Below are 130,192 nucleotides of genomic sequence, written 5' to 3' on the forward strand. Positions count from 1 at the left end.
TACCCTGGGGCCTCCTACGAGTGGGACATGTCTGAAACACCTCCAGCGGGATGCACCCAGGAGGATCCTGATCAGATGCCCGAACCACCTCAGCTCCCCGCGGAGGAAACCACCCCAGCACCTGCATCTGTGATCTCATTCCCCCTGTCACTACTCAGAGCTCTTGACCACAGGTGAGGGACCAGCAAATCGAAAGCCTCACCCTCTGGCCTAGCTCCCTCCCCACCACAACCGTCTGGCGCAGCGCCTGCACCACTGCAGAAGCCACACCAAACCACTGATCCATCCCACGCTCCACTCTACCCCCACCCGCGAACAAGACCCCAAGATATCTGAACTCCCTCACCTGAGACAGCAACCCTCCGCCAACCAGGAGGGGGAAATCCATCGGTCTCCTGCAGAGAACCATGGCTTCAGACCTGGGTGGGGTCAGCGCCTCCAGGTCTGAGCAGCAATGTCTCCTTCCAGAAATCATGACCTGGTTACTCAAGATAATCCACACTGTGCCACAAATTCATCCAATCAGTCTGTAGGTCATTTCTGATTTGCACAAGCTGCTGGTCCACAAGTGGATACACATTTCTGCGCAGTGATTCAGTTTGTGGTTGAAGTTAAGTAGAAAGAAAATAGTTCCTGCATGAAACTGCTCACAACAAGGTCTGTGGATTATCTTAAGTAACCAGGTCATGATTTCTGGAAAGAGACATTGATGTTGAGTTTTTCCAAATGTATTTTTTGGTGCTTTGAGCACCACAAGCTGAGTGCCATCGAGTTCCATTATATTGGAGAGAAGGCAGACATCTCTACAGCTGATATTGCCAACACTCTGCAACTCACACCAAAACAATCTAGCTTGATTAACAGCACTTACAGTTAAGAGGAAACTAGGATTTCTTTTAATTTGGGGGCTGAACTGTCCCTTTAAAACTGAACTCCTGACAAACAACGGGATAGTTTACCACAATACAAACACACTAAGTGATGATTTGCTGCATTTAAACTTTTCTCTTGATGGTTTTAAACTGTTATTCCCAGCTGTGAATACAATGAGTCAGCTTTGTGATGATAATTTGCAATAAAATGATACTTTATATTATCTTATTTGGGAAAAAAAAACAATCCACATTGAGCCACAAGTGGAACATCTGTGTCCTCTCTGCTTTGGGAGCTGAGACAGTCTTAGTCTACTTTTAACATTGTCAAGTGTGTCACATATTTAAAATAGTTTGTTCATCATGACTAAAAACAAAAACTCACTATACTATTGAACATGTTGAAAATGCTAAACTAACTAATAGCGTTAACCATGGATGGGCAGCCAGGGAAGGCACATGTGATCGGCAAACCCCTGGACATGCAAAATGACCACAAAGACGTGATAAAAGACTTCTCTGTTGTTCTCTTGTGTCTTGCTTGTAAAAGTTTCTACAGTCTGTCCGCGGCTTTTTTTCTCTGTATGGAGCACTGAACATCAGCAGGACTACTTTATGAGGCAGGACTGCTAAGTTTGTAACTGCTGAGTAAAACTTTTAATTTAATTTAATCTGATTTTATTTTATTTTATTTTATTTATTTTATTTTGTTTTGTTTTGTTTTATTTTATTTTATTTTATTTTTTTATTATTATTTTTTTTAATTTATCTTTTTTTTTTTTAAATAAGACAAATAACAAAACAACATATAGCCACACACAGCACAGTACACATATACATATCTGGGGGTCATGTAGTCATGGCTAAGCCTCCCTCTAGCCACCAGTTTAGCATGTCATTAGCATGTTAACTGATTCCCCCAGATAAGTACCATAAAATATACACATATACATTACATACACACACCCACACACATCTCCACAGATGATGTCATGCATAAAACAAGCAAACATGCTCACACACACACAAACTCACAAGCATACACGTACACTCAAATGTGCATTAATTAGGAGCATGTACAGAGGTGGGTGAGTTTTTATTTGGACATTAACATTTGCAAATATGTTTTATTTTTTCTGTGAGAAAATTAGATTGGTAACATTAAAGTCAAGTTTTAGGGGGAAAAAGAGCCTAACCACCGGTACATACAGTATATTGTGTTTGGATCCACTCCCCTGTGATCACAGCTGGTTTCTATTCCAAAGTCAAAAGAGGCTGAGCAGGAAAAGTACATGCCATTACTGACATGATGCTCACTGATCTTGTGATTTTACAGGATAAACGTGTAATTTTCCCTTTTCCAGCTCAACCACGATTCCAAATTCCACAGTAGCACGGTTAAATAAGAATTTTATGTCTTCTAAATGATGTTTCTTGTTAGTGACCCTCCTCCCACTCCCACGGCTGCACTTCAGACATACTGAGCCTATGATTCAGACACTATTAAACTTGTGCTTGATGGCGTCACTTTCAGTAATCCGTCTTTCCTGAGAACAACACGTCCTCTAGTGGTGGCACGCAGCACACGGTGGCTCACTGTCAAGGCAGTTACAGTGGAGCATAAACACATTCAGCGGTGGGATGTGTTTACTGTGTTGTGACTGTGTATTTTACCACAGCTCTAGAAAAATAGCTGTTTTTAAAAAAAAATGCATCTTTCAGAATAAAAATTAGTTGTATTTCAGATCATTAGAGTTTCTAAAGGCTGCTCACACAGTAGTAGCAAGTTTCAGAAGCCTCAAAGGTCTTACAAAGTGGAAAACTAAAATGTAATACAAGTGTTACACAGGCCACTGGATCCCAACCTGGGTGGCCTTTCCCCCACTAGGGGCCGCCAAAGCTTCAGAGGGGTTCATGAGGCCTTCTTACATTTTAAGGGGTGAAAGAAAACTTGATTTGGCAATTTATCAGTTCTGTACTGTTATTGTTATGCACTGAATACAATATGAAATATTCATCAAATATGTCATTTACTTTGGGTCCTCTAAGGCAAAAGGTTGGGAACCACTGACATAGGCTATATCACTGTTGATTGTGGTAGTTTTTGTAAAGTGAGGGTAGGCCAAAAAGTATAGTATGTTGAATAAAGTCATAAAAAGCCATAGTATAGCATGTAAAACAAAGTTATAAAAAGACATAGTATATTATGTAAAAAAAAAAGTCATAGAAAGTGTCGTGAATCCCTCCTGATCTGTGTTCAGTATTCACTCAGTAGTTTGTGCTTGGTGACTAATTCTCCAGTCATTCCAGATCCTGCCATTCCCCCATGCCTGGCCTTCATTCATTCCCTTCACCTGACGTTCCCCGCCCATCTTCTCACCTGCACTCTATTCCCTCATCAGTTCCCTGCCCATCTCCTCACCTGCACTCTATTCCCTCATCAGTTCCCTGCCCATCTCCTCACCTGCACTCTATTCCCTCATCAGCTCCTCAGTATATATACTAGCCCATTTCCCCTTGTCCTCTGCCAGATTGTCTTAGTTTCTTGCTAGCACTCCAGCCCTTACCTTATCACCTGAAGATTGTGTTACTCTGCCTGATTCCCTGGATTCTGACTCTATGCCTGATTACCTGGACTCTGATTCCGTGCCTCACCCTGGACGGTGAAGTTTGCTCTTTCTGATTGACCTACTGGTTCTGACCCTTGCCTGTTTGTTGGACTAAACCTTTTGGACATTGAACTGAACTGATTGTTTCTTGTTGTGCTTGTGAGTTGAAATTCAAATTCAAAGTGTGTGACCGTCACAAAAAGTCATAGTATAGTATATAAAAAAAAAAGTCATAAAAACATCATAGTAGAGTATGTAAAAAAAAAAAGAGTATATTATGTTAAAAAAAAAAAAAGTCATAGTATACGATATTAAAAAAAGTCATAAAAACATCAGAGTAGAGGATGTAAAAAAGTCATACTATAGTATGTCGAAAAAAGTCATAAAAACAGAGTATTTAAAAAAAAAGTCATAAAAATGTCATGGAGTATGTCGAAAAAAGACATGAAATAGTATGTCAGAAAGTCATTAACATCATAGTATAATATGTCATAACAAGTCATAAAAAGTTATAGTATAGTATGTCGAAAAAAGTCATAAAAACATCATAGTAGAGTATGTAAAAAAGTCATAGTATAGTATGTCGAAAAAAGTCATAAAAACATCAGAGCATTTAAAAAAAAGTCAAAAATGTCAGAGTATGTCGAAAAAAGACATGAAATAGTATAGTATGTCAGAAAGTCATTAACATCATAGTATAGTATGTCATAACAAGTCATAAAAAGTCATAGTATAGTATGTCAAGAAAGTCATAAAAAAATAAAAGTATAGTATGTCATAAAAAGTCATGAAAACGTCATAACATAATATATCAAAAAAGTCATATAATGGTATGTCCAAAAAAAGTCATAAAAAGTCATAGTATAGTATGTCAAAAAAGTCATAAAAACATCATAGTATAGTATGTCATAACAAGTCATAAAAAGTTATAGTATAGTATGTCAAAAAAGTCATAAAAACATCATAGTATAGTATGTCATAACAAGTCATGAAAACGTCATAACATAGTATATCAAAAAAGTCATAGAATGGTATGTCCAAAAAAGTCATAAAAAGTCATAGTATAGTATGTCATAACAAGTCATAAAAAGTCATAGTTTAGTATGTCATAACAAGTCATAAAAAGTTATAGTATAGTATGTCATAACAAGTCATGAAAATGTCATATTTCAAAAAAGTCATAGAATGTTACGTTCAAAAAAGTCATCAAAACATCATAGTAGAGTATGTCATAACAAGTCATAAAAAGTTATAGTATGTCATAAGAAATCATGAAAAAGTCATAGTTTATCATTAAAAGCCATAATGTCATATGTCATAAAAAGGTCAATGTATCATATGTCATTTAATTAATTAATTGATTTGAGTTTTCTATGTGTTTTCCTCAATGATGTAAGGTGTCCTGATAATTAATGTACATATACCTGCAGTAATCCCACATGATAAATAGGCTCCAGGAGACATTTTTATTTTAGTACATATTTATTGGAAATGCAGTCAAAATAAAAATCCATTTTCCGAGAGAAGACATGTTTGACGATTCATCTTTGTCAGAGAAAGACACATATAAGTGACATAAGTTAGTTTATACAAGTGACATGCAATAAATAATAGCTCACTACAGCCTGACCTATAACGTACATTTGCTTCCATTTGTACACAGCGAAACAGCGGCGGTGTAAACTGATATAGCCTCTTTTGAAATGCACAAAGGCTAGTGAAAAGAGTGGACTATCAATTGGTAATACAAAAATAGAACCAGGTAGCATTTTATACTTGAAAAGTAAAAGGACAGACAGACAGCAAACACAACTTCTTTTTGTGCATCCAGCCTCCTTGAAATGCAGAACTTCATCTAAGCGGCAGGCGTTAATTCTTTCTCTTTGTTTTTTTGTGTGTGTGTTTTTCTTTTCTCTTTTGTGACAGAAATAAACCTCTTCAACAAACCACAGGACAGGGCTTTGTGCATGTGTGGCACAGACTGACAGGGCATGCAGTTATCTCTGTGCAAATACTGAAAAAGAGCAATTTACAAAACAGTATTTGTAAGAAAGAGGAGCGACTCAAACAGGCCCGGTGAACAGATCTGAGTGTGTGACCGATGTCTGGCTGGAAAGCACTGAGGATAATTGGAAAAAATTAGCTGCATGAAGTAGTATATGTACTGTTAGGTTTGCTGTCTCAGCATCTGTCTCCCACTCTCTGTAAACCCAGTGACCCCTGGCAACGAAACCTGCCAGAGATCCTCTTAGTACTCTGGATTGCAGAGGATGCTTCAAGGACATTTTTGGGGCCTCAGGCTTCCTATCACACCTAATAAATGAGCCACAATGATAAAATTACCACTCATTTATTTATTTAAAGGCAACAATGTCTTCATTGAACTCAGTAGGAAATGAGTGTAGCTTTGTAAACATGTGGAGTTACATAACATAAACAACTATTTACATATACAAAATGAGTGGCAAGTCTAATTAAGGTTATTTAAATCTCTCCCCATCTCTCTGTCTGGTCATTCAGTAGCCCTTAAAGAAGCCTTCAGCCACTGTCGCTTCCTTAAAAGTCACTGTCAGAGAGTTGATAGTCACTTTTGTAAAAATCACCTTTCCAGGATGTCCTGCCGCGGCGAAAGCAGGCTGACAGCCCGGTGTCGTCGTGGTAACGCTCTGATTGTCGCCACTCACCTCTTCCTCCTTGCCTGCCTCAGTGGTGGAGCAGTCAGCTGCCGTCTCGTTGCTCCCCTGAACGCTCACTATCACCGAGGTTTTGTTGTTGATGGGCTCTAATGTGGGACACTCCGGCTCCACGCTCTTCTCACCTCCATCCCAATCTGACCTGTTGCCCATGGAAACCGCATTTTCTGGTCCGGCCTCAGCCACCGAGGCACTGTCTTTTGATTGGTCGCACGCAAAGGTTTGGTTCTGTTTCTCTTCAGGTATCTCGCCACCTGGTCCGTCAAGCCATGTTTCTATACCTGCTACTGGCATCTCTAAGTCCTGTCGCTCCAGCATGGGCGGGGAGCTGCAATCTGACTGACCTTAAAGTACCAAAAAGAGACATTCTGTTAATTTTCAAAGGTCAAAGGTCATGATCAAGCTGCTGAATTTCTGATTAACTTGTCAAACAAACCATATAAACTGTCTTCACGTCTCTCCTCTGTGGTGCATTCAGACCCGTGCTTCTCTTCTTCGCTGGTGCCGCCCCAGTCCTCCTCAACAGGCTCCTCCCTCTTCCTCAGTGGACGGATGGTTTTGTTCGGGGGTCCCTCTGGCCCCCGTTTGGACACCCTCTGCTTTCTCTTTCTCCTGGCTAAGCGACGGTACAGGCTGGCCCGCTCGCCCTGGTCCACATCTGTGCTCATGGAGCGGGTGAGGGAGAGACGCAGTCGAGGCGCGGGCTTCTCCGAGACCTTGTGGGCACTGCGGAGGTCCATGGCAAAGATGTTCTGGGGCAAAGCAAAGATGGCAGGTTAGTACATGAACCGTGAGCACATATACATTTTGTTTGTATACCATATTTTTCTTACTTTCAATAAATCCCATAAAAAGATCAAAACCAACTATCAACTAATCCTACTAAGTACTGACTGTGTATCAAAAGCCTGATTATAGCCTGCTCCTCTGTGCCATAGAGTTCTACTGTTGTCCAAAAAGTCTGCAGTCATACTAGCAGGCACAACTCTGGGACACTGAGCTAAATGCTCACACCATAGCATGCTAACAACCTCACACTCAACCCTACTAACATGCTGATATTTAGCAAGTAATATTTACCACCAGATTAAACATCTTAGCTATGTCTGTTAGCATGCTAGCATTTGCTTATGGGTCTGATGCTCATTGGTTCTGCAGGGATTTGGTCATGAATCACTGGAGTAGTGTTGCGAGGGTGTGAGATTTTCATGGTACGATAACCGTCTCAGAAAATATCTAAGTTTTACAGTATCACAATATTTAACAAGCTACATCAGCTGATCTCAAACAGCCCAATCAACTAATGGATCAGCTCACTGATGGAAGGGAGTCAGCTGATAGATCACATGACTCCTTTCTATGCAACCAATTGGCGAATCTCATTCAGGGCGCCCTATTTAAACTGCTCTGACTTGCCTGCTGTTGTTGCTTCCTCTGCAAGCTGCTTTGCAACCCGCCTCCACCCAGCTCCTCCTTTTCATGCTGTGTCTGACTGATCAATGTCATTTCTGTTTGTCATTGATGCTGCTCTGTTCTGTTCCTGGGGGGTCTTTGCTGCTGCTCTCCCTGCCTTCAGCTTTTCATGTAGGCACATGGAAGGGCAGGGGGGTTTGCACTCTCTGCCTCAGGCATTCCTTGTTTGCACATGGAAGCACAGCGAGGTGTACTCTGTGCCTTAGGCTTTCCATGTAGGCGCATGGAAGGGCAGGGGGGTTGCTCTCTCAGCCTTAGGCTTTCCTTGTTTGCATGTGGAAGGGCAGACAGTTGTGCTCTGTGCCTTAGGCTTTCCATGTATGCGCATGGAAGGGCAGGGGGTTGCTCTCTCAGCCTCAGGTTTTCCTCATTTGCACGTGGAAGGGCAGAGAGGTGTACTCTTTGTGCCTTAAGGCTTTTTGTTTAAGCCTAGGAAAGGCAGAGGGGCCCCAGTACAGAGCCATACCGCCAAATATAATGCTAATGGAAATAAAGTTTTCTTTGACAAAAGTGTTCCTGACCGAAATAGTGTAAGTGTAACCTAATCTGTATCTGAAACTGCTTAAATACTGAGTTTAAAGTGAATGAATAGACCTAAAAAAAAACAATCTGAATGTCAATGCTAGCCCTAGTATAATGTCTACTGGGGATCTGGAGGGAGATTTCTAAAGAAAAAAAAGTTTTTCTGAGCTTTGGCTGCAGGTGTAAAAAGTCAGAATATCTCTGACCTCTGCTTCAATTTTGACACTTCTTGTTTTTAATACACTCAATTGCTGTTCCTGTTACGCAACATCCTCAACTGACAACCATCCGTCTTCATAAACAAACCCCTCACTGAGCAGTCAGCGTTAGCAGAGAAAGGTATATAACAAAGGCCGGTGAGACAAGAGGAAAGTTAAGTGTCGCTACCCGCAGGACGAGCCTCCTGGGTCTGAGACCTTTCCTCCGATAGGCCAGAGCTCTGATCTTCTCCTGACTGGGAGAGAGAAGTAGAAACAGGAAACAGAGAGGCGGGAGGGAAAGGACAGAGACAAAGTGACAAAGAGAAACAGACTGTGAGCAAGAGAACAACAAAAAAAAGTGCTTTGCAAGCATAAAAACCAAAAACTCGCCAGGATTACTCACTTCTCTTCGTAGGCCAGGACCAGGCGCGGGTCCAAAATATTGTCCTCTGGTTCCCAAGTACTGTACCTGCCGAGACACACAAATTCAGATTATCTATCTATCTATCTATCTATCTATCTATCTATCTATCTATCTATCTATCTATCTATCTGTCTTAACAGCATGTGACGCTCAGGTATCAAGAAGCACATTTTGAAAAGGCTACTGAGTTTATATTGAGGGGATGAGGTCACTGGATGATGACTCAAGGCTTACTCACTTCGGGGACCATCCTTGCCATTTGAGCAGATACTCCACGTTACCCTGAGGAGAGACCAAGAGAAGGGGGGGCAGTCAGAGGAGGTGCAGCAGAGACACATTCTCACAACCTGTGTTTTAAATCTGCTCCAGTGTGATGCAGAAACAGGCTGCTGGGAGCGCGTGAGTGCCAGAGGAAAGCAATGACTGTCACTTTAACGTGTGGAGGGAGGGAGGGGGGTGGAGGGAGGGTCATGGACATTTTTCTCCCTTTCAAATGATGTTTTTTTCTGAGGGATGACGTCAATGACAGCGGGGCTGGGCTGCCTCCAAACAGCAGCTTTTCTCCCTCGCATTGGCGGTGACGTGACCGCGCATGGCTTCACCAGCCACTTTCGACAATACACGAGATCCATCGAGAACATTACACCGGCAGCTCTGATAGGTGGGGCCTCGGGAACATGTAAACAACGTGGGGTTGCGCAACGTTCAACCAGCAGTGAGCCTGGGAGAATGATGACAGTCACCCAGAGAGGAAAAATAACTGTATCAATCCCCGGAGAGCGCGAGCTGTTTATTATGAGGACAGCAGCCGCGCGTGTAGTTGCAACATGTCATTATGTCGTAATAAACTTTATCACAGCCTATTATAATAATAATAATAATAATAATAATAATAATAATTATTATTATTATTATTATTATTATTATTATTATTATGATCATTATTGTTGTTATTATGACACGCAGGTGATGTCGCACTGCACTTTCCAATTATTTTGCATCACAGAATAAAATGTGCGCGCACATGCTGCGACACATGCCGCTCAATTTCTCTCCTGTGGCGATACTCTGTTACGGTTCTGGGTCAACACCTCCACTGTGAATCAATGGGTCACCATAACGCAGCATTCAGTGACATTACGCAGCAGTTTCACACCGACACTCCGCCGCTCGCTGCTGGCGTAACTTATATCAACTGCGCAGCTCCCCGCACACACACCGGACCCGTTTTCAGACACACACCCCCTTTTTGCATTTTACTACAGCTGCGTAGGCTCCCTCAAAAACACGTACATGCTGCAGCATCTCAGCTGCTGCACAGGAAGGTTACAGGATGCGACTCGCTGACAGGCTGTGGAACAGTGTTAAACTTTGGCGCAGTTAATTTAAAAAACAGTCGGGGCATCTCTCTTGCGTAAAGTATAGGCAAAGTGCGTAGCCTAGTTTTTGTTGTGCACGAGGACAGCGAATGGCACACTGAACATACTGTTCCGACCGGGTAAAAACACAGGAAAATAAGTTATGTAAGTTATATGAAGTGTGTTACAAGTCGCACTTCTTACCTTCCTCACTCTCTTCTTTGTTATTGACTCAACAGCAAACACTTGGTCTCCGATAGATGACAGCTCCATCTCCGCGCGCTGATACACACGCTCCAAAACAAGACGCAAACTGGCTCTCGCTGTTGTTGTCGAAATAAAAATTGTTTAAAATAAAAAGAACAGAGAGGACAAAATGATCTCAAAGTGTCCCTGCAGCTGCTGGATGTCCGTGTGAACACTTGCTGTGAGCGCTGAGCCTCTGCGCTCCTCTCACTCCAAACTCCAGCTAGGCTACCTGCCTCCCTCACTTTTCTATTAAAATCTGCGACACATCAACACAGGACAACGCTGCTTTAAGTCGGGCGCGCCGCCTTTCCATTGCGTAGGGCCGAGCCCCCAGTGTGCGTGCCCGCGCCCGCGGGGACGCGCACGCAAATTGGAGCAGAGTGCAGAAGAGGGACAGAGGAGGAGGGGGGAGGGTCAAAGAGACAAGGTTACGTGAAACTAAAGTTAGGGGAAGGAGTGGGAGCGCATAATGGGCGATTTCACAACATTTCCTAAGAAAAATATTACAAGATAAAGATTTACTGTGCAGGAAAAAAATAAACAATGTATACACACACACAACAATAATCCCTTTCAGTCATCACTTATGACCCACAAGAAGTGTGTGGTGGTGTATTTATCTGCCTGTATTTCCTTTTTCATTTGCTTTGTTTGGGACATTCCTGGACATAGGTGAGGTAAAAAGGTAGCCACCAGGTGCCAAACATAAGCAGCACACGTCCAAGAGGAGGCTTAGAAGACTGTGGACACTGCGGACAAATGTAAATATAGCCAGGCAAAATGCCAAGTGGCAAAGCTTGTTCCAAAATAAAAGTGAATCTGGCGATCTGACTGCTACATCTGTCACCCCATTGATTGCTAGGGTTGATTCAGCTGATCTAGCTGGCTAGGCGGGTGTCCCCTTCCTCCCTCACTGCTCCATGTGTGTCCCTCTCGAAGCCCCGTGCTCGGTCAATGAGGACGAGGTCCCCCTCAGTTGGCGACTATCCATCGATGTACCAGTAGCTGCGCTCCCCTGCTAAAATCTCCAAACAAGCTCAAGAGTGAATCCAGGCTTGACTTTCACTTTCACTTTTGCTGGTGAGTCTATTTACAAGCAGGTGGCAACTTCCGGGGTTTACAAATTAAGCCAATGAGCAAGTGCCAAAAACTGCAGTTTATTGAATGGCCACTTGAGGCTGGCTCCAAGAGTGAGTCAATCCAACACATTCCCACTCTGACCCTGTCACATGTCGATGTTGGGTCATGGACTTTCCACATTGACATGATGTGTAAGGTACTCTGGGTGCGTTGGTTGTTGACGTTCTGGGACACTGTGTCAACTTCAGCCTGTTACATGCATTATCTGTTTTCAAAATACACTCCACATTCACAGGAAATTTACCGTTTACATACAGTCTCTTTCAAAATAAACGCAATATGCCAGTACAACACTGCGGATTGACGTGTTTTTTCCTTCAACAACAAAGGCACATTGTTAGGTTTAGGAAAAAAATAACAGGGCTTGGCTTTAGAATCTTACAGAAAGTGAAGACCGGCTTCCTGGCTGAAAGTTGGTGTTTGCTGGACCCATCCACCACCCCTCTTGCACGCCTCACTTATGTTATTGTCCAGCCGCATTTCCCCCTGATGCCAGCGGGCGCATTTACACAATAATGGCAACCTGCCACGTATCATGCCAATGTGAAAGGATGGCTTTTTTCGTCAGTGTTTGATGCCGGAAGTTCCCAAGCGCCAATATTCGACAACTTTGGAGTGAGACTGGGTTGGTAAATCTCCACAGACGCCCATGTTAAAGGCACCCAGGAGGCATCCTGATCAGATGCCCGAACCAAGTCAACCAACCCCTTTTGATGAAAAGGAGCAGCGGCTCTACTCCGAGCTCCTTACTCTATCTCTAAGGATGAGCCCAGCCACCCCACAGAGGAAACTCATTTCAGCTGCTTGTATACGCGACCTCATACTTTCGGTCACTACCAAGAGCTCATGACCATAGGTGAGGGTTGGGACATCAATGGACCAGTAAATCGAAAGCTTCTGCATCACTGAAGACACCGCACCAAACCGCTGATCCATCTCACGCTACCTTCTACCCTCACTCATGAACAAGGCCCTGAGATACTTTAACTCCTTTGCTTGAGGCAGTAACTCTCTCCCAACTGGCAGAGAACCATGGCCCCAGAACTGGAGGTGCTGACTCTCATCTACATCCACCGCCAGCGCAGTCTACAAGTCAGATCCACCCCTTACTCCTTGACAGCTCCACCCTCTTGCCCAATCCTGGCTCCCAAAAAACGGTGACGGCCGAAATGCAGAACTCGGGGCTTCAAAACAGCACTCCATAAACCAGTGCTGGACTCAACCTCTGACTTCCAAAGCAAAAAGAACACAGCAAAACTCTCTGCTATATGGCAAATACACTCCCAAAATCGGCAGACTGTTCCTTTAACTAACACAACAACATCTCACTCCAATTGTAGCCTAAAAATAGGACTACTATGACTGATATAAAGGCATCTGCTCTTTCACAGGTGTAATACAGTCAATTAAATAAAGTTGTGCAGTTAAAACACTGAACTCCAGCCTGAGCATGCAACAGAGTGTGAGCTCGTGTATTTTTATGTAACAGTAGTAAAGGCAGGAAAGATCAGAATCTGCACTAGAAATGAAAGCTTTGCTTCACTCTGTGGTGGAGATGTTCACCCCTCTAGCCCTGTTTGATCCAAATATGGAACTAAACAGCTAAACAAGTACTGGAAGTCTTGATTTTACATCCAGAATGCTAAGCAACATCTCTGCAGAGAGGAAGGCTGGAGATAAAGTCGAGTACAACACAGAAGGAAGATCTCAGTGATGATAATGACCACTGATATGTTGCAGCCAACATTTATTATATAATCATTACAGAGGACTGACTCTTGTTCAGTGACATGGTCACAGCCTCTGATCACACACACACACAAACACTTACCTAACTTCATACCTGAGCGTGTACTCGTCCAGCCCCCAGGTGGGGATAGCTCATAAAGGTAAAGTGAGTGCTGTGGAAAAAAGGCCCAGAGCCAGTTTCCTATTATCTTTCATTGAGGCTGGTGTGGATCAGTTTACAGTAAAACTCTCTGTAACTACACACACACACACACACACACACACACACACACACACACACGCACGCACACACACACACAAAAACATACACACGGTCCATGGTCTCTCTGCACCTGGAACACTTGCATCACTTACGGGCATTGGGTGTCATGGCAACTGTTTCTCAGGCAACCACTGAAAAGCTGGATGATGATGATGATGAGACAGCAGGAAGAGTTGATGAACAGCTCAGAGCTGAAGAGTGATCCACCTCAGCTGACCCAACTGTGACCTCTGACCCTCGAATTCTAAGATCATATAAACAGCCCGACCAGAAAACCCTGTAATAATTACATATTATTCTTAAGCTGATAAATATTTTAACATTTGAGATATTTTGTGGAGTATAATCACTTTATAGTGACCCAATGATATTTGTGTCTGCAACTGGAATTTGGCCAGTTTATTCGTCACCAGACACAGCCTGACTTATTTCTTTCAGTGTAAGTTTCTGCCGATGTTGGGCCAGGTTACTTTCGATAATGGCCCAGTCAGTGTTTATGTGCACAGTTATGTTGAACTATGGTATTTGCATGAATAGGGCATTTAATTGGACTACTGTCCATGTCCCAGTTTACAGGCTCAGGAGGGGACTTGATTTATTGACCAAAGTTTGTCCAACTCTGCTACGATACGTGGCAATATGCCCCCTTTCAGCTTGTTAGTATTGAACCTTTTTCTGGTTGACTTATGATTCTGGGGCATCATTCATCTCAAGTCTCAACCGAGTCGGGCAGCTGGATGCAGCCTGACTCATTTCTTCTGACGTTTGGGTTTGGGCCAACGCTGGGCTTTAAGGGTGCTTTCAGACCTAGAGTTGTCTTGCTTTGGTCTGAATCAAGTTATACAACTTTGTAACAATGTTGTTCCAAAGTTGTATAATTGCCTAGAGTTGGTTCGTGTTCTCACGGCAGCATTTACAAGCGGACCAGATCAAATGCCTTGTGTGAGAAAGCTGCTCTTGATTGGTCAGAATTTCCATGTGGGAAAAATCCAGGAAGTAAAGCAAACGTTGAAGAAGAGTACACTTGCAAGATAAATGTGACACTTTCTAATGTCACAATGGAGGGACAACTACGCAGGTTGATTTTAGCGCTGCTCATCGTGGACTATATTGCTGTCATTGTTCATTTGCATCGAGGTTGGAGCACGTTCTCACCACAAACGAACCGCACCAGAGTTCATTTGTAACCAGACCGAGACCACCTCTTCAAGATGGTCTCAGTCCGGTTGTTTTGGTGCTCACCTGAGTGTGATTGCTGTGTTCACACCTGCCCAAAGGAACCACACTTAGGGGGTAAACAAACTTGAGTTCGATTGAACCGAACCAGACAGGGCAGGTGTGAAAGCACCCTATGATTAAAAAGTCTAGAGGCGTCTACAGTTGTTCTGGTGAGGTTAGATATAGCAAGAGTGACAACTATGATTATTTTCATCATCAATCTTGCATTTATTTTCTCAATTATTTGCTAATTCTTTAGTATATAAATGACAGAAAATAGTAAGAGCCTTCTCACATATTCCAAGAGCCCAGGCTGACCTGCTAAAATTATCCTTGCAACAGTCCAAAATCTCTCATTTAATCAGTTTATTAAGCATCTCATGATCACAGAATACCAAGAGAACCAGAAATGCTAACAATATGTGGGAGTGATCAACAAGTTGTTATTTTTGCTTAAAAAAAAAACAACCTTTCAGTACTTCATAAACAAATGCATTTTTATTTTCATTTAAACCTTACCAGTAAAAACAGACCTATGCTGTATTCAGAACCAGACTCCAAAACTTTTTTTTTCTTCTTTTACTTTCTCTTTTCTTTTGCAAAAGTGCATGTGTTGGAGAAGTGCTGAGCATACACCTGGATAAAAGAGACTTGGATTGTGCTGCACAAGTTGTGTGTTGCAGTTAGCAAACAGATGTTTTGATGTAGTTTTGCTGTTGTTCCACGTGGCCCACAATAAATCAAATAATCGATTTACAAGGAAGCATGCAAGAAAAACAAGGTTTTCTTTACGAATGTTCATTTTTTGGGTGAAGTGTCCCTTTAAAACTGTACTCCAGTGATCCAGTCTGTCACTTCCAGAAAGTGGTTGGACTTGTAGAGACAGATAACATAAATTGATTCAGCAGAGGCCAAGATATACCGGCTTTTAATCCCTGGGGTGGGACAGTCTCCAAAACCTACAAATCCTACATTTCCCGAAAGGAAACTGGATAGTGTCTTTCATTACATCCTCCAAACCTTGTAAAAACAACATCTTTCAAATATCCAGCCAAGTCTCACTCTCAGACAGTCAAAACACACTGCTTGTCAGTGGCCCTCGGTGCCGCACAATGCACCTTTCAACGTCTATATGAAATGAGCTTTTAACCAACCCTAATGTAAACCCATCCATGTCATTAATAGTTGGTCAAAGTGATAGACGTGGTATAAAGGGTGAGAAAGCCTGCTTGGGGTGGGTGTGAGGGGTCCAACAAACACAGGACTTTGACCCATGCAGTGTTTGTGTCCCACGTGAAACTAACAATCAACATTAGATTAATTTGTCACGTCACCCGTCAGCTCACAACTAATATCAACCATGATCTTTTCCTAAACTTAACCGCGACCCCCTACGTCCAGATACAACACAAAAAGCTGCCCCAGTGTCACTGTAGTGACGCCAGGGGCTTTTGCCCAAACATCAAAATGTGACGAGTAGGGATGTGGACATGTTGAATCTTCACACGTCAAGTCTGTAACACAGTTTCTGTTAAAACTTTCTCATACTGCAATCCCTTGCAAGATGGAAGTCTATCATTTCAAGTCGGTATTCTTGACCTCCAATCTCAATGCGTCCCAGTGCATCTGCCCAGGAAAACATATAGCAAGTCTCTGCGCTTCACAAGCATCGACAGAGGCATCAATTACCAAAATAAAGCAAGATTCGGAATTGGGTATCCACCCCTTTATTGCCATTAGACTGCTGCAATGGTCTGCCCACAGGACTCTCAAAAAAAAGCTCCTCAGCAACTATAACTTATTCAGAACGCCGTCACCAACGTCTTGAAGAAAACTAAGAAGTATGACCTCTTAACACCAGTCCTAAAATCCTTACACTGGCTGCCAGTCACTCAGAGACCAGACTTCAAAATCTTGCTGCTTGTCTACATATCACTCATGTGCTTGCGCCATATGAACCTCCAAAACCTCAAAGGACATCTGGATAAAAAGCAAAAAACTTTCCTGTTTTACACTGCATACTCTACCTGTTAATTGTTTCTAATTGATTTACTTGTGCATCTAAATATGGGAGTATTTAACGTGACCTTTTAATTATTTTAGTTTCTGCACAAGCTTACTTCAAACATGTCGTACCTCTTGTATCACTTGCTTGTACTTAAAGCACACTGAATTGCCGTGGTGTATGAAATGTGCCATACAAATAAAGCTGCCTTGCCTTACCACAGAAATGGCGTGTAAACTAAGTCAACTGTTTTGCTCGTCTTAGCTCGGTAATATAAGATGCAACAGCTGCCGAGCGTGATAACATAAACCACCATATGACCAGTGGTCTGAAGTTGTTTTGTCTGCAACGTCCAAAAACGGTTTCGTCTCGTCGCGAACCTTCAATCTGAACTGGACTTTAGTCTCAAGCCCACACTGAGACGACCCTGATGACATCACTGATTTTTTTTTTTTATTGAGCTCTTTCGAGGCACAAATGCAAAGATTTCACAGGCTGAGATTTCGAGTAAACTGCACTCCATGTGTAAAACCTGCAGACAGCCCCTTTAACTTTTTGCTGTAATGCCCCTTTAATATTCACAGAAGTGTTTTCAGACTCCTGCAGCAGAGTTTGGTGATCTCATTGTGTACTGTGGTGTTTTAACGTCCTTAAATATGTGACCATGGGCTGCAGAGATTTTGCACAGTGTTGCTGTGTGATGCTGATCTGATGTCTCCGGTAACGTCTCGTGCTGATCTCACTGTGTTTAATGGTGTATTTCTCTTGCATGATGATCCTTTAGGGAGCTGCGTTACCGTATCACTTTAAAAAATGTAATACGGGAACAAAACGGCTCTGTTCCCGTAAGGAGGAGGTTATCGCAGCAATTCAGAAAAGAAACACGGCGATCACATGACTCGTTATCTGCCCGGATACTAGTGTGGCGGAGTCGGGAGCCGAGGATGGAGCGGCAAAACAACACGGCAGGACGATCGCTCCCACCCACATGTTATGACTCACGCATGACTCACCAAACGTGACGGTAAGGAGATCAGCGCCACTTCTCTGGAATAACAACAGAGGAAAAACACAGAGGGAGAACTTGCAGCCGTATGCCGGGAATCCATGCGTTTCTGATTTACTTCCCTTTGTCCAAACCCTGTGCACCCCTGAGGGCTCCACTTCATTTGTTACAGAGGCAGCACTGCTGGGAAATATCAAACCCATCAAACCTGCAGTGAAACATGAAGCTGCACAAACTTTGTCTGACAGGAGGCTGCTAATGATCCACACATATTTTTTTAGGAAACATTTTATTCAACAGATATTAAAGGGGGGCTCTGGTGTTTTTTAACCTGGACCCTTTTTCCCCATGTTTGGTGTCTAAAGCCCCGTTTGCACCAAACACTTCTGGTATGTTGCCTTTGGAACCCCTTAGAAATGACACCTAGACCCTAAACAGTACCCTAAAATGTAGGCGGGGTTGTTGTCACTCACTGCCCTATCAAGCACCCACTGTGCACAGATGGAAGTCTGCACCTTGTTTATCGTCCACAGAACGGAGTTGCACGCCGACATTTTCACAACAAAATTAAACAGGCTGCAGTGAGAGTCTCTCTCCATGGGGTATTTAAAAATAGGATGTTTGTGCATTTATTCCTTCTCAGGCAAGCTCAGGGGTTTAGTGCTGCTAGAGTGAGGATTAGGATATATGCTGTTCACATAACAAAATTAGTGTACATAAACGCTTTAAGATCCACTCATTACTAAAAGTGTCTGTCATATAAAAACTAAAGTAATGGTCAAAGTTGTCACCAGAGCATGTGAGCGGAGCAGACCAGGTGAAAATTTCCACTCCTCACTCGCAGACCTGTCACTTTGCGCCGCTCGTCCGCTCCGCTTGGTTCTGCGCATTCTTCGCTCCGCTCCATCATAAATTTTACCCTGCTCCACTCGCTCACCACTCCGCTCAAAAAAACTGCATCGTACTACCCTAACCTGTAATCTACTATTCACAAATAAAACATGAGCTCGGTAGATTCTCCCTTCTCCCTGCAGTTAGGGACTGTTCTCCACGGTACCGCTGTCGGCAGGGTGGAAATAAGTCAAAGTGTGGAGGAGACGGACCGGGTTAAGCGGCCGACCTCCGGGGAAGCCCTCTCGCCTCTCCCCGCAGTTAGGGACCGTTCTCCAAGGTACTGCTGCTTCTCTTCTCAGTTTCTTCTTCTGAAGTACACAGTAAACTCCATAGTTTTGAAAGAAAATAGTGTGGGTGTGCGCAGGTGCAAAGATGCATTCTGCGTGGGGCATGAGTGACCGGAGCGAAATTGGAGCGAGAGATTCATTCACACAGATTCACATTGTCAACTCATGCATTGAGTAATGTTACAAGTGAACGTTCCACCTTAAAAGTTGCCGGCAGTCGGCCCAGTGAATGAAGTTATTTTTTCTCAGACTCCAGCTGCTGTGAGAGGCAGCAAAGCATCCTTTCATTTTATAGTTACAGTTTACTAATAAAACTCTCCACAGTATGAACAGTGGTTACATGAGCCTCAAAACCAGACACAACTCAGCCCTGAGCAGAGTGACCATCCTCTACTGACCAATCAGACTGCAGTGTTCACAGATCTGTGTGTACTGCTCACAAGGTCTGCTGACCATAGCCCCATTTCCACCGAGCAGTACGGTACATTTCAGTTCAGTTTTCTTTTTTTTTTCCGTTTCCACTGTGAAAAGTTGTGGATGGTACCAATGGAACCGTTCTGTCCCGTCCCCATGTTTGGTCCCCCCTCTGTTGGGGTACCTAGCACACAGATCTGGTACTAAAAGGTGGAGCTGTGAACACTGCAGTCTGATTGGTCAGTAGAGGACGGTCACTCTGCTCAGGGCTGAGTTGTGTCTGGTTTTGAGGCTCATGTAACCACTGTTTATACTGCGGAGAGTTTTATTAGTGAACTGTCACTATAAAAATGAAATTGCTGCCTCTCACAGCAGCTGGAGCCTGAGAAAAAATAATCTAATTTACTGGGCCGACTGCCGGCAACTTTTAAGGTGTAACCTTAACTTGTGACGTTGGACTTCCGGTTATGGCGGCGCATTGAGTAGTCTTGGATACACTTGCTCCGTTGCTAAATCTGAAATTAATACTACTTAAACAATCTTATTCTGCATAAAAAATGCCACGAAAGGTGTGTATCGACTTGCAACAGGTGAATATACTGAAGAAAGGAAGCAAAGATCAAAATAAGACAACTGAAGGAGGTTTTAAGGTAACAGGGAAGTGGTGCAAGCCCTTTGCAGACTGATAACACTGACGACGCAAAGAGCATTGAAAGTCCCTACAATTCGGACATTATAAAGGCCATACAGTCCTTCAAACAAGATTTTCATACTGAATTGTGTGGTGTATTATCAGTAATTAAAAACGTTCAAACTTGTAATGTTACTCAATCCATGAGTTGACGACATGAATCCATCAGCACACCTCAAATTTCACTGTGACTACTGTGACCATTACTTTAGTTTTTATATGACAGACATTAGTAATGAGTGGATCTTCAAGACTTTATATATATAAATTTCAACTGGGACGGCATATATTCTAATCCTCTCATGGAGAAAAAGAAAAAGCGTCGCTGAGTGTTGTTCCTGTGGGCTCCAGCGACACCAAACTCCCAAGCTTGCCTGAGATTTTGTTCTGAAAAGGTCGGCATGCAGCCTCGTTCTGTGGACGATAAACAAGGTGCAGACCCCCATGTCACCAGAAATACAGTGAGTGCTGGACAGAGCAGTGAGTGACAACAGTCATTCCCCCCTACATGTTATGACTCACACATGACTCACCCAACGTGATGGTAAGAAGATCACCGCCCCTTCTCTCAAATATCAATAGAGGAAAAAAACAGAAGGGTAACCTGCGTTTCTGATTTACTTCTATTTGTCCTAACCCTCTGCACCCCTGAGGGCTCACACTTTATTTGCTTAGCCCATGACAGAGACAGAGCAGTGAGTGACAACAACCACGCCCACATTTAAGAGTACTGTTTGCAGTGGAAACCCTAGGGTCTAGGTACCATGTCTGAAGGGTTACTTTTGATTTCAAAGATACCATACTGAAAGTGTTTGGTGAAAATGGGGCTTTAGCATTTCCACTGCAAACGGACCGAACGAACCCTTAAATGTGGGCGGGGTTGTTGTCACTCGCTGCTTCGTCAAGCACCTGCTGTATTTCCTCATCAGCGGTGACACAGAGGGAAGTCTGCACCTCGTTTATCGTCCACAGAACGAGGCTGCACGCCGACGTTTTCAGAACAAAATAGAACAGGCTGCAGTGAGAGTCTCTCTCCATGGGATATTTGAAAATAGCGGGTATTAACTCAATAAAACTACCACTAAAACTTTTCCATGACTTTTCAAGGACCTGTGAAAAAAATTTCGAGTCCATTTTACAATGTATAAAGAACAGAACTGTATACTGTACTTGACTCCAAATGTTAATGATAATTATTATGTTCATATTCACTTTAAATGCTTCAAACGACAAGTGCAGCCATACAATCACTTACTACATATCCATCTGACAGTGACTCAAGCATGAGGGAAAATGGAACTAATTATACTGTCACTGTATTCCTTATGCATTTGATTACATACACATTCCCGGATGCAAGTGTGACAAACAATGCGGCAACATAAGACTGGAGGCATGCGCTTTTAAAGTCTTGAAAGTCAGTGGATGTGGAAGGTTATCTACAGAAGATAAATGTAATAATTAATTTTCCAAAACTTTCAGTCATTTTTACTAATCTCTTGACTATTCCAGGCCTGGAAAATGAGATTGTGAAGTTTCATGACTTCTCCAGGTTTTCCATGACCTTGGGAACCCTAATTAATGACAAAATCATCATTGACACTTCATTCCATAAAAATTATGAGCAATAGAGTGGAATGACAAAGGAAGAGAATATTGAACACACTTGGCTGAGAGGCTTTTGTTTGAAATGCCACCTTCAAGATTCTGATCTCTCAAGAAACTGATCTCTCACAATGTTCAGATTGGATTTTGGCTGATTCTTCCACTCAGACAGTCTTTAAATCCTGAAGAGTTTGGGGGGCTGCTTGTGAATCCTGAGCAAGAAATAACCATTTCAAAACTTCAGTTAGTGTCCTTGGCTCCCAAACTCTCCCTTAGTGTTGTTAAAAGAAATATTGATGTAACACAGTGGTAAACACACCCCTGTCCAAACTTTTTGTAACGTGTAACAGGCATTACATGTAAAATGAGTGTATATTTCTAAAATATAAGTTTCAGTGTGATCATTAAATATTGTCTTTGTGCTGTATTAAACTGCATGTAGGCCAACAAGGAATTACGAATTACAGCGTTCTGTTTTTATTTATGTTTTACACAGCGGCACAACTTTTTTAGAATCAGGGTTGTACATAACAACTGAATAGCTCTGCAATGCATTAAGAAAATTGTCTGCATCTAAACTACCATAATGTTTTTCTTTACAAAATACTAAAGTATAAAACAGTAAAGCCTCTCGGTTATCTTTATGGCCTTGTCACTGCCTCAAGGAAATTTCTCTGTCCCTTGAAGAGAGTATTTTCGAGTTTTTGTTGCTTCTTTACCTGAATTGTGTGGTTTAATTATTCACGTCGCCTGTTCGTCTTTTACGTAGATTACATTGACAAATTACTCTTATTGGCTATTTGCTCATGGGGCTTTTGGTTGCACTTGCAGATCTTTGAGACAGGATCGAGACATCTCTAATTGTAATTATGAGCGTCTTACAACATTACAGAAAGGACCCTACAAAGATTGATGCGTTCCTCAGTACCTTTCGCTTCAGTTTTCTTTTGTGTCTGGCAACCAAGAAGTCTCATTCTGAAATCTCACGAGAGGTGACTTGTTGCTTGAAGAAAATGGTGGGAACCTAAGTGAGAGTTGGAGAGAGGAGTGCTGATAATAGTTTGTTGTGTTTGAACACTGTGAGGTTTCAGACAGAGACTTCTCTTTTAGCGAGACTTAGACACAAAATAGAAGAGATCGAAAAGCAAAAACATTTTATTTCTTTCAAGGTAATTTTGTAACACACTCATGCTAACAATCTGAGCCTGTCATGGCAAAACAAATACTTTTAATCGGCGTAAATTGACGGTGGCACTCAGGTTGTGTTGCAGCTTGTTTTGCTTCCGCCTTCTTCCTCAACATTTCAAAAACTGTTGTTGGTATTAGTCACCTAAACACAACAACATGGAAAATATGGTGCAGGTTGAGAAATACCAGAGTTCCCCTTTAACATATAACATTTGGTATCAGTTACACCCACACAGTGTGCATGTCTGCAGTCAATCAGGACCAGCGGTGGAAAGTTTTGAGGTATTCCCATTTATGCTAATTTATAGTTGAACTGCACCGCAGTACTTTTTACACCACGACACTTATTTGACAGCTGTGCTTACTGGAAAGTTTGCAGATTACAATTTCACACACAAAACATTTGATTATTATATAGAATATGTTATAAACTACTAATCAGTGGTGGAAACTGCCAGCAATTTGCTCAGCTGGTGCAGTAAACTGCTACTTAACAGTAATAACAGTGACATAATAAGTACTTCTGCTAATGCTTTTGTACTTCTGGAGTAGAATTGAATGCTGGACTTTTACTTGTAATGAAGTATTTCTACAGTGTAGTAGTGTGCTACTTTTACTTAAAGGGGTAGTTCAATTTTTTTTGAGTGGGCTAATATGGGGTATTTATCCATAGGCAGCATATTACATGCAGTAGATGTACGTCAGCACGGCCCCAGTTTGGAGAAGCAGGCTGGAGTCCGACACGGCAGCTAGGCAATGTATTGCTGTGGATGGGGGCCATCAACAAAACTCTTTTTAGCCACCTAAAAAACCCAATATGAGTTCAAGTGTACACTATATTTAGAGTATTGACACTAATTTACTTTTCTGTCAGACAAACTGTGCCAACGGGAAAGGCATTTCCGGCTTCAGTTCCCCATCTCTGCTCTTGTAAAAGCCGCCAGACTCCATTGACAAAAACAGTGATTTTACCTTGTTGAACACAAGAGCTGCTGGTCTACCTCTGCTCTGATAAGTTAGTTGGTGTTATTTTATGACTTTGGTGAATGTGAACTAACCCTTTAAAAGCAAAAGTCAAGCAACAACACAAACACAGTAAACGAGGCAGCGGTAGACCCGCAGCCACTTTGTCTAGCAGTGTTAAATTACTGTTTTTCTTAATGGAGTCTGGCTTTGAAGAAAGCGACAAAACGGCTTCATTTTACTGTTGGAAATCAACGTCTGACGTAAAGGCTGCTCTCAGACCTAGAGTTGTCTTGCTTTGGTCTGAATCAGGGACTAATTTTGTACGAAGTTGTATAATTGCCTAGAGTTGGTTCCTGTTCTCACGGCAGCATTTACAAGCGGACCAGTTAAAATGCCTCGTGTGGGAAAGCTGCTCTTGATTGGTCAAAAATCCAGGAAGTAAAGCAAACGTTGAAGAAGAGTACACTTGCAAGATAAATGTGACACTTTCTAATGTCACAATGGAGGGACAACTACGCAGGTTGATTTTAGCGCTGCTCATCGTGGACTATATTGCTGTCATTGTTCATTTTAGTCAAACCATACAGTTTGAAAACGAGGTGCAGCTCCAACTAGAAAACAATGTTTTGATGCATTGGATGTGCTGAATGTGCATATTAAGGCAGTACAGGAGGAGGTGCACATTAATAATCCTCCAGGACTGTAACATGCTCATGTTTAACCCAAACAATGTGTCATGTGCCTGCAGTTGCTTCACATCCAGGTCGGAACACGTTCTCACCACAAACGAACCGCACCAGAGTTCGTTTGTAACCGGACTGAGACCACCTCTTCAAGAAAGTCTCGGTGTGGTTGTTTTGGTGCACAACTGAGTGTGATAGCTGTGTTCACATCTGCCCAAATGAACCACACTTAGGGGGCAAACAAACTTGAGTTCAGTTGAACTGAGCCAAACAAGGCAGGTGTGAAAGCACCCTAAGGTAAAGCAGTGGAAGAGTTTTCTGTTTGCGTCTGTGTTTCATGTTATTTGTTCATGTTTTATCTGCTTCCTGTTTTATTTTGTAGATTCTCTCCTCATGTGTCGTGTCTGGTTTTACTTCCTGTGCATTTTCCCGTCTGTTTTCTGTCACACCTGTCTCGTAGTCCTTCCCTGTTCCCAGAGTCTTCCCTTCACACCTGTTCTGTATTAGTCGTTTGCTCCATCCTAGTGTTCCCCTCCACACCCTTGCTGTCAGTCAATCCCCATGTCCCTCCTTTTGCCTGTGTCCACCTACTCCAGCTGTGTCTCGTTCTTGTGATTAGTTTTCTGTGTATATATACCTGTGTGTTTCCCTTTGTTCTTTGTCAGTTTGTCTGTGGTCATCCCTGTGTTCTTGATGTCGTCCATGCTCCATATCATGTCTTGGTTTTTCAGTTTTATTTTTTGTTCCGCTTTCATTTGGACTTTGTTACCTGCTGTATCTGGATGTTAACCAGCCTAGTAGTCTGCATTTGGGTCCTTCCTGAACCGACACGTGACAGAAATTACTCTCAATAAAGCGTGCACTTAAACTGATATTTAATTTTTTAGGTGGCTAAAATACGTTTTGTTGCTGACCCCTCCACAGCAGTAGATTGCTTAGCTTCCATGTTGGACTCCAGCCTGCTTCTCCAAACTGGGGGCGTGCCAGCTGACATGGACTGATGTAATATAGATGTAATATTCTGTCTATGGATAAGTACCTCATACAGCCCCACTTAATAAGAACCTAACTGTCCCTTTAAGGAAATGATCTAAGTATTTTTTCTACCACTGGTCAGGACAGAAAATGTGCTCATATAAGCACTATTTTTTTTCTCCATTTTGCACAAACTCTTTAACAATGTACTTTTTACTTGAATGTTTGGCAAAATGCATTCGGGATAAAAGTTGTATATTATAATCTCACTATGTTTATTATATTATGTATAGTAGCAAGAAAGTTTCCAAAGTTTAGCTGGCTCAAAGTTGAAGACTCGAGTTAAAATCTAAATCTGTGGAACCAAAGCTCATAACATCAACCTCTGTTATGACTGTAAAGATATAAATTACCATTGAAGGTTACAGCACTTTCATGATGATTAGCATTCATCAATATTAATACAGAAATCTTTGATACTTACAACTCCACACACTATCAAGAGAGGAGACCTTGACGAATCAGGAAATGTAAATAACCTGGGTGCTGCTGAAGATGTTAAGTGGTGGTGTAAATGATAAAAAAACAAAATCACACCTTTAATTATTAAGAAACTGTGCAAATAGCTTTTTATTTAAAATACACATTGAGTCATTAAAGACAGCAGGGCTGATCTGAGGCAAGCAGTCAGTATTGTGAATACAGATAAATAAACAGGGCGTCAATTTGTTCCGGGACCAGATAAGTGAATTTTCCATTAACTGTCAAGCACCTTCAGGTTACTGTGGTTACAAACACCTACATGTTTTAAAACTGGTTAACCTTCTCCATGTACTCCTCTTGTCATCTGGCAGCAAGAGTTCAGAAAGTAAAAGCGCAGAGCACACATCTGTTAATGAATGCTGCTTTAAAGGGACAGTTCACCCCAAAATCAAAAATACAGAACTGTAAACTTTTTGTCGTGACCACCACAGAAGGCCCGACTATGAAATAATCCGATTGGACAATGGGGAAAAAGAGATGACGCGGGGTGCTTATCCACTCTGTGGTGAAATTTTTTCAACTCAAGGAGTTCAGAGTGCTCCACCAACAACACCAAGTGCCTAGAGCGCAGAAACGCCAGGTCCTCCACAACGCAAAAACCACAAGCAAAAAACTTTATTCTCATTAAAAACAACAACAAAATTCGACTCCAGCTGCTAAAACACCTTTTGTGTGATCGGGGCTTTACTCAAGATCATCCACAGACCGTGTTGTGAGCAGTTTCATGAAGGACCTACTCTCTTTCTAACGATTACACCCACTAACTGTATCACCATGCAGAAGGAAGCGGGCATACACTGCTAGCTCACCTAGCACCACTGAGCTAGCTAACGTGACAGCTCAGCCAAGAAGGATGCCATCAATGTTTACATCTCACGCTGTCACAAGCACGAGCCTCTCCTCCATGAGAAGATACACGCTTTATGTGCAGTGAGGTTGGTGGGTGAAGTTTAGGAGAAAGGAAATAGTTCCCACATGATACTGCTCACAACAAGGTCTGTGGATTATCTTGAGTGACCAGGTCATGATTTCTGGAAAGAGACAATCTAGACTGATAAATAGAACTACATGTTAAGAGGAAAAATGCGTATTTTTGAATTTGGGGTGAACTGTCCCTTTTAATGGAAAAGTTTCACATTTTGGTAAATACACTGACCCCAAAATGACTCCTACTTTTCCTCCCAGGGGCCAGAAAACAGGCATTCATCTTGAAGAAGCACACTGCAGATCAGAAGAGACCTCATTTCTATTGATCTTAGTCACAAATTGTCTTGGACACGCCCCCTTTTTATAACAGAGGTATCATTGTGCAGCACAGCTGTGTCTGGGAAATATAACATCTGGCTTCCTTAGTCATTTACATGACTTTGGTCTTGTGATCGAAGTTGGTTTTACCCCTTGGAACTGTCATCAAAATGTGACTTTACAGGAAGGACAAGTTCTCGGTTATATTCCGATAATACCAGAAGAAGAGATCCACCCCCTGCGAAGAGGTACTTACAGTCCGAGTTGCTTCATGTTTGAAAAATTAAATCTGACTTCACACTTTGAAGTCAGACTTCATAAGCTTCACATTGTCTTAGAGCAGCGGTCACCGCTGGGGACAGGTGACTCGGGTGTGTCCCGCCACGTGGCAGATGCCACAGGTACGAGCTTTCTTAGCAGCTGGAGGTCTGTTAGCATCTCGCAGGATCTTCTTTCCCCTCCTCCCTCCATCTCCACCACCGTTAAATCCACCACCAAACCCACCTGACACTGAAAACACAGGTCAAACACAACATGAAGCGGTTACAGGTCACTGCAGGAAAAGCAGCAGCAGATTTCTCTGTGTACACTGGGACTGACAGCGCCGTGTCAGCCTGGTAAGTGGATGCCTCAAGGTCTCAGTGGAAGTGTTTGTGAGTCGTGACAGCTTTTCTTTATCAGTGAGTTCAGATTAAGGTGAGGCTGATCTCTCTCGCTTTCTTTGTGGTGTTTGATCTCAGTGTACATCTTCTCTGTTTTGCTCGTATGAAGATGTTTTAAATAAACACAGTGTGTTTCACAAAGACTCCAGGCTTGTGGTGTAAATTATTTGACAGCCAGATTAATGCAGTGAGACGTTTAACTGTGAGGAATCAAATGCAATGCACTGCAAATATCTCTCTGTGATGTACTGTATATGTGAATGTATTAACGGATGTTTTTCCCCTTCGATATGACACAGAGTCTGCTCGTGATGCAAGAGAAAGAGAAAGTAAAGTGACTAAGTGTAATGGTATGAGTACCACAGACTGAAACCAAAACACACTTACAGATGGATTTTCCCAAAAGTCCCCACTTGGTCAGCAGGTAAAAGTAAAGTACCACAACTCTAATTGTTTGCTTTGAAAGACAAATATTTAACTTTACGCAACAAAGGTTTTCAGTGATCCATCTGTAATACATTCAGAACGAGACCCCCGTCGCTGACAGAAACTAAAGACGGTTGTTCCACTGTTCTCCACTTCTGCTCCTGGGGACAGAAACTGCAAAGAATTTCGGCACCTCTATTGATACCATTAGGTAACTAGGGATAGCTACCAGAAACTCATGGGGGAAAAAAAAGCACGACTGTATCCTCTTCCTATTTTGGGTGCCGCACTTCTTTTGTGCTGAAATACGAGCCTTCATTTTCCCGGGTTGTACCCAGTGGCAAACAGAATTGCACAGTGAAAGCGAGGCTTATAGGGAAACAGTCTAAACACTGATGCTGGGTTTACATTAGCTGGCATGTGCAGACTTTTTCGCCGGTATCACGTGGAGTTATCTCAGTGGGAAACATGCCAAATAAATAAATAAATTCCTTAATAGCATATTAAATAGCCTAATATTTTGTGACCTATAAAATATGTTGCAAGACAACTTAAATATAAACGTATACTATGCAGACTAGTTTTTAGGATTTAAGTTGCGCACAGATCTAATTATCCAACAAAGCTGTACAGAGTGTGTCCCTGCCTCTTCAGAGCACATGCCACATTCATGCCAGTCTCCGTTTTCTCCTGGCATGCTGAAATAGTTAGGTGGCGGTGTCATGGAAGACCTTAAACACACCATGGGTCTCCTCATAGAGCAGAGTGGAGATGTGACGCTTGGCACAGTGAGTCATTTTCCTCTTTGCCTCTGCCACTAAACATGCGATGAGTCACTCTGTTCAATAAGCCACTTCTTTATTTAGCCTAGCTTATTTTCAAGTTATTTAATTTGAAGTGTTGTATTACCATTTAAATGAAGGCTGTTGTATTACAATGTAAAACATATGTGCAGTAGTTGTTCTATATGGCCAGAGTTATGGAATATTAGCAGCCACAACTGCCGTCAAAATAAAAGTCTAGTGTAAACCCTGCGCTGATGGTGTTATTATTCTATAGCCGTTACACTGTGCAATCAACGGTTATTTTATAGTAGGTCAAAGCAAAAAAAGTATAAATGCTAACGTCAGCATGCTAACATGTTCACACTGACAGTGCTAACATACTGAGGTATAGCTGATACGATGTGAAGGCAAGCGCTGAACACAAAGTACAGCTGTTTGAAATTTCTTTAGTTTTGCAGGAATTAGGAATGTGCATTTTAAGCAAAAATACTAGCTGATATTCACAGAGAGTTTTTCAGCCATTCTTGGAAGAATTCCTGTTTGTTTCGTGTTACTACCAGGCGCCATCTTGACTTTTTAAAATAATTTAATGACTATAAAATAATGCGGAAAAAGTGAAATCATGACCCATCCCTAGCAGGAATTTAGTTATAAACCAAAAAAAAAAAAAAAGTTTGGAAAAATCTGATGATAGCTCTAGATGAGAGTTAGGGGATCACCAGAGTTATTTCATTTCATCCTTAGTGGGGAATGGATGTCTGTACCAAAACTCATGGCAATCTATCTGACAGATCTCTATCAAATAGAGATGTTTTAGTCTGGACTAAAGTGGTGGACCGCCTGACGGACATTGCCATCCTTAAACCTGATTTATATCAGAGTACTTGACACTTCTGATGAGTTTTTCTCAAAAGAAATGACGTATTTTCGATAGCAAAAAGTGTTGCTCGACACTTTGTATTGCAGCTTGCAAATAAGTTTGAAAATAGCTGCTCGCTGTCTTTGGTTTAGTTTCACTCACTGTTTGATGTTCCAGGTGCTTTGCTTGGTTTTAGAGTTGACTGATTTGCAGGATGTGTGGAGGGTTGCAAGATGACACTAACTGACTGATTTGACTGTCACGTTCAAAAGAATGAAAACAAAATCCCCAAATAAACATTCCCCAAATAAACCGGCCTTTATAAAAACAAAGTTCAAATCAATGGGGTATTAAACAACATCATTAAACAATAAAACACTAAGACTAACCAAATACGCAGCAGCAAAAGACTGTAACCCCACTCACTTCAGCACACCTGCCTTTAATTAAAGCTCCCGAGATGCCAGGTCAGGTGGTGCATTAGAGTGACTCAAAAAATAATAGGAACACTTCCCTTTCATGTCACGCAACTAATGAATTTTGTAATGTCGTGGACACTGTCATATTTAGTTAAGCAGTGTGATTGGGTCACATATTTACCCAATGGACACACTGACCACCTCATTGTCTTGTGCCCCAGTTGTCTTCTCAGTAGAAGCAACTTTAAAATCTCCTCCTCCTCAAACACACTGACTCCATCAAATCCTTCCAATATCAAAATGCAAAAGAAGCACAAATATAGATACAAAACAAACAGCTGTTGAAAGGATGGATATATACCAATGCGGCTGACATGTAACTAACCAAGCCCGCTAGAGGATAGCGTCTAGTTACCATGGAGACGACTGAAACCTTTTGCTGAAGCATAAATTGAGAACACTGCACAGCTCTTTAATTTCTGTCGAGCGAGCGCCCCTTCATAAATCAGGCTTTAGGCTCAATGGATTGTCATTTCGAGCCTCAGCTTAATAAGGGTAGAGTGCGTGTGTGTGTGTGTGTGTGTGTGTGTGTGTGTGTGTGTGTGTGCCTCACCTGGTGGAGGTGCGTTCTCATCAGCCCATTGGAAGAAGCCACACTGCTGTTCTCTTGGTTTCCCACATGCGTGGAACATCCGGCCCTTGTTTGGACCGTCCTTCTGCACCGTGCGCGTCACCACTGCCTCGTTACAGTTACACATTATCTGTCCCGCATGTCCTCCTGCACCACCCTGCAGCCCCCTTCCTCCTCCAGGGTGGTTACTGACCCCCAGAGAGGGCCTCGATGGGGCAGGCAGCGGAGGCCCTCGACTCTGTGGCGCCCCCTGCTGACTCGGCTGATCTGCCCACAGAAAAAAGTTGCAGTTCCCAGCGTTGCACTTGTAGAACTGGCGACCTTGGTTGGGGCCATCTTTGCGCACAGTGAGGAGGAGCGCATCCTGACCACAATTACACACAATGACATCACTGTTGGTGTCTACACTGGATCCACCACCACCTGCTGGAGGGCGAGGCTGTGGAGTCCAGGAGGGGACAGGAGGAAGAGAAGGGCGAGGATTTGAACGTGGGGCTCTGGGTGGCTCTGGTCTGGGGGGCCTTGGAGCTGGTGGATGAGGATCCCCTCCTCCTCCTCCTCTTCCTCCTCCTCCTCCTCCTCCTCCTCCTCCGCCTCCACCCATCCCACCTCCTCCGCCTCCCCCACCTCCTCCTGCTCGGAGGTACTTCAGGTCCAGCACCTCTCTGAGTGTCTCATCACATCCACCGATGCAGCCAACAAACTCTAAAGGCATCATGGGAGGGATGCTGCCCCTGCGGAACTTGAACTTCAACCTGAAGAATGCAACACACACAGGAGACAAATGTTTAAGAAGTCAAACTCAGTATACACACAGTGTGATGGAGCTGAGCCAACAGCAACAGAAAATAAAGAACTGTGCTGCGCTGGTCCAAATCCACCAGGTATTACAGGGCTTTGTTATTTGTATGTAAATTTAACTGAAACAGTTTGTAAGCTTTAAATATGGATGAAAGTACGCAGAGGTTTGGATGTGGCTGAGTTTGAGAGAGGACAGACATTTTAAAGATTTTAAGATGAAACTGGTGTCAAAGCAATGAAAAGTTCCTCAAACCTCACTGACTGTGGAGAGTTTTGAGGAGAATGTAACCAGTTTTAAGATAGTAATCGATCATTACTTCATCTCTATAAATAGAAATGTGCTTATGTATGCAGAGTCTGTAAGCAACAGTACAGGATTGTGGTATCAGAAGTGTTCAGGTTTCCATTTGTAGTCTGAGTAATATTGATCAATCACATCTGAGTGTGTGTGGAGCAGTGTTAGAGTCGTCACTCAAAAAAGTATTGTACATTACTCCTTACTTTAAAAGAAAGAAATGCATTACATTAGTTAAAAACTCCCTGTGGAGAGTCATTTTTTACACTTCCTGTTACATTACTTTTGTGTTAGTCCGCAGCATTACCTCAGACGCATTGTTACGTAATTACAAGATAACAATAATAAATATTAAACCTTACTTCTGCCCACACATCAGCAAAAAACATGGCTCAGGAGAATCCAGACAGCACTGCAACAGGCTGCAACTGCCTCAAAATAAAACTATATCAATATATAAAACAATATAAAAGACATCAGCCTTCCTGACAGCACCAGATGATTACAAGTTTAAACAAACTCACTGGAGTTGCTTGCATTAGTCCAGCTTATTTGACATTTATCACTAAAGCAGTGGTTACACCTCATCAGGAGGAGTCTATCAAACTATAATTAATTTTATTCTATTTTACTCAACCTATATTTAACCAGGTAAGTCCCGTTGAGATCAACGGCCAAGACAGCAGCACACAAAAAGTTAAAGCCAAACAACCACACAATAAGAAACATAAGACATACAGTAACATGTAGAAATATTAGATCGCCTACGCACTAATTACAAGACCCAATCAACTCATTCATCCTTGTACTCATAAGAGCTTTAACATCAGGCAGAGACCAGTTCACGTAGCTTCAACTCTTTTTGAAGGTTATTATAAGTAAGAGGAGCAGAGCAGATAAAAGCTTTCTTTCCCAGCTCAGTCCGTGCACTAGGAACAGACAACAAAACTCAGACTGTAGCTACAATCAGATTTCTGTTCAAAATACAAATGTATGAAGGAAGTTTACCCAGTATGGCTACGAAAGGTCAAAGATGGCCGACCAGCCCTGGAATAATTGTTTGATTAGTTACCGTAATATGATTACTGAATTTAGAACAGTAAGGCTTACATTACTGCGATACCAACAAATGTAATGAGATTACAGTAATACCTTCCTTTGTAATGCGTTACACCCAACACTGGTGTGGAGAGGCACGTTGGCTGAAGTGCATTCTGCGTTCACAGTGAGATATCTGCTTACAGAGATCAGCCAAAATGACCCGAGCACAGAAGAGGAAGTCTTGGCTCCAATATCCGGAGATCCACTTCGGGTGGATCTCCCAAAATCCCCCGAGGGTCATCATCATCAGGCGATAGCAGGTGGGTGTGCAACAATAATTTGAATAATAAAGTAAGTGGCTTTGGCGACTGGTGAGGCTGCCGCGTTAAGAAATATACCCCGTTTACACCTGGTATTAAAATGTGTTTCGGTGATCCGAACACAAGTGGACAGCTGGGACACATCGCTGTTCACACCTGTGTCTACCATGCGTCTCCAGCTGACCGCTCGATCAGACTTCGTTACTGCCTATGTCTCGTATGCTAGGAGGTCACAGGGCCCTGCTCAGTTATCACATCCATACTCTAGCTGGCTGCTTGCTAACACAGCCGCTAGTAATGTTAGCGGTTGTGTCAATACAGGTGGAGATATCAGCAGAATTCAACATGTCTGCGAAATAATGGACAGTGACGCAACACTTCGACCAACTTGTTAAATGGGAAAGTGATAGAGCATTAGTGCAGTGTCACAAAAACCACCACCACTTCCTGTATTGATGATGCAGCCCCTGTCTGGGATGCATTAGGACAGATGTGCCCCACACCACCCTGGCGAGGGGTATGAGTGATCAGATCACAATGTATCTTGGTGCCCTTCTTGTATTTAGAACTCTGCACCTGTGATCAGATCACCCAGGATGCATCAGTACCAGGTACAAACGGGCTCACAGTTTATTACTGCATACGTCTGGTGTTCACAGCATCTGAAGTTATCCAACACGCTGACACTGCTGGGAGAAAAGAAAAAAACTGTGATATTGTTTTAGAGTAAGTGCTGTAGTTCAACTTTGAGCTCTGTACCAGATTGGTTGCTATGGAAACAGATGCTGGTGTGGAGCACTTTGGCTCGATGCTCGCGAGCGTGCCCTATATTTGGACTGAGCCGAGGCACGTGCTCAAAGGGTTAACGCCCACTGTGTAAACAAGAAATTTGACAAGTTTTCTGCACTGCCGAAGTCACTGAGAGCCTCATCTGTGTTTGTTGTGTTTGCACAACAAGCTGCGCCTACGTACACTTCTCATTAATCTGAGAAATGAAAGCTGTGTGTTCAAGGCAGCACAGGGTCCTTGGAGTGGAAGTAAAATAGCGTGTTTAATTCAATGTTCAATACGTGTAGATGCTGTGGGTGTGAACTGTGCTGAGAGGAAGTTAAGACAAAGTATTTATAACAGAGTGCCGCAGTAAAACCAAACCAGCAGAGCAGCAATGTTGAAACCGAATTTAAAGACCAGCGATGGAAAAGGGGAAACCAGTGAGGGGCAACTATATAGGAATATAATATTCAAATATTCTGGTTGTTTTCTGCTTTAAAACTTTCATAAATAAACTCTGTCTTTCATTTCTCTTTTTACTTAAAGTGGTTCTTCAGCAATTTAGTATTGCATTTTCATTTTATATATTTAACAGGGACCAAATAGTTAAACACTGTTACATACAGAGGAGCAATGCAACAGATGTTATGCATATACTGTATGGGTTCTGGCTGAAACTCATATGCAGCCCCTGCCGCCCCCAGCTGGACTTTTAAATCTAGGTTAAAACAAACAAGTAAGAACATAAAGTTGTGAGACTTGTGAGAGATATATAAAATATACCACGGGCCCTATCTTAGAACTAGCACAAAGCGGTGCACAGTATCATTGCTAGTTTCAGACCGATGCAGCTGTTACTTTCACTGCCAGTGCCCATATTGTGCAAGTAGCACCCATCTGTGTGCCCATGGATATGTAGGTCTTACAATGAGGTGTGGTCTGGTCCATTGTTTTTTTGAGGCAGCAGAAAATGATGTGCCATTAACCATCCAAAACCTGGTCTGAAGTCAGAGTGGCGCAGAATGGCGTGCTATTTAAAGTACGCATTATTCAGATAGTAAGATGCACCAACATACGTGGGTTCACTATGCTCATACACTGCATGGACGTTCTGATGGGTTGCAGGTCAGTGAAACAACACATCACTAACAAGGAAAATATTAATTGCATTCTCTGAAATGTGAACGTAGCAGAGAGCAGAGCAGAGCTGCTGACACTGTGTGCATGTGTGCACGACAAGAAGCGTTCCTTCATTGATTGTTTTAGAAGCTAAAAGTTTAATTCTGTTTCCTGTGTCAAGTTTATAACTACAGTTTTAAGTTCTGCTGCTTAAATGTCCGGTGATAATTTCCACAGTGACGTTACTGCATCACTCTCAGCGGGAGACCACTCGCTTCTCCAATTATCTGCCATGTAAACAGCAGCGCATCAGGTGCAGGCTCACCTGGCTTTTAGAGGGAATAGGAGATAACACTCTGATTGGTTGAATTTATGTGCAGCCCAAAACACACCTATAATTGGATGGACCCGCACTATAGAGCCCTTCTAGTTTTCCGACCACTCAAAGTGCTTTTTACACTACGAGTCACATTCACACACTGGTGGTCGAGGCTACCATACAAGGTGCCACCTGCTAGGGAGTTGTTTCAACACACACTCACACACTGATGGAGCAGCCATGGGAGCAATTTGGGGTTCAGTATCTTGCTCAAGGATACTTCCACATGCAGACTGATCTTCCAAGCCACAGCTACCCCCCATGATTGATTAAGGGACTAATTAAACATGCTCATTATGCTAACGTGCTGATGTAAAGCAGGTGTAATGTTTACCATGTTCACCATCTTAGTTTAGCATGCTAACACTTGCTAGTTAGCACTGAATACAAAGTATAGCTGAGGCTGATGATAGTGACATCATCAGGGTTATTCTATCAAACTTTAGAATGCTCCATCCTTCGTCACACAAAACATTACACAGCTGTTTTCACAGACTGAGTTGCACTCCTGACAATGAGTAAATCGAACTTCATATGTAAAATCTGTGAGTATCCAAATTACTTTTATATAATATCAAAATCTGAAACATTATATCGTACAGTCTACATATGTAGAACTGAATGAGCAACATCCAAATTTGCTCATCTAATGTTTCACAATTCATATGCAAAATATCTGAGCACAAAATAATACGCAAAGCAGGTAGGAAGATGGGAACTAAAGAAGTTCTGAAAGTCTGAACTCATCAGGATCATAAACTATTTGCATGGTTTCCTGCGACCCAGCTCTGTGAAATGAAATTAAACACGGTCCAGTATAAAATGAAAACTTACATGTGAACAGGGCGCGGCTGACAGGTGGGACAGATGCTGTCATCTCTGTTGACCTCCAGCACCATGTCGGGGAACCACACTGCTGTCTTACAGGCTGGGTAGCCCGTGCAGGACAGGTACTTACTGCAGGACCATAGCAAGAGTTAGAGAGGAAGAAAAAGGAGGATAATGACTGTCTGTGATCTTCTTCTCATTTATTTAAGTAATTTTTTGTATGACGATCAACTTGCAAAGCCTTGAAACAAGCTTGGTTTATGTAATCAATCACAGTGACTATTTAATCAGCTTTGTATTTTATGAAACTTATATTATGTGCTTACAGGAACTCTTTTCGCAGCAGTTTTCACGATCATTTTAATCACATTTAAGACTGTTCCTTGACAAATCATCTTTTTCTTATTCAAGTATTGAAGGCAAGTATAAAACTTCATGTAGTCCCTTGCAGATATAAGTTTTATGTAGGAATATGTTTATTAGAGTGAATTAGCTTAATCAAGATTTTATCAATTAAGTGCAAGTAAAAAGTAAAAGTTTAAAGATTCCTAACATCAGAAATGTGGACTTTGACGCAGAGGAGCTTTCGACTGAAAGAAATTAAAGATGGATAAATGAAATAAGATCAAATATTTGTGGCAATTAAGACCTCACAAATTCAAAGTTGAGACTACTTAATGACATTTAAGGCCTCATATTTGTACAATTGAATTTGGGTCATTTTAACAGGGTGGCCACAGGTCCTTAAAAAGTCTTAAAATGTCTTAAATACACATTTACTGATAAAAGGACATAAGAAATATTAAATTGTCTTAAATTCAGATTGTCTTCAATATTTTTAAGTCATGCCACTTCAAGAAATTGCAGTGTTGGCGCTATGCGGGGGGGGGGACACATTCCCCTCAGTATTTAGAACATGTGTATTTGTCCCCCCAATAAAAACATTAAGTAGCAAAGCAGTTATTTAGTCATAATTAAAGACATATATCACAAATTGATGCAGAGAGCTGTTCGTTTTGAGCTGACATCAATGTGTTTTGGTGTGTATTCAAAAGCAAGTTTGGTTGTATTGAAAAGGTTATAAAATGCCATAAATTTAACTTGTCAATAGCTGTAGACTCCCTGTTCAGACTTTAAAGGTACTTACGCACACCCTGTAAAAGTTGTGAGCTTTTGAGCCGTGTTGTTACATTTAGCAAACATGGATGTCTAAGAATAACAGCGTGAATCTGATAGATTAAAGTCAAAACGCTGTTGTTGTAGCAGCAACATAACACTGCATTAGTGTGTCATTAACAAAATTTCAAGTCTCTGCTAAATTAGATCATGACACGCTACCAAAGTAAAGAATCAAACTAAGATCTGCAGTTAATGTGATAAAATATGCAGAACCATTGGCATGAGAAGTGTGAGAAGTGAATGAGAGCATCGATGCCACCCTTTGAGACGGGGGAAGAGGTGAGCATTCAGTAAATGCAGAATGATTTATGGGCACCATCTTCGTTTTCTTGTGATGATACAGTTTTAAACTTTGCCTTGTGTCTGGTCTCACCTGTTTCCCTCCCTCTTCTTCTTCAGCACCATGTCCCGCCCACAGTGAGGGCACTTCCTGACAGGCAGCGGGATCTCCATGTCCTGCTGCTCTGCTTCAGTGATCTCATGAGCTGCACCCAGATATGGCGACAGGGCTTCATCCAACCTGGGACAACGACAGAAAAATTACTTCTTACCAGAGTAACAACAGCCAACATCCTGCAATGACTACAGGACAGGTGTTAGTAATCCATCATTGTAAAATATGGCACCGTTCTGTTCACTTGGGTGCAGATGGTGCATCAGAAATATACAACTCTATGCTGAGGTAAACTTTTACTAACTTTTTTGCCTTCCTGACGGACTCAATGAAGACGGTTTTGTATTTCTGGATTTGGTTCTGCAGCACGCTCCGTTTGTCCTTCCTGCCCTCTGACACCAGCTTGAGGTCAGCCTCCAATTCAGCACGCAGGTTTGGTTTGGACATCTCGTAGCCCATGGAGTTGTAGCCTAAACAAACACACACAAATTTGATAACAAACACATTTGAGTGACAGGGACAATGACATAAAGGAGCCTATCAACATCACTATGTATTAAAACCTACTGTGTGTGTGTGTGTGTGTACATACCTTCCACCAGTCCCATGCCGAGCTCTCCCGGCAGAAACCTCTGGTCAGCTGTCAGGCCCACGTACATGCGACTCTTGATGGTCTCAATGTGGTCTGCGTGAGTTGCATCTGTGCCTATAATACACACAGTTTGTACACAGAGCAGTTAAACCTGTACTAATAACCGGTCAATGTTAACTCTACAAAAGGGTCACTAATGCCTGCCATACACTGGAGGACTGGAAAAACATTTAAAGACTAAAGTCTGACACCCTTTCACATATAAAGACAATGCGAGTTTTTAGTCACAGACTTTACGGTTCTGCAAAGACTAGGGATCTCCAACTAGATTTCTTTTGAGATTATTTTCCATCCTGCTCCTGGTTGAAAAAATTACGCAAAACTGCCTTTAAAAAATATGACATATTAACGATTAAGTGTCTGCAAAAACACGTGATTCTAGATTCACAAGATAAAAGTCACCATATGTCGACAGTATTCTTGTCAATTTGGCATCAATATAATCCATAAAGATAAACTGTATTTGTGAACAAACTTTACATTTTGGATTTATCGCCTCAACCTGCTACCAGCCTGCGTTGGACAGCTGCAATATTTTAGTTGGAGGAGACCGTGGGAATGAGCGGCAAACTGTTTTTTGTCACTCCACAACTCTACCAGTTTGTCCTCCTTTTCCACAGTAAAAGAGAACCAAGACTTGTTCATGTTCTTGCGCCTCCCTGGAGTCCCCTCCATGATTACTGTCTACCTGGTTTGCTGCTTCTTGTTTGGTGCTGAGAGAGCAGCTATAGGTTGATGACAATGTTCAAGTCATTGCACTTCAGTATTTGCACGAGCCAAGACTAAAAACTTAGGATAATTTTAAACATGTTTGATTTTGTCGGAACATTAACATGAAAAAAAAGGCTGAGTTTTATGACCACCTTACACCAAATGACTCTGGCAACTCTGGCAAAAAAACTGTCATGATTTTATTCCTACATCGGAAATTTGTTTGCATCAGTGAAATCACTTGAAAAGTCGTTAATGTAAGGTTTACAAAAGTTGCTGCTTACGTTAAGTTTGCTCAAGGTAAGTGTTTACGTGCTCTAACTGAAAAACTACTATAAACCTAAATGTAGTGTAAACAGGTCACCAAACACACCCGACACACACACACAAAAAAACTGTGTACCGGCTGAGTGATGACCACATGCACTGAGATGATAGAAATGTATCAAGGTATAGGGACGTTTCTACACTGTTTTCACTGAGGTAAATTTTCTTTACTTCTGGTTGTATTTGGCTGCAGACTCATGTGCGTGTCTACACTGTACCGATGCCGTGCTTCTCCATCAGTGATATGAGGTCGGCTTCAGTGAGCAGCTGCGGAGGACTCGTCTGTCCATCCACCATCTCAATAGCAGAGGGCTGGAACTGGGAGCCTTGCTCATACACTGGAATCACCTGCCACACAGATACAAAGCATGTTTACTGGAAATGGAGCAAGAGACAGCAGGCGACTGGAAACACAAACAACACGCTCTGAATGTTCTCTGAGTTTATTTAGTTTAGAAGATGAGACCACCAATTATTTGAGCTGACATTCATAGTCTGTTATTTACACACACACACACACCATACCTTAGTGCTCCACCTGTCATACGGGTAAACATCCAAGTAGTTCCTTGCAATGATCATGAGTCCCGAGGTGGAGAAGTTCTCCTTGGCGATGTCTATGTCCACCACAGTCTCCTGCCCTACGGCATCCTGGGATACACACGCCAGGAAGTGCCGCACAATGAACTCATACACACGTCCTTCATTGCCCTGGACAAAGAAGAAACAGAAGCAATCCGTGAAATCTTTGGGCCAATTGTTCCCATCACATTGTTGATCATAAAAGAAACAGTTGAGGGGTTGGACACAGGCGCTGGTGGCTGTATTTTATGAGGATTGTTTATTGTAGGGGTGCTACAAGTCTATACCTCGGTACCAAGTTGATGCCAAAATTGTGAAAATGTGACGGTGCTCGTTTTTGTCCAGTACTGAAGGTACTGGGGATGCAATTCTCTTGGACATGACGGGGCAGCATATACGCCTACAAGTGCTCTAGTCTGCAGTTTAATGCCAAAGGAAGAAAAAGCGTTTACCAGCACGGAAGATCAACAAGAAATGGGAGACTTCGACAAGTGCAGCTGCAGCCACAGCTCCGTCTTGACTCACCGAAAAGAAAAGTCCTGAGGTCAGTGTATGTTTTTAATTGTTTGCAATGGGAGTGCTTCATATTTACACTATGCTACAAACACTAGCAGCATGACGAAGCACTAAGCGTCTATTCTGCACTGAACACTGCATGTTTGGTGTTTTATTCTGGGGTGCTTCGAGTTAAATGTTCAACTTTTGAGTAAAACGCTGCGCTCGCCACTGTCACTACTTTACTATGGCTGATTATTTTCAATACCAGCTGACACTGGGTAAGAGGCTATCACAGGGCTGACACATAGAGACAGACAACCATTCAGACTCACGTTCACACCTATGGGCAAATTAGAGTCACCAATTCACCTGCATGTCTTTGGACTGTGGGAGGAAGCTGGAGCACCTGGAGGAAACCCATGCTGACATGGGGAGAACATGCAAAATCTGTGAGGCAACAATGTTAACCACTGTACCACTGTGCCATCATGTGACACCCCATGTGACACCATGTGATGTGTGGATTATTTTCTCAATTAATCAGTAGGTTGTTTGGTCTATAAAATGTCAGAAAATAGTGAAAAATGTTAATAGGTGTTTCCTAAAGCCCAGGATGACATCTTCAAATGTGTTTTTTTCCTCCACAACCCGAAGATAATCAGTATGCTGTCACAGAGGAGGAAATAATATAAGAATAATTTAAGAAGCTGGAATCAGTGAGTTTTGACTTTTTTTGTCTCTAAAAATATTCAGATCTGTTAATAAATTATTAAATTAGTTGGCCATTAATTAAAAGTTGACAACTAATCGATTAATCATTGTAGCTTTTTACCCAGCCATCCAATCACAGTGGAGGAACTGCCTCCCACAAAGACCAACAGTCACATCAATATTTTTTATTTTTTTGGAAGATATTTTTAGGGCCTTTTTGCCTTTAACTGATAGGACAACAGTCAGCAAAAAAGGGGGATAGCTAGTCAGGGCGACATGCAGCAAAGAGCCATGGGTTGGAATCGAACCTGCAGCCATTGCAGCAAGAACAAGGCATTTGGACATGGGGCGCCTGCTCTACCAGATGAGCTAAAGGGGGCCAAAACAGTCACATCTTGATATGTACAAGTGCTGAACAACTACACAAGTGGAGGAGACATATGTTAATCTACTGTAAGGCTATATATTATTATATATTTTAATGCCAACAAAATCTCATGAACCCACACAGAGTAGTACTTTGCGTCCGAGGCAGCTCATCAGGAATTAATCATAAAATTTAAATCAAATTTAACTTTAATGTTCCTAATAAAGGAGTTTAAGTGTAAGTATATGAGATTTATTTTTTCTGTAGTATTGAAACGGGTATCCAGAATCATGGAATTTCAGTTGTTTTGGTATTGACTACTTAATATCCAATATGGTGACAAAAAAGGAACATCTGAACAACTGAGCTCCAGTTTTTCCAGATTTACCTGGAGCGCATTGGAGAACTTGGTGGGGTGTATCGGGGGATGGGCTTGGTCAGATTTCTTGCCCTGTCTTGGATTTGGACCCCCAGGCTGGTCGAGCACCCTCTGAGCGAACGTCCCCCACACTGGGCTGTGTGTCTGCTGCTCCACCAGGGGGCTGAGAGCCAGGTTTGCAGGGAAAATGTTTGTCTCTGTGCGGGGGTAGCTGATATACCTGAGCAGGGGAAAAGAAAAAAAAAAAAACATGCAGTCACACAGACAGACCAGGAGGGAACAGGTAATGTGACACTGCATGTAAACTCATCTATTAAAGAAAGACACCACCCTGCCAGATGGTGTCTTTCCATGTATAAAAATAGGCACGACTTTGAGGAGCTTTACCGACCTGGTAAACAATAAATACATTTGACATCACAAAGCCTTCAATGAAGTGGCTCCAAGCCAGATATCTGACTGAAACACATTCAAATAAAATATCAAATAAACACTGTTGGATGATAAACTGAACAGGGCATTCAGCATATGGCCGGACCAAGAAAAACACTGCAGTATGAATGTACATCACCAAACGTGCACTCACCCTTGGGTATAGAGTTTTTCTGCAATTTTCATGGTCTCTTTGGCGTTTATTCTGAGCTTACGAGATGCAAGTTTCTCCAGTTCCTGTCGGTCATTTAAAAGTAGAAGACGGTTCAGACAGAGTGGGACAAAGCAGCAAGGGGGTATTAATACAAGGACACTGAAGCGGACAAACACGACTCTCTCTGAAGTGCTGAGTGTGTGTGTGTGTGTGTGTGTGTGTGTGTGTGTGTGTGTGTGCGTGCGTCTGTTTGACTTTGTATTCTTACCACAGTGTCCAAAGGCAGCGGTCTCCACTTGCTCTTGGGTTTGCTGGTTACTGAGGTGACGGTTGCTATGGGATCCTGGATATGAGTGAAAAGGATATTCTTGTGTGTACATTTCTACATGTGGCTTTTAGTACACTTCTTTTTTTTCCCCGGCAGGTCGACAACAACACGTTCAAATTTACTGTTGTGTCCTCATCACGTAATAACTGAAGGTCGAGGAGAGGTTACACATGTGTGCACTTAGACCACAGAGTGGACACACATACACACACAAACAAATAAACAAACACACACAGGTGCCTTTCTACGCAGGTTACATCACCTATCAGCGTATTTTAGCTTTTACATGAATCACTCAAACGCAATTTATGTGTTGCCATGCTCCTGCTGTGTTTTAGTATTAATACATTTTGCATCTGTTATGCAACAGCAAAAAAAAAAATCTTTTTTTGGCATTTTGCCTGTGTGACAGCAACAAGTTGGGATACAGACAGGAAACACAGGAAAGAGAGCTGACATGTTGAACCCTGGTGATGTTGCAAGCCATGTTGTATCTCTGACCCATTAGGCCACTAGACGCCCTGACCTCACACCTATTTTTGGGATGCAGGAACATCATTGCAAAAGCTGTTTAAAGGGATCATTTCACACTGCAAATGACCCTTTAAATCAGTCATTCACCCCTTGTTACACTGAATTTGGGAAGTTATAAGTGTCAACAGCAAAACTATATCACAGCATCCAATTACAAACTGTCACAAAACTTGTGCAGTGTAATCCAAGTCTCATTTATCCAGCTGTATGCTCAGTACGTCCCAAACAGACAGCCCTTACTGTCAGGGAACTAAAGCTGTTATATTTAGGGCTGCTCCCAACTAAGAATTTTCTTAGTCTTCCAATAGTCGTCATTTAGGGCCATTAGTCAACTAGTCGCCTGCATGTTTATGACATTACTTTAATTATTTACTGATATATTTTAGTGGTTTGAGTTGAAGGTGTGAGAAAGAATAGTATCAGTAACATTGTTAACACTGTGCTACATTACAGAGAAATACAAAACCGTACCAATGAACCTTCATTAATATAGGCCTATATTTTATCTACAGGTGCACGTCAGACACTGAGCGAGCCGCCTGTTAATGACGCTGTGGGCTAATGGGCATGTAGCTACTTCCATGTTTCAGACGTCATGTTTGTAGTCGACCAATGAAGATGAGTTTACATATCACCTTGGGTTCGTCCTTCACCTTCTCAAAATGATCCCACACTTTGGATTTCCTGCCCGACATGTTATTAACTAGCCTGGAATAACCGCAGGTACCAGCCCTGGAAATTAACCTGACTCCTGTCTGACTGCTGAGCGTGGACACTTCCTGTGTCTGTCCTTTCAAATTACATTCACACATGGTCAAGTCATATAGGTTTTAAATTATTTTGACAAGGTGCAGCTCCTAATAGAGTTTCACATTTGTTTTTTTTCTGCGACTAAATGACCAATGAAATCTTGCCGACCAATGACCTTTCTGGTTGACGACCGTTTGGTCAACTAATAGGGGGCAACCCTAGTTATATTCATCAATGTTCTCTAACCCTTTAAAACACCAAAGTCACACAATAACACAAACAAACTAACTGATCGAGGCAGCAGCTCCTGTGTTCAGTGAAGTAAAATTACTATTTTGTCAATGAAGTCCAACTTTGTATAGAGAATAGAGTGATTTTGATTCTTCATTCACCGTGGAGGCATGCAAAAAAAAGTTTTCTTTACAAATTCAAAGTTACACGGGATGCACAACTGTTATACAAATGATAACTTGATCATATCTTCCCATAAAATATAAAAAAAAAATCAATACATTTTGAATATGTAAAGATACATGTGATACAATTGCTTGCACTTCTCTTTGTTTGTTTATTCAATAATGTGTGTTAACACAACTTTTCATAATAATTAACAGAGATTTTACTGAAGAAACTGAGTTATTACTCAAGAGACCAAACTAAACAAGTAACCCAAAGACTAAAAGCATAAGGGTGTCAACGTTATATTCACAAACATAAACTAGTAACAACGGACATAACAAAACAAATCAATAACATGATATAAAACAGGCACTTACCTCCATGCAGATCTGGTAGAGCACCAAGCAAGCTGTGTGGTTGAAGAGACGGTTTCTTTTCCAACTGAACTCTACAGTGTCCTCCTCCACTTCGTGCAGCACTGAGACAAAGACAGACACAAAGAACAGAAGGCATGAAGAGGAGTGAGTATCAGCTGAGAACTTGAACACAACTGATCTACGTGTCTGTGCACAGATGAGTTTGTACCTTTGATCTTGTAGAAAGTCTCAGGTATGAATGCCTGGATGGCTTTGAAGCGCTCCACCACGAAGCCCAGAGTGGGAAACTGACAGCTGCCGTACGAGATCAGCTGATTGGCCAGAGACTCTGGAAAGATCTTCTGCAGGCGAAGCGTCTGGAATCGAGTGAATGACGCACCTGCAGGAGATGAGTGCAGGAGAGAGGATGGGGTCATATTAAAGCTTGAGTGTGGGACTTTTGTCTCCCCCTTCTGGCAGTGAGAGTAATTACATAAACTCTGTTGACGCATGTGAGCTTCCTGCTGTCAGTCGCTTTCATTTTGTTAACTTAATCCTTTCTCTGAGTTTTTTTTAACTGAAGAGTTAATTACAGAATTTTTTTCTTGAACGTTTCTTAGGATTTTCCGCCACAGCTGCTGCTCTGTCACTGTGCTCTCTCCCCCATTCCCGCCCCCTGTAGCTCTGGCTGGTGTGCCTGCTCGGTAAAGTCACTTCAAAATACAGAGCTTTCCCTGGCGGCAGTAGGCTATATCAGCATTGTATGAACTTGTTTGTCGAGGGCTTGAATGTAACTGACTTCTGTTCATATGTTTTTAAAGTGTTGTATGATTGGTGAAGTGACATTTAATCAAGGTCACCAAATTGTGATTGTGCTGTCATCAGTTGAGCCATTTAATAATACTAAAAGAATCTATTCCCCCGCATTAGTGTGTCACTATGTATCATTAAGTACGGTTTAAGAGTGCTTTCTTACCTATCCGCAGGTCCAGCTCCTGACGGACATCCACAGCATCGCTGATGTTAGCATCCGGCTCCGTCAGAGTCTCACAAGCTCTCCGAATGGAGTTGGGGGTGATCTCAGAAAACTTTGCCCGAAAGACTTGTAAATTGGGCTTCACTAAAAACAACACACACACACTATAATCAGGAGCCATTTTTGGACAAACACACACAAAACGCGCCAATTTTAGTCCTCATTTTGAACAGATTAAACAAGTGAGACATAAAATATTAAGTGGCAATAGTGGGTGGATTTTAGGACAGAGGTAGGCTAGCTGTTTCCCTCTGCTTCCAGTCTATATGTTATGCTAAGCTAAGCTAACTGTATTCTGGCTCCAGCTTTGTATTTACTGTACAGACATCAGAGTGGTATTAATCTTCTCATCTAACTTTGTGAAGCAGGCCTATACATTTTTCCCAAAATGTTAAAAAGGCTTTCATATACATGCTCACTTGTCCTGCAGTCACACAACAAATACAAAAACAACACACACATATAACCATCATACCTGCTTTGCAGACATCTATGATTTCAAAGCCGATGTTTTCTCCCTCTCTGTCACAATCAGTCCAGATGATTAAGGCCTGGCACTGTCTCGCCTCTTTCTCTAGTGTCCTCTGGAGACAGAGAGGGGACAAAAAGAAATCATAGTAAAGAAGAGTGAGAGAATCTGTCACATCTAGTATATCTACTATCCATAATCATCACTATTTCTTCTCAATGAAAACTGTGACCTCCAAATAAAGAGAGAGAGGAAAAGGCAGAAAAAGTACATCGTCTGCTGCCAACTTGTGCAAGTTATTAGAGCAAAAACACAAAAAACAAACTGGCGGAGAGTTGTGAGTAATTCTTGGTCCAAACACAAATCAAACATCACAGTAACACACATAATGTGGCTCCAGCACGAGTGACAGATGCCATAGCTTAATTTAAATACAAAAAATATCTGTTTTTGTGTATTAGTCTGGCTCCTGGGAGGACAGCAGCATATAAGCATACCTTAATTTGTATCATGTTGTCTGGACAGTACTTCTCTACCTCAGCATCAAATAACAGCACTGGGTTACAACTGTGCCTTTGGAGAGAAGAGGAACAAATACAATCAGCTGATCTGACACATAATGTGATGCTGAACATATATATATATATATATATATATATATATATATATATATATATATATATATATATAAAAAGCTATTTCAACTTACCATTTCTGGAACGGTGCTTTAAACTCCAGACCCAGTAAATGACCTGATACTGACGTCATTGTTACCGTCACATTCTGGAGCGAGATGGAGACATAATGAGAAAATGTGAAACACAAAAAAAGACACACAGGTACATGTGTAATTATTTCACGGTGTCCACTGACCTGACCAAAGAGATGATATTCATACTCATAGATTTTATTAAACTTCGACATCCCCTCCCTCTGAAATGGAAAAGAAGACAATCAGTGTTGGAGCAATTTGATGTTTCAGTGTCATGAGTTACTTTGTCACTGGACTAGCCAGAAACAGACAATCCCATTTTGTTAATTCACCCATAAACTGCTTAACTTAGTAATAAAAAGTTGCTTTATCATAATACCAATCAATAATTACTGGAGCCCGACTGATATATCGATCAGCCGATTTTATCAGCCGATATTTGCCTCTCACAGATATATTGGTATTGGCGTATATGTTGTCTATTATGTCTAGATATGAAAAGTTTTCTTTTTTAACAAAACATAATCCAGAAAAAGGTGCTACGAGTAATTTATAATTATTAAATTCCCAATGAAGTTTACAGTTTTGGTGCAAGTTGTGAATAGCTGACTTTGGGTCTCCATTTCATGCTGTCTGTTGTAATGCAATCTATTGCACTGTCGCTATATAACTCAGGACTTAAGCACCTGTCCCTCAATCCCCCGTCTGTCCCTTACTTTCCCCTTGACACACTATGGTGTATCACGGCCCTCTCTGGCTCGTATTAGGAAGTTTTTCCAATAAAGGCTAATAGGCTAGTCTCCAGGGAGGGTGGGTGTTGGTCACAACCACGCACAGTATGGGTATAAAATACTTGACTGCAAGATTAACAGTGCATCAATCTTCATAAAAAGCTTACACCCTTTTGTGACGCTAAGCTACGAAGACTAATGCAGACAGGTTTAAAAAAAAAAAAAAGTAATGCAAATCTATTGATACATACATGAGTATTTAATACACCTACGTTTTGTCTTGTTTACGTGTTTTTGTTTGTGTTCTCCTACATATGAGCGCTTATCATTTCAAAACTGTTTCCTGTAAAATTAAATGAACATTGAAACTGCGGTATGATATGTGTGATTTCATCTTTAGCCTAATAAAAACACTTGGGGGGAAAAAAATCGGTTATGATGTCCAACTAACGGTCAACAACCCAACAATATTCAGTAAACCCTCATAGAAGACTGAGACAACCAGCAATTGTTCACATTTAAGAGGCGAGAACCAGTGAATTATTGCTTTAAAAATATCTAACCAGGTGATTAATTGAGAAATCGCTTGAGTTGGGTTGAGGGTGTTTGGGGAGCATGTGACTTTGAACACCAGTGGTTTCTATATAAGATTAATGTTATATTAGGCTGAAATCCTGGTGTCTAACTGGATGCCAAATAATGGATTCACTATAATAAATCATTAGTAAAAGTGATCCTGCAATCCAGTGTGAGGTCTGCCACAACCTGGAAAAATTCACTCAGTATGAGGAAACAAACTGATCCCTGAACAGTAACATCATCTGACTAAGGGCTGGAATTAATGATTACTTTTTATTGATCAATTTCTGTAACATTATAGTCTGACAATAGTGAGAAATGACCATTACAAGTTCCCAGAGCCCAGGCAGGTATGCTCATATTGCTTGTTTTGTCTGAGCAACAGCCTAAAGCCAAAAGATATTCAAGTTTTATGTAATTTATAAAAGTAGAAAGCAGAGTTGGAAATTCATTTTTGTCTACCTGTCACTGTGGCTGGTGGATTTCAAAATCTAGCAGCCATTTAATAGACTCAATCAGTTATCTTTGGGTGTGTTTTGGTAGGTGAATGAGGCACATCTAGCAGCCACTTGCATATTTTATCAGCATTTGACTGCTGGCTGGTGCTAATTTCCAACCCTGTTTAGCTGTGCTGCTTGAAAGAAGACTTAAATGATCGATTATTAAAATTAATGCCGAGTCATTGTGACTAACCCTCCTGGACCTGCCGCTGGACATGATCTCTGAGATGCCTTTAGCCGCATCGTTCTTCTCGGCCACACAGAGGACCCGTTTGATCTGAGCCCGGCCCCGGATCATGTCTGCCTGCTGCGGTGTGTCCGGACACCGCTCCCTCTGCGCAGCACAAAACCACCTCCGCTGGACCCCGAGCCGCTGTAGTCCCGATCGAAGCAAAGATCTCCCGAGGAGGTGCACTAGCATGCCTGGTTGCTCTCACACGAAGCAGCCGGTCCCCCAGGCAGCCTCACCGCTAACGTTAACGTACTGTCTCCCCACTGGGTTAGCATGTTAGCTAACGTAGCTAGCTGAAGCCATGTACAAAACTTTGACAAAGTGTTTAAAAAGTGGTCACCGCTTTACAATATGCGCTCCCGATGAATTAAAAAGAGAGAAGATGACAAAAATAATCCAAGTCCATCAAAAATTGCCGACTGAAAACTTTAAAAGAGGCTGCGTCGACCCCTGGGAGTCAGGCTGTTAGCTCTGTTTACAAATTACGCGCTCGCCTGTCAAATATTGCCGTAAACAAGGTCGTAAAACTGTCGTAAATCCAGGAACCAACAAAAACGTCTGAATAAAATAGGACTGTAATAATAATACAATAAGTGCATTCAGATTGACTTTCGTTTACATGCGCTGCGTATAAGTGTGAATATTATGTTTTTTATAATAACAATTGTTGAGTAAATGTCCTTGTGATATTATATCAACGTTAAACAGGAAATCCACCCTAAATCAGAATTTGTGTTCTACTATTTCAACATCTGACATTATATCCTCCGTATTTTTCCAGGGAATTTGGAGTTTTAGCAGCCTTGGGTGAGTTTAAATTCAACATTTTAAATCGTGCACATTTTGTTTATAATTTAATACATTACATTTTAGACTCAACACGTTTTCTTTTCAGCCAAATAAATAGATATGGCTAAATGATTCAGTACTACTTACAAAAATTTAACACATGGACCTTAAAACAGTATTTGCAAATACCTCTCAAACGTCAGTTTCAAAGCATGTCTTCAATTATCTAAAAAAAAATATTGAACTAATAACAAGGATATAAGCAGGGTCGTGGCACCAAATTCTGGGTGCTATGCATAAGCAGTCTCTGTGGGCCTCCTGCCCTTCCAGGTATTTGCCAGGTATTTCTAATGCACCTTTATATTATTTATTTGCAGTCAGTTTACTTTTCCTTTCTTTCTTTTCTTTTTTGGAAACCAATTTTAACCTTTTCTGGAGAAAGACGACAGTCCACATTGGTGCTCCAGCAGCAAAAGCAGTCAATCACTGGACCACTATTTTTATTGTAAAAAGGTTAGTCTTCATACTAATTTATTCAGCCAGTTTTTCTTTAATCATGGAAATCATTATTTACAAATAAGAAACTGCAAACAAAACCAAACTTTTCATGTCAGGCTTTTTGAGGACCCCCAGGGCCCTGGTTAATCATCCCAAAGTAGGTATGCAACTAATTTAAAATAACTAGATAAATAAATATTAATAAAATAAAAACTAAAACTCAGCTGGTAATACTCAAGATCAACATGCAACCTAACCTTGTCTGCATCCTACAAGATCACAATCCAAAATGTATGTACCCACACTCTCCACACACCACCATGCACCAGTATGCATGTCGCTATATGTATATATTCGCTGCCCAATAATATAATTTAAACTTCGGCAGAGGAATCTTTTTTTGATAATCATATCAAGCAGCCTACTTAGTCATCATAAATTGCATGTTAAATTTCTGTTTTAGGTGGAATTTCTCCAGATGGGGAGGTGGATTGGTCACCTGACGAGACTACAACCAGCTGGGTAAACATGGCGTCTGTCTCTGGATGTGAAAATTACATGTAGCGCTCCTGTCTGTTAAAGGTGTCACTGTCGCACCAGCGTCCCGTTTTACAGCCCAGAACACGGTAACGTGATGAAGAGGAGGCGAGGAGAGATGAAGGGGAGAAGGAGAGGAGCGCTCCACTGATGCTGCTGAATGTTTTTTCTCCTTGCATAGCATGAATGGTCTGATGTCTGCCCGGACTCTGATTGGCGCAGGATAATTGCTTTTGTTAACAGAGGCAGTGATTTGTATTTCCGTGAAGGTGTTTGCTTTTATTTTATCTGACAAATATCAAGACTCTTGTTCTGTGGGCTCTCTTCAGCAGGGGCGAAGCTAGATTTTGGGCCCACCCTGCTCTTGGACCCCCTTTTAAAAATTATATAATCAGCGTGATTTTTGTGTGGGGCCCTCTCCCGCTCTTCTAACCTCACTAACAAATGTGCAGCAGAATGATCATACTGGCTACCCTCCACCGTTGTGCTCTGACTGCTGGTTTATGACTGGTAACTGTGCTGCGCTGTGTATTGTGTCTCTCATGCCTTGCTCAACAACACCACTATGATAGGCTCACCTGACGTGGTGGCATTCACTAAAGAGGATGAGTATGGGCAGACAACTCCCGACCCCTGGGCTCTGCCTGAGGAGTTCTCTGTCCCTCTCCATCCGCTTGCTGACTCCAACCCCTGGGCTAAAACCTCTTACGCCAAGTTCACCAAAGACTTCATCCTCATCTCTGAGTTCTCTGAGCAGGTGGGCCCTCAGCCGCTCCTCACCATCCCCGACGACCCCAAAGTCTGTGGCACCTTTGATCTCAACTACTTCTCCCTGCGCATCATGTCAGTGGACTACCAAGCCTCCTTTGTGGGACACCCGCCTGGGAGTGGCTACCCAAGGCTCAGCTTTGTGGAGGACTCAAGGGTGGTGCTGGGTGACTCAAAGGAAGGGGCGTTCGCCTACGTCCATCACCTCACGCTTTACGACCTGGAGGCGAGGGGCTTTGTTCGACCATTCTGTATGGCCTACGTCTCAGCAGACGAAAGGAAGATCATGCTGCAGTTTCAGGAGCTGTCCCTGCGCTTCTCACAGGCCTCTGAGTGTCTGAAAGCCGGGAACAGGAGAGCGTTTGCCAAGGAACTCCAGAGGAAGCTCCAAGACCTGGAGTAAGTACTTCAATATAACCTTATAACCTTATAACTGCTAACAAACTGAAAAAAAATGGTAACAGCATGGTGGGATCACGTTGCCATCTGTTGCTAGCATAGCCAAAAACATGACTGGCTAATGAACCCCAACCCTGAGCTTCAGGAGTGGGACCACATCATTATTTTGTAAGTCATAAGTAAGTTTCAACTCTTAGCACTCAAATCCCGATTCATGACTGACAAGTCTCAAGTGAAGTCCAAGGTCAAGACTGACAAGTCTTAAGTCAAGTACCGAGTCTTAAACTTAGAGTTTTGAGTCTTAAATAAGTCAGTGTAGAGTCACAAGTTAACCTGCATGTCTTTGGACTGTGGGAGGAAGCCGGAATACCCTGAGAAAACCCACAGTGACACAGGGAGAACGTGTAAATGCAACAATGCTTACCACTGCACCATCTTGCTGCTTTTTAACAATAGAGTTAAAAAGTCGTGTATATATATATTTTCTATATTAAATTTACAGAAATCATCAGTGCTTTTTAAAATGTGTATTTATTTGCTGAAACAAGTTTTTTGGAAGTTGTCTCTGGCTGTAAGTTTTGACCCTTCCAATTTGCATACTGCAAGTCTTTTTTGATGACCTCCTAGTTTTCGTATGCAGAAGAAATTATATTTGGTCTCATATTTTCAACTGTCACTCAGTAACATTATGTTAGTCCTTAATGGTTTTCTCGTGCATATTGAGGGTCAACTTCGCTGGAGCTGAATAGTGTTAATGTTGGTGAATTCAGGATCTTTGAACTTGGGGGAAGGTATAAAGTATTTTCAAGTCAAAAGGCTCAAGTTCAAGTGAAGTCATGAGTCACTGGTGTTAAAGTTCAAGTCAAGTTGCAAGTCTTCTTTGATTTTATTGAGTCTAAAGTCATCAAATTTGTGACTCGAGTCCATACCTCTGTAAATCTTATAGTTCATAATATCATCTGCTGCAGGTTTTCAGTGTTTCTTGTGATTTCTCTTTACGCTGATGCTCCTCTTGAGGAAAAAGTACAATTTTCTCAAACTGTATTTCCTTGTATGAACACCTGAACCAGTAGCTCTGTCTTCTTCCACTCAGGTACACTCACTCTGTGCTGCAGAAGGAGGAGGGCCTGCAGAGAGAGGCGAGTCCTCAGTGCATGTACTCTGCTCATGCTGTCGAGAAAGCCAACGAGCTTGCGAACGTGGAGAAGAGCATCTACGAACACAGAGACCTGCTGAGACAGATCAGCTCCTACCATCACCGCCCGCGCCGCGATCCTCATGCTGTCACCTGTCAGAAGTGTGTCACTGAGTGCTTGAGCGAGTGCGAGCAGCTGTTAGAGAAATACGCCAAGCTTGCCAACCCCTTCAAATACACTGACAAAGAGGAGAAGGGGGAGGAAGGGCAGGGTCCAGTTGATGATGAAGGAGGTGAACAAGAAGTGGACGAGGATGAAGATGAAGTCAATAAACGCAGGCCCTCCTACACGCCACAGCTGATCAAAGCCAAGTCCGCGAAGTGTTTTGACAAGCGCCTGAAGACGCTGCAAGAGCTGTGTGACGATACGTTCTACGAGGCCACTGTTGAGCTCCTGAAGGAGACTGAGAGGAGTTTTCGGGGAGACCTGTGTTATCTGCACACACGCCGCCTGGAGAGGGCACTGTGCAGGAAACAGAGAGTTACCAACTTCCTGTTTGAGGAGGACCTCGGTGATGATGAGGAGGACGTAGGGGGAACACTGAGACCATTCTGTGCTGTGAACCATGCTGTAGATAATTTTACACTCTTAAATCCACCTCCTATTGTGCTGGGACCAGAACCTCTAGAGCTACATGTCCTGGAGCCTCCAGACCCTCTCAACCGTACTCAAGAGCGTGAGCTCGGGATTGCAGACAATCTGGAGTCCTCCCCCTCAGACCAGACTCTGGAGACCCAGGAGAGCTCTGAGGAGACCAAAGGAAGCTTCAGCAGCGATAAGAGCGGGGTGGGTCTTGCCGAGATCCAACAGAATCTATCAAGTATGAAGTCAGAAGCTCCTGATCCTGATTCTGACTTGACCCCTGACCCTGATCATAACACTGACCTGGAGAGGGAGAGCAGCAGTGAGGAGATGGAGACCACTGCTGGGGATGATGACGGAGACGAGACACCTGTGTCTTTGCTGGAGGTGGTGTCTGAGCTGGAGGCTAGCAGGGAGGACGAGTGTGATGGAGTTACTGACGGGGCTTGTGAGGAGGAGTCTGACTTGTTGGTTCCTTTAGATACAGCATGCTGTATGGCCCAAGAGGGTTTCCTTTATGAGGCTTCTGCCCCGGAGGCGGTGTCTCGTCTTGGCCAAAGCCCCCAGCCGCAGCCCTGTGAAACCCTGGTGGTCAACCAGGAGCCCCAGGCCCTCCTTCCACTACAGGATGACTACGCGGTGGGTTCTCCCTGCTCAGACAGCCCTGCAGCTGGGCTCGAGCTGCCTGTCGGGCCCCTTGGAGATGCGGTTTCCCGTACCTCAGTGGAGGATGGGTCAGACTGCACCATGAGTGCTTCTACAGGGTCTGATCGGGCTGCTTCTCCTCTTGGCTATGGGGGAGTGGTGACCCTGCGTCAGAGGAAGAAGGCTGGACAAGGAGCCTTGAGGTTTGTGCGACAGTACCCCTTTGCGATGCAAGCTCTGTGGTGTCTGCTGAGCGGCAGGACCCTGGTGGTGCTCGGGGCAGATGAGGGGAGAGTCCGCAGACTGGTTGCTGCTCTGGCCCTCTTCGTGCCTGGTCCTGGGAAGTGTGGTGAGAGGGTTCAAGCCTGGCTGTCCTGCTCCTTCACCCTTACTGACCTGCAGAGGTGGAAACTCATTGGATTGCAAAGGTATTTCCAATTTGCATTTATATTTAAAGCATTTAAAGTTGGGTAGGCAGTTAAATTTCGGCTTCATTGCGCAATTATCCCATTGTAAACTTTGAGTATATTGTGATAAAAGTGGAGTGAGAACAATAGACTTCAGCACCTCCTATTAGCTCTGTTTCTGGCCGTGACGAGAGAGACTCTGGCTAATCACAGGTCATTTTTAGAGGGAGGGCATTTCTGTTGGCTTTTCCACGAATGCAGATGAATGTGCACATCCCTTTGGTGAAAGCCTGATTCAGTGTCAGAGAATCCTGCAGAGGAGGTTGCTATTCCAGCACTGGCAACAACCAGAAGAAGAGCGGGCAGCAGCTTCGCCGACAGACCCTTAGTCAGCTGCCACAGCAACCCAAATCCAGCCAGCGGAAACCCCAGCTCGCGGTTAACAGACAGCCCAGACTCTCTGCCAGATCAACTAATAGGTTGGACCTGATGCTGCCTCTGGCCAACAAGCCTGCTGTGACAACCGCCGCTGGGGTGTGTGCGTTGGTTGAATTTGAGCCGCTAAAGCCGCCGACCAATCTGTCTCCTGAGCTGCTGCCAGCTCACCTCCTGGAGAAACAGTCAGCAGGGGCGAGGAGCAAGGCGGAGGGCCGACTTATGTTAGCTTGATAATTCTTGTCCCATTTGTGGTCTGATAAACAGAGAGACAGAGACAGCGAGGCAAGGAGAGGCTGAGTAAATGCACTGTGTGTAACCATACAAGGAAATAAGATTAAATAAATTATGTATGGGAAACACTGGGTTACTGTATGAAGCGCGTGCATATGCCTGTGATCATCTGGTGGGAGGGACTTAGGACAGAGAGAGGAGAACTGCAGGAAGAGGGTAGATTTTCATCTGGATTTCTGCCTATTCCAGCTTTAACTGACACTCTGATACAAATGATGGTGACGCATGATGTTACGTTTACTAAAACACTGTTCTTTGTGCTTGAGAAACTGAGATTCTCCATCAATGTAAAGTTTGAACATTATGGTTTATTCTTCTTTATAGTTTGTATCACAAATTACAATCCTGTTACTCATCTGGTCTGACTCAGTAATGAATGACTCACACAACCAACTATTCACCTATTAAACCTACAGCCTCCGTTTTTCCTTGAACTTATTTGACTCACCTTTGTTACGCCAGAATGGGCCTCAAAGTATTCATCATTTTACATTGAGAGAGGAGGCCATAGCTTCATTGACTAATTTCTTTGTTGAGACAGTTGGAGGCGCTGAGAGAGTCAGGAGCGGAGGGTGTGACGTGGACTTTACGTCTGATCTGGGTGTATTTATCATACTGTAGGTGATTACCACTTTTACTGAATCGTGACACCACTGTTACACATATTAAACTGGATTTTCTTCATCTTTACACCTCTGCCTTATTAACGTAAAGCATTTGTGGGGACACATATTTAGGTTACAAAGGTAACCCCGGTTCTTTGATAACAAGAGTGAGGTATCTCACTATGGGGTACGCCCCTATGCATATTCTTCAGAGGCTCAATACCATTACGGCAGCCCTATAGACTGGCAGTCGTGATGACTGCATCAAGAGGAGGAACATACTCATAAAAGGGAGTGATGCAGCATCACCAGCTCATTCAACAACCTCTTCTCGCTTTTCACTCAGAAAGCTAAATCTCTTGACACGAATGCTAATGGGACTATTTGCTTAACAGTCCACAGACTGAGCTAACCACTCGATTGCCAGGGGCTAATCTTTCCTGATGTGGACTTTACATCTGATCAAGGCACCTCTGGGTGTATTTATAATACTGATTTAGTAGATGGACGTAGGCGTATAAAACATTTACTGAATCGTGACACTGCTGTTACACACATTAAACTGGATTTTCATCATCTTAACACCGCTGTTTATTAATGTAAAGCATTTGTGCAGACATATCTGTGTATGTATTCGCAAATTAGTTGTCGTACAATAACTACAAAAAGGTCAAAGCCAGCATTTTTATTTAAATTGCTGTACAGACTTCTAGACACAAAAGTGGGGATGCATGATGTTGGATTTTGTTAATATTTTCTAACTCATTTTGGCTGAATGCCAAAATGATTTCTTACTTTTTTGGATGTTTTCCGCACTTAAATGTTTCAGATCATCAAACAAATTTAAATATTAGTCAAAGATAACACAAGTAAACACAAAATACAGTTTTTAAATGAAGGGTTTTATTAATGAGGAAGAAAAAAATCCAAAGCTACATGGCCCTGTGTGAAAAAGTGTTTGCCCCCTAAACCTAATAACTGGTTGGGCCACCCTTAGCAGCAACTACTGCAATCAAGTGTTCGCGATAACTTGCAATGAGTCTTTTACAACGCTGTGGAGGAATTTTGGCCTACTCATCTTTGCAGAATTGTTGTAATTCAGCCACATTGGAGGGTTTTCGAGCATGAACCGCCTTTTTAAGGTCATGCCACAGCATCTCAATAGGATTCAGGTCAGGACTTTGACTAGGCCACTCCAAAGTCTTCATTTTGTTTTTCTTCAGCCATTCAGAGGTGGACTTGCTGGTGTGTTTTGGATCATTGTCCTGCTGTAGAACCCAAGTTCGCTTCAGCTTGAGGTCACGAACAGATGGCCGGACATTCTCCTTCAGGATTTTTTGGTAGACAGCAGAATTCATGCTTCCATTTATCACAGCAAGTCTTCCAGGTCCTGAAGCAGCAAAACAGCCCCAGACCATCACACTGCCACCACCATATTTTACTGTTGGTATGATGTTCTTTTTCTGAAATGCGGTGTTACTTTTACGCCAGATGTAATGGAACACAGACCTTCCAAAAAGTTCAACTTTTGTCTCGTCAGTCCACAGAATATTTTCCCAAAAGTCTTAGGGATCATCAAGATGTTTTCTGGCAAAAATGAGACGAGCCTTAATGTTCTTTTTGCTTAGCAGTGGTTTTCGTCTTGGAACTCTGCCATGCAGGCCATTTTTGCCCAGTCTCTTTCTTATGGTGGAGTCATGAACACTGACCTTAACTGAGGCAAGTGATGCCTGCAGTTCTTTAGATGTTGTTGTGGGGTCTTTTGTCACCTCTTGGATGAGTTGTCGCTGCGCTTTTGGGGTAATTTTGGTCAGCCGGCCACTCCTGGGAAAGTTCACCACTGTTCCATGTTTTCGCCATTTGTGGATAATGGCTCTCACTGTGGTTCGCTGGAGTCCCAAAGCTTTAGAAATGGCTTTATAACCTTTTCCAGACTGATAGATTTCAATTACTTTTTTTCTCATTTGTTCCTGAATTTCTTTGGATCTCGGCATGATATCTGTAGCTTTTGAGGATCTTTTGGTCTACTTCACTTTGTCAGGTAGGTCCTATTTAAGTGATTTCTAGATTGGGAACAGGTGTGCAGTAATCAGGCCTGGGTGTGGCTACAGAAATTGAACTCAGGTGTGATCAACCACAGTTATGTTTTAACAGGAGCTGGGGGGCAAACACTTTTTCACACAGGGCCATGTAGCTTTGGATTTTTTTCTTCCTCATTAATAAAACCCTTCATTTAAAAACTGCATTTTGTGTTTACTTGTGTTATCTTTGACTAATGTTTAAATTTGTTTGATGATCTGAAACATTTAAGTGTGCAAAAAAGTAAGAAATCAGGAAGGGGGCAAACACTTTTTCACACCACTGTATATACTGATCAGCCAAAACATTAAAACCACTGGCTGGTTAAGTAAATATCATTGATCATTTTGTCACAATGCAATGTTCCACTGGGAAACCTTTGGTCCTGGCTTTCATGTGGATGCCACTTGATGTGCTCCAACCATCCAAACGCTCTTGCAGGTCAAGTACACCCCCTCATGGCAGTGACACTCCCTCATGGCAGTGGTCCCCCCAGCTGGACAGTGCATCTTGTGACACCATAAAAACTACCCAGGAAAGGCCCAAGGAATGTGGCAAATAGCTCAAGGCATCAACCTGGCCTCCAGATTTCCCATATCCCAATCTGTTCGAACATCCATGGGACGTACCAGCACCCCAGAGATACCCCTTATACACAGTGGGGCCTCCCAGGATCAGATTTGGCTCTGACCTGTTGAGGCATGAACACAGGGCCTCTGGGGGTGTCCTGTGGTGTCTGGCACCAGGGTGCTGGCAGCTGATCTTCCGAATCCTGTGGGTACCGGCACGTCCCATGGAGGCCAGGTCAATGCCTTGAGCCCTTTGTTACAGTTGTCAGGCCATACCTGAGCAGTTTTTGCGGCGTGGCTTGGTGGACTGGCCTGCTGGGGGGGCCACTGCCATTTGGGAGAGTCGTTGCCATGAGGGGGCGCTCTTGGGTGCAAGAGCGGAACATGAGTGGAACATATCAAGTGGCATCCACATGAATACCAGGACCAAAGGTTTCTCAGTAGAGCAATATCTGATGGGGAACTGAAGCTGTTATTTATGCTCTCTTCAAAGCCACCATGCTCTTTGACAAAACCTGTGATTTTACCTCACTGAACACAGGAGACACTAGTCTCTTGCTGCCTCGATCAGTTATTTTGTTTGTGTTATTATGTGACTTTTTTAAAAGGTTAGTTTGGATTATTAAATTCACACGATAACACAAAAAAACTAACCAATCAAAGCAGCATTAGAGCTGTTACTCGTGTGTTCTGCAAGGTAAAATTACTGTATTTTTCGATGGAGTCTGGTGGCTTTGAAGAGAGCACAGATAACGGCTTTAGTTTCCTGTTGCAAAAGGCTGTTCTTTGTCTGTTTGGGTGGGTGGAATGTGTCAAGTGGCATCCACATGAAAGCCAGGACCAAAGGTTTCCCAGTAGAGGGTTGTATTGTAACAAAATGATCAAAGTTATACACTTCACCTGCCAGTGCTTTTAATGTTTTGGCTGATTTGGCTTTTTTTTTTTTTTTTGTCCCCGTTAAAGGGGTTTTTTTGGGGAGTTTTTCCTTATCCGCTGTGAGGGTCCAAAGGACAGAGGGATGTCATATGCGATAAAGCCCTGTGAGGCAAATTGTGATTTGTGATATTGGGCTTTATAAATAAAATTGATTGATTGATTGATAAGTGTGTACTGCATATGGGTGCTTTTGAATGTGTAAACCTAGTAGCGCTGAGTGTGATAATCCTCGTTAAAAATATATATTAATTTTATCACAAACATGAAGAATAACTTCCTGTACATATTAACAATTATACTGTATTTGTGTGTGCTGTATAAGCTTGCATTTGCAAAGTAATGAACACCAGTGTATGTCTGTGTGTCCCCCACAGAGTAGCCTCCCCTGTGGGCTCCAGTATGCTTTACTCGCTGTCCCGCTACAGTCGCTACATCTCTATCCTGGATGCTGACCAGAAGACCTTGCGCTGTCCGCCGTATCGCGGCCAACTCCTCGCCAACATAGCCGACCACCGCACTTACATCCGCCGTGGCTCCACCTACTTCCTTCACTTACAGAGCACCCTCTGTCACATGGCAGCCAGGGCCTTCCTGTTTACCTTCACCCACCACCTCCACCTGCCGGTCAGCCCCACGGAGGGGCCCGAGGTCGTGGAGGGCCGACGCCGCTGCTTCCTGCAGGAGCAGCTGGGGCTGGGAGAGGAGGACAGCCAAATACTGCTCTACCTCAGCCAGCTCATCACTCAGCAGTACCTACAGCCCGACACCGGGAGCAGTGCAGCAGCACCTTGTTTTAGTTTTAATTACACCACCAGCGTTTTATATAAAATCTGATACTGGGGCGAGGATTCCCACACACGTTTTAGCAGAAATCATCTTTGACCCTTTGGTTTTTAAAGGTGATCTTATAAAGGTCTACGGCTATTTTAGTTTCAGGACAAACTCTGCACTGGTTATTGTTTTATCCGTGTAATCTCTCTCTGCCTTGCTGTCTATTTCTCTGGTCTCTCCCTTTCCTCTGTGCGCAGGAAACAGGAGACAGAGTGAGTTGTGAATGTCAGTGAGTGGGTTCACTTTGCCTGTGTTTGGTTCACACGTTGACCCTCACAAACACACATAACAGAGCAGATGAAGGTCAGCTCTGCGCATTTTCCTTTTAGTCATTTGTGTGTTTTTCACCTCCACTGAAAAAAATGTTACCTACAAAGGCTTGTTGAAAGGGATAGTTCAGATTTTTTAAAGTAGGGTTGTAAGAGGTACTTATCCATAGTCATGTTATCACCGACAGTAGATGGCAGTCAGCAGAACGTATTTTAGCCACCTAAAAGAAATATGTATCACTTTAAATGTACATTATATTTAATAATTTTCTCTATTTGCTCTATTCAAAGCCACCAAACTCCATTGAAAAATACAGTAACTTTAGGTTGCAGAACACAGGAGTAACTGCTTTACTGCTGCTTCAATCAGTTACTTTGTTTGTGTTATTTTGCGACTTTGGATAATCCGAACTAACCCTTTAAAACACCAAAGTCACACAATAACACAAACAAAGTAACTGATCGAGGCAGCAGTAGACCAGCAACTCCTGTGCTCTGAAGTAAAATCACTGGTTTTGTCAAAGGGGTCTGGTGGCTTTGAAGAGAGCAGAAATAATGGCCTCAGTTCCTTGTCAGAAATTGCTGTTTAACAGCAATGTTTATTATATCAAAACCCTGCCCACAGCTGTACATACACCAATCAGCCACAACATTAAAATCACAAACAGGTTCACTTTTTACAGTACAACGTTCTGCTAGGAAACCTTTGGCCCTGACATCCATGTAGATGTCACCTGACACGCTCCACCCTCTCAAACACCACTGCAGACCAAGTATGCCCATTCACGGCAACAGCAGGCCCCCCAGCAGGACAGTGTACGTCACACTGCCAAAACTGTTCAGCATTTGGGCTGAGGAATGTAACAAAGAGCTCAAGACGTCAACCTGGCCTCCAAATTAGCCAGATACCGATCTGATCAAGCATCCGTGGGACGTGCTGGTACCCCACCTTGCAACCCATAGGACTCAAAGGATACACTGCAAGCGCCTTGGTGCCAGATACCACAGAACAACCCCTAGAGGTCCTGTATCCATGCCAATCAGTTTGGGATCTGGGGAGCTTGGAGGCCAGGTTGACGCCTTGAGCTCTTTGTCACATTCCTTGGGCCATTCCTGAGCAGTTTTTGCAGTGTGCTGTGGTGCATTGTCCAGCTGTGGGGGCCATTGCCATAAAGGGGTGTACTTGGTCTGTGGTGGCGTTTGAGTGGATGGTGTGTATCAAATAGCATCCACATGAATGCTAGGACCAAAGGTTTCCCAGTAGAACATTGCATTGTAACAAGATGATCAATGTTATTCACTTCATCTGTCAGTGGTCAGTGCTCCAGCACTTCAAACTAGGGTCACGCCAGTTGCCATCTACTGTAGGTAATACAGTACTACCTCACACAACCCCACTTAAAAAAAATCCAAATTATTTCTTTTAAGGTCAGTCTCCCCATCCCTCCTAACACACACACACACACACACACATACATTGTGTAACAAAACTCAATCCAACATGGCTGTCTGAGTGTCATAATTGCTGGTCTGACCTCAGCTAAGTCCACCAACACCCACCAATCAGTGAGCAGTTTCTCAGCTATGACATCATCTCAGCTATATGTAAACATGTTTTTCAGGATTACTGTAACAAACATCACATATGCTGACATTTTCTGCCTGAGGAGAACACACGTCTCTGAAACTGTCCATAAAACCTCAGTAGGCGGCTTGTTGCAGCTGGTTTTGTGACACGCCTCTTTCTTTAAAAACTACTACATACCTTCCAAAGGCCAAAACCTTTCTGAAGCCTATCCTTTAAATATTTCTTTCTTGAATCAATTTTAACTCACATTCCTGCATTAATGTCGATTTTGTTCCAAGTAGAGACACAATGTTGGATTTTAGCTGAGTAAATTTGACTTTTTGAGAGCATGGAGTAAACATTCCCAGCTTCCAGGCTGTGATGCATGAGGAAGTGTATTTGCTATGTGAATTAGATCCAGTCGGCCCACACGTGAGATATTTGCATGTGCAGAAATAACGTCATCACAACACATACTCACCCATGCTGGGCAGCTGCAGCCAAAATCTGTCGCTATTAGCTAAGTGCTGGCCAGCATTTTCATGGATATTACTCACATGGTCAGGAACATTTTAACGCTACTTAACCTAAATGTATTGAATTTCACTGTTGTCTTAAAGTTGTGTGAGAGTGTTGTGGTGTCAGCATGAGACTGTCTTGTGCCAGGGTGATTCACCATATTGATAATATTTCTGTTTCGTTGTATTTGGATGAACTGACTTGGGAGACGATGCTGAACAGTTTAAGAAGATGTTGCTGAGACGGTGATGTTGTGTTTGTAAAGATTTTATTATGGGAGCAAAATTATTTCCGTGCCATCACAAGCAAAGCTCTAACACTTGAATTAGGACAGTTGCCTATTATTTATTTTCTTCTCAACAACCCTTGTTGGATGTGTGAACAAAACTCAACTGTTCTATATTTATTGCTTTGGGACACAATTTGGATCATGACCATCATGCTGAGATTTTCTTTTCGGAGGATGCTGAAGAATTTCACAAGTATAAGGAGTTTTTTTTTTTTTTTTTTTTTTATCATAGCGGCCAGTGCAACAATACTGAAGAGGCGTCTTTGATAGTATTTTAGATTTTACTGTTCCTAATTCTGTGGTGTCAGTGATGGAGCTGTAATTCTGTATCTAGAATGGTACGTGTACTTGTGACTACATGGTCAGCGTTTTAATGTGAAAGGTCAAAGAATGTGGGATCATGGCTGCTGTCCTTGCTGCTACGAACAAGACTCATATTGATTTTAAAGGAAAACTTCTACCCCAAATGAACATTTGTATATCAGTTACTCACCCTGTGTTAAGCTGAATTTGTAACGAAATCTTTGTTTTTCTTGCATGTGGTCACGATGAACAAAGAATCCAAAAACTGAGAAAATTCTTGACGAATTGAAGTCATAGGGGTCCACGTTCTTGACAGCAAAACTATTTCAAAACATCTGTTTACATACTCTCACACAGCTCATGCAGTATAATCTTAATCCAGTCTAAGCAGCAACCTCAGGGGCTGGAAAATGAAGCAAACGCAGAAGTGCCAGAAACTGCAGTTCCTCTAATGGCCACTTGAGGCTAGCTCTTAAAGCAAGTCAGTCCCCTCAGACCCTCATGTTAAAAAGCCCAACTTTACAGCAGAAATAAACATGTTGATAGCATGGTACAAAAAAAAAAAAAAGTTTGGTCGCTATAGCTAATTTCCCCCTTCATGACAACTGCAAGGAGGGGGCCCAGAGTCACTCATAATTAAGGGCATGGCTGCTTTGAGTGACAGGTGGGTCCATCCGTTGACATGTTACTACCACGGCAACGTTGGTTAGGTAGCATGGAGTAACCCAAATTAACAAATTTGTTATTTCAGTGTGTTTCAGATAGCTAGCTAACTACTCACTTGGTTAGCATGGTTCATTTATAGCCATAGTTAACTGTGATAGTGCTAATGCTAAAGCTAATTTTCACTAGCAAGATATGTGCTTAACACCACACAAAACAAAATACTTACTGGAAAAACTGAACATTCGACTTCCTGGAGGGTCTTTCAGTACAACCAAATCCAAAACAAGACTTTTTAGTTAATTGTAATGTTTTGGTTGCCTAAAAAGCCAAACCTAAATGTAATGTAGCACAACCAAATGCTAAACATTTGGTTGGACTAAAAGACCCTCTGAGAAGTCGGATGTTCAGTTTTTCCCGTAAGTACATTTTGTTTTAATGGTGTTAAGCATTTATTTCGCCAGTGAAAATTAGCATTAGCACTATCACAGTGAACTATGGCTATTAATGCACCGTGCTAACCAAGCTAGCAGTTAGTTAGCTATCTGAAAACACTTAATAGCCTTAATAATATTCAAAATGGGTGAGTTTAAAAATTCACAATTGTCATGAATGGAAATGTTACAGTTAACTGAAAAGTCTTGTTTTGCATTTGGTTGTATGACAAGATGTTCAGTTTTTCCCTCAAGTTCATTTTAATGACGTTAAGCATATATTTCGCTAGTGAAAATTAGCATTAGCACTATCAAAGCAAATTATAGCTGTGAATGCACCATGCTAACCAAGCTACCAGTTAGCGAGCTATCTCCCCCCTCTCATCCAAATATAGTCACTTATTTCTCCAAAAATCCAAGATGGAGACAGACAAAATGGCAACCTCGAGGCTTTAAAACTGGAGTCCACAAACCAATTGGTGACATCATGGCAGCTACGTCTATTATTTTATACAGCCTATGATCCAGGCGTATGCTCAGTACTTCTTAAACCTCTATGACTTAAATTCACCAATAATTTTCTCTGTTTTTGGATTCTTCGTTTACTGTGGAGGCATGCGAGGAATAGTCAACATAACAGGTGGTACATAACTGATATACAAATTATCATTTGGGGGATAAAGTTTTCCTTCAAGGTACATGCTTTTAACTAACAGCAATCTCACATTTTTAATTCCACCTAATGTATTACTTCAGTTGAATGCTTACTGTTTCTTTATTTTTTTTGGCCACGTGGTGTTTTCTTTAATGTTACTGCTAAGAAGTTACACTCACTCCTCTTTTTAGGTTTCGTCCCTCTAATGCAAAAAGGTGAATGTAATCCGAATAAGCCATACCACAGTGTGCTTAACATGTCGTCACTCAGTGTCCTTATGTTGCCATATCATGTCCACCTTTTGTATCTCATCAAGAGGGGATGTCGTGCTCACTTCGGCCCCGTGAGACGGCGTTGCTGCCAGTGATTTTAATAAAGCACGTTGTGAATGTCTTGAGGCTTTTATGTAAATGTTGATGATATTCGTTTTCTCCATTAAATTATTTGAATCCATTTTCATTTTTGCCTGGATGCCTGGGTGACACAGTGAGTTTGGTGATCACGGTGAATCTCACTGTAAGATACTGGAAGAACAAACCAATGCATCCTACAGATCATCATTAAACGTTGAACACTCCAACAGGCTCGTGTCTGTGTGACTTGCTTTAGCGATGACGGATGTGCGAGTGTTTGAGGTGTCATGAATTATAAATGCTCATCTGTGAAAACAACTAATTGCCCTGCTGGAGCAGTGGAAGGCAAGGTGGTGCTCTCAAGAAGCAAGGAGCAGTAAATGAATGATATAAGAAGAATAATACTGCTCGCTCTTTACAGTAAGATTGTTCTGCAGGGGCAGAGTGAGTGGGCGGCTGTGTGTGGATCTCATTACTTTATGGGAGGAGATTCTTTTGCAGCTTCATTATCTAACAGGGCTGCACAGCAGGAGAGCTCACACACAGCTGGCCTCGGCTGTGTGTATTTACAGTTGCACAGTGACATTAACATTTAGTCAGGGGTAAAGATCATTGCAATGTCTGCTTCAAATGAGACAACAAACTACCACAAATGCTATATCTGCAAATCCCCACTGGGAGGACTCATCCTATACTATTACTACCTTTATACTTATTTTTGTCCTTAGCCATTTTGGCTGTTGGTTGTAGCTACATTGATGATGATAAATCATAAATGTACTGAATAAGACTCTGCTTTGTGATGTGAGCCATATTGTCTCTATATGATAAGACAAAACACATGGACATGGTCACCGAGAGCGACTGTTTCTTAATGTGGAAACAGACTGTTCAACCTTTCCTCCCCCTATCATTTCCAAGTGGTACAATTGTTGGCATTGCTGTCACAAAGACAACCAATTGCTTCCTGTTTTCCTCAGAGCCTTGCAATGGGCCTCTTTTTCTTTTGCCAAGTAGTTTCCACAGTTACTTTGGTTGTTCTACCATCTGTCATTTCTGCTACTGGGGTATAGTAACTGCAAATAACTTACACTGATACTCTTTGGTAACTGGTGATAGCTACTGATAGCTACCAGTTCCTGTCTTGGTTTGTTGACATGCTTCCTTTTTGCGGTAAATTGAGCCTTCATTTTCCTGGAGAATCGTATTTGGTGGCAGACAGAATTGCACAGTGAAAGCGAGGCTAAAGACTGAGGACTGATTTCAATTGGGAACACATGGACATGTCTTTTCAATATCCTGTTTGTGTTCCCCAGCTTTTATTAACAGTTTTTAAGCACAAAAATCGTGTTTAATAAGCGACTGATTGGCCAGCCATCAGATTCTGGCTGAGAATGTGAATTGAGCTGCTGATTTTGCTCTGACATGCTCCAGGAAATGTCACAGAGAAGTATTGTATTTAGCATATGTAGCAGAATTTAGTATGATGACCAACTTCAATATTTCCTTGAGTTTGTTTTGGTTACTGTTGTCTCTAAGTGCATGAAGAAATGTAGGAAATGGGATTTTTCTTTTCTAAGAGGACTACAGACAGCCCATTTTATCGTGTCCCCCTCACTTCTCAAACAAAAGTTACACCCTTGCTTATAAGGAACCAATCTAACAGTCATTGTGCAATCACCATTTACTTCATAACTACAAGTTGAAACAAAAAAAACTTGTCTATTTCCTCTTTAGACTTCAATGGTAAACTATTTCTAGGAAAAGGGGACATGAACATTTACTTTTGAGAACACTGACCTTGTTTTATCCTGAAATTCAATGGGATTTGTACTTATTTATTTGTAGTGAGTTGACTATTGATGCTTCCACAAAATATTTACACAATTAGATTTTTGATAAATAAACATCAGTAAGATGGGTAAGTTGGTCAAGGCAAATAATAGAACAGCTATAACTTAACTGTAATGTAGCATTAAAAAGATATCTTGTCTTATATCGATATTGATATAATATCCATACAATGCTCAGTCCTGTTAGAAGACACTGTCCAACCTCCCAGTGATTTATGCTACTTCAAGAAATGTAGATAACAGTTAAACTCTACAGTCAATAATGGGCTTTCCCCCCATTCATAAGAAGAAGTATGTTTAGAGATGAAGAACAATGGTACTTGAGTCTAAATTGGATCTTACACCTCATGGTCTGCATCATGAAATACAAATGTAAGACAGGAGGTAAATCAGAATCGTTTTATTTAAAATTACACTACAAGAACAATGAAGAAAAAGTTTTAAGGTTTAAAATAATGACATTTCAAAACAAAACAAAACAAAACTTCCCTCCCAGCCCTTTGTAAATGAAACACATCAGAACTTAACATGACCTTCACAGTGGGTATGACTTAGCTGGAATGACAGGCCTGATGCAGAAACAGCTGACCTCAAGTCGAGGGCTTTAGTTAGGTACAAAAAAAATTCAGAAAAAAATTTAAGTAGTACAATATGGCCCCTCTAGGTGTCTTCACCTTTGCTCCGCTGTGTTCACAAGTAGAAGAGTCAAATGCTAACCCCTTAAGGGCACAACTGAAGATGATGGTGAAGTTATCAGTTTCTGATGCAGGCGACTGAAATAAAGGCGATGTTGCTTCGGGGCTTTGAGAATGCACAGATGGAGGCTGGGTGAGCCCTGATGCCCAATGGAAAATAAAATGGATGTCCAAAAACTGCACTTAGCCAGAACATCCTCTGCATCCACAGTGGGTGCATTCAATGATCCTTCCCTGCAGAGAAGAAAAAACAGCAGGATTTAGACCACAAGGAAACTCGGGGAATGAACAAGACATTTTATGCGATATAACGTCACTGTTTAGGAAAGTAACTGGATAACTGTCATTCTTTTCTTTAGGAAGAATCAAATTTCAGTGCTGACACAGTGACTGGCGAGCCATCTGACCCCACTCATCCAATCAAAGCATCCGAGATACTCTCTGGTGTGGTGTTGCAGTGTTGTTGTTAGTTTATCTCACTCAGGGGGCAACTGAAGCCTTTAACGTATTTTATACAAGCTCTCACTGGGCTTATTTTTTCAAAATAATTAAAATGGACAACCTTCGTGAGAATCACTAGCTACTTACAACTTCCAGCTTGCTCTTGGGGACTCTGCAGATGCAGTTGGTTCCAAAGTTGGTGTCTCGTGTTTGGATGCAACGCAGACAGCACAGGTTCTCGTAGCCCTGCTTCTTCCACTTGGCAATCAGGTTCTTGTCTGCATAGCCTTCCTTTATACAGTACTCATACAGCTCTGTCAGGAAACACACAGGAATACAACACTGATTTGGCATCTAGTGCACAGAGAAACATACTTGCAAGGGGGGCAAAGGCACTGGACACTTAACTAAAGTGAGTCTCTGGAAATGTTGAATTACTGAGCAATTGTTACTTGAGGAAGTGTGACAGGTATTTGCAGAAAATCTTGGTCATTAGAAACATATTATGTACACATAAAAAGTTATTCAAACACAACCTTTATACAGGTAACAACTATGTCATGCTGAAGGTGTAAATCAAATGCTTAAGTAGTCAGGAAAGGAAAAATGAAGAGGAAATGTGAAACATTAGACATGAAGTAGTCCAACCGGTGTGAGTGAAACTGTGTACCTCTGCTGATAGCTTTCCTTTTGTAGAAGAGGTCATAGATGTATCGACTCCGCTGATGATGCAGCCTGAAAATTGGCCAAAGGGACTCCACCTTTCGTTTCCCCTCGTGAGGCTCTGTTTCAGCTGGGACACAGAGGAAAAACAGGAAAGTTAGCTTTGGGATGTGGAAATTAAAATCAATGGTGCACCTGCTTGTGTGCCAAGGACAGTGATGTTGCATCTGATGCAAAGCATTAATCTGCTGCACCCCCATGAAAATACTTTCCCAAAGGTATTGGATAGGGGTGATGTCAGCGCTCTGTGCAGATTAGTCAAGTTATTCCACACTAAAGTGGGAAAACCATTTCTGAAGAGACCCATCTTTGTATTTAGGGACACTTTTCCTGGACTTACCCAAGCTGGTGCCACGAAATCGGAAGCTGACTTCTGTCTTAAAAGGGGAACTTTACCCATTGTCAAAATTCATACATTTATTCCTATTCAAAATTTCGATGGTGCTCCCACCACCAGAAGTGGTAGAGCCCAAATTAATGGACTGAGGACACTATATGATCACATTGTTTTGGACATTTGACATTAGATTGAATTACAGACAACAAAAATCACATTAAATTACAGAAATATTCAACACTTGCATCTGGCTTAACTACAGCTACTTCATCAGTAACGTTACCTAGCCTTTTGACTGATTAATACATAGTTCCTACGCTCCAGTTAAACAACTAGTGTATACATTTCCAAAATGTCAGCTGAATCTTGTTTAACCAGCACCACCAAAGCATTATTCAGTTGTAAACAGTGGTGTTTTTAGGCCTTGGCATCTGATGCTCCAGCCCTGGACCTATTAATCTAAAGGCTATAAGAATAGGCCTTATTAAATAATTTAAAAAAAGCCCTGGATCTAATAAAGTATCACTCCATTCATGTATTCAATCTATCAAAAACAATATGTTATTGTTTTAAAAGTTTTGGGTTCTCTGTTTAATTCAAACAGCGCATTTTTGTGTGATTGTGTAGGCGCAAGAGAGTGCACACCAGTAATCACTTAAATGTTGGAGCTGTTAAAGGTGGATTTCTTCATTTAAGATTATTTTTGGGGCTTTTTTGCCTTAAATGACAGAACAGACTGAAGTGTGAAAGGGGGAGAAAGCTAGGAGTACACGCAGAAATGGGCCATGGGCTGGTATTAAACCCGTGGCTGCTGCGACAAGGTATGTGGGGTGCCCACTCTACCCACTGAGGTACTGGGCGCCCCAGAGCTCATTTAGCTCAACTTAAGCAGACTAATAAATGTAGTGGAGTAAAAAGTATAATGTTTCCCTCTAAGATGTAGAGGGGAAGAAGTATAAATTAGCATAAAAACGAAATACTCAAGTACAAGTACCTCAAAATTTTCCACATTAAATTATTATTCTCTAAATACTAATATTATACTACTAATATTTTTGAACATCACATCTCTTAATTAATCGAGGAAGTAACAAAAAGCTTTGAGGGTTAAATAAGATGCCAGAGAGCATTAAAAAACACCATCAAAATAGAGCTTGTTCATCCAAAACATTTCCTGGGTAGGATCCCCCCGTGCCCCCTGCAGAGGCCAGGGCTAAGCCCCCGGTTCCCCAAAACCTAGAAACGCCCTTGGTTGTAAACTAAATAAAAATAGGGATCGCTCGACATTTAAATAAATGTAAAATGAAGGTCGATATTTATTCTCCACCACACACTGCGCATTGTGGGGCCGAGTGTTTTGAGCAGCAGCGGTATAATCATCTTCTACCGGCTTACCTTCTCTCATTTTCTGATCCAGCTCGTCCAAAGTGGGCTCAATAAGCTCCCAGCCGTCTGGAGGCGGCTTCCGACTCCTCTTTACTTTGGGCATTTTGCTCTGTTTTGTACAAATATAGAACAAAAGCTCTCGATGTGTTGATATTGCGATCTCGTCTCAGGCGCTACTATTTGACGTCACGCGAGGGGTCCATTTCCCGTTTTACCCTCCCGAATGACGTCACGACGCCGAAAATACATATCCCGTTTTTCGGCGTTTATTAACTTCATAAATGTTATATCTCACTAACACACCATTAGTGTTTATATTAACATTTATTTAGGTCTGTAAAAAGACGTTTGCTGACTTTAAATCAACGCAGATATCTTTCTATCGTTCCTGGCGTATTGCATCACTTTAGCACACCAGCAAACTGCTTGAATATAAATAACTGAATTTAGTGTTGTATTTCATAACTCACGTCATTTTATTTCGTAACTGCACATTGAATAGAAATGTGTAACTTATTAAGTGTATAGCAGAAATTTTGGTAATGAAATACTTGAAATTGACCCCGTATTTATAATTTTCTAAATGGCATATCTTTGGACTACTCAAAGTATTTTGATACTCATCCCCACTGTGAGTTTAGCCAGCTGTCAGTTCGCGCTGCTGTTTTTTTTGCCACTTTCTGTCAGTATTGAGTTGTCACGGAGTTTTTATTACAGGGTTAAGTTGTCAATATGCCCAAAGGAGGTAAGACTGATCTTCAAACACGCTACACGGTGTTAATACCAGTTTTGTTAATGTGTTCACCTGCTGTTAGCCACCAAACACCAGGAGGCAGCGATCCAGGCGACATGCTTCTTTAACTTACATACCTGTGCTTTTGGGTGGTGTTGTAAACAATAAACAAACACTGAGGGTGTTTAGAGGCTGGTCTCCTTCAGTTGACACATGTCTGGTGGCTGTGGTTTGTCACAGGTGTACTGTGTAAGCAAATCTATGTGTGATGTCATGTTTCATCAGGTAGGAAGGGTGGCACCCTGCCTGTCATTAGATGCAGATATTACAGAAAGACATAACATATATTCATATTCAGAAACAGTTTTACACCTTTTTTGGTGTTGTTCTCACGCCAAGAAATCTGGCAAGAGCTTTGCAGATCATCATATCTTTAAATACTTCACATTATTATGGGAAAATGTGGTGTTTGGTTTCTTCTTACCTCATGACAAGAAAACATATATTGTTTTATGATAAATTTGATAGCAATGATGGAAATGTATGTAAACTCATAAATGTAAATGTAGCAATAAAAAGTTTATTTTGTTGTCTTCCTGAAGGATGTTGAGCAAAATATGAAACTACTTTCTATTTCAACTAACAAAAAAGCTATCAACACACTTAATATCTGTATTTTTTTTTTCCATTGTTCTGTTTGTACACTATCCCCACTATACTGAATCTGTATTTTGTCCTTTTGTTTGAATTTTTTAAAAGGTAGGAAAAGTGGCCACAAGGGTCGCATGCGGACGTACACCAGCCCTGAGGAGATAGATGCCCAGATGAAGGCAGAGAAGGAGAGGAAAAAGGTTGGTGCCGTCTACACCCAACGACTGCTGAGTTGTGTCACACACCGAGCAAATGACATCACATTTCTTGTGCCGCTTTCAGACGCCTTTTGTGAGTAGTTAAACCTTTGAACCTGATTCAAATGTGATTTCTTCCAGACACATGGTAAAAAAGGCAACGAGCAACTTGGTAAGAAATGTCCCAGAAATTGAAAAATGAAACTAGGGAATGAAGAAAATATAGAGGAAAACTATATATGTATTATTATTATTATTACATTTTGAAATTATGTTACAGAATTATTGTAATTCTTAAGCACTCTTTACAGGTCATTTCCTCGTTTGTTTGTTTTAAACTTTCTTCCTCTCTTTTTTTATTATTATTTTTGTTTTGTTTTTTACTCATTTTCTTGCTTTTAATTTGCTCTTTTTACTATTTTCTTGCTATTTTTTGGGGGTTGCTTCTTCTTCCGTTGCTTCTTGCCCTCTTCTCATGTTTTTAAAAGAAATCAAGCCAATTTGCTCAGGTTTCAAAGGGTTAAAGGGAGGGTTCAGGTTGTTTTGAAGTGGGGTTTTATGTGGTACTTTTCCATATTGTGATCTGTTTTTGTCTTCTGGTATTTATGTGTATATTACTGTCCACACACTGTTTGATTACTTGCTGCTGTAACACAAGAATTTCCCAGTTTGGGATCAATAAAGTTCCATCTTTCTGTCTGTCTATAAACAGTATATTACATACAGTAGATGTCAGTCAGCACAGACCAGAAGTTTAGCAATCTACTGCTGTGGATGGGGGCCAGCAACAAAACCTATTTTAGCCACCTAAAAAAGTCCCATCTGAAATATTAATACTAGTATAAGTGTATGCTTTATTTAGAATGTTTTTGCTGCTTTACCTTAATGTCAGACAGTGATTTCCATCATGAAAATGAAGCTGTCATACCACTATCTTCAAAGCCAGACTCCACTGAGAAAAATAGTTCATCATCACTGAACACGGGAGCTGCTCGTCTACCGCTGCCTCAAAGGTGTGACTTTGGAGTTTTAAGGGGTTAGTTCTGATTCACCAGTCACACAATCACACATACTAACTAAATGATCAAGGCAATGATGGACCAGCAGCTCCCGTGGTCTCTGAGCTAAAATTAGTTTCTGTCAATGGAGACTGGTGGCTTTGACAAGAGCGTAGATGGGGAAGTTGCTTCCCCATCGGAATGGGCCGTATCATGGAAAAGAAAAGCGATAAAAATACTCTCAACATATCATACACTTAAACTGATGTTGATTATTTTAGGTGCTCTCCCTCAGTGACCTGGAGATAGTCACCCACACTCATCTCCTCCTGTTTAGACAACTGTAACTCTCTGTACACTGTTATCAGTCAGTCCTCTCTGTCCCGCCTCCAACTGGTTCACAGTGCCGCTGCCAGATTCAAGCTCGGGGGTGATCGTTCCTTTGCTGTGTCTGTTCCCAAACTGTGGAACAGCATCCGCCTCCCAATCAGATCTGCCCCACCACTGACTCATTTAAGTCCAGGCTCAAAACCCTGCTTTTATTCATTAGCGTTTGAGTCCCCCTGATGTGGTTTTGTCTGATGTGTGCCTGTGTGTTGTGTCTCTAAAGGTGTGAGCTGTGAACCTGACAGTTATGTTGCCTCTTATGTGTATGTGTTTTTAGCATTTAATCCTTTGATATAGCACTTTGGTCAATGTGAGTTGTTTTTAAATGTGCTTTATAAATAAATTTGAGTTGAGTTGAGTTAAGCTGTCCACAGCAGTACTGCTTAGCTTCCGTGTTGGGCTCCTGCCTGCTTAGACTGACATATTCTTTGTGTAACACACTGACTATGGATAAGTGCCTCAATACAACCCCACTTCAAAAAATCTGAACTGTCCCTTTAAGTATTGTTCAAGCTCTAAAAATGCTGGATCCTACACTTTCCAAAATGCAGTTTAACAGCATTCTGGCCACTGGAAACAGTAAACTATGTAACTGAGTAAACTGATCGTGGTACTTAACATTGCTGGAGTGTTTTTCTAAAAGACTCTCATTAGCACTCCACCAGCCAGAATGTAGAGGATGTCATAGGTGAAAGCAGCTGCTGTTTGACTGGATGCACTGGTTCGATAACATTCTCCTGTGTGCTTTATCCTCCTCATTTATGTGTTATAGCAAGAGCAGGAAGCAGAAGAGGCGGGGGGTGCAGCTCAGATTGACGCGGCAGAGGAGAAGCTTCCGGCATCAGGATCAGAAGACAGCGACGATGAAAACTCAGATGTACAGCCACACTGTTTCTGTCATTCCTTTGCTCTGTTATCAAACATGCATTAATACAGTATAATCATTTGTTATCAGTGTGCACCTGTGAAGCACATTGTAACATCTGCGTGGCTGTGCCTTAGGCTCATGGTCATGTAGTCATTTCATACATTTAAGCCATCACTTCATTCTGTCTGAGCTGTTGTGATGTGTTTGCAGAGGAGGAGAGCGGGCGTGGAGGGCTTGATAGAAATCGAGAATCCTAACAGGGTGGCTCAGAAGTCCAAGAAGGTGACGCAGATTGAGCTGGATGAGCCCAAGCAGTTATCAAGGAGAGAGAGGTGTGTGTGTGTGGTGTCGCATCACATTGGTGCTAAACGGGAACTTAATTTATTACACAAAGTATTAATGTAAACATCTTAAAGGTCCAGTGTGAAGAATTTAGGGCATAAATGGAATATAATAAGTTTTTTTTTTCATGTACAATCACCTGAAAATAAGAATTCCCATGTTGTGGTTACCTTCGAATGAGCAGTTCATATCTACATAGGGAGCAGGTCCTCGTCTACGGAGATTGCCGTGTTGCACTGCCATGTTTCTACAGTAGCTCAGAATGGACAAACCAAACACTGACTGTAGATAGGGCCAGAGGTGTTTTTTTTTTTTTAATGTTTTTTGTGTCGGCCACTGTAGTTAGCAGCCCCTCCGCCATGAGTTTTTTTTTTATTATTAACAAGGTATTTTTATTGGTAGTTCAATAAAGATGCACAGAGTATAAACAAACAAACACAGAACCAGCAAGGACAAAAACACGACCCCACCCACCTATCTACCCAGGAACAAACAGAGAAAGCCAGACAAGTCTAAGGAAATCTAATAGACAAGAAAGAGAGAAATATAGAATAAATGAATAAGAATAAAAAAAAAATATCTCTGTATATAAAAAACTTGTGTGACACAAGTAGGGGAGTAAAGCATTTTTCATCACAGTTTTTCAGCTTCCATATTTGCCACAAACGTTAAAAATGGCTGCCAAGTGTCAAAGCAGCGTGCAGTTGATCCTTTAATACAACAGCAGATTTTTTTCAATTGTAAATGATACATAACATCCTTGATCCAATGTCCGTATGTTGGAGGTGAAGAGTTCTTCCATTTACACAGGATGAGCCTTCTGGCCAGAAGTGAGCAGCAAGAGGCGATGTCTGCTTGGGCTCTACTTAAGTTAACATCTAGAGGAGTTACTCCGAATATTGCCATGGACATAGATGGAAAAACAGTTTTTTAACGTGAAACTGCTTTATTCAGTGTTTCTACTGCTTTAAATCACCTGGTCTGTTTGTTTTGGAGAGGAAGAGACCTCTGCAGATAATTAGGCTCCCAGTAAAAACCTCCTCAACAATGAGCACTGAAGGAATTCTAACCAGGAGAAGTTTCAGCTGGTTGCAATCTGCAGCCCTTACCTTACACACTGGACCTGTAACATAGAAGTTGCATGCCTTGATATTTGGAGTAGTATAGAGCAGTATAACACACTGATACCCAGCTCTACTATCTTATATATTATGTGCTAGAAATGTCAACATGTTTTGTGTTTAAAAAGCATATCAGTAGCGTATTCTGAAAATGGTGTGGTGGTGATACACGCAAGAATGACGGCACAGTGGAAAAGCTTTTTATGTAGCAATTAGGACATTAACAACAAAAGGCTGATGGGTTGTTTTATGTCTATTCATTCCCCATGTTTAACAGTGTCTTTGCTTATGTCACTCTCCCCACCTTGACACACACACACACACACACACACACACACACACTCCGGCACAGAGAGGAGATTGAGAAGCAGAAAGCGAAGGAGCGCTACATGAAGATGCACTTGGCAGGGAAGACGGACCAGGCCAAAGCCGACCTCGCTCGCCTCGCCATTATCAAGAAACAGAGAGAAGAGGCGGCAAGAAAGAAAGAAGAAGAGAAAAAAGGTGAGCAAAACATTTATCGAGATAATTACCAATATTATAGTCTTGACTGTAATACAGAGTCTAAATATAAAGTGTCTTAATCCAGGAAAACACAACACAGTTTATTACCTGATGAGGCCATGGAAGCTCGTTTCTACTGAAGAAACTGCACTATTGTTCACAAAGTAGAGCAGGTCAGGTCAGCATGGACTGTTCACACGTTATCTTGTGGTGTGTGAGAGTTCAATATTCTCTTGTCTCCAAAATGAGGCTGAGAGCAGCACAAGGAGTCAGCTCTACCCGCTGAGCTTCTAAACACCCCTGTTTATATCATTTTGACTCCTTCTGCTGCTCTGCTGTACAAAGGCACTGTCCTTGACGCATTGGTTGCGGGTTCGATTCCAGCTCATGGCAACTTTGCTGCGTGTCTTCCCCTCTCTCTCCCTTTCACACTTGACACCGTCCTGTCATTAAAGGCAAAAAGGCCCAAAAATAATGTTGAAAAAATGATGTAAACATACTTCATGTATGATTTATCATTTTAGATGACTAGAATCTGCACTACACAAATGATCTCATTCTGCTACAAAAGATAGTCCTTTAAATATGTGATGATTCAGCCTGTTAGGATTCTAAATGTGTTTCTGGCCTTTACCTTATTAGTAGAGCATTTTGAGCCTGTCATTTAAGTGAGCAAAATCTGTGAGAAGCCTGCGTCTGTCTACCTTTGTCTGAAATTCAAAGCTCCACTGATTCAAAAATGACTAAAGATTTTGAGTGGTAAATTTATCTCCGTCATCATAGGGATGGCATATGTTTGTAAGCCATCACAAAAGTTGCCTGGTTCCCTTATCGAAAATGTTTGCAAACAAATATTTATGATACAAACACATTTAGTTCAGCAAGATTATCTTCACAAACAAGCACCACTTTTATGATTTTTGAGGCGTAAATGCAATCACCAGAGGTAAAAAGCTAACGATAGGCTCTAAATGAGCCACACCATGGACGCATGACTTACCGTTGCCCTCTCAGCACGGCTGTAAAGCTGTGGTCGCCTTGACGATGCTCTGTAGTCTCATTAGCCACTTGTTAGCAGCCCCCTTTTTTAAGTCACATAAAAGGTTCAGAATTCTCAAGTACATACTGACGTATTATATGGCAGAGAACAAAATGCGAAAACCTCCTAAGCCTGTGTTTATCACAGACCTTTTTTCAAGCATCTGGCCAAAAACCCATTAAAAAAACCCCACTAACTTTGAGACAAGGGAACCAGGAGGGTTACAGTGCAAACTCATTTCCAGGTTTTAGGACTCATTCCTGCACCGCTCTATAGGAAAGGAAACTATCGCCTAGTTTTAGCGGGTTTTCCTGCATTTAAAAAACCTGCATATATGCACTAATTTTACTAAAAAAAAAAGATGTATGAAAATGTGAACAATAAAGCATAAATCTAACCTCCGTCTTGTTTAAGTAAGCAGAGCAGCAAAACAAGGTTACAGTATGTTGGAATGAAATAATGGTCTGATCTCTCTTTCTTATCATACTTAAAACACTGAGAGTAACTCTAGACCACGGTACAAGAAAAGTGCTGTGTCTTTATTTCCTTGTCTTCTGTATGGGCCATTAATTGAAGAGGATGCTGGCTTTTATGTCCGGGACATGCAGCCTCAGCCTCAGTCTTAGTACGATACACTCAAATAGCAGCCACAGTCTGCATACTGCCACTGTTTAAGTGACATGTCCATGAAGTGTTAAGCTGATTGTGTCTCTTTTATTTTCTGCTTACAGCAAAAGACGCAGCGGCAGCAGCAGCAGCGGCGGCGCGAGGAGTAAACTCCCTCTCACTGAAATGATGCAGAGTATTTATCAGAGGCATTTTTACATGTTCACGGACTGGCGCAATATATATTTGACTATTTTTAAAGGAAGAGCTATGGTGTCGACATTACTGTAAACATATGACCATTTGGAAAATGGTTGCGACGACACCAGTGGAGAGGGGGTGTGTATATTTTGGCATGGAATAATGGCCTCGCTGATCCCGCCAGGAAGTAAAGCTACAATTGAGAAAACATCGGTCTTCACGTACACTTGGAATGAACCCCTGCTAACCTATGATCTCATACAAGATATTAATACTGGTATACTTGTCATTGTACAACTATGACTTTGCTAACTGAGCTTTGCCATTATGTTTTCTTGGGGGATCCTAACTTGTATATAACTGACTCATGGAAATATTTCAGATTAATATGATGAAACCAGTAAAATGTGTACATTTCTTTCTTTGCTTTATTTTTTTACCTGTGAGAAAACTGCCACAACCGGTTTAGAGCAGCTGTCACCAGACTCAGGTGCAAGAGTCCACAATGTGAACATCAGATGAGTCAATAGAACAGACGTTTACTTTGGAATAGTAGTAGTGCAGAGGAGGCGTTGCAGCAGCGCCTAGGGATATAAGATGTATACAGAATCTAACTGAACACTTTAGTCAGTTAAGTTAATAAGATAAGAATGAGTGATGACCCCTTGATGGTTTATCTGGCCCTGTTACCAGCAGCAAGTACAGTAAAGAAAAAAACTGGACCACTGGAGTTTAAGATGTTAGCATGAAGATCTTGGATGCATCTCACGGCCGCAGGTACAGGGGCCCAACTAGCCTTCACCTGAAAAATGTCACTCAAATTAACACAAATTTACCAGGAAGAGACTTAAGAAGACCACAAAATGCAAAGGAAATACAAAAAAGACACAAGGTAACTATAAAAATAGGGGCTAAACAACCACATAGAGAAACACAAAACCACAACAAGATGCGTAATGACAACAAAAGAGGCAACACCACCACAAAGTGTGTGTGTCATGACGTGGTGGGGCCTTTTATAATCATATAATATCTGCCCATAATAAAGATAGGGGTGCAAAATATTGGGTTTTTTGCCGACATCTGACATGCCGGTATGTAACAACTCCTTTGGCTGATAACTGATACTGATATTGATATATCCACTTTTTTCCCCAGCAAATTTTAGTGATCAAGTGTCTTCTGTAGTGGAATTAACATCATGCATGCATGGATACTCTTACTGTGACGGCCCACCAGCAGATGGAGACATGATATAGAATTATTTTCCATGTATTTAATATTATTCATTGTACAAATTGAGAAAAAGCATGTTTGCCGATTCTGATGGTTCATTTTAAAGCTGATATCGGTGGATACTGATGATGCACCGATATTATTGTGCATCCCTACCGTAGAATAACATTCAGTATGGTGCTTTCCATCTTTTTCCTGTGCAGGAGTGCCTTCTTTTGGCCAAGCCTAGTGCAGGGGTAGACAACCTGTGGCTCTGGAGCCACATGCAGCTCTTCTTCAGTGGCTCCCCGTGGCTTTGACAAAGAAACCATTTGGAAATAAATAAAGATTTATTTATTTTTTTTACATTTTAATTTACATTTATCATTGTTGTTGACCTAAAGAAATTATGCACCTATGCACTTAAAATAAAAAAAAGACATTTCATCAACCAAAGTGTGCTTCAAGCATCTGCAACCTGGCATCTTTTCCTCCAAATTTTGCCAAACCTCAAGAGCGCTGGCAGGTCTTAAATATCCCTAGCTAAGCTGGCTATATTTCCAAATCCAAAAAAAGTTAAAGACTCAGAGGAGATGAGAGAATTAAGTAGTGTGTGGACAGCTTCATTTGCGCTCACCTTCAACTCTGCAGAGTTAAAGTTCCAAATAATCCTAAACAGCCCACTGCAGAGTCGTCACCTTGTAATGAAACATAATAATAATTATAATAATATATTGGCTTTATGTAGCCCTTTTCAGGATACACAAAGATGCAAAAACATTTTAATGAATGCTTTTTAGACCTATTAGTGATGTTGAGTGGCTAATTTTGACTTAATAGTCTGTGTTTTATTCATTATAGGGTTCAAATATGTTCTGTGGCTCCAGAGAGATTTTTTAATGATTATTTTTGGTCAAAAATGGCTCTTTTGATAGTGAAGGTTGCTGACCTGTGGTCTTGTGCTTTATTGTTAGAGAAGTGTTAAAAAAAGTAATCAAATGTAATAAAAAAATAATAATAATAATAAAAAATATTAAAAAACGACTAATCTGACCAATTACATCTTAAAAGTAGCCTTCCTAACACTGGTGTTTATTTAATGTAATAATTTCAATGTTCTGCCACTAATGTGAGCTGTAATGTCCACACTTGACCTGAAGGTGGCGGAGATGTTCCGAACATGCTGGATTAAAATCAAAGGACGAAGAAGAAGAAGCTGTGCGCTGATTGGCCGAAAGTTTCGCGGACTTTATCCTCTGGGGTTCTGTTGTTTGAGCTGCGGTCAGATCTCATTCCAGTCATATCAGTGATCGCGGCGTGAGCCTCACTTCAACCGGTGAGTAAACTAGCTAAGTTAATGTTTTATAGACACGATGGAAAGTAGGAAAACACAATGGAGACTTGTTCGTTTGTTTTAGCAGGTAGAAATACGTCTTAAAGAAGAATTAACGTCAGGTTTTGTATTTAAACGTCGTATTTGGCACCATATGCAGATATGTTTGCTTTGTTTCCCGCGGGCTGTACGTCACTGCTGATAAGAGATAACAAACTTAATGCTAGTTTCCTTTCAGAAATAACAAGCTAAAAGTAAGTTAGTTGTTTATTCAAACTGTTTGCTTGTGGGTATTTTTAGCACTAGAGGTAAAGTTCACACAGCTCACCTTACTCAATAAATGTTTAGAAAACGTTGTGTGTCAGTGGACCAGAGCAGATAATAAAGATAGGGTGAGTTAAGGTGATTGGGACAGTTTTTGAATGTCCTCCTTCTGTAAGCTTAATGGCGTAAATTAAAAAAAAATAGCTGAAGATTTCTGGTAATTTTCTGGCCAATTAATTTCTATAATAATGAAGATGTTACCTGTCCATTTGAGGAGGAAAGGAGGTTATATTACACACCCAGGAAATGTGACATAACCTTTTGTTTGAACTGACCCCAAACCTTTTTTGGTAACATTTGAGTGATTGGGACAAGACCTTTGAGACAGCATATCTAATCAGTGATTCAGGCTAGTGTGTGCATCTCTATTGCACAATTAATTTTGATATTTGGATATATTTCCACATGCACATTTTATGTTTGCTTTATTGCTGAAATTCTCTCTCATCAAATTTCATTGAACTCATTTAATTGAGGTAAAAAACAACAACAACAACAACAACAACAACTTAAAATCCAAAATCCAATGAATGCATTTCATTCAGGTAAAAAAATGCAATTTGATTACATGGTTTCAAAGGTATGGCTTACTTTTATGTGTTTATTTATTTATTTTCTTTACTCCTAAGGTGAGAAAATAAAACCTGTTTTGTTATACTGTCCCACTTGACCTTATGTCCCAATCACCTTTAATTCACCCTAACAAAAATCATGCGCTCTCACCGTCTGATGAGCAGCATTTGACTCATGCATAACTGACCAGCAGTGACTTTTACCTCTGCAGACAGGACTGGGAGGCTCAAATAAAGTTTTGGCAAGTGTGAACACAACTGTAAACTTCAAGGAATAATAGACGTGTTATCTGAGTTACCTGATGCAACCTTTGTTTAGACTGTCTCTGCAGGTCAGTTTCTTATCAGTCTGTGAAGAGGTTCAAAGTTTAACGGGTGAGGCCATGTCAGCTGATGGTTGCAACACTGCTGCATGAGTCCTCCTTTGTTTGAGGCTTAGGACTGTTACAATGGAGCTGTGACAGTCTGTTAGTCAACAGCACTCACTGTATTTTACATTCATGTAAAAAATATTTTCTTATGCAAGAGGTGAAATATAGTGGTTTCATGCACTGGTCAATTTTGAGATTTTGTGCTTTGTCCAAAATACACATTTAGGCGTTTATTTTATTTCAGATTGCTGTTCTGACTGCAGAGGACATACCTACACAGCAATGTAACTGGGCTAGCAAGCCATATAAAGGTCCAGGGGCTGAGATCAATGCAAAATAGTCTGTATTTACGATATCCATGCACAAAAAAAAGGTGCTTAAAGTGCATAAAATTGAGTAAAATCATCATCAGTGCTGACCCAAGTAGGCACAGTAGCCCTAAGAGATTGCTGTTCTGGAAATTCATGCAAAGAGCATATAGCTAATTAGATACCCATTCGTTTGCATATTTAAATATTCATTTTCAGAGAGCTCGTAATACAAAAAAGTATTGTCTCAGTGTAAGTAATCAACTGGGGGAGCTTCATGGTGATATCTATTAAATACAATTTCTACCCCAGTGTCTTAATTTCTGTCTAAAAATGTTTGAAATTTTACAAAACATATTCTTAAAGGCAAATTTGCTCAAAATTACTATTTTTTTACTCGCACTCCGATCTATAAATCTCCACTTAGGTAACACTTACATACACCAAACTTTCCATTTTTATTCCTGTCTATATTCTTAGGCTTTTTACAGAGGAGTTGGTTTATAAATCATTCATAGTCTGATTTATATAACTTTATATTCCTATAAAAACATGGTGAAAGTTGTTTTTTTTATGGCAGTATTTATTGCATTATGGAGTGATAAAAAGAAAGATCTAAAATTCCCTCTGTAGAAGCCTTTGACTCTAACATGTCAACAAAATGAAACAAGAATTTTGAGCCTGTGATCCAGTGTTCATATTTTTGTTCTGGAAAAGTGTGCACATCAGTGCATGTTTAATTAGACAATGCCTCATTTGCATATTCAAACATAAAAAAATGTTGTCTCTCTGTAAGTAATCAACTGGGCAAGTTTCACTGTGGTTTCTCTTGGTTAAAAAATTACCCTATTCACCAGGGGTGTCTTCCCTTAAAGCAACTTTGTGCCAAAAGATGTCTCACTTTGACATTGCTTTATGTCTTTATGCAGTTATGAGTGTCATTTAAAGTTAGTTTCTAAGGGCAACACAGTATGATGACGCAGAATATCGCGATAACACTATTACTTGCAAAGAATAAACTGATATAATAAAGTGTACTCAGTATCTGCCCTTCTTCTGAATAGAATCAAGGAGTAACTACTTAAGATTATACTTGATTATTATCATTTCCCTGTAAGAAAACTGTTGCAGCAAGTATAGAGCAGGCTTTACCAGCCTCAGGTGCAGGAGTCCACGATGTAAACATGAGACATGAGAGACATGAGAGTCAATAGAGCTGACGTTTATCTTAGAATAGTAGAAACAGACTGTTGCATTGCAATGAAGTCTTTACAGCTGCGCTTGGGGGAATGAAATGTATACAAAATCTAAGTGAACACTTAAATCAGTTAGGTTAATACGTAAAAGAGTGTTGACCCGCTCATGAGTTAATCTGGCCCCGCCTCCAGCAGCAGATGTGATGATGTAAAACAAAAGAATTTAGGACAAACTTGACTTTGGTATGTTCAGAAAATTAAATCACGTTACTGCAATACAGCATTTAAACTAGGAAAATACAACACTTTTGACAAGAATATCCAAAATCAAAGACGATAACTAGTCTCACATCACAATATTGATATAGGCTATTGCCCCGCCCTATCACTAAGACTTTTTTTTATCTTGTCTCTAATTAAGAAATTATCTTCCCCTATAGACTTCCACCACTCTGCACGACCAGAGAAACAGCGACCATGTCTTTGACAAACGGCCACACTGTGAGCAAAGAAACATGGGACTCCCACAACAAGATGATGCTGGAGCCTCTGTCCATCAGTGACTCTGAGGTTTGTGTTCAGTGGATTTAAAGAATAGAAGGTCTGACACTGGAGTGGTGACTCAGTAGTGACAGCACTCAAAAATCATTATCATTTAGTTCTTTAGAGCTTGTGTGACAGCTTGTTATTGTCCCCTCTATAACACAGTATTTGTGTTTCAGGTGTTCTCAATCATAAAGAAAGAGAAGCACAGGCAGACGTACGGTCTGGAGCTGATAGCGTCCGAGAACTTCGCCAGCAGAGCTGTGCTAGAGGCTTTGGGTTCCTGTATGAACAACAAATACTCTGAGGGGTATCCTGGTCAGAGGTACAAGAGTTGTTCAGCTTATTTTTAAATTCCAATGTTTGATTACATCATATAAGTGGTGCATTCTGCGTTATTCTAGCTATGTAATAAAAAATAAACATAGCAGTAATGATAAGTATGATCGTTGTGTCCAGGTACTATGGTGGCACGGAGCATGTCGACGAGCTGGAGCGACTCTGTCAGAAGAGGGCGCTGGAGGCCTACTGTTTGGACTCAGAGAAATGGGGTGTCAATGTGCAGCCATACTCAGGTATCAGATAGAGATTAAACATATGAAACCCCTTTGCTGTTTGGTGTAGAGCCTGACTGATGTGATCAGTGTTTAAACTTTGTCATACTTTTGTTTGTGCTCCCCGTAAGGTTCACCTGCTAACTTTGCTGTCTACACGGCTGTGGTGGAGCCCCACGGCAGGATCATGGGGCTGGACCTTCCTGATGGAGGTCACCTTACACACGGCTTCATGACTGAGAAGAAAAAAATCTCCGCAACGTCCATCTTCTTCGAGTCCATGCCGTATAAGGTACGAAACAGTCACCCAGGAAATCGAATCAAAGTTAAAAATAGTAACTCTACACAAGTAGTTCCCAACTGGTGGGTGGCAGGACCATTCTGAATGGATCGCAAGTGAAAAAAACACACTTTATTTTGAAGTACAGTGAATTTCTGACACAGTAGAGTGAGTTATTTACGTACTGTCACTTAACAGAGACAGCAAACTAGCTCAACAACATGGCCAAACCTAAGTATGATGTTGAGTATATTAAACTGTTTGGTCCTTAAACTAAGGAGAAATCTGGACCTGTGGCTGGACCAGCTGGGAACCACTATGTAATTGTTGGATAAATAAGAATTGAGGTGCAAGGCTCTTAATGTGGAGGTGGCAGTTGTAATGGCGTTTATTGACAATATCATGAATTACTTCTCATGATTGTGTTAAGAGTATTAAGAGTATAATTTAAACAAGCAGTTTCTTCTTTCTTGCTGAAAAAACTGTCTTTCTGAAACACACTTAAAGTTTGGAGTAGCTGGTACTTCTCGATTATGGAATCCTGCACCAGGTTGAATAAGATTAGTCCTGATTAGTGTAGGTATGTGCACATGGCTCTGGCCTGCAGCTCCTCGTGAGAGCTGGAAGAATTAAACAAGAGGCTCATAATTTGATGGAATGAAAACAGAAGAAAAATATGACATTTTAACCTTGTAGTTATCCAATCCTTGCTTCTATAGGCACCTTTACATTATCCTTTCACCAAGATAATGCACTCAGTATCAATACTGCTTTCCAGGGAGTCTTGGGTACAAACAAACAAACAAACAAACAACAAGACAATTAAGAATGAAGAGTTAGTTGATTCCTATAGGCATTTACCAACAATAGTGTAATGATGTTATAGTACAGAGAATTGAAAAGATGTAGAGTGTAGACTTGTTTGAGGACATTGAGACTTAACTATCATTGACAGTGTTTAGTTTCTTACACTTATCAGGTCTTATTGACCCCAGATAGTGAGGAGAAATTAAAAATGCATACCACACAAAAGTGCTGGTCTCAGGAGGATACTTTTAATTATTTCTTTGTTGTGTTTATGTTCTGTACATCAGGTTTAGCTTGTTTTAATGTGTTTGATATAATATGGTGTCCTGTTTTTAGGTGAATCCAGAAACTGGCTACATCGACTACGACAGACTGCAAGAAAACGCTCGGCTGTTCCACCCCAAACTCATCATCGCAGGTACTTCTGCTGTTACTTGTTTACTATCACCCAACGAACAACCAATCAGATGAGGAGGAGTGTGCATCCAAAGGTCATGAAAACATTCACATTCACCTCTGTGTCTTTTTTCTTCTCCAGGAACAAGCTGCTACTCCCGCAACCTTGACTACGGCCGCCTGAAGCAGATCGCTAATGAGAATGGTGCATATCTGATGGGAGACATGGCTCACATCAGTGGACTGGTGGCTGCTGGAGTCGTGCCCTCGCCATTTGAGCACTGTGACATTGTTTCCACGACGACACACAAGACGCTGCGTGGCTGCCGCGCTGGACTCATCTTCTACAGGAAAGGTAGAAATGAAATATGTTTCTGCAAAGACAAAGCACGTGTAGTTTTAGTTTGGTTATCAGTGTTTCTTTTCTTTCTGTTCATCTTTTCCATTTTTCTTTTTCTCTGCCTTTCTATTTCCTTCCTCCAGGTGTGCGAAGTGTGGACGCCAAGGGGAAGGAGACTCTGTATAACTTGGAGTCTTTGATCAACCAGGCTGTGTTTCCTGGACTGCAGGGAGGACCACACAATCACGCCATCGCAGGTACACCTCATCAGTTTTCTCTCTTTAACATCTCGACTGTCATTCGAGTACGTCAGCATCGATCTCATCAAAGTTCATGTTTCACTGGCAGGTGTTGCTGTCGCACTCAAACAAGCCATGACACCAGAGTTCAAGGCCTACCAGCTGCAGGTCCTCGCTAACTGCAAAGCTATGTCCAGCGCTCTTATTGACCACGGCTACAAGATTGTTACTGGTGAGTGCCACAGGTCCACTCTACCAACACAAATGGACCTGAAACATATCTTCAGTATCAGTTGTCATTTGTACAGAAGCAAATTGCATTAACCACAAAGAGAAGTATGACAATAACTGTTAAAACTTGCCTGTATACCATGCTGCATGTCTGTTTTCCATTAGTATAGTTGAAAAGACGGCTGATAGCAGCTAATAACTTTATCATCTCTGTAGTTTAACACATGTTCTCTTCTGCTGTGTAGGCGGATCTGACAACCACCTGATCCTGCTGGATCTGCGCAGCAAAGGAACTGATGGAGGGCGAGCTGAGAAGGTTCTGGAAGCCTGTGCCATTGCTTGTAATAAGAACACCTGTCCAGGTAGAGTGTGTGTTTTAGAACTGGCATGATAAACATGCAGTTGTGTTTGCCCTTAGCGTGAGTAATCTTGTGGCAAAGTAGTTTATCCTTTGTCTCTGTGAAGTCTTAATATTTCCACACACATGTGTTTGTGTAGGGGATAAGAGTGCTCTGCGCCCGAGTGGTCTGAGGTTTGGCTCTCCAGCTCTGACCTCCAGAGGCCTGGTGGAGGAAGACTTCAAGAAGGTGGCTGGGTTCATTAACAGAGGTAAGCTTCTAAAAGCCCCATGGGGTCATTCCAGGTCAAATGAGAGGTTTTTATTAAAGTTTTAGATTTTGTTTAAACTTAATAAATAAATAAATAACTAAATAAATTCTGTAAAATGTCACTGATTTTGAGAATTGCATAGTTTCTTGCCCCTGGGAGTTTTGTCATTTCAGCTACCAAAAAAACCCAAGTTAGACAGGAAGGCATTTTAGCGACCATTATCTTCAGAAATATAACTTTTAGAGCCATGAAATTTGATAGTGACTCAGACAAAACAGCGTACAGGAGATCCAAATTATATGTTTTCTTTAGTGTTTAATCATCTGAAAATAAGAATTGAAGCGTTTCCCTTACCTTAGAATGAGTGGTTTATATCTGCTTACGAAGCGGGACCTCATCCACGGAGATCATCATGTTGCACGGAGATCATCATGTTGCACCACCTTATTTCTACAGCATCCTCGAAGGTACAAACCAAACAGTGGCTCTAGACAGGGCTATTTGCCTAAACAAGTCAGCCACCATAGTTACCAGCCCCTCCGCGAGTAGAGTGTCAGAAAAACACTGATTTTTTTTTTTAACATGAAGCTGCTTTATTCTGTGTTTGTTCCAGTTTGTATCACCATTTTATCATCTCCATTTGTTTTGTAGAGTAGGAGACCTCTGCAGATAATTTGACTTCTACTAAAAACATCTGAAACAATGAACACTAAAATTATTTGAATCAGGAGATGTTTCAGCTGGTTGCAGTCTGCAGTCCTCACTGCTAGACCCTACTAAGTCCCCCTAAATATTTTACACTGTTCCTTTTTAAAAGGGAAAAAAGTGCAGAATGGGTGGTTTTGGGACCCCAGACAGTCCCTCAAAGTGAGCCTGGTCTCACTGCGAAATCATTGAAATCCGGCACTTGGGTAGTCACTTGCGGCGTCAGAAACCAACAAAAAAAGCCATCCTTTAACGTTGGCATGATACGCAGCTGGTTGCCGTTATAGTTTAATGGTGCCAGGTGATGTCAGTACCTGGTGATGTGTACCTTGCACGTCGTATGTGGACGTGGAAAGTCCATGACCAAACGATATGTGACAAGGTCGGAGTGAGAATGTGTTGTCAAAGGGTATAAACATGGACATGTCCATTTTCCTGCTAAATGTACAAGGTGTGATTTGATGTTGTGCCAAATTTCAAAAGCTTAAACATCAGCAGAATCGGAGAGAGATGGCAAGCCAAGGTTGCAATTTGTTGCTATATTGAGATGTCAAAATACCGATGTGGACTCGTTCTTCGGACCATGAAAATTTGTGTCAAAGGGGTCTATGTGTGGGCATTTTGTGTGCAAAGTTACAAGTTTCTTCCATGTTCTCTTCAAGTTTAAATCAAACAAATCTTTGGCTTAAAAAAATAGATTTCACTCAAAGAAATTCTGTCATACATTCAGCGTTTTAATAATTTCACAGTTACATTTTGGTGTTTTGTTCTCAATTGCAAAGATGAAATGGTGAATTTGCTGATTAGCTTTTTCTCTGTAGCTCAGGTAACTGAGCCTTATAGCTGCTGTAGTATTTAAAACTATTCACCAAAAAAAAACCATGATGTCACTTAATTGAACTTGCTTTCCTTCCTCCTGCAGGTATCGAGCTGACCTTGGAGATACAGAGAAGCCTGGATCCCAAGGCCACTCTGAAGGAGTTTGTTCAGGCACTGTCTCAGGGAGAGAAGTTCCAGAAGCGGGTATCAGAAATCAGGTTGGAGGTGGAGGCCTTTGCCGGTCAGTTCCCCATGCCTGGCCTACCTGAGCTGTAGAGGGCAGCGGGTCAGACACTGAAGGATGCTGGACTGATGATTGTGACAAACACTATTGAGCCAAATATAATGGGGTGTTGTTTCATGTGTGTATTTGTTGTAAGTGTACACCTGTTAAATCTGTGCTCAAATCAAGACGCTTCCTCACGACCTCACAACAGCTCAGTCTCAGCGTGGACAGAAGGATTTGCAGACGTCATTGTTCTCCAGTTATCTAATGTTGACACTGTACTTTTAAGCTTTAATCTTGTCACAAATCACTGGTTCTTTTGTATTAAATTTATGATTTTCTCACACGCAGTACTCCAAAACACGAAGGATGACTATTGGTTTCTTACATGGGCATTCTCTTATCGTATACTGTATACATAAATACAATGTGATAAATTATTGTTTGGTTCAATTAAAGAATCCATAATGAATGAAACAACTGCTTCTGTCTATGTTCTTTCAGTTACTGCAAAATGGTGCAGACTCCTTTTAAACCAAAACCTCTTCTATGAAAAAACTATAGAAATATTTTGAGCTAGCATGTAGAGGGTGACATAAATAAAAATAAGACATCAAAATTCAGAAACATTTGAATAATATGGAAAAAAAGGGAGGTAAAGGTTGTTTGGAGAACTTACTACACTTCTTTAGTAACTTTATCTGCAGCATTTAGATTGTCTTGTAGGGAATCAAAGCGTATATAACTTAATTAAATTAAAGACATCAAAAGTCACAAAACATTTGAAGAATATGGAAAAAATCTAAATAATATGGAGGACATGGGAATTTATTGATTTTTGGTTGATTTCATTTTTAGGGGCAAAGATTGGGAGCTTATTGCACTTTTTACTTCTTTTTTTTAACTTTCTGCAGCATGAAAAAAGTAGCATTTACACCATCATGTTGGAAATTAAAATTTATATAATGGTTAATTATTTTAAAAAAAAATAAAGGTTTTTTTTTATCTTTGGTCCATTTGGTTTGGGGAACTAATTACTTTTTTTTTTTTTTTTTTTTAAAAAACTTTTTAGATCGTCAAGTAGGAAATAACGTATATGACAGTTGAATATTTAAAAAAATATTAAAAAGACATCATATGTAAAAAAAAATTTTTTTTGAAGGATATGAAAAAAAATTTAAGTAATTCGGAGGAAATGGAAATTTATTTTAATCTTTAGTCCATTTTTTCCAAGAGTTTCTGCAGGGGTAAAGACTGAGCAACTTAATACACTTTTTTAAATTTATTTTTCTGTCATAAACTTTTTTTGCAGCATGAAGAAAGTAACATAGATCTTCATGTTGGAAACTAAAATGCATATAATGGTTAATTAAATGTTTTTTTAAAACTTCCAAAAAGACATCAAATGTCAAAAAACATTTTTAAAAAAATCTAAATAATTCGGGGAAAAAAAAGAAATTTATTTTGACCTTTAGTCCATTTGGTTGTCAGAGGAGTGAAGGTTGTTTATGGAACTTATTACACTTTATTTATTTATGCATTTATTTATTTATTTTTACTTTTTCTGGCAACAAGTAGAGGGTGATATTTAGATCATCATGTGGGAAATTTAAACGTATATAACAACTATTTTCATATTTTATTAAAAAACATTAATAAGGCATCACATGTCACAAATATGTTTGAAGAATATGGAAAAAAAATCTTAAATCGGGGAAAAAATTTAATTTATTTTTATTTTTAGTCAGTTTCGTTTTCAGAGGGGTAAAGGTTGTTAGGGAAACTTATTACACTTTTTATTTATTTATTTTCAAACTTTTTCTGGAGGGTGACATTTAAATCGTCATATAGAACATTTAAGAAAACATTAAAAAGACATCACTTGACAAAAACATATTTGAATAATATGAAAAATAAATAATAGAGGCGTGACCTTTGTTTGGGGAACTTATTACCGTTTTTTTCTTTTGCAATTATATATTTGTTGGTAATATATTGTTGATACATTTTATTTGAGTTTAAAATGATTAATTTAAACCTGTAAAAACCAAACCACCATAATACTGTGCTGTGAGTTCAACGAACCGCTCGGTGATCGTTTAGTCTTGCCTTAACTCCGTCCGGTCAGAGGTCAGTGAGCGCGCGCCCTCCATCAATCCACAGCAAAGAACAAGAAGCACTTCGTTACAAACAAAAGTTACAGACCGACTGATGTCCAGAGGTTTTCCTTAAAACAAGCCAGTGAAGCTACAAACAACAGCGGCCACTGTGGTTTCTCATCGGGGAGCTCGGTGATCGTTGTTAGCTTATCGTGTAGTCGCTAGCCTCGTTAGCCACATTAGCTGGCTGTTGGAGAAAGTTCCTGCTAGCTCCATCGCAAGCTAGCTAGCTAGCTAACCGAAACTCCCATTTCTCCTTTGACCGGAGCACAACAAACAACCGCAAACATGCAGGATATGCTGGCTAACGTGGATCACCTCAAGTTTGACCTGGAGCTCGCTGTGCAGCAGCAGCTAGGAGCACAGCCGCTGCCCTTCCCCGGCATGGACAGTAAGTGCTCGGATGCTAGCATGTAGTTAGCTAAACAATAGTGAGAGTAATCGATAGCAACTATGGTAGCTAACGGCAGGTTGACAGTGACATCTCTTAGCGTTGTGTTGACATGTGTTTATCAAGGTTGTAATGTGTGTCTCTGCAGAGTCCGGGTCTGCTGTGTGTGAGTTCTTCATGAGAGCAGCTTGTCTGAAAGGTAAAAACACACCGTGACAACAGTCCATCACTTCAGTGTTTCACTTCCTTAAAGGTTGGGTGCTCACAAGAGATGGATTTTAATAAATGGTCAAAACTGAAGCAGCAGAGTTACCCTGACTTCTACAGTACATGTCAAGCTTTAAAATCACTACACTTCCCACATCTTTACATTAGACCCCTATAGATAAATTAACCAGGCAAGGATAAGTTGTCATATTCAAATACAAACTGAGATTCACTGCTCACAAATCAATGAATGAAATGAATAAAAGCCTACAGTAGCTTAAGGCTGCAACGACTGTTTTTATTATAAATTAAGCTATTGATTAATTAATTGATTAGTTGTTTGGTCTATAAAATGTTTAGAAATGGTAAAAAATGTTTATCAGAGTTTCCCAGAGACCAAGGTGACGTCCTCAAATGTCTTGTTTGGGTGCCTTCTGTGCAACAGCAAGGCAAATATATATATAATCTGTTGCGTATATTATTAATATTATTCATCTACTGTATAAATTTTGCTGTGAAACTCGTCTTGCAGCGTTGCTAACACATAGGCAAATGGATCACTGTGACTTTAGAGATTCACCCAGTTGTTTTCACAAAAATCGCAAAAAAAAACTGTGTAAATTTCTCATTCCCATTATACACACATAGAGCTTAGTGCCTGTAGTACATTCAGGGTGTTGATGGCTTCGTCCTCGCTGCAGCGGCCCTGGGTCGATTCCAGCCCATGGCCCTTTGCTGTGTATCACTCCCTCTCTCTCCCTCTTTCATGCTTAACTGTCCTATAGATTAAAGGCAAAAACGCCAAAAAATAATATTTAAAAAGGTGGAATCAGAGAATCTTAACTTATTTTTTTCCCTAAAAAAATAACTCAAAGCAATTAAATGAAAAGATAATAAAATTGGTTGCTGAATAATGTAATGGTTGACAACTAATAGATTATTCGTTGCTGCTCTACAGGCAGGGTGGCATTTCTGCTTTTTACATTCTTCTCTCCAGCATGTAAAATTGAGCCACGGGGAAAAAAACCTGCTGAATATGTTAATTTCATGTGTAAACCAAGGCATAAAAAAAATCCACCAAAATCCTTATTTGTGAAAAAGGTCAGCAATCGGCAAGACACTGGCTGCCCTGAGAGCATGACTTGGGAAGGTGTTATATCTGTTTTCGTCTGCACTCCCAGGTGGGATGTGTCCGTTCCGTCACATCAGCGGAGAGAAGACGGTGGTGTGTAAGCACTGGCTCAGAGGACTGTGTAAGAAGGGAGACCAGTGCGAGTTCCTCCACGAATACGACATGACCAAGATGCCTGAATGCTACTTCTACTCCAAGTTTGGTTCGTTGACTTCATGTTTCATAAAGTTCAGTGACTGTATTTGCATTGTTATATAAAGAGTGTGTTTGTTTACATTTATAATGTGTGTGTTGCCCCTCGCAGGTGAGTGTAGCAACAAGGAATGTCCATTCCTGCACATTGATCCAGAGTCCAAGATCAAAGACTGTCCCTGGTATGACCGAGGCTTCTGCAAACACGGTGCGTCCTGCTCACATGAACACTCCAGCTGCACTGATATTAACACCCCCTAAACATACAGTTATACACAGTCCTCCCTGCTGGTTTAAATGTCTTCATCAGCAACAAAACAGCCTCTTTACTCTCTGTTGTGGATCTCTCTCCATCTTCCATCTTCCTGTCACAGGTCCTGACTGCAGACACAGACACACGAGAAGAGTGATCTGTATGAATTACCTCGTGGGCTTCTGTCCAGAGGGGAAATCCTGTAAATTTATGCAGTACGTTATCCTTTTTTACATCTTATAAAATATAATGTGTTATGGTTGCAAGTAAAAGAAAAGACATCTCTTATGAGTAGAGATGTCCTGATCAAGATTTTATGCCCCCAATCTGAGTCATGTAATAGTAAAACTTAATGCTAGAGATAGAGTCCTGATCAGATACCTCGATTCTCCTAGATAGTACAGCTGCACAGGGCACATGTCAAGTTATTAAAATCAATCTACTTTATATTTAAAGATAAAAGAACAATGCCTGGCCAGCTCACTCAGTGTAAAAGTCCATAGTACAGGCATGCATCTGAGGCACTCTGACTGTAGTTAAAAATCCTTTAACTACAGTCAGAGTGCCTCGGATGAATTTCTGGACTGCCTGCCTGTACTATATGTCGTCGTTTTTTTATCATTAAGTGAATCTTTGTCCCGTCTTTGAAGAGCACTGAATATTTTTTACAACTAACTACACAGAGCCTTAACTCAGTGCAGCACTCCCCTTTTTCCTCAATCCAGTGTATATGTAGGATAATTTAATAACTCTGCAATGCATCAAGGAAACAAACTCTGCATTCAAGCTGTTCTCTTTATGTTTTTTTAATTCTATCTTTTACAGCTGTCTCAAGGGAATTTCTTTTAGCCTTTGAGAGAATATTCCCTTTGTAACTGTTGCTTTGATGCAGCCTTTTGTTACCTTAATGAACTGTATCTCATTGAGTCTTTGTTTTTTTCCGCACCAATAAGATTAATAGACTAATCCACTCGAATTTGCGTTTTGCTCACGGGGCTTTTGTTGTACTTGCAGTGATCAAGATTAACTTTATTGTCCCTACACCTACACTGCAGCCACAGAAATACATCATACAACCTAACATTCATATGCTAAAAATATTCCTACAAAAATGCAAATCGTCATAATTCAATGCCAGTTCTGGCTTTATCTGCCACAGTGGTGTGTTGAATGTAACAGACCACTGTCTGTCTCTTCTTTGCTCGTGGTGAAACACCATGCCCCAGAGATGACAGTAAAACACGAAAGACTCACACTGAGCTGAAACAAGTGCTCCGAACTTACATGCATAACATCAGTATATATTTTTACTGTCGTTTATGGTGTGTGATGTTTCGTGGTGGGCAGGGTGTTGACTGGTGGAGACGTAGCTGATGATGGCTGCACTTGTTGCTTTGCTGTGAGATCAGATCGGGACATCCCTACTTATGACTTGTTTTAGCATTTGGTTTTGTAATTTGGGATAGTTCTTTCTGTCTTATTTTCTCATGACTTATGTCATCCAGTAAAATATTTCTTGACCAAATGTGCTGAGTTAGTTTCACCTTTCAGTAACGTAGATTTAACAGTGAGATGTTCTTCTACAGCCCTCGCTTTGAGCTGCCTATGGGAGCCTCTGAACAGCCTCCTCTACCACAGCAAATCCAGAACCAGACGAAGGTAAGGAGGAAACACCTGAATACACACAGCACCTCTGCTCCATGTTATCTACCTGACCACTGGTGGCTGAACAGCAGAGCAAAAGCTGATTTGTCTCTTTGTGTTTTTCCTGCTGCAGCCTGTGCCTACCATCGGTCGCTCGTCACTCTCCCTAATCCAACTGACCAACTCCAGTCCAGGCCTGCGGCCGCAGAACCACACAGCAATGGCTGCTCCTCAGCAAAATAACATGACCGGCAACAGAGGGCCTCGGCCACTGGACCAGGTCACCTGCTATAAAGTGAGTCATCTGATCATTTATCTGCTAATGACCCTTTTGTGAGTTCAAAATCAGTTTTAGACATAACATCTAATGCGTAACACCTTGAAGCAGTAGTTTAACATTTTAAGAAATATGTTACATGCGAAGATCAACACCACTCTCATGTCTGTACAGTAAATATGAAGCTACTGCCAGCAGACGTTTTATTTTTTTCTCATGTAAAGGTTCAGTGTGCAAGATATAGAGGGATTTAGTGGCATCTCTCAGTGAGGTTTGCAGATTGCAACAAGCTGAAATTCCTTCAGTGTTCATCATTCAGGAGGTTTTTAGAGTCAAATTATCTACAGAGGTCTCGTCCTCTCCAAAACAAACAGATCAGGTGATAAACACAGGTAAAAACAAAGAATAAAGCATTTTCACAGTACAGATTAGTGTTTAGGTGTTAAGCTTGTTGGAGACAGGCTGCTAACCCAGCACGGGCTAGTGTGTGGTCACTTTTTTACTCTGACCATTTAAGATCCAGACGTCCACGAAGTTTTCACCAGGAGCCAAATTAGAATTATTAGACTTTTTGATGACATATTTACTGTGACTTTTTATTGACAAACTATACTTGAACTTTTTCCGACATCTGACTTTTTTTTTTTACGTACTATACTACAACTTTCTTTATGAACTTTTTTGACATACTATACTATGACTTTTTGCAACATACTATACTATGACTTTTTCGACATACTATACTATACTATGACCTTTTTTGACATACTATACTGGGACCCTTTTTTTTTTTTTTTTTTTTTTGGACATATTATACTATGACCTTTTTCGACATACTATACTATGACTTTTTAATGACCTTTTCCGACATACTGTATTTTGACATTTGTATGACCTTTTCTTCTTTTTTTTTTTTTTGACATACTATACAATGACTTTTTTCGACATACTATAACTTTTTTTGACATACTATACAATGACTTTTTGTGACTTTTTGTTTTTTTTACATACTATACTAAGACATTTTATTGACAAACTAGACTTGAACTTTTTTTTGACATACTATACTACAACTTTTTTATGACCTTTTTTCGATATACTATACTATGACCTTTTGACATACTATACTATGACTTTTTTTGACATACTATACAATGACTTTTTTCGACATACTATACTATGACCTTTTTTGACATACTATACTATGACCTTTTTTGACATACTATACAATGACTTTTTTCGACATACTATACTATAACTTTTTTTGACATACTATACAATGACTTTTTGTGACTTTTTGTTTTTTTTACATACTATACTAAGACATTTTATTGACAAACTATACTTGAACTTTTTTTTGACATACTATACTACAACTTTATGACCTTTTTTTGATATACTATACTATGACCTTTTTTGACATACTATACTATGACTTTTTTTGACATACTATACAATGACCTTTTTTGACATACTATACTATGACTTTTTTCGACATACTATACTATACTATGACCTTTTTTGACATACTATACTATGACTTTTTTCGACATACTATACTATGACCTTTTTTGACATACTATACTATGACTTTTTTTTGACATACTATACTATGACTTTTTTTGACATACTATACTATGACTTTTTTCGACATACTATACTATGACCTTTTTTGACATACTATACTATGACTTTTTTTGACATACTATACTATGACTTTTTTCGACATACTATACTATGACCTTTTGTGACTTTTTTTTTACATACTATACTAAGACATTTTATTGACAAACTATACTTGAACTTTTTTTGACATCCTATACTACAACTTTTTTTATGACCTTTTTTCGATATACTATACTATGACCTTTTTTGACATACTATACAATGACTTTTTTCGAAATATTATACTATAACTTATTTATGACTTTTTTTCGACAAACTATACTATGACAATTTTATGACTTTTTATGACATGCTATACTATGACTTTTTTTTGACATCCTATACTACAACTTTTTTTATGACCTTTTTTCGATATACTATACTATGACCTTTTTTGACATACTATACAATGACTTTTTTCGAAATATTATACTATAACTTATTTATGACTTTTTTTCGACAAACTATACTATGACAATTTTATGACATGCTAGACTATGACTTTTTTGACTTTTTCGTCATACTATACTATGACTTTTTCGACATACTATGACTTTTTTTGACTTTTTCGACATACTATACTATGACATTTTTATGACTTTTTTCGACATACTATACTATGACTTTTTTTCAAAATACTATATTATGACTTATTTAGACATACTATTCTATGACATTTTTATGACTTTTGTCGAAATACTATACTATGACTTTTTTCGACATACCATACTATGACATTTAAAAGTATGTATCATGGTACTTAAAATGAGCCATCTTAGACATGGGGATTATATGAAATCAAGAGGGAAATTTCCAACCCTTGTCTGGCACATCTCGAATGTGAGAATTTGCTCCTTGTCCATTTGTCTGTGCCACATCTAGCTCTTTTTTTGTTGCTTTTAATAAGGAGTCATTAATATCTTCTTATTGTGTCTCCCCTGTGTCTGCAGTGTGGTGAGAAGGGCCACTATGCCAATAAATGCACTAAAGGCCATCTTGCTTTCCTGAGTGGACAGTGATCTTCAGCCTTGGGGTCACCATGGTGCTGTAGCTCAGTCATCCTGATGTGAGCAGAAGAGAGGAAGATCCTTTGCTCTGCAGACTGAAGATAATAAAGACTTTGACTGCACTGTTGAGTCTGTCTCGTCTTACAGACACAGAAGGGAGGAACGATAAACAAGCTACTATTTCTACTCTTTGTGGGTACATGAAAATATCCAGGAACACCAGAAAAAAGAGTCACAATCTGAGTGGCTGGCTGACTTGTGTGCAAGTCCTTAGAGTTTTCTACAAAGTTTGTACTGTAAAGCACACTGAGTATTTATAGACATCACACCCAGGGTCCAACAGAGGTGCAGTGCTGTGACATGGTGCTGCTTCAGTATGTACATTTCCTTGGGTCATGTGACTGCATCAGTGACACCAGACCAGTCTTTCTATTCTGCTACTTGTGATAAATCTGACAGTGTAAATGCAATAAAAAACAAACGTGATAAATGCCAGGAGGAATGTAAATGAATGCCATTTGTACTTGTACTTGAACTGCTGTAATTAACTGGAGCTCAAATCCACCCCGCAATGGTTTGTATTGTATTCGAAACACCACCCGAAATCTTCAGCTTCCCACACACCATATCACACTTGTCAGATTTTAGACTTTCTAATGGAAACCTCCCATTTGTGGACTTTTTTTACGTTTTAAATCCTGGGATGTTGTTAATTACCAGTTATGCGTGGACATCTTGCGTTGTTTGATCTGATTTAAGAGCATTCAAATTTTACCCAAGAGGATATGTGTGGCTACAGCAGTTTGGTTCCTGGTCTCTTCACTTCATCATTGTGTTAACAGTCTGAACATCTCACAATCTGTACAGTGTGTAGAAATAAATGTTCTTGTTACAAATTGACTTGTTATACTTGCATTCATCTCACTACAACAGTGAGGTAGATACACTCTGAGAGTTAAGAATTCTTTTACAAGAATTTTTCCTCTTACCTGTGGTTCTGTATCAATCTAATTGTTTTGGTGTGAGTTGCCGAGTGTTGGAGATAGCGGAAATAGAGATGTCTGCCTTCTCTCCAATATTACGGAACTAGATGGCACTTATCTCTACAGCCAGTATCTTCAACAATCAGCATCTCACACCAAAACAATCTAGATTGATAAACAGCACAGGTAAAAAATGTATTTGATTTAGGGGTGTACTGTCCCTGTAATACAGCTAGGATGTAGGTGCAGCTATATAACTGGAAACTAAACTCACACGAACAGGATATCCACAATAAATCTTAGTATTGTTTATTGGTCACAACAGTCACAAATTCAACACAGGCAGCTGAGGGTGACATTTTTATGACTTTTTATGATATGTTATACTCTGACTTTTTTTCGAGATACTATTCTATGACATGTTTATGACTTTTTATGACATGCTATACGATGAATTTTTTTCTCACATACTATTTATGACATTTTTATGACTTTTTCGAAAAACTATACTATGACTTTTTTCGACATACTATTCTACGACATGTTTATGACTTTTTTCGACATACAATACTACGAAATTTTTATGACTATTTTTTTAAACATACTATGCAATGACATTTTGATGACTTTATGACATGCTATACTATGACTTTTTTTTTTACTTTTTTCGACACACTGACATTTTAATGACTTTTGTCCGACATATACTATGACATTTTTAGGACTTTTTCGACATACTATACTATGACTTTTTTTTTACTTTTTTCGACATACTATACTATGACTTTTTTTTACTTTTTTCGACATACTATACTATGACTTTTTTTTTTAACTTTTTTCCAACATACTATACTATGACTTTTTTTCACTTTTTTCAACATACTATACTATGACTTTTTTTTTTTACTTTTTTCCAACATACTATACTATGACTTTTTTTTTACTTTTTTTGACATACTATACTATGACATTTTTTTTTTTACTTTTTTCGACATACTATACTATGACTTTTTTTCACTTTTTTCAATATACTATACTATGACTTTTTTTTAAACTTTTTTCCGACATACTATACTATGACTTTTTTTTACTTTTTTCGACATACTATACTATACTATGCCTTTTTTTTTTACTTTTTTCGACATATGACCTATGACCTTTTTAAACATACAATACTATGAAATTTTTATGACTTTTTTAACATACTATGCTATGACATTTTGATGATTTTTTTCGACATGCTACCATGACATTTTTATGACTTTTTTCAACATACTATATACTATGACATTTTTTTTTACTTTTTTTCAACATACTTTACTATGACATTTTAATGACTTTTTTCCGACATACTATACCATGACTTTTTGCAACATGCTATGCTGACATTTTTATGACTTTTTTCGACATACTATACTATGACTTTTTTCAACATATACTATACTGTGCCATTTTTATGACTTTTTTATTCGACATACTATACTATGACTTTTTTTCCACATACTATACTATGACATTTTTATGACTTTTTTCAACATACTATACTATGACATTTTTTGGGGGGGACTTTTTTCAACATACTTTACTATGAGATTTTAATGACTTTTTTCTGACATACTATACTATGACTTTTTTTTTTTAAACTATTTTTCGACATACTATACTATGACCTTTTTTTTTAAAACTATTTTTCCACATACTATACTATGACCTTTTTTTTTTAAACTATTTTTCGACATACTATACTATGACTTTTTTTCCACATACTATACTATGACATTGTTTTACTTTTTTCGACATACTATACTATGACATTTTTCTTTTACTTTTTTCGACATATGATCTATGACCTTTTTAAACATACAATACTATGAAATTTTTATGACTTTTTTTAACATACTATGCTATGACATTTTGATTTTTTTTCGACATGCTATACTATGACATATTTATGACTTTTTCAACATACTATACTATGATTTTTTTTTCGACTTTTTTTCTACATACTTTACTATGACATTTTAATGACTTTTTTCCGACATACTATACCATGACTTTTTGCAACATGCTATGCTGACATTTTTCTGACTTTTTTTGACATACTATACTATGACTTTTTTTCGACATACAATACTATGACTTTTTTCAACATACTATACTGTGCCATTTTTATGACTTTTTTATGACTTTTTTATTCGACATACTATACTATGACTTTTTTTCCACATACTATACTATGACATTTTTATGACTTTTTTCAACATACTATACTATGACATTTTTTGGGGGGGACTTTTTTCAACATACTTTACTATGAGATTTTAATGACATTTTTCTGACATACTATACTATGACTTTTTTTTTTTACTTTTTTCAACATACTATACTATGACCTTTTTTTTAAAAACTATTTTTCGACATACTATACTATCACTTTTTTCCACATACCATACTATGACATTGTTTTACTTTTTTCGACATACTATACTATGACATTTTTTTTACTTTTTTCGACATATGACCTATGACCTTTTTAAACATACAATACTATGAAATTTTTATGACTTTTTTTAACATACTATGCTATGACATTTTGATGATTTTTTTCGACATGCTATACTATGACATTTTTATGATTTTTTTCAACATACTATACTACATTTTTTTTTACTTTTTTTCTACATACTTTACTATGACATTTTAATGACATTTTTCTTTTACTTTTTTCGACATATGACCTATGACCTTTTTAAACATACAATACTATTAAATTTTTATGACTTTTTTTTAACATACTATGCTATGACATTTTGATTTTTTTCAACATGCTATACTATGACATTTTTATGACTTTTTTCAACATACTTTACTATGAGATTTTAATGACTTTTTTCTGACATACTATACTATGACTTTTTTTTTTTTACTTTTTTCGACATACTATACTATGACCTCTTTTTTAAAAACTATTTTTCGACATACTATACTATGACATATTTATCACTTTTTATGACATGCTATACTGTTTTTTTCTACATACTATACTATGCCGTTTTTAGACAGACTATACCATTAAAGTTGACATTTTTATGACTTTTTTCGACATACTATACTGATATTTTTATGACATGCTATAATGACTTTTTTCGACACAGTATACTATGACTTTTCTCAACATGCTATACTGCAACATTTCTATGACTTTTTATGACATGCTATACTATGACGTTTTTTGGACATACTAGTCTATGACATGTTTATGACTTTTATGACATGCTCTACTATGGCTTTTTTTCAGCTGACTATACTATGACATGTTTATGAGTTTTATGATATGCTATACTATGGCTTTTATCCAACATACTATACTATGACATTTTTATGACTTTTTGCAACATGCTATACTATGACTTTTTTTCCCTCATACTATACTATGACATGTTTGACTTTTTTTCGACATACTATGACTTTTTTATGGCATGCTACATTGACTTTCTTTCGACAAACTATACTGACATTTTTGACTTTTTATGACATGCTACACTGACTTTTTTCTATATACTATACTATGACTTTATAAACTTTTTTCGACATACTATATTTTTATGACTTTTATTCAACATACTATAGTGACATTTTTGACTTTATATGACATGCTATACCATGACTTTTTTCGACATACTATATTTTACACTTTTTTTCAACATACTATACTATGACCTTTTTCAATACAGTATATTTTTATGACCTTTTGCTACATACTATACTATGACTTTTTTCGAAATACTGTACTAAGATATTTTTATGACTTTTTAAAAGATACTATACAATGACATTTTCATGACTTTTTTCAACATACTATACTATGACTTTTTTGCAATACTATACTCACACAAACACAATATCCACAATAAATCTTAGTATTGTTTATTGGTCACAACAGTCACAAATTCAACACAGACAGCTGAGGGTAGAAAGAGGAGGGGGAACAAAAAGATTCAAGTTCAACCCCCGGAGGTCTGACGGCTACTGAAGGGGCTTAGTGGTACTTCCTCCAGCGATCATGCTCTGGAAGAGAAGATGGAGAAAAGGACGATTAAAGTGATAGTTCGGATTTTTTTTTGGAGGTGCATACTAAACTATGACCAACTTTATAGTAAAAAGGTAAAACATTTTAAATAGGGTAAAGGAGTGTTTGCATTTCTTACTGATGTGGTCGTACTGCCACACGTAGCTCAATACCACATAGGCCGTCAGCACCATAGCTACACCGCCGATGCCTCCCCTCTTCACGTCAATGTACTTGCTGTAGTATCTGTCATGGCCTGGAGGAAAGATAAATTACATACTATGACTTCATGACTTTTCATGACATACTATACTATGACTTTTTATGACATAGCTCTGTTAGATTGCTGCCACACCACTCTGTTAATACAGATTTGTGCATCCCTGTGCAAGTGGGAGAGAAAACAGTTTTTTGACCATGAAAAGTTTTTTTACGGACCACATGCACAAAATATTTTCACTGAGTTTACATTTTGAGATGCAGTGGTGGAAGTCCACACTATCCTTGTTTACTTTTAATTTTATGGTGTGATTTCTTGTGAACTGTGCTGCTAAAAAAAACAGATTTTGTCATCTTTAACAACTGAAGATTTAAAGACTTCAAGCTTCAAACTTTCCATATCTTATGTGCAGTCAGATTTGTTTTCTCACTGCACCCTGATAATTTGGAAAAGGAGGCAAGTTCAGTTTCTTTATCACCATGTTCCTTTGTATGATAATCACTTCCTTCTGCTACCGTTTTATCAAAAATGGTTACAGGTATTCAAAATAACCTCTAACAAAGCCTTATTTGTGATAAAAAATTGTACTGGTTAAAGTTTTAATCAGAACATGTTTCCTTACCCCTGCGGACGGCTGAGATGAGGCCCATGGGAGTGAAGTTTCGACCTCCGAGCCAGGTTCCCAGCTCACCCAGTTTCACGTCCAACAGTCGCTTCTCAATTACGGGAACTGGTCACAAATAGAAAAAGCAAAGACAGTTTGATCAAACATTTGTCCATATTGAGCAAAAAATGCTATGGCTTTTTTAGTGCGCTCTGATTTAAGCAGGGAGTCAATTAACACTTCATCCAGAGGTCATGTAACAGTATCTGCAGCTATGAAGTAAATCTACCACAGCTGAGATGATTGGTATTTTAACTGATTAGTCGATCACCAGAAAAGTATTTTACAAAAATTCTGACAATCGCTTAAATCAAAAATGGCGAAAAATTTCCAGTGTGAAAATCTCACCTTGGACTCTTGAGGACTCATAATGGGCTTTTTTTTTTTTTACAACTTTCAAATATTTTATTAGGGCTGATTATTGTCACTGTCAATTAATATGTTGATGATTTTCTTGATAAATGGATTAGTTGTTTGGTCTATAAAATGTTGGAAAATGCTCAAAGACGTCAATCAGTGTTTCCTAAAGCCCAAGATGACGTGTTTTAACATATCCATTTGTCCACAACTTGAAGACAGTCTTAAAGGAGCACAGAAATCCCAAAATATTCACATTTAAGAAGCTGAAATCAGAGAATTTTGATTTTGTTTCTTTACAAAAAAATTACTTAAACCAATCAATTGATTATCAAATTAGTTAGAGATTAATTCAGTAGTTGACAACTAGACAATAAATAATTTCAGCTCTAAGGTCGCCAAAGCTTCACAGAGGGTCATGAGGCTTTCTTGATTTTAAGAGGTGTAAGGAAACTTATCAGAAAAACATACAGTTGGCCAGTGATGAAAAACAAATTAAATTATCATTTTTAAATTTAAGATTTTCATTCAAGATATAAAATTCCACCCCAGTGGACAATAAAGATTCATTCTACCCTGAGCTTTAAAAAAATCTCACACATTAAGGACATGGTGAGGACCTGATCACGAGCTTAATTCACAGAGCCACCACCCACTGCAAGACGTCATCCTACTTTAGATAAATATGCAGTCAAAATAATCAAAGACCTAATAGAACAAAAATGTCAGGGAAAAGAAAACACCAAATTTATCAAAAAAGAAGCCTATTAAGCATGCATGCATGATGACAATAATAAACAATAAAGAGAATCATATAAAGTTTCTAAAAACTTCAGGAAAACTGATGCAATGTTTACAGGAAATAATGTGCTTAAAACTCATCCAAATCTCTCGTTTTACTTAAACTTCCTGTGGTTATTATGTTCATTAGTTGTGTTAATTGTACTGTTAATCATTTGCTCTGTATTGTTGGTATGCATTGAATATAATATGAAATACCATAAAATATGATGGGTGATGGGTTTACACAATGATAGAAAAGGGGTCCCTTAAGGAAAAAGGCTGGGCAGCACTGTTATAGACTAAGATAAGATAAGATAACTTTATTTGCCATTTGTACACCTACACGCAGTCTGGGTACAGAGGAATTGTGCAAAAAAACCCACTTAGAGTCAAGTCAGAAATAGACAGGTAATAAATAAGATAAAAATAAATGCAAGAATATAATATATAGTAGACCTGCAGGGTACTCAGAAGGTTTAACTATTAATCAAGATAATAATGGGCAGACTAACTGATACAGGAAGCAGTTATTTGTTGTAAGGGATCAGTAATCAACAACTGCATCCTCTGAAAAGTCGTTAAGCAAAAGTATTTAGTCTAAAGAACACAAATAAAGTTGCAGTGTCTCAAATTTACACTCAAATACACTAACTTCCTCACTTAAATCTGCTTGTTTCTTTCTACCTGGAGCTAACTGTTGACACATTTGACATTTAAGAGGTTTATAGCTATATTGCAGCTACTATGAATAAAGTATTTTTAGCCCACTGTGCAAAAACCCTGCTGTAAAGCACAGCAAGGTTATTCTGTGTTGTATTTTTTGACGGTGAATTGCTTTTAGGGATTAAATTTTACTCAAACTTCCTACAGTTATTGCAATCATTATTTGGGTTAATCATTAGTTCTATATTGTTATTGGTATGCACTGAATATGACGTGAAATATACATAAAATCGGGTGATGAGTTTACACAATGATAGAAAAAGGTTGGGAAGCACTGTTATAGACAAACTATTATTCTGGATAATATTAGACGGACTAATCGATACAGGAAACACTGATTTGCTGTAAGTAATCAGTATTCACCAATTGCATCATCTGAGAAGTTGTAAAGCAGAGGTATTCAGTCTGAAAATACACAAATGAAGTTGCAGTGTCTCATATTTACACTCAAATACACTAAATTACTCGAGCTAGCTTTTGACACATTTGACATTTAACAGGTGTGCAGCTATATGACAGGTACTATGAATGAAGTATTCTTAGCCCACTGTTCAAGACACCATTGTAAAGCTAAATACGATCATTTCATGTTTTATTTTTTAACGTTTAATTGATTTTAGTATTAAATTAAATCACAGAGATAGTTTGGAGTAACGTTAGTCACTGTGTCTGCAGGCTACCGTGCAAGCTAGCCAAAGAAACGGTTACATAACTATAATGTGCAAATACAGCTAAATTATGACAGCTTCGTCAAAACTGCAAGTCATATCTAAAGCTTGTCATCACCGAGCATGAAGGTTAAGTGTCCAAATGAGACCGGTAGGTTCATTTAAACTGCAAAACACCGGCAATGACACGGAAAGTCCTTGACGTGACTTAACGGATTCATCGCGGCCTACAGTCGGATTAAAACCTTTAAACGACTCATTAACGGTCTGATTAACGATAAAACACACGCAGCCCGTGACAAAGTAAAAATATCCAAACGAATAATCATATAAAAGAGGAAATTTGTGATTTATTTTAGCAGAGGACACGCTGTATTACCTGGTCTGTCCGCCATCTTGACTGGTGCGAAGGGCTGGCAGCGGGGAATGATGGGAATAAAAACGGCAGAGTGCATTATGGGAGATGGTGTAGTTTTTGACTGTATCCGCTAGAGGGCAGCAGAAGAAATGAAACCAGGAGTCCCATAATTAGACCTAAAGGTTTAACAAACACAACACGTTACACAGATAGACGACCATCTGGTGCAAAAACAAACACGGTGTGTTTAAAGATCCCCTGCAGACATGTTTCAGGGACACACACTTAGCTGGCAGTTTATCACTGAGGCGTTTAAAATACATCAACGGTAGAAGAAGCTATGGCATAATGTCAAAATACCGTGTTACAAGCCACAGTCCTGCATCCAAAACTTTACCCAAGTACAAGAACAAAAGCATCCGCATCAAAATACACTCACAGGCCAATTTATTAGGTACACCTGTTCAGCCGACTCAATGCATTCAATCATGTAGACATGGTGAAGACAAGCTGCTGAAGTTTAAACCGAGCATCAGAATGAGGAAGAAAGGGGATTTAAGTGACTTTGATGGTGGCATGGTTGTTGGTGCCAGAAACTGGGATTTTCAGCACAACCATCTCTAGAGTTTACAGAGGATGGTCCCAAAAAGAGAAAATATCCAGTGAGCCAAAATGCCTTGTTGATGCCAGAGGTCAGAGGAGAATGGCCAGACTGGTTCAGGATGATAGAAAGGCAACAGGAAGTCAAATAAGCACTGGTTCCAACCAAGGTGTGCAGAAGACCATCTCTGAAGCAACAACACCTTGTCCAACCTTGAAGCAGATGGGCTACAGCAGCAGAAGACCACACCAGGTGCCACTCCTGTCAGCTAACAACAGGAAACTGAGGCTACAATTCACACGGTTTTCTCACCAAAACTGGACAATAGAAGATTGGAAAAACCACATTCAGATGGAAGCATGGATCCATCCTGCCTTGTATCAACGCTTCAGGCTGCTGCTGGTGGTGTAATGGTGTGGGGGAGATTTTCTTAGTACCAACTGAGCATGGTTTAAACACCACAGCCTACCTGAGTATTGTTGCTGAGCGTGTCCATCCCTTTATGACCACAGTGTACCCATCTTCTGATGGCTACTTCCAGCAGGATAACGCACCATGTCACAAAGCTCACATCATCTCAAACATGACAATGAGTTCACTGTACTCCAATGGCCTCCACAGTCACCAGATCTCAGTCCAATAGAGCACCTTTGGGATGTGCTGGAACGGGAGATTCTCATCATGGATGTGCAGCCGACAAATCTGCAGCAACTGTGTGATGTCATCATGTCAATATGGACCAAAATCTCTGAGGAATGTTTCCAGCACCTTGTTGAATTAAGGGTTTAAGATCTATGTGTAGTAGGAAGAACTTGGAATCTCAGTAGTTAGGCTATAATCCATGCTGGACACTCAACAGAGGAATGTGTGTTAGGCTTACATGAACTGAATTAATTACTCAGTGGAAAATAATTCATCGTCACTCTTGTCAACATGGATTTGACTTATTTTCCTTATTTCAGGGTCCAATGTGCGCGATTTAGGGAGAATTAGGGGCATCTAGCAGCTAGGACTGCAGATTACAACTAGCGAGCTTAAACTAACTACAATTCCTTCAGTGTCCATTGTTCAGGAGGTTTTTAAGCCTAATTATTATTAATTAGTCTAATTATTTGTTGAGGTCTCTTCCTCTCCAAAACAAAGGGACCAGGTGATTTAATCTAGTAAAAACACTGAATAAAGCAGTTTGACTTTACAAATCAGTGTTTCTTCTATACTGTTTGGCATCTCAGAGACAGGCTGCTCACCCAGCTGTGTGCTCACTTCTTTCTTTGATAACTTATTGTGTCCTCACAGTTTATCAGGAGGTTTTTACCAAGACCTAAATTTTCCACAGAGGTTTTAGTTTAGTTTATTTGCACTTACATGTATAGAAAATACAGGAAAAACAGAAATTAAAAGTGAAAACATTGTGCAGGAGAGGTTAGAAGTGAAAAACGGCTTATGAAGATACTTCCCCTACTAAATAACAACAATCACACATAAAAAGATAAAAGTGAAGATGGTATAACTGAACAAGAGTTCCAGACTAAGAAGTATTACAAAATGATTAGAGATGTACAATTTACAAAAAACAAACAAAAACAAATTACAAATGAATTAATGCAGTGTTAAGAGTCGTTGCAAATTAGAGTCCTTTTCAGATGTTTTTTGAATAACAGTAATGTAGATGATGATTGTGGAGATGAAAGAAGGTTGTTCCAAAGAGATGGTCCTCTGTATTTAAATGGATATTGATAAAGAGAAGTCTGACAACATTTAAAATCTTAAAACAGATCAACCAGGTGATTTCAACTGGTAAAAACACTGCATCCATCCATTTTCATCCGCTTATCTGGGGCCGGGTCAGGGGTCACCAGGTCGAGCAAAGCACCCCAGACATTCCTCTCCCCAGCAACTCTTTCCAGCTCCTCCTGGGGGACCCCAAGGCGCTCCCAGGCCAGATGAGATATGTAATCCCTCCAGTGTGTTCTGGGTCTGCCCCAGGGCCTCGTACCAGTTGGATGTCCCCGCAACACCTCTAACAGGAGGCATCCAGGAGGCATCCTGATCAGATGCCCGAGCCACTTCAACTGACCTTCAACTGGAGCAGCGGCTCTACTCCGAGCTCCCTCCAGATGCCCGAGCTCCTTACCCTATCTCTAAAGCTGAGCCCAGCCACCCCACAGAGAAAACTCATTTTGGCCACTTGTACCCCCGATGTCATTCTTTCGGTCATTGCCCAGACCTTATGACCATAGCTGAAGGTTGGGATATAGATGGACCAGTGAATTGAAAGCTTCACCTTCTGGCTCAGGTCCACTCTTCACCATCACGACCTGGCGTAGTGCCTACATCACTGCAGAAGCCGCACCGCACCGCAGATCCATCTCACGCTCCATTCTACCCTCACTCGTGAACTTGTGACCCCAAGATATTTGAACTCCCTCGCTTGAGGCAGAAACTCTCTCTTAACCCGGAAGGGCAATCCACTGGTGTCCAGCAGAGAATCGCGGCCTCAGATTTGAAGGTGCTAACTCTCATCCTGACCTCTTCACACTCAGCTGCAAACCGCCCCAGTGCATGCTGGAGGTCACAGTGTGATGAAGCCAACAGAACCACATCATCTGCAAAAAGAGACGCAATTCTGAGGTCACCAAACTGGACACCTTCCTTGACCCAGCTGCGCCTCGAGATCCTGTCCATGAAAATAACAAACAGGATCAGTGACAAGGGACAACCCTGGAGGAGGCCAACACCCACTGAGAACGTGTTTGACTTTGTGCCAAATATGCGGACACAGCTCTCACTTTCATCATACAGGGTTTGGATGGCTTGTAACTGCAAGCGTGGTACCCCGTACTCCTACAATACCCCCCACAAGACCCCCCATGGGACGTGGTCATAAGCCTTCTCCAAGTCCACAAAGTACATGTGGACAGGATGGGCAAACTCCCACGACCCCCCAGCAGCCTTGCAAAGGTAAAGAGCTGGTCCACTGTTCCACGGCCAGGACGGAATCCACATTGCTTCTCCTGAATCCGAGGTTCAACAGTCGGTCGGAGCCTCCTTTCCAGCACCCTGGAATAAATTTTACCCAGGAGGCTGAGCAGTGTGATACCCTGATAAACCCTGACAAACACTGCAGTTTCATGTTAAAAAAAAAAGAGAAGTGTTTTGTGACGCTGCTCGCTGTGGAGGGGTTTCTCATTACGATAGCCCTATCTGGAGCCAGTGTTTGGTTTGTCCACTTTGGGCTTCTTTAGAGACATGACTGTGCAACATGGTGATCTCTGTAGACGAGGACCTGCTCCATATGTAGATATAAGCGGCTCATTCTAAGGTAACAAAAACACAACGAATCTTACTTTCAGGTTATTAAACAGTAAAGAAATCATTCCCGGTATAAAGTGAGTCACATCTCATGTACTCTGAAATACTGACCTGAAGGTTTAAGCACACTCATGTCTCCTGACACTCGACCAGAGGAATCACTTTTTTCAAGAGAAAGCAGCCGATCAATGAGCAGCACTACAGCCAGCAGCACTGGCACACATAATGTACCTGAAGATATAGAGAAGACCTTATTGTGTCTGTGTGTGTGAGCGGCAGAGGTGGTGCTGTGGTGGTTCAGGTCCCTTCTCAACACACCCACCGATCAATACACCCCTCTCTATATCTATCTCATCGCTCTCTCTGTTCCTCACACACACATACACACACTGAGTGAATTAGGGTGTGTAGATGTGGTTTTGGCCTTCATCCAAGACTGAGCAGCAACCTCTTTCCTTTATTTGACTGATTTTGCTGCTTCGCTCTAATGACTTTCATTAGATGGAGGACTCATAAAGATGTCCAACATCCACCCTGCTTTCCCTCTTCATCTTCTTTCTGCTGCTCTCTCTTCTCTCCCAGCACACACACGTATATACACAATATATTCATGTATCCACCTACCTGTTACGTAGGTGGATACATGACTAATTGTGTGTTGAACATGGATGAATCTTTACCAGGTTTTAGTCTTTGATGTTGATGATTCAGCTCTCTCCACTGGATGTTGACCCAGATGTCTCTTCTCTCCTCTTCTCTTCGGCTTTAAGTTGCCCATGCTTTCAGATCATACACACAGCTAGTCAGACAGTCAACCAGACGACGACATGCATATAAACGCACTTCATACAGTAACCCCAGCAATACACTGTTTTATTTAATCTTATTTAATTGTACAGTTGCTCGTTCACTCAGACCCTCCTTGCCCTGCTCTATCTCTGTTTATCAGACCATTAATGAGACAAGAATTAGCTGCTAGTCACCCCACGGTCCCTCTGCCTCACTCCTCGCCAATGGGGACCACTTCTCCAGAAGGAGAGCTGGCAGCAGCCCCGGAGGCTGACTTTAGGCAGCCGTAGCGGCTCAAATATGGCTTGCACGCATTCCTCAGTGCCAGGTGTCACAGCAGGCTGGTGGGTCTAACCTGTGTACCAGCAGCAACAGAAAGTCTGCCGATCTGGTCCACTGGAGCTGAGGTTTGCGCTGGCTGGATTTGAGTTGCTGCAGCTGCTACCCACCCTCCTCGAGGAGCTGAATTGGATGTATACAGGAGGGAGGAGCAGAAGGAGAAGCTGAGGAGTCAGGAGCAAGGTTCAATGCTTTTGCATTACATTTAACAGTATTCAATTATGATAAAAATGTGAAAAAACACTAGTTTAACTGCATTAGAAATACGTTTTTATAGTTTCACATAATAGGTCTATTTTTTCCATTGGTTTATATTTCTTCAGTTGATAATTTCAACGCACACTTTGTACCTGAGTGGACGTGTGGGGAAGTCATGTTTAAAAATTCATGTTTAAAAAAAACAACTTTCAATTTTTTCATGCCTAGAGAAGCATAAAAAATCTTGACCGAGGAAGTCATAATTCGCACATTAAAGGGTTAATACAAAGATATTAGTGCAGCTTTAATGTTGTGGCAGACTGACCACAGAGACAGTGTCCCTGTACATCTCTGTACTAATTCAAATGTAGCTAATGAATCCAAAAAGTGGCCCATATAATCACAAGCTGCGTGAAACCACTTTTACAGTCCCTTACTCTCCTCTCCTCTCCTTTCCTCTCCTCTCCTCTCCTCTCCTCTCCTCTCCTCTCCCCATGAAGGTCACACTCAGTCACACACTTGGTTGAACCAACATCTTGCGCTGTCTCTGATTTACACACAGCTCGGGCCAGAAACTCTAATCCAATCTCATTCGGTGCCGTTCAGAAGCCAGCACACGCCCCCAGAGGTGGCACATTCCCAAATGCACTCATCGAACACCTACACACACACACACACACACACACACACACACACACACACACACACAGATGCAAACATACAGAGATGTAAACACACCATGACAGACTGACACACTCGGCAGCCATGCAGATATTGACATAAGCACACAAATTTCATTTGGGTTGTAAAGGTTACCGACAACACTGTAACATAATCTAATTTAGAGAGTAAACCCATACGCAGAAATGACCCTCTGGTCCAGGTTCACCTGCTTGTTCACTGGTTTTGTTTGTTTGTTATAGTTCTGCCCAGGGCCTTGCTGCACATCAGAGGAGTGTGTACCAGCTACACACACACACACACACACACACACACACACACACACACAGTCAAAAGCACTAAGGGACGGACGATTTTATTCCACCTCAAGAGGCAGGTGCCCTCAAGGTCTGCCACAGAGACAGCTCTTTGAAGCTGATGGAGAGAGATAGAGGGAGAAAGAACGAGGGATGGAGGGAGGGCGGCGGGGGGAGGAAGTTTGTGCAGCGGTGAAGAATAGAGAGACAGGGAGAGCAGACAGGGATGAAAGAGGATGAGGGCAGAAAAGAGATGAAGACTGTAAGTACAAAAGGGGAAGCTGGCAGCAGGAAGAGGATGATGGAGGGAGATGAAGGATAAAGGAGAGAAAAGAGGAGGGGACTGAGCCCATGTCTCTGCACATGGCTCTCTAATACACATGACCTTTAAACAGCCACTCTCCCAGTCACTCCCTGTTCATCCATCCTTCATGCTCCACATCCTTTCATTTCATTTTCTACACTTCCCCTTGTTTTTTCCTTAAAACCACCACTTCTCAGCCCTCGCCAGCGATTTCTCATCTCCCCATCTGTAACTATCTCACTGTTTTCTCTCTCCCACATTGATTTCTTTCCTCTCTGTTCCTGCTCTTTTGCCCTCTGAGTCTCTCTTCTTCTTTTTCCCCCCTCTTAACTGGCTCCTTGTCATGACTGCCATCTCCTCCTTCTCCTCCTCTCAGTGACCTCTGTGTTTCCTTTTCCTCTTCTCTGTCTGGTCGAGAGCTCACCGGTGAAAAGACGAGCAAAAATGAGACAAACAGATTGAGAGGCGGGCAGGTAGGAGGGATGGGTTGTGGGTAATGGGGTTTATCAACCCTCCTATTACTACGATAATCTCATTAGAGATATGGAGATCACTAGGGGAGCTGCTATAAGGAGCTCACTGGCCTGATGAGGGTCCCAGGGGAAACTTATGTGTGTGGTGAGTGTGTGTGAGAGAGAGACAGCCATAGATGAATAAAGAGACAGAGAAAGAGGATACTACATGTGCAGAAAGGCTCCACAGGGACCGTTTCATTGCTCACAGCGATAATAGCTTTAGCCACTAAATCAAAGTTTCCCATTCACATTCACATGCACACTTAAATGTAATGGGCACTAATGGCACATTGACTAATCGAAGCTACACTTCTGCTGAATACCAAACAGCACAGTGCTAAACAGACCTGCAGTAGACTACACTTCTTTTTTTTTACTTTTTAATTTTACTCAAATTTGTACAAACTATAACATTATAAGACTTGTCCATAAAAGGGGAAAAATAGCACTTTACTTAAATAATAAGAGGCACACAATGTTGACATTAAATGATGTTATTGTGTCCATCATTCAGATTCATGCTCATTGTCCCCAATTCAGACATTTGTCCACAGTTTTTATCCATTTAAAGGAGCAGTATGTCACATTTAGGGGGATTTAGGTTGCTTTCAGACCTAGAGTCGTCTCCTTTGGTCCGAATCAGGGACTAATTTTGTTCCAAAGTTGTATAATTACCTAGAGTTGGTTCATGTTCTCACGGCAGCATTTACAAGCGGACCAGATCAAATGCCTTGTGTGAGAAAGTTGCTCTTGATTGGTCAGAATTTCCATGTGGCAAAAATCCAGGAAGTAAACCAAACGTTGAAGAAGAGTACACTTGCAAGATAAATGTGACACTTTCTAATGTCACAATGGAGGGACAACTACGCAGGTTGATTTTAGCGCTGCTCATCGTGGACTATATTGCTGTCATTGTTCATTTTAGTCAAACCATACAGTTTGAAAACGAGGCGCGGCTCCAACTAGAAAACAATGTTTTGATGCATTGGATGTGCTGAATGTGCATATTAAGGCAGTACAGGAGGAGGTGCACATTAATAATCCTCCAGGACTGTAACATGCTCATGTTTAACCCAAACAATGTGTCATGTGACTGCAGTTGCTTCACATCCAGGTCGGAACACCTTCTCACCACAAACCAACCGCACCAGAGTTCATTTGTAACCAGACTGAGACCACCTCTTCAAGAAGGTCTCGGACTGGTTGTTTCGGTGCGCACCCGAGTGTGATTGCTGTGTTCACACCTGCCCAAATGAACCGCACTTAGGGGGGAAAGGAACTTGAGTTTGATGGAACCAAACCAAACAGGGCAGGTGTGAAAGCACCCTTAGTGGCGTCTAGTGGTGAGGGTTGCAGATTGCAACTTGCTTAAACTTCTCCCAATACAAATTCATTTAGCGTTCATTATTCAAGAGGCTCTTAATGAGAGCCAAATTATCCAAAAAGGTCTCTTCTTCCACAAAACAAGCAGAATTGATTATTTAAACTGGTAAAAAACACACGTTACAAATCACTGATTTGTCTACACTGTTCGCCACGTCGTAGACAGGCCGCTTGCCCAGCGCCTGCTATGTGTGTCACAGTTTTTCTGATCCAGACGTTCAGGAGGTTTTTACCATGAGCCAAATTATCCACAGAGGTCCCTCCTCTCCAGAACAAACACAGTTGATGATTTAAACCTGTGGTCCTACTTTTCAGCATCTCCTATTTTCTGTAACTAAGCAACCAACCGCTGAGTAGACAGTTTGCTTCCTGTTTTCATGGGCACATGCATGCCCAGTGTACAGAGATGTGATGTGTGTTTTCAGGCCTATTAGTATGGACAGAGATTATTTCTGAAACAGTGCTAAAACACTACGAACGAATACGTAATTGTGGCCTAAAGTCCCTAGTAGATAGATAGATAGATAGATAGATAAAGCGGCAGACGAAGGGGAGAAATCTTCTTTCATGGTTGAGATAATGCTATTCATAGTTCTTCCCTGTTTTGCTGTTTCCCTTTCAAATCTGATCCGCGCTCTCTGGAGAGGTTTGTCTCTCTGCGTGTGTTGTCAGTGTGTTTTTGTTTGTGTGCGTTTGTGTGCTTTCTCTTTCAGTCACTTCAAGCTTTTAGAGCTTTGTTACGCACACTGTACCCTCACGCACACTCACACACAGTCACACACACACACATACACACATCCTTAACAAATCCCTGCTCCAAAACTCAACGCCGTGTAACCAAAGCTCAGGGACACTCCGAGAAGCAGAGTTCAATTACTCCTCTCTTGCTCTGTGTCTCTCATTATCATCGTCTCCATCTTGCAGCCGTTGTTTATTAAAGGTTGCTATGTAACAACCATCCCCTTTACCATTTCAATTACACAGCTCTGCTTGCGTGCGCATTTGTGTCCTCTGTGTGTGTGTGTGTGCTGTGAATTTATTTTTCTCTGTCCTCAGCCGCAGTATTTCACAGTAAAGCAATAGGACCAATCTGTGTCTAATCTGCCGCAGAGGCTTAAGGCCAGGTCGACTTCACCTTCCCCTGCCATGCAGAGACAACACTGTCACCAGCTCATTTTGTCCTGCAGTGGTCAGTTAGGAGACAAGTAACACAGCTACAGAGTTTTACAGGGATTTGAGTTAAAAAAAGAGGATTCTACAGCCATGCTGGCAGCTCCGCGAGGATGTACTTAGACACAGCAGGGCTTTGTGCGAAATGCTCGTGTGACAACATGATCACAATGACAACGTTAACACTGCTGATGTTTGCTTGAATTTTGTAAGTCAAGAAAGTCGCAGTTTGTTGTAAAACTGTTAAGATAAAACACCTCCTCCAAACATACAGTTAGCAGTGAAGTCTGGCTGATGGAGTGCAAAAAGTGTCCAGATACACCATGAGTGACAACAATATTCAGGATGTAATCGAGCCCTGAGCGAGCCGAAGCAATGGCTTGCTGTTGCTCTAAAAACACGTTAGAGGTGCTTAATGCTTGAACAAAATAGAGCCAGGGTGAGTGGTTTTTCAAACAAGAGACACATCACTTAGCCTGTTCACTGATGCACAGGGCAGGTTAGGACATTTTTATTGGGGACAGCCAGTACATTTACATGCAGCTTGAGAAAATTGAATTATTGGCTTAGTCCATCTGAAACCAGGCTTTTTAAGTCCGACTGAAATTGACTCGACTAACACACCTAGATAATGCAACTGAAAATCAAACTATTGCTGCATGTATCCACTTAGTACGACTGGAGTCGGACTCAGCATTCTGCGCATGCACCACTTTTTCTTTCGCTGGCTTTCACCCCAAAGAAGAAGGAGATGACGTAACAGCAGTGCAGTAACTCACGGGAAAACAAATCAACAAACACCATAGCGACTAAGAAGCAGAAGATGCACTTCTGGGCGGACGAGGAAACTACATTCATGCTCCCGTCCCTGCTTTCTCAGCAGCTTTTGTGCCAAAATGTGGGTATGATCTTTTCCTAACTATAACCAAGTGCTTTTGTCCCTGAACCTAACTACACCACCACAGCATTGTTGAGAAGAGTAAAGTTTCAACGTACCTGCTACAATATAATGTACAAATGTACGTATCCATGGTTTGCAAAAACTCCAGGTATTGTGAGCGTTATCCACATAATTTAGAGACAGGATTTTGAAAATATTTCCCATCTAAAAAAGCACACAAACAGAACCTACACAGCGTCTTAATCTGATGGACTTACACATAAACTTGCATCTTGCTGCTCCTGGCCTTGAATAAAAATCTGCTACATCCAGCTCTTTATCTACTGGCTTGTGCAGTTCTGTTTTATAGGGACATATAACTGCATCATTGCAGTAACTATGAAGATTTATGTGAGGTTCAGGAAATAATAGGGCAAAGTGGAGGAGAAATGGAGGACAGTGTTTGGCCAAAGACGCTACAGGCAGTTTCTGCTCAGGGTGAGCATGAGTGGGTCAGATCGACTGAGACTCTTCATTGTGGAGGAGAGTAAAGAACATGTTCCAGAGACAAACTCCACTTCACAAGTCATCACACAAACAGGCATAATCTATGGTGTGGATGTCTGTACTGAGATCTAGGTCAACAACAAAAGATAGTGGCTTTTCTCTCACAGCAGGAGAAAAGGACAGTGGACACAGACTTCTATATGCATGTGTGCTTTTTAAAACTAGACTGGAAGAACATCAGTGGCAAAGTATGTCACCACTGGCCATCTAATGGGAGCATTACTCTAAGAATACTTTCAATTTACTGGTCCATCTACGTCCCAATCCTCTTCTATGGTCATGAACTCTGGGTAATGACCAAAAGAATGAGATCACGGATACAAGCGGCCAAAATGAGTTTCCTCCGTGGAGCGCCTTGGCTCAGCCTTAGAGATAGGGTGAGGAGCTTGGACATCTGAAGGGAGCTCGGAGTAGAGCTGCTGCTCCTTCATGTCAAAGGGGGTCAGTTGAGGTGGTTCGGGCGTCTGATCAGGATCCTCCTGGGCGCCTCCTGTTAGAGGTGTTCAAGGTACGTCCAGCTGGGTACAAACCCAGAACACCCTGGAGGGATTACATATCTCATCTGGCCTGGGAAAGCCTTGGGGTCCCCCAGGAGGAGCTGGAAAGCGTTGCTGGGGAGAGGGACGTCTGGAGTGCTTTGCTTGGCCTGCTGCCCCCAGGACCCAGTAGTTGAAAATGGATGGATGGATTTCTCCAAGATAAGCAAGGTAAGGAGAAGGGACACTGAAACAGATTAAAAATACTGAGTTTGTCACTGTGACTTTTCCTCTCTGATAGAAACAAGGTGGTGAAATAACCCTTTGACATGCTGATATCTAATGTTTTTAGCTAGCTACAGGCATTTTGTCAGCGTTTCAGCCCTTGGTTGCATATTGTGGCGCTGATAGTTTTCCCCTCTGGTGGGTGTGGTTTTCAGAGTATGACAGGTTGTGCTGTCTCTATATGACAATGTGTTTCAGTTGTACGTAACACAGATATGCTAGACATTGCTATGAGCTGTTGAGGGTCGTTAAAAGGCATCAGTATTTGATGCCATGGGAGTGAGAATGGGCTAGCTGTTTCCTCCTGTTTTAAGTTAACCAGCTGCTGCAGATACGAGAGTTGTTCAATCTTTTTATCTAACTCTCTGAAAGATAGTGAACAAGTGCATTTCACAGAATATTAAACTTTTGCTTTCAGTATGATCAGTAGGATCAATAGGTTAATATAAGAATACATGACCAGGACGTGTTGTTTAAATGCACCTGTATGTACGTACAGTATGTGTGTTTGTGTGTCACACAGAGAAAAAGACAGAGAGAGACGTTGTGCTGCGCCTGTGTCGTCATGTAATTCCAGCCCAGAACAGATCACAGCCAAACATAACAATGGTGTGGATTTACAGCAAGTGCTTTCCAAGTGCTCAAGGCGCTTTCCAGTTTTCACGGCTACTTAGAGCGCAAGCATGTGTGTGTGTACAAGAGAGTGTGCAAAGTCTGTTTGAGTGTGTTTGCATTTTTATGCCCGTCCTGGGAGAGAAAAAGATACAGAGATAATTTGAGGAGCAGTGAGATTATGTGCCAGTGTGTGTGACTCTGTGCAGCCTGCAGAAATAACAAGAATGTGTGTGTGTGTGTGTGTGTGTGTGTGTGTGTCTGAACACACCGTCAAAGCTCACTCATTAACAGGATATATACAGTGTCTTTAATCTGTAAACAACTGATATATATAACATATTGATTAATATGCTTTTGATCTGCTGGTTGAGCCACACTGTTTTTACAATGGACCTTTCGCTAAACCCCGCCCCTTTGTGTTTCTGACAAGCTGTCGCAGTAAGCATGGAGCCCACACTGTAACTAACTGCGCTCCCTGAAGAAATATTAACCTTTTTTTTTGGACAAATGAAAGAGTGATGTCAGAGAGAAGCAGACAGAGGGGTCTACAGTCTGTGTTTGAAGGATATATCCAGGATGTCAAACTGACTCAGCAGCAACAACAGGTTAAAAAGACAAAGATAGTTAGAAGCTAAAGCCGAACTACAGGCTACAGATCACAGTGTAAAAGTGAACCACCACATCACTGCTGATCGCCACACAAGACAATGAATATAAAGGGAAACTTTGCTGATATTGAACCAGCTGTGTGGCATCGATGAAATGTGTTTGGCTTCACCCCCGTGCCGCTGCCAGCAACCAGACCTCTGCTGCCAGATAGACAGGGTTCTCTGGGGAAGTCAAACAGCGTTCATCTGCGCACAAAGCAAGGGCACAGCTGGTTGAATATGAGCAAAGTTTCCCTGCTTCCCTTCACTGGTTCCTGTACAGCAGGGTCGGTCTTTGTTTCACTTTTATAACCATTGCAAAGCAAAAGCAGCATGTGTATACATTCAGTAGGCTATATCTTCAGTAGCTAGCTAGCTAACCCTACACTTTTCAGGGTTTGATTTTGGTTTTGGAACAGGGAAGAAACATGTATCTTTTTCCAACCTCTCCAGGTAACGAGTATCATTAATACACGACGTGCCCCAGGCACAACATTTAGCTCCAAATCCACAAAACCAGCCTGAAAATGAAGGAAATCTGACACGACTGCATTAGAGTCAATGGAGCACAGCTGTGTTGTTGTCGGACCCTGGTCTGAGCCGGCCCCATGCTACGTTATGATTGCCAATGCCAATGAGGCAACTATGTTTCTATATCTATGGAAATGAATCTCTCTCTTGGTACGAAAGCAAGTAAGAGTACTTCCCAACATTTTGAAATAGTCCTTATATGCTATGGAAAAGTATGGCTGGATTCCCAATCAGGTCACAGACTCTGACAGGTCACAGAATTTGGTGTAACACCAGCGAGCAGTGACTCTATCCTGACCTCCCTGCAGTCCACAGTGCTCCACTGCATGTCAGATGAAATATCTCTCTCTGTCACATCTCAGTAGAGTCTCAGTCTGCCTCTCTCTGACTCTTCCTCCCTCGATGTACCTGTTCCCTCCTCCTCTGTGTGCCTCTTTGCTTTCACTTCCTCCAAATCCGCTCGGCTACATCGCACACCGACAGAGTACACTCTGCTCTTTCACTACAGAAAAACCCTGCAGTCTGTTTCAGCTTTCTCTACTTGCTCTTGTGTGAACTCTCTTCCTCCTTTTTTCCTCCCCTGGAATCTCTTTCCTCCTCTCTTCCCTCGGTCTCTTCATCTCTAAGGAACTCATTTCGCCTCTTTCCTCAGACGCTGCAGCTTTTTTTACTCTCTATTTTACTTTCTGTGCATGTCTTCTGTCTTCTTCCCTTCTGTCCCTGCATCTTCATCACCCCTTCTCTCTGTCTCCATCTGTCCTCATCCCCCGATCCCTCTGCCTCTGCGTTTACACCTGTCTCTTTCCTTTCATCCCTCCTCTTCTTCACCTGCCTGCCTCGCACATCATTACCTCCTTTTCTTCCTCCTGGTGCCTATTTCTCTCACTCTCTCCTTTCTTCCTCTAATTGTGTGATTGGATTAAGGCCACGTCTGACTGTCGTTTTTTTTTCTTCTAGCGGCTTTGAGCTCATTTTCTCGTCATCATTTCTTTAATTTGCCCATTTCCCCGCCTCTCTCCGGCTTTCTTTATCTCTTTCTCCAGAGGTGAGTGGAGGTGGCGATAGGCGGTAGTACTATCAGTATGCAGAGTCATGGCGCTGTGGCTCTGCCGTCATTGATTGAACCAGCACCTAAATATAGACACTGTTGAGACTCAGCATCTTTACCAGCCAGGAAGGAGGGATGGATGAGCGGATGGAGGGATACACACACACACACACACACACACACACACTTGCACAGACTTACTGACACTTGAGTCAGTACAGTCCCGCAGGGTGTTGGTTGTACAAAAAAATAATTCTGTTTGAGTGAAGGAGGCGTAACACGGCCTGACCTTTTTACACATTCATAACAGAGCTGCTGAGAAAAATATTTACTGGACACACACACACACACACACACACACACACACACACCCCAACATCCCAACGTTAACTCATTCTTTCTGGACAGATTGCTGTGGGCTAAAACAACATGACAAACCATTACTATTCAACACGCAGCATAAATCCAGAGCTGCAAGCCTTCCCACAAGCTGAGCAGGGAGAAAGACAAAGCCACAGACAGACAGACAGGCAGAGAGAAAGGCAGGCACGCGGCCAAACGGAGAGCTCGACAGGCAGAAAGACACAAATTCGGCAACTCAATGTAACCCACGCTGACAGGTAAAGTGAGAGGCAGACAGGTAAACAAACAGCCAGCTAAAGAGATAAGCAGGCAGACAAGCAGAAAACAACGCCCTCGTGATCCAGAGGATTTCACGCAGATTAAATTCATCTCAAGAACGTGTTTCTGGACCAGCGTCAAAATGCCTGCTGTGCCACATGATATGTTTGTGTGGCTCATAAAGAACAGTTTGCTTGATAAATCGCAGATTAGTGTTGTTTCATTGTCCGGACAGAGCTGCTTCCAATGCACTTGGCATTTCTAAGTATTTCTTTGACTTTCAATGCTGCGGTTTTATATCTTTTTGTCACCGTCACTGTAGATTGGGTTTTTATTTCCTTGGATAGCAATGTGGAACTGAAAAGACTGTGGAAATAGAGCATAATTTGACTGTAAAATTTACATATCATGAGTATGTAGGCCTGATTTTGACCAAAGGTGAACTGAGTGAGTGTTCATATTCAATTCCAATTTCAATAGTTCACACAGTGAGCACAACAAAACTTTACTTTAAGGTTTCCTGTGGAATTTTTCACCCTTACTAGCCGAAGTTTGTTTATCTCATGCACCTGTGACGTGATACACAGTCCTGTCAATGGTTTCACACACTGATATGTGCCGGTAACACACCAAGATGTGCAGCAATGCACCGACAAAGGCTGGTATGAAGAACACTGTAAGCTGGTGAAAATGGATGGAAAAAATGATGGATTTAAAAAAAAATTTTAAATGTCTTTGCAAATGTTTTATGAGGAACCAAATGCATTCAAACCATTTTAGAGCTCAAGGATACACAAAATGTATTATATATTTCTTTTTGATACAATTATATTTATTTATTTTTCATTTCTATATATTATTTTTAACAAAATGTGATCAGTGAGCAAACTTTTTTAAATGTTTTTCTAGGAACCGGTCAGTGATCAGCCATAGCTAGCATGCTAGCTACATTAGCTACATCGCTAACATTAGCGAGCCTTTCATTTTCCCTGCCTGGATGCAGACGGGAACCAATCTAAACATAGGCTACACATTGTAGTCTCTACGCTAATATAAGCAGGGAACGTGTTTTCTTGTGGTGGCCTTTCTAAAGTGAAGAGTACTTTGTTGTGATCTGGGTGTTGATGGGGAAACAGCGTTAGCTAGTTAGCGTGCTAGCCAGTTGATAAGTTGTACTTCCACATTAAATTAGGCTACATTATGTGGTGACATCTCCACAACTACTAAATAAAGATTGAGCCCAAAGAACAAACAAAAAGGAGAACTTTAAAATCTTATCAACCCTAAATGAGACTAAAAGGTTGCTGCCATGCTACTGTAGCACAGTGGTTGAGCTAATGCTAACTAAGACAGTAAATTTGATAATTACCACTGAACACAAAGTTCAGCTGAAGCTACGAGGTCTGTCATCAGTTCTGCATATGTTTGGTCATAAACCAAATTATTTTCTAAAACTTTACCTAAAGATGGAGTTAAATAAAAAGTCAGGAACTCCAAAGTTATTACAGTTCATCCAGGGGGGACATGAATCCATCCAAACGTTGTTGAAATATTTAAGGCTGAAGCAAGGAGTTGTGTCGCTAGCAGGGCTAAAAACAGTCGGAGCACAATTTGCTGTAACTCTTTTTGTTCTAAATCTGCCAAACCCAGAGAAAATTCAGCCCCAAGTATCAGCAGATAGAAGTGTGAGGGTAACAACAATGAAGAATGAAGCTGTTCCACACTGAGAAGCAGAATCATATCGAGGTCTCAGGAGCAGGGAGGTCCAGTACAGTCAGTAAAGTGTCTGTTGTCTTTCCAAAGCTGTGATTGCCTTTGGAGAAAAATTAGTCTTCTGGTTATGAATAAGCTGTGTCTTTTGCAATCGCCAGAATTAATGTTGGCATTGAATGAATGCATCACATTTTTTATGCAGCAGATATGTTGAAATGTTATGTTTCTACAGCACTGTGGTTAACATGTGGTTAGGTTTAGGCACAAAAAACACTTGGTTTTTGTTAGGAAAATATCAGATTTTGGTTTAAAATACCCACTTTTGGTGGCACAATCCTAGCTGGAAATGCAGCAATTTCTGTAAAAAACACAGCTTTTTGTGGCACTATCCGACAGGAAACTGAGCGATGTCTTGGTAGAATTTGGCTGCTCTTCATGGCACTATCCTGGCAGGAAATGCAGCAATGTCTCAGTAAAAAACAATTGCTTCTTGTGGCATTAGCCAAGCAGGAAATGCAGCGATGTCTTAGTAAAAAATACTTGTATTTTTTGGGACTATCCTAGCAGGAAATACAGCATTGTTTTGGTAGAAACCAATTGGTTTTCATGGCACTATCACAGCAGAAAACGCAATGATGTCTGTGGCTGGCAGGAAACTGAGCGATGTCTCAGTAAAATTTGGCCTCTTTTCATGGCACTATCCTGGCAGGAAATGCAGTGATGCCTCGGTAAAAAACAATCTCTTTTTGTGCCACTATCCTGGCAGGAAATGCAGTGATGTCTGGGTAGAAACCAATTGCTTTTTGTCGCACTGTCCCGGCAGGAAATGCAGCAAAGTCTCAGTAAAAAACAACAACATTTTTTTGTGGCACTATCCCGGCAAGAAATGCAGCATTGTCATAGCACAAAACAACAGCTATTTATGCCATTATCACAGCAGGAAATGCAGTAATGTCTCCGTAAAGAACAACTGCTTTTTGTGACACTATCCCAGCAGGAAATGCAGCAACAGGTCGCTAAAAATAAAGTATGTTTGGCCGCTGGAAGGCACAGCAATGACTGGTTGTTGATTTCAAACAGTGGCCTGCACCTGACAGGCATCTCACCTCAGTGACACACCATCAACCATCCCCTCCACCACTGGATGAAGTCAACTCAAATACCACATCAGTTTAGAAACGCTGATATGATTTGTATAAGACGTAGAAAAACATCCAATGCCAACACTTTCCTGAGTCAAAACATCTGTGTCTTTTCACAAGTCGTGCAAAGACAGAGATGCTAAAGACAGGATTTAAACCCACAACCTCACACCCTGCAATGCAGCTTCAGCAACAGATCCCGGGTCTGTTTTGGGCCACTGCACACCCCAAAAAAGACAGCTATACCATTTAGCTAATTCCCATCTGGCTCCGTTCCTCTATGGCAGCAGTGGGGGTGTGCAATATGACGGAGCCACTGCCAATAATAAAATATTAGCATATTGAACTGAACCGATAAAACTGTCAATCACACACAAGCTTCAGTGCCAATAAGTGTGTGTGTGTGTGTGTGTATGTGACTTTCCCTCTATTGTTCTTTCCCCTTTCATTTCCAGTGTTTTCCTTATCAATATGCTTTGGCAACACATGTTCTTCACACGCCATGACAATGAAGGCAAATAAAACTGAAGAAATTGAGAAAAATGGAGAAAAAGGAAAGAAAGAAAAAAACATTAAACATTAAGAAAGAACATTTATAATGTTTTTTATTTGACATATTGCTGTAAATAGAGGATTTCTGTCTGTAGCGCACAGGCTGCATTATAACACTGTTAAGTTATAATAAAATATTTAAAAATGTCATGCATTTTGTCTTTTTCCTCTCTTGAAATTCAGTGTTTAATCCCAGTTTACTTCCTGTGGTGTGTACAAAAACACTCTTAATAATTTACAACACGCCTGAAACGGTATGCAGAGTGTTTTCTGGAGGAAGAGAAAAAGTTATTAAACATGCATCTGGATGGTTTCATCCTCCTCTCTAATAGCGCGTTTGAAAAGACTGATTGCAAAAGATGAACAGCCAGAGGCAACATCCCTCCCTCCCTCCCTCCCCCCCCTCCCCTCCTCCCTCACCCCCTCCTCCTCCTCTCTCCTCCTCCCCCCCTCCGCTCTCCTCATCCATCCATCCACGCTTCCTTTTCTCTGCTGCTGCTGGATGGTGCGTTAGGAGCGCACGCAGGACGGCACCGGGGGCTTCCCTTCTGTCTGATGGAGACGGGCTGAGGAGGGGGACAAGGTCCGGCCGGCACCTCGAGGATCCCGCAGAAAAAGGACTCCGCTCCTGCTGCTGTGAAAGCCGCGGGGAGCGGGCACGAACCAGGGCAGCGAGAGGGGAGACACCGGAGGTAAAGGGGCCATTAATAACCTGTTGTTTGTGTGTTTTTGTTTTTCCTCTGAGGCGGAAAGCGCGCACACAAACACCAGGATGGATTTAAAAGCGACATTTAAACCTTGTTGGACTTGATTGGCATCGTTTTAATGATGATTTGGGAAAAAGAAGAAACGGAATAACTGAGAGAGCATCTGTGTGTGTGTGTGTGTGTGTGTGTGTGTGTGTGTGCGTGTCCTCCACTGCTTAGCCGTCGTGTTTTTGCCTTTGATTTATTACAATTTTTCATGTTCACATGCGCCTCTATAGGAGCCTAACAAGCAAAACACGTGAGCTTAATTGACTTGGAGTTAAACGCATTTAACACTGATATTCACCCCCCAGGCTGTCTGCTGCAGGTGTGATATGAAGTGCTTTTACTCACTCCTGATGCTCATTTTTTATTATAGGCCTACATGTAAACAATAGAAACTGCAGCGTTATATGAGACTGCAATTCAATTATGGTCGCAGGCTGGAGCCTTTTAATTTAATGGAGGAAGGCTGAGAGCGCCGCCTCAAGTCTGCAAACGCACACTGCACGCGGCTGTGTGTGTGAGACGCAAGTGAATTGGCATCATTATTAGATTTAAAACAAGCACGCACGCTGCTCTCAATGAGCCTTTACCGTCCAGGAGAGGCAGCCTCTATTCAATCACCCCTCTCCCTGTTCCGCTGCATCTGCACCGGAGGCCAGGATGAGCCCAAATTACAGAGATGATAACCTTCTTACATCATCAGATCCTGACACTTTTGCAGACAGCCGGGGTTTTAAAATAGGATCTCACCCTAAAGACAAAAGCAGTTTCCAGGAGTGAGCGGCTTGATTTGGTGATGCAGGGCATCAGAGGTGAGCAGGTGATGACAGAGCTGGATTGTGTGCGTGTACTGATGTGTTTGTGTAACCACACAGGTGTGCAGGTAGATGAGCTTCTGTGCTTTTAAGTGTTTGCATATGGAACATAGTGTCAGTACTCATTTATATTGATCCAGCCTGTAACAATAGCAGCTCCCTGTTGACCCTCAGTGAATGAAAGCAGGTTATTGAGCCACGCTTCAGCTGCTAGGAAGACCTTATGAGAGGTGTTTGCATTAGGCCCGACACCTTCAGTTGTGTTGGATAGAGGGTGAAGATGTTGCATGATTAAGCTGGATGCCTAGTTGATCAACAGAAAATTTAAAAGTCCAGTGTGTAAGATTTAGGGGGATTTAGAGGTAACTCAAGGTGAGGACTGCAGATTGCAACAAGCTGAAACCTCGTCTGCTTAGATTTCCTTCAGTGGTCATTGTTCAGGATGTTTTTACCAGGAGCTGAATTATCCACAGAGGTCTCTTCCTCTCCAATACAACTGACCAGGTGATTTAAGCCTGTAATAACACTGAATAAAGCAGTTTCAGGTTAAAGAAAGATCTGCACTTCTCTGACGCTGCTCAGCATGTCGAGGTCAGGCCCCTAGCCCAGCACTTGCTAATGCTTCTCACCTTTTTCTCTGATAACTTTAAGATTCAGGCGTTCAGGAGGTTTTTACAGAGAGTCAGATTATCTGCAGAGGTCTCTTCTTCTCCAGAACAAATGTACCTAGTGACTTAAACTGGTAAATACATTGAATTAAGCAGTGATTTGTTTTAAAAAATAGGTGTTTTTGTAATGCTCTCTTCATGAAAGAACTTCTAACCATGGTGACCAGCGAAAAAACGCAAATGGCCCTACCTCGAGCCAGTGTTTGGTTTGTGCATTCTGGGCGACCATAGAAACATGGCAGTGTAACATGGCAGCCTCCATAGACAAGAACTCACTCCCTGTGTAGATATAAACGGCTCATTCTATGAATGAACAAATTTTTATTAAATGATAAGGTATTTGTCATCACTGTAAAAAGAATATCTTTTTGGTTTCGGGCTATTGATTGGATAAAACAAACAGTATAAAGGCATCAACTTGGGCTTTAGGAAATCGTGATGTGCATCTTGTTCCATTTTCTCATGTTTCACAGACCAAACAATGAAACAAGTAATCAAGAAACTATAATAATAATTGTCAGATTAGTTGTTCATGAAAGTAATCACAATTTGCAGCCAGTGTGCATGATTAAAAATGCAGAGATGTAATTTCCACTTTTCAAAATCCCATTTGTTCCCCTCTTATTTTCAAACCCTTATTATTCTTTCAACCACACAAATTATGCTTTAAGCCGTTTTCTTGAGGAAGAGGTGTTTCGGGATTGGATGTCTTCTCTTCTTCGGCTGGCAGTAGTCATCTTGGGAGAAGTGAGCACTGCAGACCCGATGGTCTGCAAGGCGCAGTGTCTGGACGGGAGTGTTAGCATCCATTTGTAGCACAACTAGCCACAACTTCAGCATCTCGCCGTCCGACAAAGGCAGCCTATGAAAGCTGTACGGGGTGTTGTGCGACATCCTGTTCTTGCAATTCAGATAAGCACAAACATGAACCATTGTTTTCAATCGATGCAGTAAAACTCTCAGCTCTACTCCGGGACAACCAGCGCCACTCTGAGCGGCGCTCAGCATGGCTCCTGCCGGGAGGAGGTGAAGGGTCAGGGAAACGTTTAGTATGCTATTTACAGAGATAGCACTGGCGATCTGAACCGGTCAGTGGCGAAAAAAAGCACTTTTAATGCGCAAACTTATACGGGACGCATTTGCCCCCGT

At 41.0% G+C, this 130,192-nt stretch overlaps 8 protein-coding genes across 9 annotated transcripts; 4 read left to right on the forward strand and 4 right to left on the reverse strand.

Annotated features, from left to right (window-relative positions):
- Nucleotides 1–4,944: 4,944 nt before the first annotated feature.
- cbx7a (chromobox homolog 7a) lies at nt 4,945–10,674 on the reverse strand. The gene is made up of 6 exons (XM_033645877.2): nt 10,356–10,674; nt 9,032–9,075; nt 8,773–8,838; nt 8,557–8,623; nt 6,611–6,926; nt 4,945–6,518 (listed from the first exon to the last, which is right to left on the reverse strand). Exons 1-6 carry the CDS (start codon nt 10,422–10,424, stop codon nt 5,998–6,000), a joined length of 1,083 nt encoding a protein of 360 aa, XP_033501768.2. The 5' UTR covers nt 10,425–10,674; the 3' UTR covers nt 4,945–5,997.
- Nucleotides 10,675–26,086: 15,412 nt separating this feature from the next.
- On the reverse strand, nt 26,087–50,108 carry top3a (DNA topoisomerase III alpha). Its single transcript, XM_033645258.2, has 19 exons — nt 49,581–50,108; nt 47,739–47,798; nt 47,575–47,648; nt 47,363–47,438; nt 46,872–46,980; nt 46,337–46,480; nt 45,590–45,760; nt 45,382–45,482; nt 43,262–43,336; nt 42,994–43,076; nt 42,417–42,627; nt 40,396–40,581; nt 40,089–40,218; nt 38,773–38,886; nt 38,485–38,650; nt 38,160–38,306; nt 36,614–36,736; nt 31,036–31,808; nt 26,087–27,781 (listed from the first exon to the last, which is right to left on the reverse strand). Exons 1-19 carry the CDS (start codon nt 49,806–49,808, stop codon nt 27,618–27,620), a joined length of 3,135 nt encoding a protein of 1,044 aa, XP_033501149.1. The 5' UTR covers nt 49,809–50,108; the 3' UTR covers nt 26,087–27,617.
- A 1,324-nt stretch (nt 50,109–51,432) lies between these two features.
- smcr8a (Smith-Magenis syndrome chromosome region, candidate 8a) lies at nt 51,433–66,468 on the forward strand. Its single transcript, XM_033645259.2, has 3 exons — nt 51,433–52,610; nt 53,704–55,461; nt 60,733–66,468. Exons 1-3 carry the CDS (start codon nt 52,009–52,011, stop codon nt 61,190–61,192), a joined length of 2,820 nt encoding a protein of 939 aa, XP_033501150.2. The 5' UTR covers nt 51,433–52,008; the 3' UTR covers nt 61,193–66,468.
- A 2,011-nt stretch (nt 66,469–68,479) lies between these two features.
- Nucleotides 68,480–71,866, reverse strand: bud31 (BUD31 spliceosome associated protein). Its single transcript, XM_033644338.2, has 4 exons — nt 71,686–71,866; nt 69,901–70,023; nt 69,378–69,544; nt 68,480–69,023 (listed from the first exon to the last, which is right to left on the reverse strand). The coding sequence occupies exons 1-4, from the start codon at nt 71,777–71,779 to the stop codon at nt 68,973–68,975; spliced, it is 435 nt and encodes a 144-aa protein (XP_033500229.1). The 5' UTR covers nt 71,780–71,866; the 3' UTR covers nt 68,480–68,972.
- Nucleotides 71,867–72,277: 411 nt separating this feature from the next.
- On the forward strand, nt 72,278–79,729 carry pdap1b (pdgfa associated protein 1b). Of its 2 annotated transcripts, none has more exons than XM_033643991.2 (6): nt 72,278–72,421; nt 73,169–73,260; nt 75,415–75,519; nt 75,721–75,842; nt 77,326–77,477; nt 79,248–79,729. In XM_033643991.2, the coding sequence occupies exons 1-6, from the start codon at nt 72,409–72,411 to the stop codon at nt 79,310–79,312; spliced, it is 549 nt and encodes a 182-aa protein (XP_033499882.1). In that variant the 5' UTR covers nt 72,278–72,408; the 3' UTR covers nt 79,313–79,729. The 2 variants fall into 2 exon arrangements, with proteins under 2 accessions (XP_033499882.1, XP_078017427.1); XM_078161301.1 differs by lacking the exon at nt 72,278–72,421 and adding an exon at nt 73,399–73,429.
- A 2,020-nt stretch (nt 79,730–81,749) lies between these two features.
- shmt1 (serine hydroxymethyltransferase 1 (soluble)) lies at nt 81,750–90,868 on the forward strand. The gene is made up of 12 exons (XM_033643989.2): nt 81,750–81,874; nt 85,083–85,212; nt 85,365–85,510; nt 85,645–85,760; nt 85,871–86,031; nt 87,163–87,244; nt 87,365–87,577; nt 87,706–87,819; nt 87,911–88,033; nt 88,278–88,394; nt 88,531–88,641; nt 90,269–90,868. Exons 2-12 carry the CDS (start codon nt 85,120–85,122, stop codon nt 90,439–90,441), a joined length of 1,449 nt encoding a protein of 482 aa, XP_033499880.1. The 5' UTR covers nt 81,750–81,874; nt 85,083–85,119; the 3' UTR covers nt 90,442–90,868.
- Nucleotides 90,869–92,503: 1,635 nt separating this feature from the next.
- On the forward strand, nt 92,504–100,214 carry cpsf4 (cleavage and polyadenylation specific factor 4). The gene is made up of 8 exons (XM_033643997.2): nt 92,504–92,941; nt 93,090–93,140; nt 94,330–94,482; nt 94,585–94,680; nt 94,847–94,940; nt 96,312–96,384; nt 96,503–96,664; nt 99,262–100,214. Exons 1-8 carry the CDS (start codon nt 92,839–92,841, stop codon nt 99,328–99,330), a joined length of 801 nt encoding a protein of 266 aa, XP_033499888.1. The 5' UTR covers nt 92,504–92,838; the 3' UTR covers nt 99,331–100,214.
- Nucleotides 100,215–104,212: 3,998 nt separating this feature from the next.
- On the reverse strand, nt 104,213–108,296 carry atp5mf (ATP synthase membrane subunit f). The gene is made up of 4 exons (XM_033644253.2): nt 108,165–108,296; nt 105,213–105,320; nt 104,510–104,626; nt 104,213–104,369 (listed from the first exon to the last, which is right to left on the reverse strand). Exons 1-4 carry the CDS (start codon nt 108,238–108,240, stop codon nt 104,341–104,343), a joined length of 330 nt encoding a protein of 109 aa, XP_033500144.1. The 5' UTR covers nt 108,241–108,296; the 3' UTR covers nt 104,213–104,340.
- Between the last annotated feature and the right edge of the window lie 21,896 nt (nt 108,297–130,192).

This window comes from Epinephelus lanceolatus, chromosome 18 (genome assembly GCF_041903045.1).
Source record: "Epinephelus lanceolatus isolate andai-2023 chromosome 18, ASM4190304v1, whole genome shotgun sequence".
In the NCBI taxonomy this organism is placed as follows: Eukaryota; Metazoa; Chordata; class Actinopteri; order Perciformes; family Serranidae; genus Epinephelus; species Epinephelus lanceolatus.

Bases quoted from the DNA above. Each gene is read 5' to 3' on its own strand.
- atp5mf (XM_033644253.2), bottom strand. From the start codon at position 108,240: ATGCACTCTGCCGTTTTTATTCCCATCATTCCCCGCTGCCAGCCCTTC. The intron at 105,321-108,164 runs GTAATACAGCGT...ATTTGTGACCAG, and splicing joins CAAGATGGCGGACAGACCAG to TTCCCGTAATTGAGAAGCGA. The intron at 104,370-104,509 runs GTAAGAAATGCA...CTTCTCTTCCAG, and splicing joins GTGGCAGTACGACCACATCA to AGCATGATCGCTGGAGGAAG.
- shmt1 (XM_033643989.2), top strand. From the start codon at position 85,120: ATGTCTTTGACAAACGGCCACACTGTGAGCAAAGAAACATGGGACTCC. The intron at 87,820-87,910 runs GTACACCTCATC...TTTCACTGGCAG, and splicing joins ACACAATCACGCCATCGCAG to GTGTTGCTGTCGCACTCAAA. The intron at 88,642-90,268 runs GTAAGCTTCTAA...TTCCTCCTGCAG, and splicing joins GGCTGGGTTCATTAACAGAG to GTATCGAGCTGACCTTGGAG.
- cbx7a (XM_033645877.2), bottom strand. From the start codon at position 10,424: ATGGAGCTGTCATCTATCGGAGACCAAGTGTTTGCTGTTGAGTCAATA. The intron at 8,839-9,031 runs GTGAGTAAGCCT...GTGTCTCGGCAG, and splicing joins TGGCAAGGATGGTCCCCGAA to GTACAGTACTTGGGAACCAG. The intron at 6,519-6,610 runs GTTTGTTTGACA...TGGTACTTTAAG, and splicing joins ACGTGAAGACAGTTTATATG to GTCAGTCAGATTGCAGCTCC.
- bud31 (XM_033644338.2), bottom strand. From the start codon at position 71,779: ATGCCCAAAGTAAAGAGGAGTCGGAAGCCGCCTCCAGACGGCTGGGAG. The intron at 69,545-69,900 runs GTACACAGTTTC...GTTTCCTGACAG, and splicing joins AAGGAAAGCTATCAGCAGAG to AGCTGTATGAGTACTGTATA. The intron at 69,024-69,377 runs GTAAGTAGCTAG...TCTTCTCTGCAG, and splicing joins CCAAGAGCAAGCTGGAAGTT to GGAAGGATCATTGAATGCAC.
- smcr8a (XM_033645259.2), top strand. From the start codon at position 52,009: ATGATAGGCTCACCTGACGTGGTGGCATTCACTAAAGAGGATGAGTAT. The intron at 52,611-53,703 runs GTAAGTACTTCA...TCTTCCACTCAG, and splicing joins AGGAAGCTCCAAGACCTGGA to GTACACTCACTCTGTGCTGC. The intron at 55,462-60,732 runs GTATTTCCAATT...TGTCCCCCACAG, and splicing joins AAACTCATTGGATTGCAAAG to AGTAGCCTCCCCTGTGGGCT.
- top3a (XM_033645258.2), bottom strand. From the start codon at position 49,808: ATGCTAGTGCACCTCCTCGGGAGATCTTTGCTTCGATCGGGACTACAG. The intron at 40,582-42,416 runs GTAAATCTGGAA...TTCTTTGTCCAG, and splicing joins AGTTCTCCAATGCGCTCCAG to GGCAATGAAGGACGTGTGTA. The intron at 38,887-40,088 runs GTACAGTGTAGA...TGTGTATTATAG, and splicing joins GATGGAGAAGCACGGCATCG to GCACAGATGCAACTCACGCA.
- cpsf4 (XM_033643997.2), top strand. From the start codon at position 92,839: ATGCAGGATATGCTGGCTAACGTGGATCACCTCAAGTTTGACCTGGAG. The intron at 94,681-94,846 runs GTGCGTCCTGCT...TTCCTGTCACAG, and splicing joins CCGAGGCTTCTGCAAACACG to GTCCTGACTGCAGACACAGA. The intron at 94,941-96,311 runs GTACGTTATCCT...GTTCTTCTACAG, and splicing joins AAATCCTGTAAATTTATGCA to CCCTCGCTTTGAGCTGCCTA.
- pdap1b (XM_033643991.2), top strand. The intron at 75,520-75,720 runs GTACAGCCACAC...ATGTGTTTGCAG, and splicing joins GCGACGATGAAAACTCAGAT to AGGAGGAGAGCGGGCGTGGA. The intron at 77,478-79,247 runs GTGAGCAAAACA...TTCTGCTTACAG, and splicing joins GAAAGAAGAAGAGAAAAAAG to CAAAAGACGCAGCGGCAGCA.